The sequence below is a fragment of the Halichoerus grypus genome, chromosome 3, assembly GCF_964656455.1.
Source record: "Halichoerus grypus chromosome 3, mHalGry1.hap1.1, whole genome shotgun sequence".
Taxonomy (NCBI): domain Eukaryota; kingdom Metazoa; phylum Chordata; class Mammalia; order Carnivora; family Phocidae; genus Halichoerus; species Halichoerus grypus.
Window position 1 is genome coordinate 132,714,142 of NC_135714.1, and position 144,179 is coordinate 132,858,320.

The 144,179-nt window shown below is 37.9% G+C and overlaps 1 long non-coding RNA gene across 1 annotated transcript; it reads right to left on the bottom strand.

Moving 5' to 3' along the window:
- Positions 1-32,707: 32,707 nt before the first annotated feature.
- On the bottom strand, positions 32,708-105,283 carry LOC118528818 (uncharacterized). Its single transcript, XR_013446530.1, has 2 exons — positions 105,148-105,283; positions 32,708-32,903 (listed from the first exon to the last, which is right to left on the bottom strand). It is a non-coding gene; the product is annotated as an uncharacterized LOC118528818 (long non-coding RNA).
- Between the last annotated feature and the right edge of the window lie 38,896 nt (positions 105,284-144,179).

Sequence of the window (144,179 nt, forward strand, 5' to 3'; positions counted from 1 at the left end):
CTCCCTCTCTTTCTCTGTGATACACACACATGCACATACACCACGTACACACCTATTCAAACTCACCTACACACACCAAGGTAAGTTGAAAGATTTAATTTCAACAGCTGACTCCAGAACTCATCGTAGGGATGAAACCGTTTCTGTTTAGGTTAATGTAATGATAAGCTTCGTGTGTCTGGGGAAGATCAATCTCCAAGGGAATGATTCACAAGACCATGAAACAGAAAAGAACTAAACCTCTCTGCATATGAAGTGGAAGGAATTTGGAAATGGTGTCTATCAGAAAACACAGGAAAGAGAGAGAAGTCAAGGAATACAGCACAAGTTTTACCTTTCGAGAAAGTTAGAGTGAAAAGTTTCCAGTGGTGTGGGTGGTGACTATTCAGAACAGGGATGTTAAAAATAAAATCATGTTTCTCATATAAATATATCAAAGATTGCCTTTTTATTCTTTTTTATTTTTATTTTTATTTTTTTTTTTAAAGATTTTATTTATTTATTTGACAGAGAGAGAGACAGCGAGAGCAGGAACACAAGCAGGGGGAGTGGGAGAGGGAGAAGCAGGCTTCCCGCCGAGCAGGCAGCCTGATGCGGGACTCGATCCCAGGACCCTGGGATCATGACCTGAGCCGAAGGCAGACGCTTAACAACTGAGCCACCCAGGCGCCCTAATTCTTTTTTAAATTTTATTTTATTGTGGAAAGAATATTAACATGACATTTACCTTCTTAACACATTTTTGATTGTACAATAAGTTATGGTTGACTATAAGTACAATGTTGTACACAGATTTCCAGGGCTTATTTATCTTGCTTGATTGAAACTTTATGGACACGATTTAATACACCCCATTTCCCCCTCCCCCCAGTTCCTGGCAACCACCATTCTACTCTTTGATCTTATGGATTTGACTATTTTAGATATCTCATGTAAATGGAATCATGCAGTATTTGTCTTTCTGTGATTGGCTTATTTCATGTAGCATAATATCCTCAAGGTTTATCCATGTTGTCATATATCATAGAATTTCTTTCTTTTTAAAGGCGGAATAGTATTCTTTTTATTATGGTCTTTGTGGTTCATATGAATTTTAGGACCTTTTTTTCTCTTTCTGTAAAAAAATACCATTGGGATTTTGATAAAGATTGCACTGAATCTGTGGATTGCTTAGGTAGTATGGACATTTTAACAATATTACATCTTCCAATCCATGAACATGGAATGTCTTTCCATTGATTTATGACTTGTTTAATTTCATTTATTAATTTTTGTAGTTTTCAGTATACAAGCCTTTTATCTCTCTTTTTTTTTTTTAAAGATTTTATTTATTTATTTGAGACAGAGAGAATGAGAGAGAGAGAGAGAGCACATGAGATGGGGGAGGGTCAGAGGGAGAAGCAGGCTCCCCGCCGAGCAAGGAGCCCGATGCGGGACTCGATCCAGGGACTCCAGGATCATGACCTGAGCCGAAGGCAGTCGCTTAACCAACTGAGCCACCCAGGCGCCCCAAGCCTTTTATCTCTTTAAGCTTTTTCCTAAATATTTTATTCCTTTTTGGTGCTACTGTGGATAGGATTGTGTTCCTAATTTTTTTCAGGTAGTTTGTTGTTAGTGTTTAGAAACTCAACCGGATTTTTTTATGTTGATTTTGTACCATGCACCTTTACTGAATTCATTTATTCTGTCTTTTTTTTTTAAATGAAGCCCTGAAGGTTTTCTAAATATAAGATCATATCATTTGTAAATAGAGACAATTTCACTTCCTTTTCTATTTGGACGCCTTTCCTTTCCTTTCCTTTCCTTCTTTCCTCCCTTCCTCTCTCACTCCCCCTCTCCTTCCGCCCTCCCTCCATCTCTCTTTTTTTCTTCCAGCATTGCTTTTATTCCACAATTGCTTATTTATTTATTTGTATCTTTTTTCCCATGAAGGCAGGGATAAAATCAACCCTGTTCACCTCAGTGTCCCCATTGCTAAACAGCATCTGGCACAGAGTAGGTATCAAATGCATCTTTGTTCTTTTTGTTAATTACTTGACATTCTTCAAACATAACATGCATTTTTAACTTGCTAAATTTTTATTTATGCTGTTTCTTAGGTATAAAATATTGTTTCTTCAATTGATTTTTCTCATATATGTCTAAAAATTATTTTTTGCCCATGGTTCTCAAACTGCACCACGGTAACTTGGGACACCACAGATTGTTCATAAGGAACACTGCAAGACATTTTAAATTATTGAGGGAAATATAGCAGCATCTGTAGATACCACATGAACTACTAGCTTAAGGTAGTTCACGGTTCCACGTTAGATTGTGCTATATTCCTTTCAATGACACTATATCTTTGTGGAGCTGTGATTTAGTGGTTTCTGTGATAAAAAGCAAGTACCACGGGGTGCCTGGGTGGCTCAGTCATTAAGCGTCTGCCTTTGGCTCAGGTCATGATCCCAGGGTCCTGGGATCGAGCCCCGCATCGGGCTCCTTGCTCGGCGGGAAGCCTGCTTCTCTCACTCCCCCTGCTTGTGCTCCCTCTCTCGCTGTGTCTCTCTCTATCAAATAAATAAATAAAATCTTAAAAAAAAAAAAGCAAGTACCACATGAAAATTAATGTGGAAAAGAAAATGTGGATGTTAGCGTCCATTGTGATTCCAAGTGTTGAGAAGCTGCACAGTACCCATCAGGCTCATTAATCTCATAAAGATAGATGAAATTGAAATAAAAATACTACTTTTACCTTTCAAATTATATGTATTAGATTTTAAACAGCTGCTAAGCTTTAGGACACAGAAATTTATTAAGCTGTTTGGATCTAACTAACTCTTAGATATTTCTTTTGGCCTAGCTGGGGAGGGTATAAGAAATTACTGAGGTACTAAGGGCACCGTGAACCAAGAAAGCTTGAAAACCTTGCATTATCTGAAATCAGTGTTCCAATTTCAAACTTTTAGGCCCAATTCACAAAATTGAGTTCATTTGAATCTAATTCTCCAAACTGCTACACATCTGTGGAGCTGATCATTTTTAAGTTGACTGTAGTCTATTAAAAGCAATACATGATAATACAAATACAAATAAATAAATAAGCAATTGTGGAATAAAAGCAATGCTGGAAGAAAAAAAGAGAGATGGAGGGAGGGCGGAAGGAGAGGGGGAGTGAGAGAGGAAGGGAGGAAAGAAGGAAAGGAAAGGAAAGGAAAGGAAAGGAAAGGAAAGGCGTCCAAATAGAAGAGGAAGTGAAATCATGTTTTCCTCTCATCCTTTTCCCATCGCCCCTTACCCCCACCTCTATCTCCTGCTTCTCCCTTTCTCTCTTTGGTTTACGTGAGTTACCTTTTATATTGATTAACATGGCTGAGTAAAACAGTTACTGATTCTGAGTCATTTCTCCATTTACTAGTAAAGGGAATGATAGAGATGCATTTTCCCATGTGTTGATTGGCACTGAGGGCCCTATTAAATTAAGGAAATTGTACATTTATTCCTCCCTCTGGTGTGCTCTACCCTTTTATTTGCCATAGGTCTTCAAATAATTACCTTGTTAGGGTCAATGAACAGAAATTTTAGTTCTTGCTTTGCAGTAATTATTTTGTTAAACTTAGTCACTTAACTGCAATCATTCTTTTAGCACCTGTTTCCAGCAAGATAACAATCACCGTGTGTTTTCTTTTCTCTATCTCCAAGGTGACACTTAATTAAGATAAAGAAACCACTTTCCAGGGCACTCCTTACCATTCTTTTGCTGCCTTTTTCCTCAGCTCTCATTTGGATCCTTTTGCTTCTTCCATCCCTTCTAAGTCTATAGTAGAATCCTTAACCGCAGTCTTGGCCTGCACCCATCCGTCATCCTCATGCCTGTGCTATACCTAAGTGCACAACCATGCACTCTCACTGCATTCTCTCTTTGTCCACTGTGGTTACCACCACCTCCTCTAGACCTCTTAGAGAAAGGGAATAAAGAAATGGGATACATTGCATTACAACACGTTTTTTTTTTTTTGAGAAGACACCAATGTGTCCTGGTAGACCAGTTTCAGAAGGAATGAGGTGAACATGGGATGGTGTGGGAAAGAGTCCAGGAAAGATATAGATCAGAATGCTTCAGAGGAAGCTACCAGTTTTACCATCATTCTATCTTGAGATTGGATTAAAAGGGGTTGTATTAAGTGTTTCCAAATGGAAATAGTCTCTGGTTTTATATAATGGCATCTTTTGGGCAGCTTTCAATGAACTATTATTCTCCAAAAGTTCAGATTTTTGTTTCTTTGTTTGTTTTTGGTAGCCAGTCATTTGTTTACCTGACACATCTGATCAGCGACTAACAATGACTGTATTATCTTACTCACATCGAGAAACTTAAAAAAATATGGTAAGATGAGGAGAAAGTGTTGCCCCTTCAGGAAAGTTGTATAATGGACTTCAAAAGAATTTTTCCAAGTTAACTATTGCTCTTTGGGTCTGCTGAGTATTCATTTCCCCCCATGGCTGAGACACAAAATGAATGCGCATCATATATCTTTTGTTATACAGTTGACCCTTGAATAACTCAGGTTTGAACTGTGTGGATCTACTTATACACAGATTTTTTTAAAAAATAAATACAGTACAGTATTGTAAATGTCTTTTCCTTATGATTCTCTCTTTTTAAAAAGATTTTGTATTTATTTATTTATTTAAAGAGTGTGAGTGGGGGAGGGGCATAGGGAGAGGGAGAGAGAATCTCAAACAGACTCGGTGCTGAGTGTGGAGCCCAAAGCAGGGCTCAATCTCAGGACCTGAGCTGAAATCAAGTCGGACATCTAAGCAAGTGAGCCACCCAGGCGCCCCTCTTCCTTATGATTTTCTTAACATTTTCTTTTCTTTAGTTTATTTTATTATAAGAATACAGTATACAATAAATATGGCATACAAAATATGTGTTAATTGACTGTTTATGTTATCAGTAAGGCTTTCAGTCAGAAATAGGCTATTGGTAGTTATATTTTGGGAGAGTTAAAAGTTATACACTTAAATGTAGATTTTCAACTATGTGAGGGTCAGTGTCCCTAACCCCTTCATTGTTCAAGGGTCAACTGCAATTTTGTTTTAACAAATGATCTGAAATTTACAATCAGATAAATAGTCCCAAATGTTAATGTGGTTATGTTTTTGTGGCATATATTATACTATATTGGCTTTTCTTCTTACTTTTTTTTACCCATAGCATTCATCTTATTCTATGCCCATTATTCAAGAAAACTTTATTTCAACAGACCTGATATATAGGTCTTTTGTTTGCCCATCAACAGAAACATAAGTGACCAGTCTATCTTGAAGAGACCCTGATAGGTTATTAGAGTTTTTCTCCTCTCCCTCTGTCCCAGCCTTTTCTTGTCTGTCCCTTTGCACTTATTTGCATCTGACTCTCTAGTAATGTTCAATAACGTGATTATTTTGGTCAATGCATGAGAGGAGAATTGATCAGTGTTAACTTCTGGTTACTTTCATTTTTTCCATTCTGAAATAATTATTAGGTCAATGATCTCCAAATTTCTCACCTTCTTTCTTTCCTTTCTTTCATTCCTTCTCTAGCTTTTTCATGCCTCTCTTCTCCTTGTTACCCTTCCTTTCCCTCTCTCTCCTCTTTTCCCTCCCTCCTGCCCTCCCTCCCCCTTCTCTTTTTTTTTTCCTTTTTTCTTCTCCCTCAATTATCACACTGAGCAACATCACAATTTATTGCTTTCTAGTCAAGATACACTTAAAAGAAATTCTAAGTTCTGTGTGACCAATTACTCAATTCCTCCTAAATTGCTAGCCTCTTAATGTCTTTTTTTTAAAGATTTATTTATTTATGTATTTGACAGAGAGAGACACAGGGAGAGCAGGAACACAAGCAGGGGGAGTGGGAGAGGGAGAAGCAGGCTTCCTGTGGAGCAGGGAGTCCAATGAGGGGTCCGATGAGGGGCTGGATCCCAGGACCCCGGGATCACGACCTGAGCTGAAGGCAGACACTTAACAACTGAGCCATCCAGGCGCCCCAACTAGCTTTTTAATTTCTGACATGGAATACTAGTAATGTGTTTGGAACTGAGGAAATCAGAGAGATTTTAGGTAATCTTCACCAGAGCACAAACTCATTCTCATGCTGATCCCGAGGTTTAGAGGTGATGAGTACATACATGATGTGCCACATACCTTTCATGTCAAATTGCTAAGAGAATAACACTAAAGTTGCAACCAAATTTCATAATAGATTTTGACATAAGTTATTCTGTTTGGGTTGAATTGTTGCTCAATATTTTACATAATTATGTGGACTTATTTTAGAGCAAGATTTTTCTAGTTTCGTTTCATGAATATCTATCAGGTATTTTTCCGTAGCATTGAACATTTGCAGAAAATAAGAGTGTAATTTGTTGCTGTGTTGCCACAGCTGCAACATTCCTGTCATAAAAGAGACCACATTAGCACTTTTGCCAAAGTCTTAGCCATGTAGAAGTCAAAAGGGGGTGGGAATTGATAGCAGCTGACAGGCATGGTTTGCGTAATGGGAGCTTTTAGTAATAGGTTTTTTTTATGGCAGTTCTTCACAGGTTAGTGACTGTGTAAATCTGACTTATTTTTGATTTAAATGTGAGTTATTAAGAAATGGTTGGGATATAAACGTGAATGTGATACTAAATTATTTACTCTTTGAAATTCAGCTTCACTTTTTACTTACTTATTTTTCTCTTTTTAGACTTTATTCTCCGAATAAGATCCCCAAATGTCCATTGCTCTTGGCCACATACTTTAGGGCAAGCATCATATTTGGGAGCTAGTTAAGAGAGAAATATTCAAAAGCAAGACCCAACAAAGGACGCTGTGCCAGGTGTTGAGGACCTGTAAGTCAAGGCTGTGGGGGTCTTGTGTTTGATGTTCGTTAAGATGCGGTCAGGAAAATATGAGAGGTCAAATAGCTCTGGGAGAGGTAAGGTGAGGACGTGAGTGTTTATTTCTGTAAGTTTGGGCTACTTTAATATTATGTTACCTTGGACTGGACGAAATCTGGTCAAAGGCTTCATAAAACACCCTCTTTTATGCTCTGCCTGCTTACAACTTTTGATTTTTAGCTTTCCCCTTCCTAATCAAGAATCCATTTCCATAGAAACACAAATAAGAAGAGCATCATGAAAGCAGTTTGTCTGCTTCTGCTTCCATCTAAATGGAAATGGAATTTACAGGAGTTGAAAAAAAAGAAAGAGCTCTAATAAGTAATATTTTCAAATGCATCCTTCAAATTTAACCCTCTCAACTTATGAGGTAGTTACTGGTGGCTGAAAATTTGAAGCATAACAAGGCAATTTTATACCTAGAGCAAATTAAGGCCTGCACTTAAGCTAACATAGGCTTCTGACCTTGAAATGTTGTCCGCTGTTGTTCCAAAATCGGTGTTACCTTTTCTATCACAGCGGCATTTCTTATCGCTTCCTTCTTTGCAAAACCATGATGGTGGGAGAGTTACCACGGGGGGAATAATTTTGAGTTCTGAGTTTTAATTTTTGTCTGTTTCCAAATGTCCCATAGAACTTTTCTACTATTTCTGCCTATATGTTTATTAATAATAATTAACTTATAAATTATTATTACAAAATTATTTATTAATAATAAATGCTATATATTTTAAATATTAACTGAGCATAAACCATAGGCAAGACATATGGTGAAAATGTAAGAACTTCACATTTTATGAGGAAATTTTCACATTCTGGCTTGCACAGTGCCGAACAAACAAAATGTTTATTGTTAATCAATACAGTAAAAAAATGATTTGCAATATGAATTAAGATTAGGTCTTGTTAAAAGTCATTTAGTTCATTTTTCATTTTTAAAAAGATACCTTGCGGGGCACCTGGGTGGCTCAGTCAGTTGAGTGGCCCACTCTAGATTTCGGCTCAAGTCATGATCTGAGTCCTGGGATTGAGCCCTGCATCAGGCTCCACGCTCAGTGGGGAGTCTGCTTGAGGATTCTCTCCCTCTCCCCCTCCCCTGCTCTCTCTCTCTCTCTCTCAGATAAATAAGTAAATCTTTAAAAAAAAAAGATACCTTGCTAAGCATGAAATTATTTCCAAGCTTTTATTTGAAAAGTACCTGTTGAATATTTATAAGCTATAGAATTACAAGAATTTAATTTATAGAAAAAATAAGCAAAAATCAATATTGAACATGACTTATTGCAGTAGTTCTTTTTACTTTAGTTGGATGAATTAATTAGATTGCTGACCGTAGTCATTTGAAGTGTTCGCATTTCCAAGAAGCCAGAATCCTATTTTATATGATGTAGATTGTAAATGTCTTTTCCTTATGATTCTCTCTTTTTAAAAAGGTTTTGTATTTATTTATTTATTTAAAGAGTGGGAGTGGGGGAGGGGCATGGGGAGAGGGAGGGAGAATCTCAAACAGACTGGGTGCTGAGTGTGGAGCCAAAAGCAGGGCTCAATCTCAGGACCTGAGCTGAAATCAAGTCGGACATTTAAGCTGGGGCATTAAGCTGTGGGAGGAGTAGTGTGGGGAGGGAGAAATGACAAGTCCTGGGGGGAAAACAAGTAGAATTATGACTTTTTAATGTAATGGAGAAAGCTATCCATGGAATAGTCAGTAAAAAAAGATACTCTTTTTTCATCAAGATAAAGTGAAAATAAAAGGATTTGTTCCCCTCTCCACAACAACACTCACTGAGGCAGAGAGGAGAAGGCATTTGAAAAGAAAGCTGCCACCAGAAATAACAGATGTTGGCGGGGATGCAGAGAAAGGGGAACCCTCCTACACTGTTGGTGGGAATGCAAGCTGGTGCAGCCACTCTGGAAAACAGTGTGGAGGTTCCTCAAAAAGTTGAAAATAGAGCTACCATATGATCCAGCAATTGCACTACTGGGTATTTACCCCAAAGATACAAAAGTAGGGACCCAAAAGGGTACGTGCACCCCGATGTTTATAGCAGCAATGTCCACAATAGCCAAACTGTGGAAAGAGCCAAGATGTCCATCGACAGATGAATGGATAAAGAAGATGTGGTATATATATACAATGGAATATTATGCAGCCATCAAAAGGAATGAGATCTTGCCATTTGCAACGACGTGGATGGAACTGGAGGGTATTATGCTGAGCAAAATAAGTCAATCAGAGAAAGACATGTATCATATGACCTCACTGATATGAGGAATTCTTAATCTCAGGAAACAAACTGAGGGTTGCTGGAGTGGGGGGTGGGGTGGGAGGGATGGGGTGACTGGGTGATGGACACTGGGGAGGGTATGTGCTCTGGTGAGCGCTGTGAAGTGTGCAAGACTGTTGAATCTCAGATCTGTACCTATGAAACAAATAATGCAATATATGTTAAGAAAGAAAAAAAGAAGAAGAAGAATGTAGCAGGAGGGGAAGAAGGAAGGGGGGTAAATCGGAGGGGGAGAAGAACCATGAGAGATGATGGACTCTGAAAAACAAACTGAGGGTTCTAGAGGGGAGGGGGGTGGGAGGATGGGTTAGCCTGGTGATGGGTATGGAGGAGGGCACATTCTGCATGGAGCACTGGGTGTTATGCACAAACAATGAATCATGGAACACTATATCTAAAACTAATGATGTAATGTATGGGGATTAACATAACAATAAAAAAATTAAAAAAAAAAAAAGAAAAGAAAGAAAGCTGCCACCAGGCACTTGGCAGGGGAAGGGCGAAGGAGATGCGTCATCTTGAACTTCATACTGGAGTCACCTGGGCAGTGGCTGGAACAGAGAACTGAGTTCAATGAAAGGTTTGTTGTCGTAAAGTCTCCACCTCATGAAATTGTGGTCTGAGACTGAGGGGTCTTTGAGATTTGGATTTCTGTCCTAACCCAAAGGAAGGGTCTGATACCATACACTGAAGAGTAGGTTGTTAAAGGATGCAGAATACAAGAAGCCCAGACAAGAAAAAGACAATGATATTTCTGTTAGTGAAGGCCACATTTTAATAATATCTTAGAAATTTACATTATTATTTAATATAGGACCATGTTTTATCTGTAGCTGTGTTTTATTTATGGTTGTCTATATTTATATATGCTTACATTAGTGTTTTTACCTCAGGGTAACATGATACAATTTAAATATAAGTAATTGGACATCATTCATTAAATTCCATGTCAAGAAATGCTTTCTATACTTTTTCCACCAGCATTCATTTATTCCACACAGAAGGTGTATGAGGAGGGCCAGAGCAGGGCATTGGTCATGGCTCAGTCCCAGAGTCCACAGCAGTGCCTGGCACATGACAAGCATCTCTTCATTGTGGAATGAATGAATAAGATCGGTATTGTTAAGGAGAGAATCTCAGACTGGGTGGCCCTAACTGATAATTATGGACAACATGTAGGTTTCCACAGTGGACATACTAGATGAGGATGAATCCCCTTAAATGCTGTTTGGACAAGCATATTTAGGTTAGCTCTGTTGCACCGAGAGGATTCAGAGTACAAAACACACGGGTTTCAGTGTCACACAGACCTGCCCATTAATTGTGTGACTTTGGTAAAATTATTTAATCTCGCTGGGCCACATGTTTTTAATTTGAAAACAGGGAACCAGCTTCAGTGGCTTCCTGTAGTGATTACCTGACATGCTACAGTGATTGACCCAAGCCAGCAGCTGATATTCAACAGTGTAGTTGGAGCAAAGAATGGCTAAATCATCCTCATCTTATCTTTAAGTTGTGTTGGTTTCCAATGCCACAGTTTACATGGGGGCTGCTTTATTATCAAGCAATTTAATAGCACAGCTCTGTTCTTCCTCCTTCACCTTGGCCCCCCAAACTCCCCTTCAGAAGCTTTGATCAGGCTCATTCCTTCCCCAAGTCCACAATCCTTGTTTGTGTTTATTTCCATGCCCTGCTCAAGCCACTTCTCTGGCTGAAATGCACCCCTTCTCTTCTTCATCTGGTCACTCACTCTTTGTGATGGTCCATTGTATGCGCCAACCTGACTGGCCATGAGGTGCCCAGATTAGACATTATTTCTGGGCAGGTCTGTGAGGGTGTTCCGGATGAGATTAGCATTTGAATCAGTGAATTCAGCAGAACAGATTGGTCTCCCCATTGTGGGTGGGCTTCATCCAATTTATTGAGGTCCTGAATAGAACAAAAGGCAGAGGAACGAGGAATTTGCCCCCTTTCTCTGGCCTCATTGCTTGAGCTGGGACAGGTCATCTCATCTTGTCCAACTCTCAGGCTGGGATTTATACCATCAGCTCCACTGGTTCTCAGGTTTTTTGGATTCTGACTGACATATACCACTGGGTTTCCTGGATCTCTGGCTTGCAGACAGAAGATCATGGGACTTCTCAGCCTCCATAATTATGTTAGCCAACCCCTCATAACCTCTTTCTATTTATAAATAAATGAATAAATTTGTATTAAAATATATAAATATAAGTGTGTGTTTATATATACATATTATATATAAAATATGTGTCTGTAATATATAAATATGTATATCTATCTATCATCTATCTATCTATCTATGCCGAACTGGTTCTGCTTCTCTGGGGAACCCTGATTAATACGCTATCTTTAAGATTTACCTTGTCCACGAAGATTCTCCAACTACTTGTTTCATGTTTCACATTACTCTCTTCTGACTCTGGCTTCCTACATAGTCTTTCCTTTGCCTTGACATTTAACCCTCTGCTCTTTTTTTATTGTTCTCTAATTATTTACTGAGTGTGTAAATATTTTGGCTCTGAGGGTGCAAACAGTTTGGGTTCAAGGGCCCTGACTAGCATTTAACACAGTGTCTGACACAGAGTAGGTGCTTAAGAGATGAATATTTGAATTGATCAACTTAAATATATTGGGGAATTTTCTCCCTCAATATCCAGAACTGTTCAGGTCATGTAGCAGGTGATCAGTACGCTGAAGAGCATACAAGAACCTCACCTTGATTGGCCCAGTTACATCAGTTGGCTGGAGCAGGTCATGTATTTGTGACCTCTCAGACGAATTCTCTATTTTCCTACAAATTGGACTTGGATTGCGATACGGTTTTCCTCTACTATTTCCAGCAGATTTTGCAGTGCCTTATATCAGTGGCTGATGAATTGCTCTACTTCCAAAAAAGAGCCGAGGCCCCCGGGAGTAGCCATTTTTCTTCCAAAGCATTTCTCTGCCTTTGGTCATCATGGGATTCACAGAACATATTGAAAAGATTATCTTTTGTTAGCGCCCTGTGGTGTCTCTGTTGAGACTATCACACATAGTTTGAGAAATGACAATATTAACTATGACATGCTAGCCCTTTAGGACAGAGTCTTTTTACAGTGTCCTCGTGTTAAATTCTATTTGCTTAGATATTGTATGTTGAAGTCCTACTATGAAAATTAATCAATATTGCGACAGAAACATTGGTTTGTCTTACAGATCTTCTACTCTGAAGCACCCTCGTCAAGCCCCCTCACTAGGAAGCTCCAGCTCTGCTCAGTAAGGTCTTGTCACCTTCCTAGATGGAGGCTTTGAAAGTAGAATCCCTACTGTCTCTTCAGAATGGAGCTGAGATCCAATGAAGGTGAAGAAGAGGAAGCCTCCAAGATCAAAACCTCCTGGGTATCCATTAGAGAACACTCTATGCGTAGAGAGAGGACCACAGCATAAAAGCTTTAAAAATGTTTTACACTATCCTCTGGCTCTCTGGGTATTACAGCCATCTAGGGGCAAGTTGGTGTTGTTTATGTTAGTGTGGCATTCCAGAGGTATTGGACATTACTAAGGTTACAGGATCATGACTCACACATATATCCAACCACCTTTGAATCTTACAGGCATTTCCATTTCATATATTCAAAACTGAAATCAGGATCTTTCCTAGGTCCTCAAATATGCCATACTCCCACCTGCCTCTGGGCCTTTGCACATGATATCTTACCTCTTAGCCAATTCTGAGACACCTCTTCAGATCTCAGATCAGAGGTAATTTCCTAAGGGAGTCTCTCTGACATTGTTGACCAAGCCAGACCATCTTGTTAAAGTTGTCTCACAGTTCCATGTACATTTCCTACGTAGTCCATATCACAGTTCTTAATATATATATTTTATATTATATATTTTAATTAATTTAATTAAAACTGTGATATATGTATGTGTGTATATATATATGCATATAGGTATATATACTAATGGTTTGATTAATGTCTGCTTGCCTCAAAAAAAATAGATGGGAAATGCTTTGAGGGCAGGATCATATCTGCTTTAGTCCAACAAATAATATTGACTATCCCACTCATTAATTGCTACAATTCTTTCAAATCATGGCTTTCCTATAGGGTTGATCCTGTGCTATGCCTCTTTCTGCTAGCCCCTAGATGGGGGTTGCTGCATAGGATAATATACGAAGCTGAATTAAATGGATTTTTATGCAAATAAATGGATCTTTGTTATTCTCTCACAAATATATGAAAATAAAATAGCAAAACTGTTCGGGTGGATTGAAAACTCTGTTAGTTTTTCTGTCATTTTCTCAATGACCCCCATAGGCTTGTGGTCATTTTATTTGATCCAGACTCTTGTATATGTCTCATCCCATGATGAACCAAATAGTTCTTTATTACATTCTGCATCCTCTGCCTCATTTAGCCACCCTACAAGCATGAAACACTGCTCAGAAGTGCAGCAGAGTGGAAATGCATCTGAAGATCAATAAAAATTTACAACCATGACTATGACATGCTTTAAATTGAGTATATTACTGTCAGAAGATCACGGTATTATTTTGGTCAATGTCATTTCTATGAAATTCAGTCTTTAGCAGCATTACAAATTTCATAAAAGAATAACCCGCTTAGTTTCTTTTGTAAACTGGGGGCAAGAAAAAGTAGTCATGAGCCCTCAGCTTACTCGAAATATTTATTATTACTTCTGAGTCTAACAAAAAAGACTGTCAATTCTTATATACTTCATTTTGATTAATTATATTGCTGGAGATCACTTACCTAGGTCCATGTCATTTTTTAAAAATTACTGTGTAATGAGGGAGAAGAACACTTAGCATTTTTCAAGCTTGTCTGATTTTTGTTTGTTGACTATATAAATATGTGCTTAGCCTCCTTTCTTGAGGTAGAAGGCTTATGGCAGGAATATTCACCTAGTTTATGACATCCACCCCTTGATGCTGATAGTAGCTTAATTATCAAGTCAGGTCATAATGCTTAGATTATTTATGAAATAATTTTAGAAGTCATTCAGTGGAACAATTCTGCAGATAAAGAAGGATCCCAACTGAGGACGTGAGGTGTTCAAGAGAGGCAGACATAAAACAGCTCTAATGATTATTCATGTGCAACATGTATTAAATTTGTTTTTATGTGGTTCAAAGCAGTTTGGTAGTTTGACTTCTCATTATCATTTTGGTTTCTATTTCCAAAGTTTACCTGTGTGCAAGGAAGTCATAATGTTGGGCTATCTGTTTGAGGCTAAACACTCGCACCAGAAGAATAAAAACAGGGAATCGTTAGGACTCTGGATAGTGTTCCCTCACCACTCCATCCTCTCTGCAGAGTTATGTAAATCTTTTGATGTACTATATTCAAGGTACATGATTTTTTTCAGGTCCCTTGGAGATGACTTCATAGTGTAAAACTGTAACGCTCTAAGAAGTAAAGGAACAATTGATTTCTATGACTTTAAAATTTTAACATTGGGAGGAAATAAGTGAAATAAAAGGCACTCTGCTTAAACCTTCCCTTCCCAGACATGATTTTAGCCTTACACTGGAAATGAAGTCCAGATCATGAAGCTTTATAGGTCAGTAAGATTTTTGATGGAGCTATGTTCAGGGTATTAAAACTCCTGATGGAAATCATACATTTATTCCCATTAGGGTTGATAATCTAGCTAAAATATCAGGGTTCTGAGCTTTCGGCTAATATAGCATTGGTGATCTCTTGTTCATCTCATGTACTTTTTTTAAAAGATTTTTTTCTTCAAGATTTTATTTATTTATTTGACAGAGAGAGGGAGAGAGAGAGAGAGAGAGTGCGTACAAAAGCAGGGGGAGTGGCAGGCAGAGGGAGAGGGAGAAGCAGGCTCCCTGCCTAGCAGAGAGCCTGATGTGGGGCTCAATCCCAGGACTCTGGGATCATGAACTGAGCCAAAGGCAGAGGCTTAACTGACTGAGCCACACAGGTGCCCCTCATCTCATGTACTTTTATGTATTTCTGTTTTATCCTTTGGTCAACAAAAAATTATAAAATGATTTTTTCTTGAAATGTATTTGATGGGTGTATATTTCACACATGCACGATCCATATGCAGAAATAGGGTCCATAAGCAGAAAATTATTTAAAGGAGTCCTTTTGTGGGGAATAGTTGTTGAATCCTTGAGCCGCAACATCTGCCTGCTATGGTGATGAATGATATTAATTGTTCCTGAGATCTGGCCAGTCCAAAGGGCCACAGAGTTCTGGGCAGATTTATTTTATTGAGGATTAGCTGCAGAGAGCTGATTGTATTTCAGACTGGACTTTGAACTTGGCCTCTGTGTCAAGAGGAAGCAAACCAAGGCATGGCACATAGCATCATCACAGCTGTGCAGCCTAAAAAGGTTGAGGAGCAAGGCTTAGTGGGAAATGTTGAGAAGCATTTCAGAGCCAGCACGAAAGCTCTAAGGCAGCCTGTCTTTTCTCATCCAGAACTCCCACAAGCACTGCAGGCCTCCCTCAGCTGAGCCCTGCCCCTCCCCACCCCACCTTTAACACTCCCCCATTCCCCACATTGTTCCGAGAAACCTGCCCAGCATTTAGTGTGGCCACTTCTTAATCCTCAGGCTGCAGCCAAAGACAGAGGTGGTCAAGGGTGTCTCTGGCAGGCAATCAAGCTTACTTTTTTATTTTATAGTTGATTGAATTAAAGAATATGGCCTATTAGCTTAAATAGAATCAATCAAAGCATTAGACACTTGGTTGTAAAGCTGACAGTTGGAAGTTCTGCCCTGGTGAAATTACACTGAGGAACATTATATGCCATCCGCGGCTTCTGAAATTTGCAATATTAAAGCCAACCATATGTAAATGATGGCAAAATTGCAAATTGTCATTTTCTCATGTAGGTTCCCTTTGTTTTAATTTAAATATACAGAGAAGTAACACAGAATCTTAAAATAAAAATTTTGCCATATTTCCTTTAATTTTTTTTAAATAAAAATACATACCCATTAGAGATAAAGCTGAAGTCCTGTCTTCCTTCCTCAAACCCATTAGAATCACTTTCTTCTCAAAGATAATCACTTTCGGGAATTTATATTTTTCCAGTCCATTTTAAAGTCTTTAACTATTTGTATGGAGTATTGTTTTGAATGTATTTAAAGTTTTACAGGAGCTGTATATATTATTCATCGATTTTACCACTCGCTTTTTACATTCTGCATTACGCAGTCACTAAAGGAATATGTATTTTGTGTTCAATGTTCTGTGCACTCTTCTAGATGTTAGCGCTAGAGATTAACAAAACAATAAGAAGTTAACCTGCCCTAAGTGGAGTTTATGTGTTAATTGGAAAAGGACAAATAAATAAAGAAGTAAAATATGTTGGACAGTGAGAATATTATGGACAAAAGAATAGGAAAGGGGAATGCAGAGGGATGTGCTGAGGCAGTCTGGGCAGAATGAGAGGAGTCATGAGGACATCAAGGGGAACAGGAGCAGCAAGGTTTAGTGTTGCTTAGAAGTGAAAGGCTGGAAAGGGGACTCAACTTGGAGCACGCAGAGTTCTGGGGCTTCCTTCTGATTGGATGAGATGGAGGTGTTGTTAAGATCGAACTGTTGATATGTATGAACCTGGTTTGTAGACATGAACTACTGTAGAGCATTTCATCATGTAACTAAGCCACATTTTATTTATTTATTCCTTTATTGATGACCATTTGGCTATGTCTCATTATTTGTTTCTATTGTTGTTTTCTATGAAAATTCTTGTTCACTTCTCCCAGTATTCATGTGCAAGTTTCCCTGGGCTCAGAAATGGAATGGCTACCATTTTTGTCATGCACACTTTCAATTTTATGCACATTGATAAATTGTTTCTCAAAGTGCCTCTTTACATATTCGCAAAAACATACAGGTGAACACACATAGCACACGAAGCCATTTCTTTACAACCTTGCCCACACTAAGCATTGTCTTTTGAACTTTGGAGTCTCAAATGGTGCAAAATGGGGGTTTATTGCTTTAATTTGATTTCTCTCTATATTAGTGAAGTTAAGCTTTCTTTTTTCATTTATTTCTTGACCATTACACTGACTATTTTATAAATCAGCTTTCATATACTTTGCCTATTTTTACCTTCATGTTGTTTGTCTTCTGAATGATTTATATCAATTTCTTATGTATTTTGGATATGAAGCCATAATACACTCTGCACGTATCTTCTCCAAGTGTGTTCCTTGTTATTTATCTTTGTCTATGCTGTCCTGTACTGTATCCAGGTTTTAAATTTTGATATCATCTGGTTAGTCATCTTTTTTTTATAATTAGAACTTTCAATGTTTTAAGAAAGTTTTCAATACTCCTATGTCACAAAGGTATTCCTATCTATCTATCTATCTATCTATCTATCTATCTATCTATCATCTATCTATCATCTATCTATCTATCATCCATCTAGCCACTTATCTATCACTTATCATTCAAAGTTTGACTTATACATTTAGAGCTGTAGTAGATGCTGTGGTGCATAGCCCAGAGTCTATTTCAAGTAGTGTCTTCTGACAGTGTACAGCATAGTCTGTCCCTCAAATTAACAAAGACCTATTTTGCTCAAGATTCAGCTCCCTCTTCAGAGATAACCCTGTATTCAATTACCAAGTTTGTGTGGAAGGACAAAAGTCCAGCTCCTGGCCTCAGTTTGGGACTTCTCTAAAGGGCCAGTCCCACTTCTAAGCTCTCTGTGAGACTGATTAAGTCCTCTGTGGCGATGCATCACAATTTAACTTCTCTCCCTGCCCATGTTTGCTTCCTTCCCTCCTTTACCCAAATTACTCACCACTCACCAATAAGCCATGCTAATCTCCATCTCAGAGTCTGTGTTCTAGAAAACCTGACCTGTGACAATGGGCACAAGAAGTGGTCCTAGAAAACAGATTCAAAAATGGATTTTGGAGCTGAATCATCCATCACCTGGTTGGCAATGATGACTTATGCCATAAATGAAATAATGATAAACTCTGGCATGCAGTAGCCCAATGACTTTTAAAACTTTCACTGGGGGGAGGGGGGACTAAAGCTAGACGAAAATACACTGGTGGGTACAACATCTCAAGTGATTGAGAGGTTCAGGAGAAGTAAGTAAGGATTTATAAGGATTTGGGACTTGGATGGTGTTGAGTTTAGCTAAACTATTCCATAATATTGCTGCCCTGGCATATGTTTTGTGTTGGTCAAGAGCCTGCAGGGGCCTTGAACTTGAACTGACACCAGCTCTGCTGTGAGCTCAAGTCTTAGCTAATAGCCCACAGAATAACAAATAAATGCAAATTTATGCTATGACTCCTACAACTATCCTTGTGATAAGCATTCTCCCCTGCCACCTAGGTCCCTGGGGTTCTCCTGTACTTGTTGCAAGTAAAACACTTCCTTTTCCTATTCTTTGGCTTGGTTGTGTCTTTTTGCTCAGTACCCACCAAGAGGGGAACAGTTTCAGAACAAGATGACTCTTAAAAACTTGGAAAAGGTGAGGTACTACATCAGGTGAAGGAGAAATGCCAAAACCATTGCAGATAGAGGAAGACAAGATAAAAAGAAAGAGAAGTGAGCATGCTAAGGAGAATGTACTATACCAGGCTGAAAAAATATGTATGTGGCTGGAAAACCCATTGGCAACTATGTTCTATAGTAGGGTCCAGAGTACACTCTATTTATTAAAGCAATAAAGAATGCACTTGTAGGAGGGACCAAAGTAATATTGAGAAGCCCACTGGCAACATCCTCTGTAGACCACGGCTGATGGTAAGACTGGGCTCCTTGATAGCAAAGGAGATTTTATGATCCTAAAATAACTCCAGGTCAGGTGCTCAAGCTGCAGAAGAAAGATGGAAAGAATTATAATGAATGAGAGTGCTACAATATTTGTATCATATGATTATTACCACCAGAGAATATCCCTCCTGTAATAGTCACTAAACAACGAAGTAGACAGAATGATACAGTCAGTTGATAACCATTTTTTTTGTTAGGGCATACCTTAGAACTAGCACAATGGATACAAAAGTGGAATTATCACTATGATAGGGATAGATACTATGCACAGGTCCCAAAATATGGACTCTCTCTCACTCAGGCTGATTTAACTATTGCTGCCATCAAGTGTCCAACTTGTCAACAATGGAAATCAACAAAAGATGAGCTCTCAGTATGGTACCATCTTTCTAGGAAACCAACTAGCTTTGGTGATGGATTGATTATATCAGACCTTTTCCACCCTGAAGGGGTAGTAATTCATCTTAAAGGGAATTGACTTGTTTTGCCTTTCCTGCTTATAGGACTTCAAGCACCATTATCTAAAGACTTATAGACTATTTCAACCACTGACAGGGATTCTGCATACAATTGCTTCAAACTAAGGGACTAACTTTATAGCAAAGGAGGTATAGCAGTAGGCCTGTGATCATAAGATCCCATGGTCCTGATGAGGTTTCATAGCTGGATCCGTCCATAGGAATTGTCCTCAGCCAAAGGGTGCTGCTCCGCAAAATGTTCCTCCTCAGCCTGGGGGCAGCCTGTTTTGCAGTTCAGGATGTCCCTGAAGAGCCTTCATCGGTCCAAAATCTCCCCATGCGGTCAGCTGAAACCTCTGTTGCAACTGAATTAAAGTTCAACTTCTCTCTCTGTCTGATACTGTTTCTCTCACTCTTATGAGCCCTCCCCAGTCACCCTTTTGCACACAAATTTAAGAGTTGTTTCCTGGGGAAACTGATCTACATGATCTTCATCTAGCATTTATTTTTGTGTGGTGTGTTATAAGGATCTACTATTTTATTCCTTACAGAAAGCTTAGTGCTCTAAAGGTATTTATTGAAAAATTCATCAAAAGATTGAAAAGCCCACTGATATATAATGCCAGTACTATTACATATCAAGTGGTATATACACGCCTTCCCTTGCCTTTTCTACTCTATTGATCTATTTGTTTACTCCTGTATTAATGTCACATAATTTTAATTCCTATATAATTATAATAAATACTATTATCAGTTAGGGCAAATCTCTTGCCTTTGCACATTTATTTTAGATTCATCTTGGATGGGACACCTTGGTGGCTCAGTCAGTTAAGCATCTGCCTTCGGCTCAGGTCATGATTCCAGGAACCTGGGACCGAGCCCCACATCGGGCTCCCTGCTTAGTGGGGAGCCTGCTTCTCCATCTCCCTCTGCCACTCTTTCACTCTCTCTCTAAAATAAATAAATAAATTCTTAAAAAAAGATTTATCTTGGATATTCTTAAGCCATTATTATGCCATGTGAAATTTTAAATCCTGGCTTCAAGTTCATGAAAACATTGTTTGGATTCAAGTTATGAATGAATGGAATTTACAAATTAATATGGTAAAAATTGACAGGTTTTAATATTGAATCTTCGCATCTATTAACATGTTCTAAATATATAGATGTATAGTTTCGTTTTATGTCCTCCCTTTGGTTCTTCATATCCTTTCTGATATTCCCACTTACTTTAGTGCTGCTATTTGCTAGTAGTGCCATTTCTTTTTCTTTCTTTCTGAATTTTTGTCCTCCTTTGAGAATTCTGTCCAAGATCTTCACCTTGGCTGTTTGCCTTCCTGAAGTTATGCATAGTGGACTTACGTGACAATTCTGTATGTCTAGATATCCTCTTTCTTGTCCTAGTGAAGAACAGTCAAATTCTGGGGGATGGTCAGTTTCATGGCAGGCTGGCAGAGTGGTGGGATGTAAAAAGCAATCTGAGTTAGAGTCACAGAGCATGAAATGCCACATCACTCAGCATTTTTAAGCAGCTGTACTGAATGTAAAAAGATTACATTACCTTGCATCCATCTTGGTTCTTGAATATTTTGCTGTATTGATTTGATAGTGGCCCCTCTTTGATTTTGCAAAAAGAAATTACTGAGCAAAGAAAACTTAACATAAAACCAGAGAGGTGTCACCTGCAGTGAAATAAAAGATTTCTTCAGAGATCTCAGGTTCCATGTAATTTTAGAGATGCTGATATTGTTTTGAATTGATGTGTGTGGAGAAAGCCACTCCCTACCACTCTTTTTGATTTGGTATTAAAATCCTTCAAAGGAGTGAAGATTAGTATGTAAAACAGCTGAGCCAGGATTTAGTGGTGGATATTGCAAGAAGTGAAAAGGTTTTTTTCTATACTATTGTAGAATTAACACATATGGTGTTTAGATTCAGACTTAAAATATCATATGTTGAAGTAAATCTTGGGTCAGATTTGTGCTGACTCAGAAAATATTTTATTGTTGTCTTCCTTGAGATGAAGAAGAAATCTGAGGCTTTGAAGTACATCCATGGCTGTATAAATCCTGTCTTAAAAGTCATTTGGAGGGGTGCCTGGGTGGCTCAGTTGTTAAGTATCTGCCTTCGGCTCAGGTTGTGATCCCAGGGTCCTGGAATCGAGCCCCACATCGGGCTCCCTGCTCGGTGGGAGGCCTGCTTCTCCCTCTCCCACTCCCCCTGCTTGTGTTCCTGCTCTCGCCATCTCCCTCTCTGTCAAATAAATAAATTAAATATTAAAAAAAAAGTTATTTGGAATTTTACTTCTGGTTATGATGGAGTATAAGGGTTTATACTTATCTTACTATCAAAAGTGACTAAAAAACTGGGCACTATAAGTAAAACTCTTTTCAGACATGAAACAAATGCCGGTTCAAGACTGTTATTTCAGAAAAGGGAAAAAAAAGTATTAACCTTATCATTTTATTCTCCCAGATTTCTTCTTGGAAGAAATTACTGGCCAGTATCACAAAGAAGAAACCAATAGTCTTGCTGAGTTGAAGTGACAAAGATAGGATTTCAAGGATTTTGAGGCAGCTACATTTTTAAGGGATGAGTGCTGTAGAAGAATGAGCTATGCAGAGAAAAAGCTCAAGAAATATACACAGACATCCCATTAAATCTTTGGACTGTTACCATTTTGCACATGCATAGGGCATAAAACCAAAAGAAGAAATCTAAGAAAGGGATAATTACTGAGGAAATCTGAGTTCATCTATTTTCAGAGTTTATAGATGATTGGAAATTAAGTTTCTATTATGCAGAAAAGAGAAACCTGACTGAATATACAGGGAATTCAGTAAAGACTCCAGATGATCATGCCTTGGTCATGGGCTAAACTGGATCTAGAGAAAAGATTACTCTGGTGCCATCCTAAAATGTGATTAATAGCAAGCCTCAAAGAGCAAAAGGATATTTAAATAAGTTAACTTCCTACTAGAACAAAGCCCAACACTTTTTAAGGAAATACAATTTTATCAAGCATTCAAAATGTAAAAAATACAGTGCCTACCATACAAACAAAAATTTCTAGATATGTAAAGAACTAAGAAAATATGACCAATAAACAAATGAAAAAAAATTTTCAATAGAAATGGTATTTAAGTGACAAAGATGATGGAATTAGCAAAGAATTCTAAGCAGCCATTATAAATATATTCTATGCACTTAAGAATTTAAAGGAAAAACAACATGATGAGAGGAGATATGAAAGATATATAGAAGGTTCAACTATAACTCTAGTGATAAAAAATGCCCTATCTAAAATGAAAATTTTTTAATCACAGATTTAGAGGCTATAGAAGAAAATACAACATGCTTGAATACAACATACAACATACTTGAAGATATGGTAATACAACCTATCAAAAATGAATGGAGACGAAAAAGATGTAAAAATTAAAAATACAGCTTCAATGACCTGTGGGAAAATATCAAGAAGTCTAAAGGGCTGGAAAATCATTTGAAAACATAATGGCTCAAATCTTTCCAAATTTGATGGAAACTTAACACTGTAACACAATTCAAAGAATCTTAATGAGCCTCAAATAGGATAAGCAAAGAATAATCACAAAAAAGTGCATTGCAATCACATTGTTGGAAATGAATAATAAAGAGAACATCTTAAAACCAGCCAGAGAAAAAAGAGAAAAGTTTAAAAGCTACAGAATACAAATAACTGCAGACTTCTCATAAGAAATTATGTCAGAAGACAATGAAATTAACCCTTTAAAATGTTAAAAGAAATAAAAAGACCTATCTAGAAATTTTATTAAACAAAAGTATCATCCAAAAATCAAGATGACAGAACAACAGAATGAATTTTTTTTAAAGATTTTACTTATTTATTTGACAGAGAGCATAAGCAGGGGGAGGGACAGAAGAAGAGGGAGAAGGAGAAGCAGACTCCCCGCTGAGCAGGGAGCCTGATGTGGGGCTCTATCCCAGGACCCCAGGATCATAACCTGAGCTGGAGGCAGATGCTTAACTGACTGAGCCACCCAGGTGCCCAGAATAACAGGATTATTAAGATTATTTGCCGATATGCTCTTCAATTTTATTACACCTAAAATGCAGTGGAGAGCAACAGAAATGGACAACAGTGATTTATATTTGGATTCTGAGCCCTTCAGCAAAATGTATCTTCTTTGGGCTGAATTTGTACAATAATGACAGTAAAAGTATCTGTCTTCCCTATTTTAGTGGGCTATTGAGAAAATTAGATTATGTGTGGTAAAACACCTCACAATGATAAGAAAATGTAATATAATAATACTAAAAATAATTATAGCAAACACATAGCACTTATTACTTGCCAGGCACTGTTCTTATTCTTTTACTTAGTTCTTATGATAATCTTATAGGTAGAATCTATTCTCTCATTTTATAGATGGGAAAACAGAGCTACAGAGTCAAAGTAACTTACTCAAGGCTAACCAGTAAGAATTGGTGCTAGAATTTGAAACCAAGAAGTCTGGCTCCAGAAGTTCATGCTTTTAATCACTAAAATTAAAAAAAAAAAAAAAGTAAAAAGAAAAAAAGCATAGACTTTTAACTAAATGAGAAGCTCAGCATTTGATCCTGGCTTCATGGGTTGTGTTACTGTGGTCAGATCTCTTAAGCAGTCTGAACTTCAGTTTGCTCATCATAAAATAATACCTACTTTTAGATGCTTGGTGAGGACTAAATGAGAAAAAATGCAAAGTTCGATGTTTAACCAATAGGAAGCGTGCAGTGTATTGTTATTATTTATTGGGGGTGGGATGGTATATTTGTCTGTTCAGGCTGCCCTAACAAAATACCACTGACTGGGTGACTTAAACAACAGAATTTTATTTTCTTACAGTTCTTTTTTTTTTTTTTTTCTAAAGATTTTGTTTATTTGACAGAGAGAGACAGCGAGAGAGGGAACACAAGCAGGGGAGTGGGAGAGGGAGAAGCAGGCCTCCTGCCGAGCAGGGAGCCCGATGCAGGGCTCGACCCCAGGACCCTGGGATCATGACCTGAGCCAAGGCAGACGCTTAAAGACTGAGCCACCCAGGAGCCCCTTTCTGAAAGCTGGAAGTCCAAGATCAAAGTACCAGTACGGTTGAAGACCCCTTTTCCTGGCTTGCGGGTGGTCGCCTTCCCACTTGTGTCCTCACATGGCCTTTTCTCCACACACCTGGAGAGAGAGGAAAGAGATTGCTGGTGTCTCTTCTTGGTCTTGTAAGGATTAGGGCCCCACCCTTGTGATCTCATTTAACCTTAATCCTTAAAGGTCTTATCTCCAAATACAGTCATGTTGGAGGTTAGGGCTTCAACCTATGAATTTGGGGGAGACACAATTCAGTCCATAACAAGTGGGTAGCTGGAGAGAGAGAATTGGAAGGATAGAAGTGTTTGGAGTATTTTCATATTTAAGGCGGATTCCTTAGATATCCATCGTGAAGGAAGAAGCGGCTGTCCTCTATGTCTAGTAAATCAGTAGACACACAACACACTCGTAACTGTATGCCATTTATCCTCTATCTGGAGCAAAAATCAAGGTGAATTAAAGACATTTTCAGACTCAGAAATATTAAATGGGTTTGTTCTCAGCCGATTTGCACTATGTTAAAGAATATTCTTTAGAATGAGTTAGAACCTTTCTTCTACCAAAGTAATGTATTTCAATGGAAATAGTAATCATGGGGAAATATAATGATATATTTTTAAATATTAAACAATTAATTTAAAAAAATAGCCTAAAATGTTTTAAAGAAATAACTACTCAGTGCAAAAATAATAACATTTTATTGAGGAATTCATAACATACATTCATATATACAAATAAAATGTACGGCCATAATAGGAGGATGAGGGAAATGAAAGCATATGAATGTAAAGGCATTATATATTATCAGTTTAAAATTATTTCATGGTAAAGACTATGATAAGTTAAATCTTTATATTGTAACCCAAGATCGAACATTAAAAGAGAAAAAAAAAGAGGTAGAATGAATAAGTGATAACTGTAATAAAATGGTATAATAAAAAATACACAACTAATTTTAAAAGTACAAAAAAAAAAGAGTAAAGAAGACACAAAGAAGAGGTGAAACAAATGGAAGAGAGAGATGTGTTATTTTAAGGAACTGGCTCACGTAATTATTGGGGCTGGTAAATCCAAAGTGTGCAGGGCAGGCTGGCAGTCTAGAGACTTAGAGTTGCTATTGTAGCTTGAGTCCAAAGGCAATTTGGGGGCAGAATTCCCTCTTCAGGAGACTTCAGTCTTTTTCTCCTAAGGCCTTCCATTGATTGGATGAGGCCTATTCACATTACAGAGAGTAATTCCCTTTACTCAAAATGTACTGATTTAAATGCTAATCTCATTTAAAAAATACCTTCACAGAGACTTCTAGACTCATGTCTAGTGCTCGCTTCGGCCGCACATATACTAGACTGATGTCTAGACCAGATACCTGGCTGTCATGGCCTAGTCAAGTTGACACATCAAAGTAGTTATCCCAGAAAGATTTATACCTAAACAAAATGATAATCACATTAAAATGTAAATTGGCTAAATACCTCAAGTAAAAGGAAAACTGTCAGACTGGATAAAAAACACAATCCAACTGAATGGTATCCATAAGAAACACTTTAAAATATAAAGAAATGGACTAAAAATAAAAAGGTGAGAAAAAGTATGCCCTACAAATACTATTTGAAAGCAGAAGTGACAAGACAATATTAATATCAGATAAAGTCAACTTTAGAATGGTAAATATACATATTACTAGGGATAAAGGACATTTTATAATGACACTTTATCAAGAAGACATAATAATCTTAAGTTCACTTGTACCTAGAACAAAGCATCGATATACATGAGGCAAAAAACTGAAGGGAGAAATAGATAAATGCACAGTTGTCATTAGGAATGTCAATACTTTTCTATCAGTAATTGACAGAGCAAGTGGACAGAAACTCAGATATAGGAGACTCGAATAATGCTGTAAATCAGCCTACACTGAAGGATAAAGGAACACGTCTGGTAAGATACATAATCATGACCTATTGAACCGCGGTGCTTATGTCCTAATCCTAGATTTTGTGATTATCAGATGTATGGTGTTAGCAGTACCATGATTATAGGGCAGAGTTGTTTACTAAGAACTTAAGAATTTAAACCAGCAAAATGGGGAGAAATGGCTAAGAAGACAAAAAAAAAAATGTAAAGAAGTGCCCACAATTCAGCAGGGAGCATCTTATCTCAGTGGTCTTGGGCAGAAGTTATTTCCCTCTGGTAGAAATCCCTTATTCTGAAAATTTAGAGCTAGCAGTTTACTAGGTCTTAAATTCTGTGGACTCTTTGCTTCTGGAGATTCTCTGAGAATTTCAGCTTATGGCTTCGAATAGTGACATCTTCCTCATTTTTAGAGTTGGAGAAAAGATCGTGTTTTCACCCAGAGGCATTTATGCAAGGATCAGTCCCTTGCTAGGTCTTCTCCAACAAGCATGTTCTCCTATGCTGTTTTCAAAATACCCAATCTATTGGTCAAAAATCATGTAGAAAATAATTAGATGGCTTCTTGGGAGGGCAGTTGGTATGTATGGATCATATGACCAAATAGCACTGGCTAATTTATTATAGCAATCATAATTATGACAACAGAGGAGAGTGAGATTCTTTGCTGAGCTACAGCATACAATTAATTTGTTCTCAATTAATGACTTTTGGGAGAATAAGTTGATGTTATGAAAACTGAGAGCATTAATAAAACTTTTAGACCTTTAATTTTTTTATATTAGCTTTATATAAAATGGCCTTGACTGAGAAAAATATTTTACTGAAAAACAAATCTTTTTATAGACAGATACTTCATCAGTCTTGAATATGAGTATGATTTTTTTAAGTCTGAAAAGTACACAATCATTGAAACATATTTTATTAACACATTTTACTTGAACTAGGAAGGCTGAAATCTGAAATTTTTTCGGATTATTTTTAATCCTAAATTTCATAAATAAAAAAAGGCTCACAATAGTGTTGAGATAAGTAAAATTTGGAGAGATCAAGCAAATCTAATTATTCCTTTTGTGTTTTTTAAAATAAAATGAAGATAAAAATCTTTGTGTTACTAATAACCATTTAGGAAAATCAAAGATATTTTGTGCACCAAAAAAACAACAACAACAACAACAAAAAACAACCAAAAAACCCCCCAAAAACAAAAGTTTACTTTTTATTTTAATTTAAATTGGGGGTCTGAATTAGAAAGTGGCAAAATCCACAAGGATTTTTAGAGTCAAGTTATGATCATAGGTAACAAGGATCTGAAGGCAAGAAATAGCTCCAGGAAATACCTTTAAAAAATAAGTTACAATGACTAGTAGGAAATTTTATAAAAATGATGCAAGAATATGTCAAAAGCACAGAGCATAACAAAATATTTTAGTAATAAAAAGAACCTCTCCTATCTGGACACAAAAAATTGCATTTTTGACAGAAAGAAAGCACAAATTCTAGTTTGGGTCTCTTTGTATATCATCTATGTAACAATTTGCGTAAAAGATCCATAAGCCCTTTTGCTTCATGAATAAGCCCATCATATTTATTCACCTTTGCCAAACATTTCAACACATTTTGTTCATTTAAAAATTATTATTTGTAGGTGTTACATTGCCAGGAAAATCATGTTCACTTCCCTTCAGACCTTAAGCCATCGAAATCATTCAAAAAAATGTTTTTCAGCCACAATGGAATAAAATTAGAAATAGTAACAGAAGGAAATTTGGAAAATTTGCAAGTGTATGGAATTTGAACAACACATTCCGAAATAATCAATGGGTCAAAGAAGAAATCATAATGGCAATTAAAAAATACTTTGCAATGAATGAAAATGAAAACACACATACTTAAATCTATTGGATGCAGTTAAAGCACTGCTTAGAACACATTTGTAGCTGCAAATGCATATATTAAAAAAGAATAAAGATATCAAGTCAATAACCTAACTCTCTGCATCAAGAATCTAGAAAAAGAAGAGACAGCTAATCCCAAAATTCATCTACTGAATAATGGATAAACAAAAGTTGGTGTAGAGCCATATAATGGGATATTATTTAGCAATGAAAAGGAATAAACTATTAATACATGAGATAAATCGTTGAATCTTTAAAGCCTTATATTAAGTGAAAGAGGCTTGCATGAAATGTTGAGAACTAAATACATCTATAGAGGCAAAAAGGAGATCAGTGGTTGCTGGGCTGAGAGGAGGAGAAAATGTGGAGTGACTACTGATAGATAAGGGGTTTCTTCTGCGGGTGATGAAAATGTTCTGAAATTAGACTATTGTGATGATGACACAATTCTGTGAATCAACACGACTGAATTGTATACTCTGAAAGGGTGAATAGAGCAGTAGGTGAATTAGATCTCAACACACCTGTTGTTAAAAACAAAAAAACCCAAAAACCAGAATCTGCCCCTACAGGTTCTGATTCAGGTTTGTGGTGGACTCAGATGATTCATGTTCTGTGGGAATCGTACTAGCTCTGCTATTGTGCCTTCAAAGGACTGCTGCCAAAATGCAAACACGGTATCTGGGAAGGGTAAGATAATAAACACCTGCTATTCCATAGATATGTGTTAAATTATGAGGTTACCATCTGCCCTGTGGGCTCTGAGCCATTGAAATCCAACTGTGAGAATTTTAGTGGCAAGAAAGTAAAATATGGTTAAGATAAGTGGCTAATGATGGGGAGGTGTGGAAGGGGGTCCTAGGAGAGACACTCTGTAAGGGAGAGGGATGCTGGGCAGACAGAGGTACCCAGAGCCCACTCTTAGACTAACCCCGCGCCATGTGCCTCTCAAGAATTGGGGAAAATGATAACTAACATATATTACGTACTTATTTTGTAGCGGGCAATGTTCTAAATGCTTTTTTGTGTGCTCACTTTGTTTAACTCCTTCCAAAGACCCATGAGATTGATGCAATTTTTATTCCAATACTGAAAAAGAGGAAACTGAGGCACCGAGGAGAGTGATTATTAGGTCCCAAATCGCATAGCCAACGCGTGCATGGAAGAGCCAGGATTCAGACTTGACAGTTTTGCTCTAGAGCCTTGTAACCACCACTCCATATTACTGCTTTGCTACCTGGCCATCACCAGCCAAGGCAGAGGGTGGAAGAAGAGGCTGCCAGTTACTTTACCTGTGGCTTCTCGACGCCAGGACCAGGTTGCAGGTACTTCAGAGAGGTTGGGTGACACAATGCGGCGGTGCAAACAAGCATTAAATTGGATTTGGACCATCTTGAGTTTGAGCTCTAGCTCTGCTATTAGTGTCTGGGAGATTAGGGGCATTTGACCTCTGTCGGCCAGAATATCTTAACATATAAAAGAAAAAAAATAGTATCTTCTCTGCCTTCTCCGCAGCCTTGTGGTGAGATTCAAATTCAGACAGGTGATCTCAAAAATCTCTGCGCACTTCAAGATTTCCTCTTAAGGTAAGGTTGCGGAATGCTAACAATAACAGATTAAAACCACAGCAGAGACCTAGCTTCTAGGTTATTCCTGGAGGCTCTCAGATTGAGAAGCAATCTGGAAAGGAACAATCTGTCTTTTCAGACCAATTCCTAATGTTGAGAGATCTTTATGGTAGTTTGAGGATCGCTATCTCTCCTACTGGTGCCTGAGGAGTAGCTAAGCCCAATTTCAAACAACTGACATGTAAGAAAATTCTATCTAAAAAAATGAGGATTAGATATTTGTGAGAAAATTTGGTTTGGGGTGTCCTCAGCCAGCGGCACTTTCACCTCCAGCTCAGGTGGATGGCTCAGCAAATCCTTCAGAAGCCTGGCTGTGGCAACAGCTGTTGCTTAGGTAAACAGACTGAAAAATCTACACATCTTGACAGCTCACTTCAAATTGTTAATATCACTCTTTATTCAGGTGGGGGTCCATCTTTTATGTTTGTTCTATACAGTTCGAGAGGGAAGAGGGAGAAACGGTTTGATTTTGATTTCAACTTGTACTGATTAGGGGGTGGTGGAGGACTTTTTCTTAACGACTGAGCCACCCAGGCGCCCCGGTGGAGGACTTTTTCTGAATGCACTATTAGGATGGCTGGCAGATGTCTTCTTGACATTGGTACTGGAATTTAGAGCGTTTTGGAAAGTGTTTTCAATGACTTTTTGGTAGCCGTGGGATTTCATCGCTCCTGAACGTGCTAATTTAACATTTGTTTAGTTTGGGTAGCCTTCTTTTGAAATGGTAGCAAAGAAAGCTCAGAGGATCGTTTTGAAGGAGAGTTGTTCTGAAATGTAGTGACGAGCTCATAAACTAAAGGTCATAGCTGTGACCAGTTGATCATTAATTTGTTTTTCTGCCTCTGGGCAGACCAGATCCTGCATATTTGCAGCAGACCTTAACGCTGATGATTTGAACAATGAAAAATGCCTGTGCTTTTACTCCTGCATTCAGAGGTCCTGATGTATAAAGGGAAAAATGCTGAGCTCGAGGCCTGGAACCTGGGGTCTTACCATCTTTCAACTGTAATGGGCCCCTTTACCCATCTCTATCTCTATCTTTTTCACTGTTAGAATAGAAACCTCTAGATAGATTTCTGGGGCGAGTCGAAGACATTCTTTTTTTTCCAGGGATTTTTTGGTTTTATATTTTCTGCCTTGGCTGGATTCATTAATCATCAGGTTGATGTCATTTAAAATAATTTAAAGAAGTATTTAAAGGAGCACCCTATCATTAACTCAGATAATGTAACTAAGAGTTTGGTTCTAATCACAGTATATCCTTATGTTTGTGAATAATGAGGGTGTTAATTGCATTACTGCTTTCTAGTAATCCAGTGTATTCAGGATTACCTCTTTAAATTAAGATGATGCTTGGCCCCTGTCCTCGGAATCTTGTATCCCACATGTGATTTGTTACTCCATCCAGCAGCACTCTGGGGAAGAGAATGTTCCCATCTTCTAAGCTCTGCTGCTTCTCTTCTGCCCACGCCTTACCGGTCTCTCCCAAGGGAGGGCTAATTAACAATTAAACCAGGCAGAGCTGGGAACACGGGTTGGATCCTATTTAATTGGCTGGGCTGGGTGGGTTACTGTGGCTCTGGGGTTAGTACTTGTGTGTGACCCTCTCTTTTTTCTGCTCTTTCGGGGAGACCCAACCAGGCTGCTCTCTCCCTTTCTCTTTCTTCTGAATACGGAGCTTAGCATCCAAGAGGATTCCTGTTCCTTTGGTTCCTGGCTCTTCGTGCCACATTAGCCTAGTCCTTGTTGGCATACTCAAGGTTGACTTTTAGAAGAATGTAAGAGCCCTACTCAGGCTCATGTCTGAGTCACATACTCCAACTCAGCTTTCACCAAAAGGCCCTATTTTGACAGTCTGTAATATTGGCTCACTTGTAAATAAATATTTGCTTCCCCAGATGACTAGTCTTCCCTTCCCAGAGTTCCCTGGGACAGAGGGGTGAGTAATAATAGCTCAGAGCTCAGATACTCCTGACTCTCTGATAGAATATTTTCAGAATAAAATCAAACATTTTTGTAACTGGTAACAGCAAGTGTTCCACACCTCGTTTGTCTGACTGACCTTTGTTTTTGCCTATACTACAATGGAAAGCATCCTGACGTGGCTGTCCTTCATTCTATTCTCTTCCCAGCTCTGCCTCTTATTCCTTCTGTGCCCTGGGCCCTTCATTTCCTCAATTGTAGAATGAAGGGGTTGAGCTGAATCCTTTCAAGCTCATCTCCAATCTTTAACATTCTATGCTACTGAAAATGTCCCTTTTGTGAGTTCAGAGCCCACTTGGGACATTTATTTTTAATCTTTCTTCTGAGTTTCCTTTTGAGTCTCTGGCTCCTTTGTTTCTTTGTCTATTTCTGACACACACACACACACACACTTAATTATCAGTAAATTAAATACATTTTCTGTGAATGGAGAACACATTTTACATGACATAAAATGCTTATGGGGAAATGGAAGAAAACACCCAGAGTAATGCAGGGCTTTTAAAAAGCAGCTTCAGGCCAGATCTCCTGGTGCCAGAGGAAGTAGATCAAGCAGCCTCTAATCACCCTCATTTATAGCCTTTTCACAAAACCCAGGGTATCATATTTTTTTAAAGAATGAACCACACTGCACTCTGAAAAGAACTTATTGTTTCTGTGAATAACATAATTAAAATGAAGATTCACATCAATGACTTAATCTGGGCCATTGCTTTATCAAGAAGTTCGGCAAGGATCTATTCAGAAGGCGTGTGGAGAGGGGAATAAAAAGTAAAAATACGGCTTGGCTCTGGAGCTGGAGGTTAGAGAGTCGTGGAAGATGGTTGCTGCATCCAAGCTGGATGAAATACTTCTACTTGGAAACACCGAGGCCAGGTGGACAGAAGCTAAACTGGACGGGGAAAAGAAAAGCAACATCAGAGACAGGCAATGGAGCGTCTCTGCGCCATTTCCATTAGGCTCCGCCTCCATACCTGTGTGGCCCCAGAGGAGAGCTTGCAGGCACTCAGCACCTGTGACGTGACAGAACAGAGCAAAGCGAGTGGAAATTCAGGCCCTGTTCTACATAGGACTCTGCTGTAAAACCTTTGTTTCATTTAGTCTTTGCGTCTTCCAGCTAAGTAGTATGGATGCCATCTTTCAGACAAGGAAGCTAGGACTTGAGGACATTATAGGGCACTCCAACGTCACAAAGTGTCTAAGGAACAGAAGTGAGATGTAACATGTTGGGTCTGATCTCAAAGGCTCCTGTTCTGACATCATTTTCTGTGCATTAGAGGGATGGCTTAGCTGGAGGAGGAAACTGCACTTGATACGAGGCCAAGAGGAGTCTGAGAGCTTGATTCTAGAAGATCTGCTTTCCTAACATAAACACCTTTACTAAGACTAAAAATAGAGCTATATGACAACGGATTTGTGTGTGTGTGTGTGTGTTTACGTGTTTAACCCCAGAGCTTTCAGGGATTCTACTGGTTGTATTGTTTGTGCAAATTTTCAGTATGATCTTCATATCTCAGGGGAAATATCCTTTGTTCTGACAAACCCTTATTTGATCTCACACCACCATCTCTGTTGAGTACCTGGTGTTTGGCGTGTTTTGCTCCATCACCTCCTGTGGAAGAGAGGGGAAAGGACAGCGAGAAGTGGTACCCAACAAACCAAACTCACCACCAACTTCTATCATCATCCCAGAGGAGGTTCTATTTCATGTACAAATTGCTTGGTGTATAATTTATGGAGTCACCCAATGAAAACCACAAACTCTCAAAAACAAAATAATCACTTCTATTCACCTGTGGAGTTTATCTTCCAATTCTAATTAATATCTGGAGAATTTAAGGGAGTTTTAGCCCAAGTCACTAGAATGTTAGTTTTTCACTACTTTTTTTCTGCACTTTTGGGAGACCATTCTCCATGGGTCTCTCATGGTTCTGTGTCTTATGACAGAGGTACTAACTGCCCTCTTATCGTGAACTACCTTTTCGTGTTTGTATAGAAAACAGCCTTGAATAAAAATAGTGTCTTTTTTCCAAAGCAAAGAACAGGTATACTTACTACAGAGGAAAAAAAAAAAGTCTCTGTAGAGCAAAGGACAAGTATACCTATTGCCGATTATAAAAGGTTCGGTCTCCTTTTCTTTAATGCAAACCCCTCTGTGTGCAGCCATGCATTTGGGCCCATTCCTGTTCCTTCTGTGTGACTTGCTACGGGGGGGGGGGGGGGGGGGGGGGGCGGATGTAATTATGCTGATGCTCGTGCTGCCTGCTGTGCCGGAAGTAAGGGAGTCCTTTGCCTGTGACCCAGAAATCTTGTTTCTTCTGCCAGCATCCATGAACTGTTGGTAAGTTATGGCGGCCCAACCTGTGAGCTTTTTTAAATGAGCTTAAAAAAAACATAACTTCTAGAAGCAGAAGTTTTAAAGATTTAGATTGCCTTCTGTTGTCATTATTGCATTTGAAATGGGCTCTGTGCAAATGTGAAAGGTCAGCTTATTAAAAGCGGAAACAAGGAGAACTACACAAATACAGAAAACATCGAAGTCCCAGGGAGCATCTGAGTGGCAATGTAAATAAAGTAATGAAATTCTTTAGGGCTAACCCCTTATCTGAAACTCAGTTTTATCTAATATATGGTAGGCATATTATTGATGTTTGTTAAACTGAATTAAATAAAAGCCATTCTGCTTAACTCAGTGCACACATGATACCCATGGCCAGCATCTAGTTAAACATTTACAAAATTTGTCAACTTGATTGATGGAAAAAACTAGTTTCTAGATATGGAGAGACAGTGGAGAAAAAAAAAACAACAGTATTGTAGAAAGACTGTGAAAGGCTGGGAAAGTACAATTCTGAGGAAGGGCTTCCAGCGTAAATATGATTTAGCCATAGAATAATCAATTTTCCCAAAGATGAAACTTCTCTGAACCATTCTTATCACTTAACAGCAGGAGGAAGGGGACGGTGCTGTAAATAAACTGTCCACGTACATGTGGTTATACCTGCATGTCCCTTATATTTGCAGAACTAGACTCAGCCATGTTATGTAGGTCTGTGGTTGTGACTGATAAGCTAACGCTCAGGCAGCTGGGCTTGCCAAACCTTTAGTTTATGGCTGCAGGTCCTCTTTGTAGAGCCTCATTTTTATTTGTAAATGTGCACACCTTTGCTAGGAGTCTGAGTGCCTATACCCAGAAAAGGTTCCTTCCAGCTCCATTCCCAGCACCCAGTTGGTGCACCCCAAATTGGTCTCACTCTTCATGCTATTAAGGCCATCTATATACCTTAGGACTTATAGCAAGGGCTTGATCTGATTTCAGCGGCTGTTTTATTATTATTATTGTTATTTTGAGAGGAAGGGTGGGGAGGGGCAGAGGGAGAGGGAGAGAGAGAATCTTAAGCAGGCTTCATGCCTAGTGTGGATCCCAACGTGGGGCTCGATCCTGTGATCATGACCTGAGCTGGAATCAAGGGTCAGACTCTTAACCAACTGAGCCACACAGATGCCCCTATTATTTTTTATTGTCCTTTATGCTAATGGATTTATTATTTTCTTCATTAAATTTTATGCTTATTAACTTTCTGTATTCCAGGTCTCTGCTTTATTTTTAAAACTTTATCTTTTATAAAAATATAATTTTTTACATTCACATGTATATGTACATATATATAACATGTTGTGTACAGATGTGTGCAATAAAAATGCCTGTGTACTCATCAAGCAGATAGAGAAATAAAATTCTGGAAGCCTCCTTTATACTTCCTTCCAGTAAGTACCCCTCCCTCCTTTCAAAGACAGTTAATACCGTGACTTCTAACATCAGAGAGGAGTTGGTCTTTTTTGAACATGATGTAAATGGAATCAGACAGTATGTGTCTTTTTATGTGTGGTCTCTGAATTAGAATGATATTTGTGAGATGTATCTATATTTTCACATATAACCACTGTGCTAGTACACACATACACACACCCCACACCATGCTTTATACGGTCTACTGTTGATAGACTGTTGGGTTATTCCCAATATTTGTCTATTATGAATTATACTGCAAGAATAACTTTTACACGTCTTTTGGAGTACTTGTGTATACCACTCTGTTGGACATATAACTAGGAGTGGAACTGGTAGGTAGGGTACATATATGTGATGTTAATTTTACGTGTCAGTCTGACTGACCGTGGGGTGCCCATATTCCATATTGTTTCTGGGTGTGTCTGTAAGGGTGTGGAAGAGATTAGCGTTTGAATCAGTGGACTCAGTAAAGCAGATTGCTGTCCCCAGTGTGGGTGGGTATAATCCAATACCTTGAGGGACTGAATAGAACAAAAAGGGATGGAAAGAGGAATTTGCCTGGCTTTCCTACCTGCCAGTTTGAGTTGGGTCATCTCCTTTCATCTTCCCTGGCCCTCAAACTGGGATTTCTTTTTTTTAAGATTTATTTATTTATTTATTTATTTTTAGAGAAGGGGGATGGGGAAGGAGACTAAGAGGAGGGGCAGAGGGAGGGAAACTTTCAAGCAGACTCCCTCCCAACGCAGGGCTCCATCTCACAACCCTGAGATCATGACCTGAGCTGAAACCAAGAGTCGGACGCTCAACCGACTGAGTCACCCAGGCGCCCCCAAATTGGGATTTAAACCATCAGCCTCCCTGGTACTCAGGCCTACGTATAAATTTGGACAGAATTACAACCTTGGCTTTCCTGGATCTCCAGTTTGCGGAAGGTGGACTTCTCAGCTTCCATAATCACATGAGCCAATTCCTTCTAATAAATCTCTCTTTCTCTTTCACACACGCACACACACACACACACACACACACACACACTTCTCTTTGTTTGGTCAAGTTGTCTAACCTCTGCTATTTCCAGTAATATTTAATTAAATAATGGAATATTATAGAGATACTTTGAGGTCTAGAAGATTTTAACTTTCTCCAGTAAGAATTTATTTCTCCTTCTGGAAGGCAAGTGTATATTACTTTATGCATTTAACATTTGAGCTGATTTTTTTTTAAGATTTTATTTATTTATTTGACAGAGAGAGATACAGTGAGAGAGGGAACACAAGCATGGCGAGTGGGAGAGGGAGAAGCAGGCTTTCCCACTGAGCAGGGAGCCCGATGTGGGGCTCGATCTCAGGACCCCGGGATCATGACCTGAGCCGAAAGCAGATGCCCAACAACTGAGCCACCCAGGCGCCCCAACATTTGAGCTGATTTGAAGCTCTTTGTGAGGTCTGGCTTGTTTTTACTTCATTACTACTCCAAAAGTATAGATTTTCTGGAGTCCCAGCTAAAAACCTTGGTTGTTTAGCATAGTCCTTCTTTCTGGGGCTGCCAGAGTTCATAACAGCAAACGAAACAATAAATAAACAAAACAAAAAGACTGCCCAATTAATTTTGAATTTTGAATATTATATGAGACATACTTATACTTAAAAAAAATTGTTTTTATCTGAAATTCGAAGCTGGCTGGCATCTTGTATTTTATCGAGCAAACTTACTTCCCCCTTAGTGGGTCTGCTCTTGGATTTCCTGTTAGCCTACCCATGAGACTTTTGAAGGTTCTGATCAGTTTTTCTTCCACCAATTTCTATTTAGCTTCTGAACCATGTGTTGGAAATAGCAACTACCTCGAGGAGAAATGTGGTGCTGAATACCAGGCTCACCCCTGAGCTTCACTTTGTTCTTCATCTTGATCTCTTAAGTCCTCACATAATCATAACTGTCTGATGTCTTCCCTATAAATATCTTATTTTAGATACCAGCAATTGGAACAGAACTCCTAGGTTGTCCAAGATTCAAATTTTAAATCTACTTATTAAAATTACTATTTCTGGGGTGCCTGGGTGGCTCAGTCTGTTAAGTGTCTGACTTTGGCTCAGGTCATGATCTCCGAGTCCTGGGATTGAGCCCCATGACGGGCTCCACACTCAGTGTGGAGCCTGCTTCTCCTTCTCCCTCTTCCTCTTCTCTTCCCTCCACCTCCCTGCTCCTGCTCTCTCCCACATAAATAAATAAAATCTTTTTCAAAATGTTACTATTTCTGATTTATGAGTATTATTAATAATAGCAATAATAATAATGGAAGAGAGATAGCATATTAAGCACAAAATGTGTGTCAATATTTTAAGTATTTTACATGAATTGACTAATTCTCACAAACCTGTTTGAGGTAGTTACTATCATTATGTTCATTTTTCAGACAAAGTTTTTTAAAAGCCTGGTGTCTGTTAGGGACTGAGGAGCACAGCCACAGAGAATTTAGAAAACATTTAGTGCTCTCTGTTGGAGCTTGGCACAGTGCCTCATATTAAATACTCACCCCATAAATAAGAAATAATGATCACTGGACAGTTTGCCACTCACGTGGCACAAATCACATTAGCTAATTGCATTTAATTGGCCTTGGGAATGCCCACCTCATTTAGGATGCTGGTCTTTCAACATTATTATGCTTTTGTTGTGTGTTTCCTCAGACAATTTTGGAACCGTGTTTTTCAAGCCCTGTTTTAGCAACAGTAACCCAGTACCCCAAACACATCACTGGTATCTATTCTGGTTGAAGAAAGTTAGAGTGACACAAGGTACTCAGTTATCTTTCTTTCTCTCCATTGTGAACTTAAAACTATCTAGAAATCTCCAGAGCTCCGGGGTAGCGCGAATTTTTGAGAAATGTCCACTCTGACTCCTACCTGATTGTTCCAGAAATTTCGTAATAGTAAAACAAGATTCCAGTTCATGGGCATGGTTGATTGATCCAGGAAGGAAACCTGGCACAGATTGAGCCAATTTGAACTTTTCTCTAGCATTTTGGGGAAATTAGTTGAGGAAGAAGCTGAGCTTTAAGATAGAAAGAAGCCAATTCTTGGTCCCGTCTCAGAATAACTTGGACTTTTCTCATCAATTTGGGAGTTTCCTGCTTGGAAACACTGAATCTTTACTTATTTATACTAAGGGAATTTAAGCAGACCTCTGTTATGAAGTCTTTCGATGGATTTTAAGCCTCTTGAGGGCCCAAGCCCTGTGCTTTTTGCCACTTGTACCCTCTGCAGTGGTGATCATAATTGCACTCATGAATCTGTATGGTGTACTTATAGGAGCAATTGGTTTAAATATAGAAATTCTTCCTTATCAGTGCACTAGGTCACTGGTTCTTCAGTTAACTTCAGAGGGTATCATGTAATCTCTTTACACTTAAAAAAAAAAAAGACCTTATTTTGGTATATATTTAAAATGTAGGGGCGCCTGGGTGGCTTAGTTGGTTAAGTGACTGCCTTCGGCTCAGGTCATGATCCTGGAGTCCCAGGATCGAGTCCCGCATCGGGCTCCCTGCTGGGCGGGGAGTCTGCTTCTCCCTCTGACCCTCCCCCGTCTCATGCTCTCTCTCTCTCTCTCTATCTCATTCTCTCTCTCAAATAAATAAATAAAATCTTTAAAATAAATCAATAAATAAAATGTAGAGAGAGGGATGCTTGGGTGGCTCAGTCAGTTAAACATCTGCCTTTGACTCAGGTCATGATCCCAGGGGCCTGGGATTGAGTCCTACACCGGGCTCCTTGCTCAGCGGGGAGCCTGCTTCTCCCTCTGCCTGCCCCACCCCCCGCTTGTTCATTCTCTCTCTCTCTCTCTGAGAAACAAATAAATAAAATCTTTAAAAAATAAAATAAAATGTAGAAGAGAGATGACACAGGAAAACAAAGAGGTTCACAACTGCGAAAAGTCAACAAATCTCACCAAAACAAAGAGAGAGAAACATGGGTGAGTGAGAGTTTTTATAAGAACCATAAAAAGAGTGTGCATAGAAATCTAAATCTTCCGAGAGTAATAGAGGCTCCATCCAATAACATTTTTCTTCTCTGAGAAAGTCTGGTGGCTGAAAGGAGAAGAAAGACAGAAGGACAAGAGGAAGAGCAACAGAGAGGGAAAGGACAAAGGGAGGGAAGATATTAGAATCTATGAGTCTTACAAAAGTGTCATGTAGATAACTTGAGAAATCCCCACAGCAGAGGTGACTTGAAGTAACAGGTGATTCAAGCAGGGTAGTTTCAACAGAACAGTGGTATCATCAAAGTGGGGGAGACAAGTAAAACTTGGTAAGAAAACAGCAACTCTGCTCTTCAGCAGCAAGTCATCTTGGATACATAGATCCAAAAACGCCAAGGCCAGAGCTGGGAACATTACTCATGGATCAATAGGACTGCATCATTTAACCAATGACATTTATATGTGACACTCCGATGGCCATGAACACGAATTTGGAGCTAAAGAGACCTGAATTTAAAACCCACTATTTACATTTTACAGTACTGTAAAATGTAAATAGTGAAGTTTATCTATTTGTCCTTCTCCATCTCTGTCTTCGTCCTGTGGTCATGAACGAGGGTAACCAAAGCCCTGAAACTCTCCTTGAAAACAACATCCTGGGAAGAAAGCTGAATCTTTGATCAATACCCAGTGGGATCCCATTCTCTCTGCTGGTAATGGGGATATCAAACCCATGTCTCCTGGCCCTTAAAGACTCCTCTGCTAATAGTAGTAATATGAGATTCTGACCATACAAAACTTCACATATGAAGTGTGTATGTTCTGAGGCACTCAAAAACTAGATATAAAGATGACAGAATCTATCAAAATGAAACAATGCAGACAAATCTGTGCCTAATGCTCCTTGTTTTTTCCATGCTTTTCAATTCTAAGGCCACAGAGTATTTTAAAGTGAACTGCATCCAAACAGTACAATTTCAGGTCACAGAGGCTAAGACAACTCTCTAAATAGGAGAGTGCCACCTCAAAAAAAAAAAAAAAAAAAAAAAAAAAAGAGAGAGAGAGAGAGAAACTATTTGGAATAATTCTATTTGAAAAACAGACTAAAACAAAAAATCAGAAGCAAGGCCAAAAGAATGTAAATGTATTTCCTCAGGCCTACTTTGTAGGCACATTATTTATTTTACTTTCTCTTTCAGGAAATGAAGAAATTGGCCAAAGAAGAGATCTCCTTTTTGTGCTTGGTCTTAAGGACTATATATACATTTAAAATGGATAGACTGCCATCTTCTTGAAGGAATTCCAGTATGATGATTATTTAAAATGTTTTGCTTAGAGAATAAAGCACAGAGTGGTGTTCTGTCCATTGAATAACCTTTGTTTGTTTTTGTTTGGTTAGTTGATTTTCCACAATTACTTTGTCCACACCCACCTACAAATCATAGTAGAAATGTTGATGTTGCATTTGTGCTTGCCGAGTCTCCTGTCATTGGATAGGAGCACGGGAAATCAAGAATATTAACTCAAAAGGTTACACTTCGATAGCCCCTTCATTTCTCAAATTCATCTTTGGCATGAGACAGCAACACTTTCTTCTTGGTTCAGTATGAGACTGAGGAAATTGCTGTTTGGCTCACCTCTGTTGTCCAAGGTCATTTCCCAGACTGTGGTATCCAGTTTGGACTATTCTGTAAGCAGCACAAATGTTAACTAAATAATAATTTATACAATGGCATGTATTAAGATAGACAGATGGAAGAGAAGAAACTCTTGCCAAAGAAATAGCTACAAAGCTGGTTATTGTGGTTCCTTTTAACTCATCCTGGAAATATTGAAATGTGGTTTGAAGCTAATGTCCCAATAAATAGAGGGGTCTTTTGATTGGCATGATTAGCTGTCTTGTAATGCAATATGGGACAGCACAAGGATAAACATAGCTGGGTGAGATTCTACACAGTCTATAGCAGAAATAATGTTAAAGGTATCAATTTACTGGCAAGACCAGGATGACATGTGTCTGCACCTTTTCTTCATGTGCTTTTATGTCCTTTACTTCTTTTCTCCTATCTGTGTACTGTGACGTGCTCCCTAATCAAAGAGGCCTGTGATCAAATCAATTTGGGAAACTGCATATGCCAGGCTCCTCTTGGATATTTGGAATGCAGAGCAGAATGTAAAAGGATTTGAGGAGTTCTGTGTAAAAAAGGTATTTAACCCAGCTTTTTCTCAGCTATTTGACCACAAAACACTTTTGATTGCTTTTTGTCACATGACATTAGCATGAAGAGTAGAGCGGGGAAAATTTTTTTTTTTGTAAATTAAAGTAGCAATCAGAAACTATGGATTTTAAACTGTTTTTTTCCTTCTACTTTGCTGGTTTTTTTTTTTTTTTTTTTCTGTTGGAGAGAGGAGAGTTCCCATAGTAGTATTAAACATTGAGTAAACTGGTGTCTTTTCTCTGTCAAGTTCCTGCAGGTCTCAGACCTTGTCTGTGTTGATAGCTCTCCTCTCCTCTGGGTGCAGCCCTGGGGGGCACCCACTAAGGCAGCAGGAGAGACTCTATTGTTTCATGTCTCCTCAGTGCTTGAACCCCGGTGTCAAAAGTTGGCTTTGGAGGCCTGAATGTAAATATTACATGTTATTCATTTATTGAATCACCTATACTATTCACAGAAACATTTTCCAAAATTTTTTCTGGTAATTATCTTTGATCCATCTCTATCTACTGCCTCCTGCTTTTTTACAAGTCATAATTTTTTTTAAAGATTTTATTTATTTGTCAGAGAGAGTGTGAGAAGAAGCAGGGAGAGCGGCAGGCAAGGGAGAAACAGACTCCCTGCTGAGCAGGGAGCCCGATGCAGGACTCGATCCCAGGACCCTGGGATCATGACCTGAGCTGAAGGCAGACGCTTAACTGACTAAGCCACCCAGGTGATCCTTTTTTAAAGATTTTATTTACTTATTTGAGAGTGAGAGAGAGAGAGGGAGAGAGAGAGAGAGCACATGAGCAGGGGGAGAAGCAGACTCCCCACTGAGCAGGGAGCCCAGCCAGGGCTGGATTCCAGGTCCCTGGGATCATGACCAGAGCTGAGGGCAGTTGCTTAACTGACTGAGCCACCAGGCACCTCCCAAGTCATAATTTTTAAAAAATTTCTGTTTATAAGTATTTGTAAGTTAAGGTAATGCCCATTGCAGTAACAGGCAAACCACCAAATCTCATCCATTAATCCAATACAAGTTTAGTTCTCTGCTCATGAAGTTCAAAGTAGGTTCTTCCACGTTGTGGCTCCATGATCTTCTTATCTGGCCTCCAAAATATTTGTGGAGGGGAAAGAGAAAGGAGGGCCACATTTGGAGGTTTTACAAGCCAGGTCTGAAAGTGGTGCAAATCACTCCAGCTCTCATTCCACGGGCTACAATCCAGTCACACAGCACACACAACTGTAAGGAAGAGGGAAGATAGTCAAGCTACCTGCCCGTGGAAGGGGGATGTGGGCCTGCTTAACAGCAACCTCAACACTGGTACCGAACATCTCTAACCCCAGGAGCGGAGGGGGAAGATTGCACTTTAATTATTTTTGGAGGAATTTTGAGTTGCTAGTTGAATTAAAATGAAAGGTGAACTACTGTATTTCATCAATGCTCTTACATGTTTCCATGAGCATAGCTATTTCTAACCCAAAGAATTTACCAAGAAGACCAATGTGACAAGCAACACAAAGATTACTTTGTGAGCTTGATCCCAGTTAGATAGGAAGACGAATAACGGAGAAAAGCCAAATATTCATGAAGCATAGACAATTTTCTGAAGGAGTCATCTTTATATGAGCAATGAGTACACTATACTTGTGTTTCATTAAAATCTTAATGGACAGGTAAGACTTTTAAAGCTTTGACTTATCATTTTTATTACAAAATCTGTGTATCTAACTTCTAAACCAGCTTCCTGGCAGCAATAAATTCAAACTTTGCCAAATGTTACATTCCATTTGTTATACGTGCCATATTGCATTCTTAGGAGGCAATTTTGTAATGAACCCCAAAGATTTAATATACTTATTAAGAGGGAAAAGTTTTCAAAGTCACTACCTTTTCCAGTATCCAAAACTTTTTCTAGATTCAGAGAAATAAAAGAAAAGCAATGTTATATATATCTTCATAAAATAAAACATATGCAGGACAATGTGTTTTCTTTCTTACTATAATCTCTTTCCCCTCTGCAAAGAATAGTAATCAATGAGGAAAATTGGGGTTTTGGTTTTTAAGAACCTTTACTCAAGGTTCAGATTGACTTTTTAAAATTTTTATTTTCTCTTTCCAACTTTTTATTTAAATTCCAGTTAGTTAACATACAGTGTAATATTAGTTTCAGGTGTAGAATTTAGTGATTCAGCACTTACATACAACACCTGGTGCTCATCACAAGTGCCCTCCTTAATCTCCAACACCTATTTCATACATCCATCCCCATCGCCGGCTTGGCCCACCTCCCCTCTGGTAACCATCAGTTTGTTCCATATAGTTAAGAGTGTCTTCCTTGGTTTGTCTCTTTCTTTCCCACCCCCACCCATGTTTGCTTGTTTTGTTTCTTAAATTCCACATATGAGTGAAATCATGCTATTTGTCCTTCTCTGACTTATTTTACTTAGCATAATACTCTCTAGTTCCATCCATGTCATTGCAAGTGGCAAGATTTCATTCTCTTTGATGGCTGAGTCATATTCCATTGTTTATATATACCACATCTTCTTTATCCATTCATCTGTTGATGGACATCTAGGCTCTTTCCATAATTTGACTATTGTTGATAATGCTGCTATAAACATCGGAGCGTATGTGTTCCTTTGGATCAGTATTTTTGTACCCTTTGAGTAAATACCCAGTAGTGCAATTGCTGGGTCGTAGGGTAGCTCTATTTTTAACTTTCTGAGGAACCCCATACTGTTTTCCAGAGTGGCTGCACCAGCTTGCATCCCCACCAACAGTGTAAGAAGTTCCCCCTTTCTCCACATCCTTGCCAGCACCTGTTGTTTCAGGTTGATTTTAATAACAAATTTCTTCTTGGCCAAAAAGCAATGATTCTTCCTCTAGGAAATATCTTCATATTCTAGGTTTAAACATAAAGGTTAAAAAAAAAAAAACACAACAAAACGATGAGAAGAAAAGCAGAGTATACGTGATTCCTTACAGTATATTGATTAAATTGGATTTTACTCATTCCATTTTTTTCTTAGTTTGTTCATATATTGGTCATACAAAGACCAAAAGACTTTATTCCCAGACCTCTTGGCTTTTGCACCCATTTTTTTTCTTTTAAAGATTTTATTTATTTATTTGACAGAGACACAGAGAGAGAGAGGGAACACAAGCAGAGGGAGTGGGAGAGGGAGAAGCAGGCTTCCCGTGGAGCAGGGAGCCCGATGCGGGGCTCGATCCCAGGACCTTGGGATCATGACCTGAGCTGAAGGCAGACGCTTAAAGACTGAACCACTCAGGCACCCCTACTTTTGTACCCATTATGAATATGTTTTGTCCATTTGGGTGGACAGTGTTAGAAATGTTACAGCCATTTCAAGGCCAAGTTGTAAAGCTGGTCCTTTTTCTGCTTTCAATAGCCACTCTGTGGCTTATGCTTAAGGGAGACCTGTATTACCAATACACTATTAATTGACCAGTGCTATTACTAAGAAACTTACTCAGAGACCTAACATTTTACTATTTATTATTATTACATTTATTATTATTATTGTTGTTGTTATTTTAACCAGAACTAATTTCTCTGTGTAGTCCATGTTGAAAAAAAATTAAATTCCCTTGGAAAGTCTAACCCTTCAAAGAAGTAGAGAAAGAAGCAGCTCAGATTTATTGTATTCTTCACTTCAACCTCAAACAAAAAGTATGTTTGTTCTATGTGTTTTATGTTAATGTCCTTTGCTTCTTTTTTGCTAGGTAGAGTGTTCAAGACAAGACAAAAATTTGGTATTTTTTTATATTGAATTCTGAATGCAGGTATAATGCTAATGATCATTTATATAATGGTAATTCTCTATTATGAATTCAGTTTTCAGATCATATTTGACCTATCAGAATATAGGTATTGCTATTTTTAATTATCTTATCTTTTAAAACCCAAAAGGAAATGGAATGTACCAGTGCAGGAACATCTCTTCACAGATAATTGGCTCAAAATTGAGAAATGACTAGTGGTTATATGTGGGAGCTTTTAAGCATTGTGAAGGTTAAAAAAAAAGGTAATAAAGATATAGTGTCAAAACAAAGCAGGAAAATGATTGGAAGCATTTTGTCACTATAAATTATTTTAGAAAATGTGGAATTCTCTGTTATGAGCAAAATATTAAATATTCATAGTACAATGCTCATTTATCAACTGTAATCAGCAGTCTATAAAAGTGTTGTGAAATGATCAGAACATGTTAATTACCTAATTAAATACAGATTTGACTAAAATGAAGTACAGCATGTTTAATTTAGACCAATTTACATGTAATTATTTTAAGTTTAAGAGCTTTCACCAAACACAGATTTCACAACTCATTTATTCACTCATCCATTTATTACACAAAGACTTTTTTTTTTTTTTTTTTGCATGAGATCAATGTTTTAAGTTTGCTTTGATCAGTCTATGAGCACCCATCTCATACCAGGTACTGTACCAGTGGTGACTGTTACAGAGCAGTCCAGACAAAGGAAGGAAGGAACTAGCTCATTCTTGACCTTCAGATTTCTGTCCAAATGTTCCCTCACAGGTTTCCCCTGACTGCCCACATAAAGTAGGTTTCTCAGTAATTGCTATTTCAGTGCGTGTATGATTTCTGTGTAGGACTTATCACCACTTGTTAATTTGTTTGTCTACTTATATTTTAGATCTCTGTTCTCTGCAATGTAAGCTTTATGAAGGTAGACTGTTTACATGTCTTGTTCATAGTAGTATCTTCAGTGCCTAAAACATATTAGATGCCCAACAAACAAGATGAAGGAAAGAGCTGTGTATTAGTTAAGGTAGCATGACTTGGTGGCTTATGGTAAAAAGGAGCTTTTTTTTCTCAATGGCCTAAAGTACAGTTAAAGTAAACAATCAGCCAGTCTATAAGAATAAATAATGTAGACCCTTCCAGCTGCAAGAGTACATATTCATAAATGTTATGAAGATATATTTTAGATATTTTTTTAAAAAGATTTTATTTATTATTTATTTGAGAGAGAGTGCAAGCGGAGGGAGGAGCAGAGGGGGAAGGAGAGGGACAAGCAGACTCTGTGCTCAGCATGGAGCCCGCCATGGGGCTGAATCCCAAGACCCTGGGATCATGGCCTGAGCTGAAGGCAGATGCTTAACCGACTGAGCCACCCAGGGGCCAGGAGATATATTTTAATGCATGTTATTTGTGTCCCTTCCCCCCATTATACGTTGAAACCTAATCTTTTAGGAGGTGCTTAGTTTATGACGGTGGAACCCCCATTAATAGGATTAAAGCCTTTCTAAAAGAAACCTCAGAGAGATCCCCCACCCCCTTTTGCCATGTGAAGATACAGCAAAAAGATAACCACCCATGACCCAGGAGGTGAGACCTCACCAGATACCAAATCTGCCAGCACCATGATCTTGGACTTCCCAGCAATCAGACTGTGAGAAAAAAATTTATGGTGTTTATAAAGCACCTAGTCCATGGCATTTTTGTTATGGTAGCTGCAGTGGACTAAAACATAAGAGGTACCCATTAACACATGCTCTGGGGTACAGACTAGCATATATCATAGACACACATGGTCACAACTTCAGAGGTTTGTGTTAACCCATTTTATAGAGGTACATGTTCTCACATGTTATGGAGGTACATGCTAAGAGCTAAGGAAGGGCAGTCATGGATCCATTAATGTTACTTAGGAGAAAACAGATGACATTTTATTTGGATCTTAAATGACAAGTTAGAATTTTTCAGGTGAAAAGCATTCAATATAGAGCACAAAACTGAAAATAATTGAAAGAACTAAACGTGTGATCTCCTTATAATGCAATCTCTTCTTTTTGTGTCTGTATGCCACAAACCTACAAATCTAGATATGGTGAGAAGATTCATGGGAGAGTGGCAGAGGTAATCATGGTCAGGTTTTGGTCCCCAAAATTTGCATGGGAAGCACATGGACTGCCTGGGGGAGCAGCAGGCTACAGAAGGAACATGGTGGTCACAGCATGAAGAAGGTAGTGGTAGTAATAATTATGAAGGCAAGGCACAAGGGTACTCTTCTGGAAGCCCTGTGTCTTTAAGGGTAAATAATGAAATTACACACAGTGAGCAGACAGCAGCTCTGCGGAGGGTATAATCATGTCTCTGGGAGGACAAGCCGCCCATACCCATTTGTGCTACATTGCCTATGAGTGAGTAAAATGAAGGGAATAAATGAGTGCTAGTACTTTGAGTGATAGCTGGGATTTTCTAGAATGCATAGCTTTCTCATAGAATCTTCAGATTAAGTATATGCAGTTTTTCATAGTGAGTACACCTCAGCCTTTACTGGTATCTTGAGAATGCCTTTAAGTGAGGGACATTTGGCTTTCTATGGTGGTTTGTCTTACCTTGATTGTGTTGAGACACACTTAAATAGTGACCTCAGTCTTTGTATTAGGAAAGATTTATTATGAGGCTTACATATCTGTTAAACACAATCCCAATGACTGAAGTACTGTTAGAATAAACCACTAACCAACCTGTAAGTATTTTTTGAACACATACTCTTCATTCATTTGTTTGTTGGTTTAATTAGTTTTTAAAATTCTAGACAGGTCTCAATATTTTTTCTGTTTAGCACTTTATCAGTTTTTTTTTTTTTTTTAAAGCATAGGAAGTGGTTCTTAAAGACGATCCAGTGTAATGCCTTTGAGATACTTTTGGACACATAGAGTTGGTAATGACAATTTTTTTTTAGCTAGAATATATTTGTGAGCATGTGTGGAACCAGTGTGGAAGGCATTTTGGTGTCTCTCTCAGAGCAATAATGCACAGAATTCCTCTAGGACAAAAAGCTTCCAGGATGGAGGGTATACCATGAGTAGCTTGGAAATTGATGACTGACTTGGTCTAGTAAGTTTTGGATTTTTGGTAGAGATCATTTTTTTTTTCAAAAAAAGAAAAGTTCTATTGAATATATATAGTAATTCTACATACAGGTGTAATGTAAAACAAAGCTCAGAGCAAATTGTTTTACAATAACAAAGTGTTCCTTAAATTTATTAATATGTTGAATGAGTTTATGGAATCAGACACTTGTGTTAGTCCTGAAATAACATAAAGAGAAGCGCACCGGGCTCTGCAGATACATCAAATACTGAAAGACTTGCTTTCTACTCTGAATTAGGTTCATTCTAGAATCCCGAGATTTTAATTGACCTTGGTATTTGATATGCTTTTGACCAAATCAGAACACAATTGCAGTGTATAGTGACATTTCTTTCAGAGTCAGAAAATTTAAATACAAATAATAGAAAAAGAACTCTTCTGTGATTCAAGCTAAACGTTAGAGCAACTCATTCTTCATTCTTGTCTGATTGTGCACAGCCGTAAGCAGCCGCCCTCCTGCCTCGCATGACATATCCAGCAACACGTGGACACATTGGTCAGTAGTCGTTCTTATACATAATTTCAGTCCAGCATTGTAAGCTTTAGGCATTCTTGCTCTCAACTAATGTCTACCCATTTAGTTTTGCCTTTGATATTGGTCTGAAAACTGAACAGCTTACTTGACCATGCTCTTTGGTTTCTCTTCTTCACATTTGTGATTTTATTTATTTTTTTAAATATTTTATTTATTTTTTTGACAGAGAGAGAGAGCACAAGCAGAAGGAGCGTCAGGCAGAGGGAGAGGGAGAAGCAGGCTCCCACCTGAGCAAGGAGCCCAATACCGGGCTCGAGCACCAGGACCCTGGGGTCATGACCTGAGCGGAAGGCAGATGTTCAATGGACTGAGCCACCCAGGCATCCAAGTTTGTGATTTTAGATTTGCCTATGAATTCACTCCTTTTGGCCACCTCAGGTAAACATTCCACCTGAACTTCACTATACCTGAGAGAACTTTTTTTTACCTCTTTCTCACATTTGTCACCTGGTGAGCAGACCCTGGACAAATGCTTCCTCTTTGCTGTGTGTAGACATTGCCAGTGTGTAGAATATTAGGGTTTTTTGATTGCTTTAGGAATTTTAGGTTTTCTAACCATGGAAATAATAAAAGATGAGTTAAGTGGTATCTAAAATGTAATTATTTTTAAAAAGGAAAAGTACGTATGTACTTACAACCTTGAACTCTGTTAAAAAAATTTGATGAAAATGGAAGATCGCCAATGATTTTTCAGGGTACACTGATGTTTATGCCTCTGGAAGTTCTCTGATAACAATATAAATCAACATATTGCTTCCACATTCTTTCCCAACTACATCATAGTTGTGAGTAAATGGTCTTTCACATATGAAGTGAGATTGTAAAACTGTGCCCTCTGCTTGCTCATTCTGGGAGATTTCATGTTGCCACTAAGAAAGTTATTCTAGATCTATGTCCAAGTTGCTGGACTGAGATGAACTGGCGAGAAATCTGATCTGAGGACCATGAGAGATTTACCAATGTCTGTGTGACCACAGTCTCTTGGAGAAGCTTTTGTAAGTTCCTGCAGGTCAAGAGCTGGAGGCAGGAGAAATCATAGCTGCCTGGTCACAGATAACCACAAACCCTTCCTTCCTCTGCATGTCAGCAATCTCCTTGGCAACACCTATTCTCTCGTGCCTTTGAAAATTGTTTTCAAGTAGAAACAATTTGAGTTGTTTTAGCAATGAAGCTGACTAAAGCCAAGGACAAGAAATAAATGTGTTTCTCCCTAGTAGGGAAAGAGCTCTTCAATGAATGTAAGTTAGTCATTAGTTAAGCATTTCACTCACACTTAATGCATTCTATGGCTTCATAGGGGCTCTCATGCTGAAATCTCATAAGCTAGGCTTGAAAATACTGTAGAAACCCAAATGACTTCGGCCAGGAAAAGGACAATTCAAGGTTCATTATAAGAACCAATTCTAGGAAAAATAAATCAAGAAGTAAGTGTGGCCCATTTTCTGCTTTGTTTCTGTTTAGTGGAAGAAACCATAATCTTGTTAGTTGCCACTTAGAAAATGGAACAGTGAGGCATCACAATTTCACTTTTCTAAAAAAGATTTATTTATTTATTTGAGAGAGAGAGAAAGAGAGAGCGCATGAGTGGGAGGGGCAGAAGAGGGGAGAGAATCTCAAGCAGACTCCCCACTGAGCTCGGAGCCTGATGTAGGGCTCAATCTCATGACCCTGAGATCAAGACCTGAGTGAAAACCAAGAGTTGGGCACTTAACAGCCTGGGCCACCCAGGTGCCCCTATTTCACATTTTTAAGAGGACACAAATTTTCTGAGTCTGTAAATACTAAATTTGAAATTACTGATATAAAAAGACTGTGTCAACCAAAGATTTTTTTGGAGTCTTGAAAGTAAAAGAAGTCAAGTATTCACGTAGATAATGATTATTTACAAAATCCTTGCCAGCTGAGAGTACAAATGAAGTGGCACCAATAATTCCCCAGCCCCTGGATCCACCTGGTAATGCAATATCTTTAGCATTACCTAAAATCTCTCATAGAATTACTGCTGAAAACTGGTGCAGCCACTCTGGAGAACAACTGTATAAATATTCCTCAAAAAGTTAAAACTAGAGCTACCCGATGACCCAGCAATTGCACTACTAGGTATTCATCCAAAGGATACAAAAATAGTGATTCGAAGGGACACCTACACCCCAATGTTTACAGCAGCAATGTCCACAATAGCCAAGCTACAGAGAGAGCCAGATCTCCATTGACAGATAAATGAGCAAGGAAGATGTGGTATATACATATACAATGGAATATTACAGACATCAAAAAGAATGAAATCTTGGGGCACCTGGGTGGCTCAGTCATTAAGCATCTGCCTTCGGCTCAGGTCATGATCCCAGCGTCCTTGAATCGAGCCCGCATCAGACTCCCTGCTCGGCGGGAAGTCTGCTTCTCCCTCTCCCACTCCCCCTGCTTGTGTTCCCTCTCTCACTGTGTTTCTGTCAAATAAATAAATAAAATCTTTAAAAAAATAAAAGAATGAAATCTTGCTATTTGCGATGACATGGATGGAACTAGAGTGTATTATGCTAAGTGAAATAAGTCAGAGAAAGACAAAAGCCATATGGTTTCATTCATATGTGGAATTTAAGAAACAAAACAGATGAACATAGGGGAAGGGTAGGAAAAATAAAAAGATAAAAACAGAGAAAGGAAACCATGAGAGACTCTTACCTATAGGAAACCAACTGAGGGTTGCTGGAGGGGACATAAGTGGGGGCAGGGGGTAATTGGGTGATGGGAATTAAGGAGGGCACATGATATAATAGAGCACTGGGTGTTATATGCAGTTGATGAATCACTGAACTCTACCCTGAATCGAATAATATACTATATGTTAACTAACTTTAATTAATTTATTTATTTTATTTATTTATTTTTAAAGATTTTATTTATTTATTTGACAGAGAGATACACAGCGAGAGAGGGAACACAAGCAGGGAGAGTGGGAGAGGGAGAAGCAGGCTTCCCGCGAAGCAGGGAGCCTGATGCGGGGCTCGATCCCAGGACCCTGGGATCATGACCTGAGGTGAAGGCAGCCGCTTAATGACTGAGCCACCCAGGCACCCCATCTAACTTTAATTTAAATAATAACAATAAAACAGAATCCATGAAGATCCAAGCCAGATCACTGAAGACGCCCTGAATCCATTCTGGGGCCAAGATTATCCAAACTGACAAGTTAAAAATGAGATAATTTATACTAAAATGGTGTTTATGAAATCAAGATGCTACTCTGGATGGCTGCTACTGGGAACTAAAATAATCCCTTCTTCCCTTATTTTTCTCCTTCATGGGCCCCTTCCTTCCCCTATTCACTTTCCCAGTTGAGGTTGTACGGAAGGAGGTCATTTAGAATGTTTTTAGCCTGAAAACTAGATAGTTTTTAAGTTTTTCATGAAAAGCCTTGAATTATTTGTATTGAATAAAAAGGTCCCCAATGTCACACACACACACACACACACACACACACACACACACACACACACACGAATTCCTGCTAGCATATCTGGGAATGTACCTGAACGTACATGTACCATTAATATGTTGTATATCATGTTCTGGTTTGACTCTTCTCAGATGCCTATTTGTCTTTATACTCCATGAGAACACCTCACAACTGCTACATCTGGTAACATCTGCCCTGAGAATGCTGTCTGGATCAAGGGATCTAGTTCTTAATGCTCCTGACAAACCTGTGTATATTGGACCCCTTCAGACACAGAAGCGTGATGCCTTGTCATGGAGCAACAAGGCTCCCACATCTCACAGAATCCCTATGTGAGCAGCTATTTCAGATTCTATCTGTAGGCTCTCTTGCAGAGACTCAGGCATAATTCCATGAGGATCAATAAAATTTTAATTGTGATACCATGCTTCAACTCCTGAATCTCATCCCTCCAATCATTTATATGCAATAGCCTTCCCTTCATTTCCTGTTGTAACTATTTGGTTCCATGAGAAATTTCTTTATTCTTAACATAAACCCTTTGGAAAATTGAATTATGTAAGTCAGTGGTTCTGAAGGTGTAGTCTGTGTACCTCTTGGGGTCCTTGATTCCCTTTTAGGGGGTCCATGAGGTCAAAATTAATTTTAAATACAAAAAATCTCTTTTAATTTACAGTGTTCTGGATCTTCAGGAATTTTGGATTCCCAGCATGAATTGAACCCTATTTATGTCCCTACCCATACTAATCCTGTTAAAAATCTTTAAAAAAATGACAGTTTGCTTGAGCTAAAAGAGCTCGATGACCAGATAAGAAGCCCAATGTTAATACTTAAAAGGCTTTCATTTGTGTAGAATGGAGTGACTGCCCTGTAATGTAGAGCACAGAAACAGGCCTCCATAGGAGATGGAGCAGTTAGGATTCATTTGTGAGATACAGTAGTCCTTCCTTATCCGAGGTTTTCCTTTCTATGGTTTCGGTTACCCGAGGTCAACTGCGGTCTGGAAGTAGATGGATCCTCCTTTTGACATAGCTCAGAGGGTCCATAATAGCCTAATGCTACATCACAGTGCCTACAGTCATTCACCTTGCCTCATCTCATCATGTAGCATTTTATTATTGCATACCATCACAAGAAGAAAAAGTACAGTAAGATATTTTCAGAGAGATCACACTCACTTAACTTTTATTACAATATATTGTTATAATTGTTCTATTTTATTATTAGTTATTATTGTTAATCTCTTACTATGCCTAATTTATAAACTTTATCATATGTAAGTATGCATAGGAAAAAAACATAGTATATATAGGGGTCAGTACTCTATCTGTAGTTTCAGACATCCACTGAGGTCTTGCAACATATCCTGCATTAAATAAGGGGTGAATACTGTATTTGCCTGTGTTACCCATGGAATGAGACCTCGTGATCCCTGCTGAGTGAGTGCTGACTACATTGCCCAGCCCCTTAGCCAGAGAGGGCTGATTTAAGCTGGACAAGCCAGAGACTATCTTTCGGTGACTTGGAAATGAGACAAATTGGATCTAGCAAGTGTCCACACCTGATTAAGTTGGCCATAATTATGTATATACAAGGACAGTAGAGAATGTTGGTCTGCAGAGAGAAAGAAGGTTGAAAGGCATTCAGTGGAACAGAGATAGTTGACAATGTGTCCCTAGAAAGAGAGAATCCCTGGGCATCTTGATATATGATTGCCTTTCAGGTCCTAGTTCCAGGCTTTCATGAAAACTGCTTTATTTCAGTTCTTCCATTCTATAAAAATCCCTTTGTCCTAAAAAGAAAATTTCCTTTTTAATTTAAACTAGTGGAGTAGGTTTTGTTCCTTAAGAAGCAAATAATTCTTGATGAAGACAAGATTTGATATGAAAAGGGCTGCTATCAGCCCATGTGACATCTTTCAGCGATTTTTTTAAAAAGCAACTGTTCCTCAAATAAAATATATTGGAGGTCAGTATATTATTTATATAATAATTATATACATTGTGTATGATTATAGCAATTGTGTGATTGTTATATGAGTTACAAATGGAAAATAATTCTGGAAATACAAATACATTTTTGAGCATAAAAAACTTAATCACAGTGATTAGAAAGTCAAAGTGTCTATAATAATCATCACCATATACATCTGCTTTTATAGACAGAAAACTCTTTATGATAGCATCAATGCTTAATTGCTCGATTACTGGATTTTCTATACAAATGAATGTTAAGTATAACAGTCTTTCTTATGACATTGAAGTCCTTCTGTACCTTTTCAGTAATAATTTTGAGAAGCTATGGGGAACTATTCTACAAAGTTAGGTATAAATGAGAGCTTCAGAAATATTCAATAGTGAACTACTGCAGTAAATATGTAAAATACTTCAATGGGATCCTTACTAAAATTTAAAACAGTGTTATTTTTTTTTTAGTTCCTTATACATTGATGTACATAAATAACATATTCTTTACTGTGTTCAGTAATTTTTTATTGTTAATTTTTATATTATTGCACTAGCTTACATTCATTATAATTCCATTATTTACATATGTCATCTAAACAATGAAAAGACCATCATAAATGCAACTTTAAAATAAAATAATTTTATCCAATATAGAAAACTAAATTGATTTTAAAATTTAATTTTGGATTAATGATAAACTGATCTTGTGATATACAGTTGAAGTGAATTTTCTTCCTTTTTTTTTTCTAGCAGTTTCTGTTTGAAAGCTAGCTAAATACTTGGTATTAATCTGTTTTAGCATCAATAATATATTTTCACAAATAATATTACTTGAAATAATGTCTTATTCCTCTCAATGTTTCCAATATATGGGATTTTTTAGCATAAATTTGCTTAAAATATTAATTTTACTTAAAATACCATGTCAAATTGGTACTAAGCCAAGAAATTTACAAGTAGACATTTTCTAAAGGATATCTAGTTTGCATTCTAGAATTGATATCTTACTATCAACAACTTCTGTAAAAATAGGACTACGGGCGCCTGGGTGACTCAGTCATTAAGCATCTGCCTTAGTCTCAGGTCATGATCTCAGGGTCCTGGGATCGAGCCCGCATCGGGCTCCCTGCTCCACGGGAAACCTGCTTCTCCCTCTCCCACTCCCCCTTCTTGTGTTCCCTCTCTCTCTGTGTCTCTCTCTGTCAAATAAATAAATAAAATCTTTAAAAAAAATAGGACTAAATATTCTACTAATTAACTTTAAAGAACTTGATATCATCTTGATTTTTCCATCATACATTCTCCAGTGGGTTCACATTGTCAGGTAAATGCCTTTCAACAAATTCCAATGTTCCACTAGATAACAATAAGGAATATCAATGAGGTCAAGTGTATTTTTTGCTAAAAGTTTGGAGAATGACTCAGCAAGATAGTAGACTAGGAGGTCCCAGCCCTTGTACCCTTACAAAAATAGTGATTTTATAACTACTCATGGGTGAAAATAGCTGTGGGAAAGCACTGGAATATAATTAAGAAGAGTACAAAAACAGAATGGCCATGTAGAAAAGCATAGTAAGCATTTTACATGAGTCATCTTATATCATAAGCTGGCATAGCTCAATGTTAAAAGGGATCCTCTGAACTGGGATCCTCCTACATCCTGGTGGATAAGGAGAAGAGGAGGATTCCAGCAACATTCCCCACTGAGGTCCCCAATAGGGGTGACTATACTTAGATTCGACACAAAAGACTTTAAGTCAAAAGCTGTCTCTAGAGACAAAGAAGGTAATTATATAATGACAAAAGGTCAATTCAATAGAAAGATACAATAATTATAAATGTATATGCACTCAACATCAAAGCATCTAAATATATAAGGCAAATATTGACGAATCTGAAGGCAGAGATTGACAGCAATACAATAATAGTAGGAGACTTCAATACCTCACTTTCAAAAATGTGTAGAACATACAGACAGAAAATCAGGAAAGAAACAACTGACTTAACTTTATAGACCAAATGGACCTAACAGACCCATACAGAACTTTTCACCTAACAGCAGAAGAATATACATTTCTCTCAAATGCACATGGAACATTCTCCAAGGTAGATCACATGTTAGGTCACAGAACATGTATTAATAAATTTAAGATGATCAAAATTAATCCAGCCAGAGCAGAATGAACGGAATTAATCCAACCAGAATATCAAGAACAATAAGAAACAGAAAAATTCACAAATAAGTGGAAACTAAATAACACATTTTATACTAGAAATTGTAAAACACTAGTAAAGGAGATTTAAAAAAAGCACAGCTCAAATGGAAAGACATCCTGTATTCACGGATTGGAAAAATTAATATTGTTAAAATGTCCATACTACTCAAAGTGATCTGTGGATTCAATGCCATCCCTATCAAAACCCCAAAGGCATTCTTTATAGAAATAGAAAAAACAATCCTGAAATTCATTTGGAACTACAAAAGACCCCGAGTAGCCAAAACAGTCTTGAGTAAGAACAAAGCTGAAAGAATTATACTTCCTGATTTGAAAATACATTACAAAGCTACAGTAATCAAAACAGTAAGATATTGGCATAAAAATTTTCATGTACACCAACAGAACAGAGTAGAGAACCCAGAAATAAATCCACACACCTACAGTCAACTAATCTTTAACAAGGTGACAAGAACACATGATGGAGAAAGGATAGTCTCTTTAATAAATGGGTTTGGGAAAACTGGTTATCCACATGTATAAGAATGACATTGGACCTTTGTCTTTTACCATATACAAAAGTCAACTCAAAATGAATCAAAAACTTAAACAATAATGTCTAGAATTTTAAAACTACTAAAAGAGAACTTAGAAAACTTCTTGGCATTGGTCTGGGTGATTTCTTTTTTTTTTTTTTTTTTTGGATCTGATACAAAAAGCAGTCAACAAAAGCAACAGAAACAAAAATAGAAAAGTGGGACTATACCAAACTAAAAAGCTTTTGCACTGCAAAGGAAACAACCAACAGAGTGAAAAGGCAGCCCACAAGATGGGAGAAAATATTTGCAAACCACATATCCAACAAGAGGTTAATATCCAAAATATATAAGGAACTCCTATAACTCAATAGCAAAAAGCACACAAATAACCCCATTAAAAAATGAGTTAAGGATCTAAACAGACATGTCTTTAAAGAAGAGATATAAATGGCCAACAGGTACACACAAAAAGGTGCTCAACATCACTAATCATTAGGAAAATGAAGTCAAAACCACAAAGAGGTATCACACTTGTTAGAATGGCTAGTATCAAAAAGACAAAAGATAATATGTATTGAGGAAGATATGGAGAAAAGGCAACCATTGTATACTGTTGGTGGGAATGTAAATAGCTTCAGTCATTATGGAAAACTTTATGGATTTTGGAAAAAATTAAAAATAGGACTACTTAATGATCTGGCAATCTTGCTTCTGGATATATATCCAAAGAAAATGAAATCAGTATCTTGAAGAGATATCTGCACTCCCATGTTCATTGCAGCATTATTCACAATAGCCAAAATATGAAAACTACGTACATATCCATTAACAGATGAAATGAATAAAGAGAATGTGCTCTGTATATACACAATGGAATATTCAGACTTTCAAAAACTGAAATTCTCGCTTTTAGAAAGATACGGAGTTGGAGAACATTATGCTAAGTGAAATAAGCCAGGCACAGAAAGGTAAATACTGGGTATGATACTGGGTATACTTTGGTATGATCTTACTTAAGACTTTATATACATAATATGTAATGTGTATATTTTATATATTTATATTTATATATAATTAGAGAAGTTTTAGGTTTACAGCAAAATTGAGAGGAAGGTACAGAGATTTCCTATATACCCTCTGCTCCCCACATGTACAGCTTCCCCTATTATCAACACCCCTACCAGAGTAGCACATTTGCTGTAATTGATAAACCTGCATTGACAAATAAGTATATCAAAACATCAAGTTGTATAATATACAGTCTTATTTGTCAATTATATCTCGACAAAGCTGGAAACAAAGAAGATATTTTGTTTCTTTTGTGTTTACAAAAACAAAGAATGCACTTACCAAGAAATATAAAATATGCTAATAGTTTTTATAATAAATTTTCATTCTATTAATTTTTTACAGTAGGTTAACAACATCATCATATTCCTGATTCCTGAACTTTTTCCTGTATTTTTATCTAGATAAGGTTTTGTAAGGACTTCACATAAATGTATGCAAATCTGCTTCTGTTGTGTTATCTATTAGGTAAAATTCTTTATATTATTCTCAGATGGAACCACTTGTATTTTGGAAGTTATAAGTCTAACTCTACTATCTCTTTCACATTACTTTGCTCAGGAGTCATATCTACAAAATGAGTAGTATTTAGAATCTTTTACATTGTCAGAATAAATTTAATATATCATACCTGCTGTTATTTAAATTATTCATTTTGTGGGGCCCCCTGGGTGGCTCAGTTGGTTAAGTGTCTGACTCTTGACTTCTGCTCAGGTCATGATGTTAGTTAGGGTCATAGGATCCAGCCCCAAGCCCAGCTCTGCACTCAGCATGTCTGCTTGAGATTCTCTCTCTCCCTTTCCCTCTGCACCTCCGCCCACTTGCATTCTCTCAATAAATAAGTAAATAAATAAACAAACAAATAAAACCTTTTAAAAATTAAATAGGTTATATATTTTTGTAATTTATTGCCTGCAAATATGTCATATTGTTTGTTGTTGATGCTTGTGTTCTGTACAAATATTTTCCTATACCATCATCAAATTTTGGTATGGTTTTTGTCCGGTATTGGTTAAGCATTTCTTTGTAATAAACAATTACATAATCTCAGTGTTACACAAAGATAAGCATTTATTTTGCTCTAGTGACTCTGGATTCACAGGGGTATTTGATCTAGCAAGGTTCAGATGGCTAGCTCTGCTATCCATGTGGCTCACTCATACATCTTCAGCTTGGCTGTAGCTGAATGATGTAGAATGGGCTTGGTTTGGCTAGGTTGAATGAAGTGGCTCTGTACCATATCCTCTTATCCTACTCTTTTTTTTTTATAATTTTTTTATTTTATTTTATTTTATTTTATTTTATTTTATTTTATTTTATTTTATTTTATTATGTTATGTTAATCACCGTACATTACATCATTAGTTTTCGATGTAGTGTTCCATGATTCATTGTTTTCGTATAACACCCAGTGCTCCATTCAGTACATGCCCTCTTTAATATCCATCACCAGGCTAACCCATTCCCCACTCCCCTCCCCTTTAGAACCCTCAGTTTGTTTCTCAGAGTCCATAGTCTCTCATGGTTTGTCTCCCCCTCCGATTTCCCCCCCTTCATTTTTCCCTTCCTGCTATCTTCTTTTTTTTTTTTTTTTTAACATATAATGTATTATTTGTTTCAGAGGTACAGGTCTGTGATTCCTCAGTCTTACACAATTCACAGCACTCACCATAGCACATACCCTCCCAATGTCTATCACCTAGCCACCCCATCCCTCCCACCCCCCACCACTCCAGCAACCCTCAGTTTGTTTCCTGAGATTAAGAATTCCTCATATCAGTGAGGTCATATGATACATGTCTTTCTCTGATTGACTTATTTTGCTCAGCATAATACCCTCCAGTTCCATCCACGTCGTTGCAAATGGCAAGATTTCATTCCTTTTGATGGCTGCATAATATTCCATTGTATATATATACCACATCTTCTTTATCCATTCATCTGTCAATGGACATCTTGGCTTTTTCCATAGTTTGGCTATTGTGGACATTGCTGCTATAAACATTGGGGTGCACGGCAGGGATGTCCGCTATCACCACTGTTATTCAACATAGTATTAGAAGTCCTAGCCACAGCAATCAGACAACAGAAAGAAATAAAAGGCATCTGAATTGGCAAAGAAGAAGTCAAACTCTCACTCTTTGCAGATGATATGATACTTTATGTGGAAAACCCAAAAGAATCCACCCCAAAACTGCTAGAACTCATACAGGAATTCAGTAAAGTGGCAGGATATAAAATCAATGCACAGAAATCAGTGGCATTCCTATACACCAACAACAATACAGAAGAAAGAGAAATTAAGGAGTCGATCCCATTTACAATTGCACCCCAAACCATAAGATACCTAGGAATAAATCTAACCAAAGAGGCAAAGGATCTGTACTCAGAAAACTATAAAATACTCATGAAAGAAATTGAGGAAGACACAAAGAAATGGAAAAACATTCCATGCTCATGGATTGGAAGAACAAATATCATGAAGATGTCAATGCTACCTAGAGCAATCTACACATTTAATGCCATCCCCATCAAAATACCATCCACTTTTTTCAAAGAAATGGAACAAATACTCTTAAAATTTGTATGGAATCAGAAAAGAGCCCAAATAGCCAGACGAATGTTGAAAACGAAAAACAAAGCTGGTGGCATCACAATTCTGGACTTCAAGCTCTATTACAAAGCTGTCATCATCAAGACAGTATGGTACTGGCACAAAAACAGACACATAGATCAATGGAACAGAATAGACAGCCCAGAAATGGACCCTCAACTCTATTGTCAACTAATTTTCCACAAAGCAGGAAAGAATGTCCAATGGCAAAAAGACAGTCTCTTCAACAAATGGTGTTGGGAAAATTGGCCAGCCACATGCAGAAGAATAAAACTGGACCATTTCCTTACACCACACACAAAAATAGACTCAAAATGGTTGAAAGACCTAAATGTGAGACAGGAGTCAATCAAAATCCTAGAGGAGAACACAGGCAGCAACCTCTTCGACCTCAGCTGCAGCAACTTCTTCCTAGAAACATCACCAAAGGCAAGGAAAGCAAGGGCAAAAATGAACTATTGGGAGTTCATCAAGATAAAAAGCTTTTGCACAGCAAAAGAAACAGCTAATAAAACCAAAAGACAACCGACAGAATGGGAGAAGATATTTGCAAATGACATATCAGATAAAGGGCTAGTATCCAAAATCTATAAAGAACTTATCAAACTCAACACCCAAAGAACAAATGATCCAGTCAAGAAATGGGCAGAAGACATGAACAGACATTTCTGCAGAGAAGACATCCAAATGGCCAACAGACACATGAAAAAGTGCTCAACATTGCTCGGCATCAGGGAGATCCAAATGAAAACCTCAATGAGATACCACCTCACACCAGTCAGAATGGCTAAAATTAACAAGTCAGGAAATGACAGAGATTGGCGGGGATGTGGAGAAAGGGGAACCCTCCTACGCTGTTGGGAATGCAAGCTGGTGCAGCCACTCTGGAAAACAGTATGGAGGTTCCTCAAAAAGTTGATAAAAGAACTGCCCTACGACCCAGCAATCACACTACTAGGTATTTACCCCAAAGATACAAATGTAGTGATCCAAAGGGGTACGTGCACCTCTTATCCTACTCTTGAGGCCAGTGGTCTAATCTGGGAATTCTTTTCCTGGTGAAGGCAGACGTGCAAGAGAGCATGCCTAATCACGGAGTGCTTTTCAAGCCTTCAGTCATGTTGAGCCTTTTAACATTTCATTGGTTGAAGGAAGTTCATGGCCCCATTTAAATTCAAGGGGCAGGGAAATATACTCCACCAAAGGAGGTAGGGGGAGAAAGAGAAAATATTTTTGAACAATAATCTATCTACCACATGCTGTTTTAAGAATATCCTTATTGATATAATCAAAATTTTATGGGTGATTCACTGAATGTTAGACACAGTTTCACAAAATTGAATCATAAACATCAGGCATTCAATAGCATCATTTCAATATTGTGAATTTTCATATAGGCTACTCTGCAGGGTCCAGAATTATAGTAGTTAAATCAGAATTTCATTTTGAATACTTGATATCATTATAATACATTACATTCTCTTCATGTCTACTGAAAATGTGTGATCATTGCTGCCAATCTTTCACCCATTCTCATTCTTCAGGTCATTCCTTTCCTATCCCCAAAGGGTCTTCATTATAGATGCAAATACAAAACCCTTGAGAATTAAAAAATGTTGGCTTTTTTTCAACATTTAGAATAATTTATGTAAAATAAGTTACTGAAAACTTCTACTTGCAATGCCTTTTGAGATATTATTTCCACCTTGTGATGGATAACTTTAAAGAAGAATGTCTTCTAGAATGAAGGGAGGGAAATCGGAGGGGTAGACGAACCATGAGAGATGATGGACTCTGAAAAACAAACTGAGGGTTCTAGAGAGGAGGGGGGTGGGAGGATGGGTTAGCCTGGTGATGGGTATTGAGGAGGGCACGTTCTGCATGGAGCACTGGGTGTTATGCACAAACAATGAATCATGGAACACTATATCTAAAACTAATGATGTAATGTATGGGGATTACCATAACAATACAAAAATTAAAAAAAAAAAAGAAGAATGTCTTCTAGTTGAATATTCTAGTTACATGGTTATGCATCTGGGACAGGAGAAAGTATATTTGGTGTAAATAAGTCATCCATTTCTTTTCCTATCAGTATTTCTTAAAAATCATTAGATATGTTTGATATGGAGGTAGAGGGTAAATTTTTTTCTTACACTATGGGTGGCATATCTGTGCTATAGTTTGCTGAAAGTAATAGCTCTGAATTATTTTTCTTCTTTTTTTCTGGCATTCCATCACATTTCTCCAAAATTTCACTTAATGACACAAAATAATATTCTTCTAGTTCTATTCTAACAACTCTGTTTTTCTTTAATCCTGACATCTGTGGTGAAATAATATTTAACAATGTAGTATTTTATCTTAAATTTTATAACATTTTAAAATAATATGCATCTAAATGTTATTTAAATTTGAAAGCAGTTATATTTTACATAGTGAAATAATCATAGCAACAAATAATGCTATGCTATACTAACCAAACCATTAGTAATCTCTAATATATCTACATATAACACTTTAAAAATATACCTTAGTTATTAAATAGTGATTTGTATTATGTAAGTACTTATATATTTGATTTTAAAACTCAGCAATGTAATTATAACACAGCACAAAGTAAAAGAGTATATATGAGCTACAATATTAAATATCAAATTTGGCCACTGTGCTAGGAACAATGGGGGCTTCCAAAAATTTTTAAGATACAGTGATTACTACATTAAATTAAAATGCAATTTCTTTGGAAGCACAGATTATTTGAGATGTTAGATCAACAATGTCTTTTGTTTATCAAATGTGTATATATATACAACATTAGAAGGATACATATATAATATTAAATTAGGCACTTTATTTCCTTCTGCCTAAAGATTGCAATAACATACTGATTTGTTAGAAAAAAACATTTTGTTGCCATTATAATTTTTAGAGTTAAAAAACAATAATAAATTCTTTTAACCTGAAAACATTAGCAATGTGCACATCATGAATTGCAACTTCTAACAGGACACTTTGAGTTCACATTCTAATGGGAGAATAAAGAGGTGATAAATAAACAAAAATATCAGTAATATTATTAATTCACAAATACCATAAGGAAATAAGACTGAGTATGTAATGGCATTTTATGGATGACTTTATATGCTTGGTCAAGGAAAAACTCTAAAATTGTGATGTTTAAGCTAAGATCTGAATCATAAGAAGACATGGGAAGAAAGAACTAGCTAGTACACAAGTTCTTAGGTGAGAATTATTTGTAACGTTTCAGAAACAGAAATAAGGTCAATGAAGCAGGAGCATAGTAAAAGAAGGGGAGAATTGTGGGAGAAAGAAGGTACAAGGTGAAGTTCTTTGTCAGGTAGGGCCTTAAATACTGGAGTGAGGCTACTGATTCTCTTCTAAGTTTGATGGGACATCATTGGAGAATTATAAGCTGGAGTATCCTGGTCTGGCATATATGTTGAAAGATCACTTTGATTCCTCTGGTGACTGTTAGATGGGGATGCAGGAATAGTGGAAGCAAGGGAGATTACTGCAGTTATTCAGATAAGCAATGATTATGTCTTGTATTAAGATAGTAATATTGGAGAAATATGGAAGAAGGAGGATTTGGGATTATTTTAAGGTAGAGTGATAAGACTTGTGTATATATTGATGTGGGAAAAGGAAAGAAATGATTCCTAGGGTTGGGACGTGAACAACTGGGTAGTTTGTGTGCTATTGACTGAGACTGGGAGTTGTTTGGAAATATGAAGAATAAAGAATTCTATTTGGACATTTTATGTTTGAAGTATCTTTGAAACAAATATGTGCAGATATTATGAGTAGGCAGTTGTATACATGCATAAGAAATTCATGGGAAATATCAGAGATAGATAAAATTTTGAGCCATTGGCATACAAGAAATACTTGAGGCCACCGGCCTCTATGAGTGTTTAGATGTGCAAGAAAGGGACAAGGATACTGACTGATCCGAGACATGGCAAAATTAGAGGTTGAACAGAGGATGACAAACTAACACAGGAAATTGAAAAGGAATAGGCAAGTTGGTGGAAAACAAGGAAGGTGGAGACAGGGAAGAAACACAAAAAAGGAAGTGTTTGAGGTCATCAGTAATCAGTTGTGTTGCATGCTGGTGAATGGATTAGTGTAATGAGAACTGGAATGGGACCCTTGGATCTGACAGCATGAGAGTTTATCTGCCCCTTTGGTGTGAGCAGTATCAGTGGTGTGGTAAGAACAGAAATTCAGCTCAAGTGCTCTGTAGCTAGAGCTAGATTCTATGGCATGACCTCATTCTTGTAGCAGAGACATTTAACATTTGGGTTAAAAGAGGATAGTGCTATGGTGATTGGAAAGAAGCTACTGGGGAGGAACCAATTGCCATAGGCCACAACAGAAAGTTTCTTCCCATGTCCCAGCTGGGAAAAGTGATGATATAACTACTGTATCATGAAATCCATAAACCAATGAGTATTGTTGGCTGTTTTCCACCATATTTGCAATAGGTTATAGCTGTTAAGTAGAGATCAATAGTTGAGCCTAGGTTCTGATTATTTTCTAGGCATTAGAAACCTTGCAGGGCGGACCAAAATCTTCTATTAGTGAAGACTTAGGTTTTTCTTAGGGTCGATATTGGCTCATATCCAGTAATACGTCCCAAAATGAAACTGGGTACAAGCTAAACAGTATTGTTCTTTTAAAATTAAACCAAATTCAAAACTCCATGACCATTTTTTCCATAATTACATATTATCTCCTGGCATTATACCTGTTCTCTACTTTGCAATTTTGGGGCTGGGAGTCTGCAAGTCACATTATCCAGTTTCCTTCGTCTAGTTACCTTTTACCAACAAAAGTTCCTAGTAGAAGATGACACAGGAGAAGAGAGAAGTGCTTATTTCTTCCTCTGTCTCTGTTTCCAGAAAGGGTTAAATCCAGCTTTGGCCATGGGCCCCTCCTCCATGGTTCCAGCACTAAATGGTCTAAGTTAGCTCTTAGACTCCTAGACTCAGGAACATCATATCCTCTCTTTTGTTTCTACAGCCTGATGGTTCTTAAGCTGTTTTCCTACATTACCTAATATCTGGGTTGCCTCTCCATTTCCTTTTTGCTCTCTCACAAATTTACTGTATCACATTCCCTTCATCTAAAATACATGACTGGTTTCTGTTTTCCCAACTGGACCCTCATGAATATAACTGGTAAACAGGGGCTGCTTCCGCATTCCAGGCCCAAGTACAAAGGACACCAGCAGATTGCTCAGTAGCTTCTCAGAGTTGATGTTAATGACACTGGTCACGGAAAGGCCACTCATTGGGCAGAATGCAGAGAACACAATTCATTGCTTAGGAAATGAAGTCAGCAGAAGGTTGCTCCTGAAGTTTCTGATTTAAGTCTCTGACCAAGTTGTGTTGCTATACAAGCCCATGGATTTGTCCAAGGTCTCTAAGTATTAAACAGCTGTTGTTCCCAAACAATTGTAAAAAGTTACCATCTCAGTCCAGACCACTGTCTAGATCACTGTTGCTTACTGACAAGATTGCTCACAGGCTGACACTATAAGAAGGAGGACTGTCTTCCCCTGGAAGGCAGACCTACTGAGGGTTTAGCAGCACCCAAGATTGACATATTCTTTCTCTGTGGAAGCATAACAGGGGGGAATACACACCTTCTCTTATCTTCTGCGGGGCTTGGTTTTGTGTTTCCTTTTTTCCTCAAAGAAAGACTATTCTTCAATCTTTTCTGTTTGATGTTTCATTATCTGTCCTGAATCTTGACATATGACATATGAAGACCCAGATAGGGCCCAAATTACATGACTGCATGCTCAACATTTTTAATAATTAGTTATATGAAATTATAATAATATGAGATTAAATTACTTTAAACCTATAGAATTGTCTAAAATTAGACAGCTTGATAATGTTAAGTGTTGGTGGGACGTGGGGATAAACAACTATTGTGCATGTATAGTAGGAACAATGTGGAAATGGGTTAGTCAAATTAAGCACACACGTTCTCCATATCACACCCTCGCTTAGGCATTCATCCCTAAGAAATGTTCACATGGACCCTTCAGAGGACACATATAGCTATTGCAGAGCCATTTGAGATGGCAGGGAGTAAGAGAATCTAGAGGGTCCATAACAAGACAGTAGATAGGTAAAATGCAGTGGAAGCACATCATGCAGTATTGCACAAGAGTTAAATGGATCAGATTTGATGTGCACATAGCAGTATGGAAAGATCTTAAAAACACTGAGTTCAGGGAGAATTTTTCACTATACAACATGAAATTGTTTATTTAAATTAAAATATGTATGCACACAATATAATATACATTTTTCAAAAAACATACAAAGAACAATATACTTAATAAACACATTTGAATGGTTGTCCAAGTGGGCAGGGTAGGTAGTTAAGCAAAAAGGTAAAAGAGATTATATAAAGAAGTAAAACAGAGTGGTCTGTGTGGCCATAAAATGACATGGTACCTGGAACCAAGACAGTATGATGAACCCAATCCCATACAATTATGTTCCAAACAAAAGCAAACACACAACCATAAATGGATATGTATTGTGGACAAACTATATGCTAATTCATTTTAAAGATCTAGATTAAATAAATGCATTTCCAGAAAAATATTTTTAGTGCTAAAACTCAGGAATAAATATAAAATTTGGAATAGTCAATAAAACTGAAAGAAATTAAAAATATTCACCAAACACCATCTTCTCCCTACACTCTAGGCACTTTTAGAAAAGAGTTTACCAACTGTCAAGAAGTAGTTATTTTCTTTCTAATACAAGTGTTTCCAGAAAAAAAGGAGAAAAGAAAAACTTCTCAGCTTATTTTATAAGGCTTATATAACTTGAATTCCTAAAATATATAAAAGCAAAATTGAAAATAAGGAAAATGTTAGATTTTAAATCTATAATTTTGTTATTAGTTTCTATATTTTACCACATGATCTTTTTTCTTGCTCCAGCACAATCCACAAAGTATTGATTTGGGGTTTAATTAAAACTTTCTCAGTAGACTAATGCTTCACTCACTTCATAAAATACTTTACACGTGCTTAAAAAGGAGGAGAATTTTTTGTTAGGTGTAGATATCTAACAAGGCCCAACAATGCCAAGTAGTTCAAGTTTACTGATTATAAGCTCTGTCTGTTTTTTGTCTGTGTGGTCCTCAGTTTTAGAGTGGGATGGACTGAAATCTCCAGGTACTATTGTTTTATCTATTTTTTCACTCAGTTCTGTGGTTGTTGTTTTATACGTGTCAGAAGTATATCATTAGGTGCATATATGTTTATGATTGTTATATCTCCCTCTTGTTATTCCTTTACAAAATATAAAATTCTTGTATTAAAGTAACATAAACTGCAGTTATAGATAATCCACAAGCAGCACTAATGTAACACAATAAAAAATACTTTCTTCCTCCCACAAAGAACAATCAGCTCCAGGGGATGTAGTGTGCTCCACAGGGTCACTCAGGGAGCAGGGCTGATAGAGGCAAACCTACCTGCAGCACATAGCTCCCAAATTGCCTTGACCATCAATATTGCCAACATATGGGGACCAGGAGGATCACATATTTTATGGGCTAGTCCTGGAAGTGTCATACTTCGTATCATTTTCCCTTGGCCCAAATAAAACCACAGGGCCACACCCTACCTCAGCTGGGGAAGGTGGTCTTTCTGCATGTTTGTTCATATTTAAATGCTAATCTGGCTGATTTAAAAATTATAGGTTCAAAGTTGACCTCTTTAAATACTTAAAATATATTACTCCATTATTTTCTTGTCATCAAAGTTAGTGTTAAGACATCTCACATAGATCTGATTCTTATTTCTTTGTAGGAAGCTTTTAGAACTTTCTGATGTCCTTATAGATCATTAAAATTCCTATTTTTATTTTACCTTTTCATAATATTTCTATTTTCCATGTGTCAGTAGTTCTGCTTCTCTCCTCTATATCACTTAGCTTTCCCTTTATATTCTATTTCCCTTTTACCTTTCATGCTATCCTCAGGAAGATTTCTTCAATATAATCTACAGTGCACTAATTAATTTCTCAACTATTTATATCCTACTACTTATTTATCTTAAACTATTGCAACTGTTTTATTTTCTAGAACTAATATTTCTGCCTCCTATTTGTGACTCCATCCTCCTAAATATTACTAATATTCATTTTAATATTTTTTAAAGATTTATTTATTTGAGAGAGAGAGCAAGTGAGAGAGAGAGAGCACGAGCAGGGGGAGTGGTAGAGGCAGAGGGAGAAGAAGGCTCCCCGCTGAGCAGGGAACCTGACATGGGGCTGGATCCCAGGACGCTGGGATCATGACCTGAGCAGAAGGCAGACGCAGTCGGTTAACACTGAGCCACCCAGGGGCCCCTTTTAAAATATTTTTTGGGGCATTTATTATGATTGTCTAAAATTATTTTTCTATTTTAGTAACTGTTTCATGTGATATTCATTGTTGATTTTGTTTTGTTAAAAGGATTGCTCTTCTAAGATCCTAGCCATGTTGACTTGTATGTTCATGTTCTCTTAGAATGTCTTCCTGCTCTGACTTGTAATATGTAACAGGGAAAAAGCAAAGGTCTGGAAAAGTCTGTCATCTCTGAGTTTTAGGAAAGGGCAAGAGGGGAGGCCAGCTCACACAGCTCCAGGTAATGCAGAGCCATTAGGCAGGCCATTTGGTCTCAGAGATTCATCTTTAAAATCCCCTTAGGTGGAGGCAGCTTTAGAAGGGATCGTTTCTTTGGAGTGATGTGAACCCTGCTGTTTGGAGCTAAAGGAGCAAATAATGAATACCTGAGGTTAGCCAGTCTGCTCACACCTGCTTATGCCAGCTCCTGGCCCCAGTGGGATTTTTGTACTATCCTTGAATTCTCTTCCATATTCATCTGTTTCCACAAAACCAGGAGGCCTAGGCTTGAGGGAATTTCTGTGGCTATGGGGAAGGTGATAATTGTCCAAGGCAACGTAAAGAGAAGAAAAATATATCTCCTCCCATATATTTTCTCGTAGTCGTGACTGGATGTTCTTGGCCAGATGTTAATGCTGCTTCTACTGCCAGCCCTGTTCTCTCCTTCTAAGATGCTATCAGTCTGTCTGGGGTGGGCACAGGTTTTGTATAATTTTTTCAGATCCTTGATTCTTGTTTTTCTCTGGTCTCTCCAGGGCTGATTCAAGGGAGGGAGTAGGAAGAAATCTAAATCAGATTGTTATTTGATTTAAATTATGATTATGATATGGTGAATCAAATTTTTGAATGTTAATGTAATCAAAGATTTTTTGTTCTTTTAATTTTAAATTCTTTCATTTTTTTTCTTCATTTCAACCCATTCTAAACATATGCCAACAGCACATTACTTACCCTTTCAGGTATTGGTTCTCAGTATGTGAATAGGGCAGAATATCTGCCTAGAGGCTCACATCACTCTGTGTGTGTGTGTGTGTGTGTGTGTGTGTGTGTGTGTGTGTGTAAAAGGTCATGTCTAATTTTAAAATAGTCTTCTATTCTGATTCAGGATGCTGTATCCTCTCTATTCTACAAGGGAATCTGATAATTACTAGTGTTGAAAGTCCTTCCCCATCCCAAAGCTTGAGTTAAATTTAATATGGCCAAGTGAGTTATGCAGAATGTGTACACAATTCCTAAAAAAGTCACAGAGGTAATGAAAAACAAAAAAGTTCTTTGAGAGGTAAAGATAAAAGAATTAGATATTTAATAAAAAGACTGAAGGAGGACAATGGTCACATGATTCTGAGAGGTTGCTCCTCAAGCCCAGCCTATTTTACTCACTGTGAGTGTGTGTGGGGTGGGGTGGGGGGTGAGGAGAGATGAAGAAAATAGAGGTTCTTTTTCTCAAAAGGCATGACGTCTAGTTTGGAGGAGATGTGCCTGTATGAAATAATGAGAACAAGCCAACAATGTATAATTATCTGCCCAAAGAAATGGTATCGACCTCAAGGGCAAGAGAAATCAGAGATGGGAGAAAATAAAGTTATTCTGAGTAGTTAGGGAAGCAATAAAGGAAGATGCCGGAATGGATTTAGACATGGCTATGACAGATGGGCAATGAGGGGGCACATGTTTCAGTTAGGGGTGTGTGGGTGCAGGTGTGTGTTTGTGTGTCTCCTTTGGAGATGTAAAGAGTAAAGGACTTAAATAATGAATAACTGTAGAAATTAAACAGAAGTATTTGACATTTATTTCCTGGACAGCAGAGGGCTGTTGAAATTTTGTGAGTAAGGGACCAACGCGAGAGTAGTATTTTCGTGAGGTTGCAGAGCACAGGATAAATTGGAAAAAAGATGGTAGAGAATAGGAAGCCATGTAAGGAGCCATTTTGACAATCCAGATGTGAGGGAATATGAGTGTGGACAAGGGCAATAACGATGCTGTAGAAAAGAAAGAAACACGCAATTCGAATACACTGACATTAACAATAAGATGATTTGTGATTACTTGTGAAGAAAAAAATAAAGGGCAGCAATCATTTTACCAAAAGGATATAAAGATTAGGATGAGAAAATAGGTTTTGATAAGAAATGATGAACAGGTTATGAAACAGAAGAATGGCTTTTAAACTGTGCTTTATGAATTATTATAGTTCCTTAGAAGCGTTTAGGGTTTCTGAAAGTCAGAGAACATAATTTAAAAATGAACTATGAACAAATTTTAATACAAAACAACACACTCACTTAAAAGCATAATAGATACATTTTTAACTCATGGGTGGACACTGATGGCATGAATAGGAGCCTCCGTGCTACCTCATTCATTGTGCAAACTTCAGAATAAAGTTGCATGTTTCCTCTATGTGCTCAAATTCAGAATTCTTACAAAAGTACTGAAGATAGGTTTCTGTTTTTCAATGTCTTTTTCTGAATTTAGGTCAAGCTACAGAAATACAGCTCAACTATTATCCATAGCTTTTATATATATATATATATATGTATGTATGTAACAAAATGACCCAATTGCCACATTTAAGGATTTCACAATAAGTATTTGCTATTATATTAACTTCAATCTGATAAAATATTGGGTTTCCACTTAAGACATATTGTAGAAAGGGATCTGTTTTAGAAAAATTTGAAAGCTACCCGTTCTGAACATTTTAAGTCTGAAATTTTAGTGGAACACAGTTGAAAATGTCTTTTAGAAAACTGGGAATGTGGGATTAGAAATTCTGTTGGTAATTTTGAGACTGGTGTGTAGATTTGAAAATAATGCACATAGTTGAAACTGAGAGTGAATGAGTTCTCTTAGTGCAGCAGGTGTTTTATTTTTATTTATTTTTTTAAAGATTTTATTTTATTTATTTGAGAGAGAGAGAGAGCACAAGCAGAGGGAGCAGAAGAGGGAGAAGCAGGCTCCTCACTGAGCAAAGAGCCTGATGGTGGGCCTTGATCCCAGGACTCTGGGATCATGACCTGAGCCAAAGGCAGACGCTTAACTGACTGAGCCACCCAGGCGCCCTGCAACAGGTGTTTTAGGCAGCTTCCAAAGATATGCAGTGGGAGAAGGAGCCAGATCCAAGGCTGGAAATGCAGGGAAATCAGGGGGTTGGAAGTGTACCAGTTCTTAAGCATATTAGATTATTGAATCTTATTCTGAGAAACCAACGAAAAGAGTCTCAATCTCAAGTGAAGATTCTAAAATAAATATCTAGACAACAAAAATCAAATTTCATAAGAAGCTGGTAAAGAAGAAATCTCAAATGTCTGCTAGAAGCGGAGGCCTGCCCAAAGGAAAATACATGCATTCCATTGCTTCTATGAAAAAACGATGATCCAAAAGAAAGTGTGGCTAGCTAATATAATATCTTTTCTAACTGACGAGCAGCAAGGAGGAAGAGACAGAAAGAGGGGAGCGAGGAGAAATGGGAAAAAATAAGGAAGCGGTATTCTACTATACAACACAAGTTAAAAACAACAGAAAAGAGGGAAAGAAAACTGGTAAATATGACTGGATACAATGAAAAAAGAATACATGAAAGAAAAGTCAAAGGCTAATGGAGCACATAAGAAATTTTTAATAACTGGAGTTCTTTCTGTAGAGCATGATGGAAATGAAAAGGTGAGCTCGGGGAGAAACAAGACTAGATGTTCACGTCTCCCAAGAAGACATGTAGAAAAGGAAGAGGAATTTCAATGAAATGAGCCTGTTTCCATTTTTCGTGTTGTAGAAATGACTTTTATTTCCACCCCAGATGTTGGGAACACTTATGCTCCATTAAGGATCCCAGGCAGCTTTTGTTAGAGTTTATATTTTGTCGCTCAAAATTTTTCTTTCTGATTGGAGGAAGTGTTTTATCTTCCACTTTAATAAACTGTGTAGAAAACTTGCTATTGAATTCTGGCCTCTTTCCTGTAAAAGGCTAAAAAGTGATTGCACTCAGCTTTGGACAAAGTAAACAGTTCTCTTTCTGTTTATTTAATTTTAGAAGCTTGTTGTTTTTTTTTCCTATTGCATGCTTGCAAGGTGTATGTATGTATATAGATTCTATTCAAACAAACACATTTTTATGTACAGAGAAAGAGAGTGCAATTGTATAGAGCGTGTACAAGTATAAATTCTGGGGGCTCTGCTGATGATAAAAATGGGTTCTTCCATTTAGTAAAGTTTAATGTGACACTTTCTAAGGATGGCATATTTCACAATAGCATGCATGCATGTATATTGCTTCCATTTAAGCCTTGTCTAAACCAAGCTTTGACTTGGAGACTTTCCAATCTAAAAAATAAATATAAAACACTCTAGTGCCATAATCACACCAAATTCCCTAAACTTTTCCCTAAGAAATATACACAAAAAATAATCGCATCTTGGAGCTGGAATAATTGAGTCAGAATGATGACTAGTTTTTTCAAGGATCTAATATAAATCTAAAAGAACACACCAAAACACTACACTAAGTTCCTGCTTTCTTGAATCCACTTGCACCTTTAGCGTATCCCCAACTGCTAGAACCATTTCTGATTTTAGGCCAAAGGGATTTATTTAATGCTATGATCTGGGATAAACACAATTGGAGCTAATCTGGTGTTCATTTTGTGTGTTAATTCTGATAACATTTCTGGACTGAACCTCCCCAAACCTTCAGACACCTGCTTTGCGCCATTTTCTTTCTCTCAAAGACTGAGTGGAGTTCTTGCCTTGAATCCCAGCTCAGTGTCTGGGTGCCAGCTTCCCGTTGCCACACGTCTTGCCAGCAGGCTCCACATTAGCCCCTGTGGTTCTGCTCTTCTCACCTAGGGAGGCATGCTGCTGTGTCCGTGCATGCCGTGGGCCCCTGTGATTGCCTACGTGGTCCAAAGCCTTCTGGTTATGACCCGAACTCACCGTAGCACTGGCTTTAGAGCTTTGAGCCCAGTATCCAGGCCCTGACTTCCACTCAGTTGTGCTATGGGTTTCTGCATTCTCCTGGGCACATCCCACCCCACACTGCCTTTCAGTTCACCCAGTATCTCCTGATGTTGTTGGAAATTATAACTGAAAGAAAACAGTATTCATTTTTTGATTTTGCATTCAATTCTACAGGTTTAGAACTCAGGAGAATTAGAATAGAGGCTGGTTAATAAGGCTATTAAAGTTTAACTTTAATATCATATTAATGAAGGAGAGAGATCTGCTAAACAAAATATTAAGGCAACAGGTAGAATATTAAATTTCATGAGAGAATGAACATTCCAAACACATTTAAGCTCTTTTCACCTATTTATATAAAATACTAATATATTATTTGGGAATCTCATGTACTCAACAAAGCATTCCCTCTAAGCAATACTTTTCAAATAAGTTTCATTTCATTTATTGATTAATAAGATTGTATGTCTTTTAAAATTGTGAGCAGATATATTTTTATTGATTCTTTTCAAACACCCCGCTGTTTCTCTTCATTTAGATGAAATTAGCAAGACTTGTTGAAATAGTTCAAAAACGTTAATCCTGCTAACATTTATACATTTGTGAGTTTACAGAAGCACATGCAATAGAAAACCCATAGGAATTAAAGCATCAATTTGGTATAACTGCCAAAAAATAATTTTTTTTCTACGCTCTATTGAAAACCTATAGTACCTGAGCAGTGTTAAAAACGTGTTTGACCCAATTGCGTGAGGTTTAGAATATGGCTAACTTAAAATTCAGCTCTCTTTTCTTCATATTCTTTCTGGGCCCTATTTCCCTGTTTTTGAAACTGTGCATTAAGAAGGGACATAGGAGTGTAAAGGAGCCCAGGGAACTGGAAAGTGTGTGAATGAAGTGACACGTGAACCCTGGGTCTCTATGGAGATCTCACAGTGACCTCCTGCATTTCATAGATGAGGACCTTTCAGCGAAGTACCCAGAACTAGACAGAGGAGAAAAAGGGACAGGGAAGGAACTAGTCTACCTTGAACTCAGACCACGTGCCAGGTGCCTTAGAGATAGGACTGTTTACTGGGTTGGCTAGACTCAATGTTGGACAATGAGGAAATAGCTTTATTATTGTTCTACTACTGCCCTGAAAACTAGCTCTGTCGGTTTTCTTATCTCTGAAAGTTAATCTGGCATATACACCAGAGCTTTGGGGTTACTCAGCTCTCATTTTCAGCTATTAAATATCTGATGACTATTAAAGTTTCAATCTGTCCTCAGATTAAAATCTTCTCCTCTCCCTGTGCTTAAAATTCCCAAGTGGGGTAGAGGGGGAAAGGTCTGATTTTAAACTATTCTCCCAGGTCTTCACCCCCAGTTCTTACTATCCGGCATCATGGCAAATTCACCACGTGCAGACTGCCCTCTTGGAAAGGATATTTTGGGCCTGAATCTGTCTGTAAAATGTTCTGGATTATATGTCCTTCTTATCAGTTTTATCAGTGGGGAGGCAAAATGCCTCACCTTTAATTGTTTTGGATCATATTCAGTCCTTCTTTTTAAAAAAGGTGCAGAGCATTTCATTAACTAGCCCAAGGCCACCGCGAATGATTTTCCTGGGATTTGAAACCACGTATTTGGAATCCAGGGCCCAAGCTCTTCTCATCACCTTATAAAGCTTCTCTGTGAGTCTAAATACAGATAAATAAGTTTCATACCTTTAATTTAGCTTTTTCTCTCAACCAAGGTTAAGTTACTAGTTCACACCTTTAGGACAACTAATATCATTAAGGAATCGACAACCAAAAAGTGACTTACAAATCAATAAATAAAATGTTTATTTTGTTTATTAAAAAGAGCCTAAAATATTAAACATTATAAATGAAATAGATTTATATGGTTTTCTCTGTTTAAGGGTAACATTTTAAAAATAAAAACTGATTGGCTAGGGATCAGAATATAGATGGAGGGTTTTTAAAGATTTGAATGTTTGGACATGTGGAGGGCAATCCAATTATTCTCAAACAAAAATAAAAACCTACAATGATTCCAGGAAGAAATATGGGTTCCTGAGGTGTTCTTACAGCTGTTCAGGGCCATTAGCACAACGCTGCATACATGCAGCCCTGTAACTGTGAAGCGTGGTTGGAGGTAGAGAAAAAGAAGTGGGAGCTGAGGTGGCTGAGAGGTCTGACTTGCTGATTCACCTCCTTTCCATAAAACCCCCATATTTCCCTTCTCTGCCTGATGTAAACTGAGACACTGCACCACCAGTGAAGGAGTCTTTACAAGTAAAAATAAATCAGTACTTTTCAAAACCATTTCCTTTGGATTGTTTGAATTAGAGAAAAGATTTTTGAAAACTTAGGATAACAAAGAAAAATATTGAGAAAAACTGCCTGTTCTGAAGATAGCTATCCTTCTGGGTGTAAGGTTAAGTCAGATGTTTCCTAGTCTTCCCTCACCTCTCCACTGAAATCCTGTCTCGCTCCTTTTGGTCCAGTATTGAAAGCTGTTCTAGAGACAAATAAGAAGGGGTTGAGGATGAAAGTGGTAGTGACCTACCAAATTGTCATGACCTGTTTTAGAATTTGGGGTATGAGTAATGGTCCCAAACTATGTATTCACTTACCTGGAGTATTTACATAGGGGTTAGAATTGTTTGCTATAGCACTTGGCTAGCTAGGAGGAAATCAACAACTCTGTGATTATTTGTGACAACACTGGGTAATAAATGGAACTGAGTTTGTGGGGTTTCCAGAGCAGTATCCATCCTCATAAAAAGTACCTCTGAAAAGACACAGATACATTAGGAATATACATAGTGTTTATATCCACAGTAATGAGCCAATCATTGTTCGTTTAAAGTAAGCCCATTTTTTTTTTGGCTGGAGGGTCCCCGACGAGAACAGACTAAAGATTATAGCTACAACAGTGCCAACATTAGTTCCCATACCTGGGCATCTAGGTTTTGTTGCTAGGGTTGGATGACCTGAGAAAAAGCATTTTGTTGATGTGGAGTCAAGGGTCACTTTTTACAAGGCTGAAGTTTGGCATGCATTATGTGACAGAAATTTAAGGAACAGAGGAGCCTATAAGATGAAATCTACCTCTGAAATGTTGAAAGGAGCAACTATTACATTTTTTTGTAGGCAGAATCAGGTGGAGGGAGACAAATCCAGCAATGAATTAACTTCAGAATGGTAGCTGTATTAGTCGGGGTTCACCAAAGAAATAGAACGTATAGGATATGAAAGGAGATTTATTATGAAGAATTGGGTATTCAGTTCTGGAGGCTGAGAAATCCCATGATCTGCAAGTTGAAGACCTAGGAAAACCAGTGGTATAATTCAGTCTAAGTCTGAAGGTCTGAGAACCAGGGGAGTCAGTGATGTAAATCCCAATCTGAGGGTAAGAAAAGATGAGATGAAGTGTCCCAGCTCAGGCACTGAGGCAGAAAAAAAGGGCAAATGCCTCCTTCCTCCACCTTTTTGTTCTATTCAGGCCCTTAACAGATTGGGTGATGCCCACCCACACTGGGGAGGGCAATCTATTTTAGTGAGTCCACCAATTCAAATGCTAATCTCACCCCAAAACACCATCACAGACCCCCCAAAATAATGTTTTACCAGATACCTGGGCATTCCCTGATCCAATCAAGTTGACACATAAAAATAATTATCACAGTAGCTAAGAGAAAAATAAGCAAGAGAGTTTGTTTTTCTTTAAGAGGCAGAAGAGAGAAGACCTTAGGGGGTAAACAATAACAGAATGAAAATAATGGAGAGTATGTTGAAAAACCTTTATTCAGTTGATAGAGAGCACCAAGGTATAATAATAAGCAAAATTAGAAGTAAGCAAAGAAAAAGTGTACCAAAGAATCAGAAAATCTTGTTCTGGGGGTCCTGGACAGAAGCAGTCTATATCTACAATAATCAGCCTGATCAGTCTTGAGAAGATACGGTTTACCCTCTGTAGCTGTCTGTTTAGGGGCAATTTTTGAGAATCCTACTGATGGAATGGGCATCCAGTGATCCAGAGAAAATGGTGTATCTGTTCTTAATCAAGAAACATGAATCTAAGGATCATCTTGGTATTTTGCTGCCATGTCAGTTGCTAACAGTACATGATAATGTTCTTTCCATCATAGTTTAAGGGCAGAGTTTTCTGATGTCTATCCCTGGAGACCAACTTTTCAGGATTCAGATTATGTAGGGGCTGCATAGGCAGCTGTTCTGATAATGGAGCTTGAATCTTTTGGTGATAAAGCTGGAGGTATTGTATGAGCCCTTTGTAGTATTTAATCATATTGGTTTGTAATTGGTAGAATCTGAGCCTGGAAATGAAATTTCCCCACACATGGGATGGCTTGTTATTGACTTGGGAGTCCTTACAGGGACTTGATTTTGCTGCTGCCAAGTCTACATGGTCTAAATTTCAATAGTTTTAGAATTCCATTGGTTCTCTCTACTTTTCTTGTTGATTTTGGATGAAAGGGACAGTGGAGTTTCTGAAGAAAAGGTAAAAATTTAGAGTTATCTGTAATAGCAATACCAGCGAAATATGTGCCCCAGTCACTGGAGAGATAAATGAGTCCCTTGGCCCCCACCACATGCCAGATCAGGAAAATAAAATCAAGCAGCCATTATTATTATTATTATTATTATTATTATTACTACCACCATTAGGACCATAGCTCTCTGGCAAGGAAAGCCCTCAATTCACTCTAAGATTAAGTAGACAATAACCAAACATAGTCATAGCTAGTTGCTATGGCCATTTTTATAAAATCCATTTGGGGGTGTTCAAAGGGGCTTCAAGATTTTACTTCTTTCTTGTGTCCTACTTTTATAGTTTTGCAAGGATCATGTCATTGCCAGGTAGGACATATATTTAAAGATATCCTCAGCAGTACCCTTAAAATCAGGCACTTACGTTATTTTCAAATTGTTTACAATTTACCTCTCCCACTATTAGGTGATATCATGAGACATTTTTGCTTAACTCAACTTGAAATCCTTTGGTTTCAAGAGGTAGTTTTGAGTGCTGAAGCTGTCCCCAGGTACTCTGCATCTTAATCTTCGAGAGTGTTTTTTTCTCTGCATTATTGGTTTTTCTCTGACAGTCAAAAATAACCTCCGTGAGTCCCTTCAATGTGTGTCTTCCTTAAGTGCTTGTAGGCACAATTGTTCAGGTAAATGGTGCTTGCTAATACAGTGGTCAGCTGCTGTGTTTAGTTTTATTTGTCCAGAGTCAGAAGGCTCCCAGTAGATGACAATTGGTTTTTGGCTAAGCAGCAGAGACAGGTTATTCAAGCACCACAGAAATTTTCATATCATCTGCTGAATTTGAAACTGTGCCTCCTTCAAGCTGAGCACCTGCTTCCTTTGGGGTTTCTCAATCCAGAAGAAAATCTATTAGCCTTGAGGTCACATGGCCAGAGACAAAAAATAAATTTCAACTTACATACACATTTTGTTGTTAGTGTGGTCAACAAAACACTTCTAATCATAATAATGTGTTATCTTGAGATAAAATTGTCTAGAGTTTAAAGGAATGGAAACACCAGGTCAAGGATTAAAAGGAATGAAATAAAATTTCTGACTGTTAAAACAACCTTAATGGATTATCTGAAAGTGTAAATGTCACACTGCTGTGTTCTTTAGATTCCTCTAGATACATTGAGAAGAATAAAACAATAAAGTTATTTTAAAATATTGATATTTACAGTGTGCCAGAGATCACATCTTCTATAAATATCTACATTCACAATACAGATTTTGAGGTCAACTTTCAAATGGGTCAGGCAATACTTGCAAAATTCTTTTAGAGTGCTTAAGACTAAAAACTTTGAAGGCTTCAAAATCTAGAGTACTGATTCTCAATGCTGACTATGCATTAGAATATTAGAATCACTTGGGGGGTGAGGGCATTTACAAAACCCTTATGACTGGATGTATTACTAGTTTCAGGGTAGGGACAGGACATGCAGCCCTTACTGAAGACCACAGATCTAGAAGCAGCCCTAGAACTGCTGATATTGCTCCTGGAGACTGCATTTAAGATCATTCTCCTTCAGCCACTGAGGACTCTGCTGGGCTGGTGCAGAAGTGTATTACTGCCTGTCATCCAAGAAATTTAGGAAATACTATTAATCAAAATTGTTATAAGACAGAATTTTGACGAGCTAAATGTGCGTTTTGGAAATGAGTTTTTTTATTGTTATTTTATTTTATTTTATTTGCTTGAGAGAGAGAGTGTGTGTGCACGAGTGGAGAGGGGCAGAAGGAGAAGGAGAGAGAGAATCCCAAGGCCCCATCCGCAGGCTCAATCCCACAACTCTGAGATCACAACCTGAGCAGATATCAAGAGTCGGACGCCCAACCGACTGAGCCACCCCAGGCACTCCTGGAAATGAGTTTTGAAAGGAAACATACCGAAATGTTAGTAGTGATAAAATTGCCTCTTGGTTCTGGGATTGCAGATAATTTTTTCTGTTTCTTAATACTTTTCTATTTTCTATAATAAATGTATATGATTTTTTCCTAACTGAAAAAAGAATATGCTCCAAATTATGAGTGTTCCCCTTAAAAATAAATTTGCTGCATTTAGATCCAGCCCAAAAGCCCAGTCACCGTAGTAAACCACATTATCAAAACTGCTGCTTGGGATGCGGTGTCTCTCATTCCATATGGTCTTACATTAAGCAAGCATATTAAATGAATAAAATTAAGAGTTTTTAGATACATTTTCTTTGGGTTTCATTGTGATCATGATTTGATTTACTAGTTAAGGAAAAAATAATAATATGAGAAAAGAAAAAGAGCATAATATGTACCACTTGTGAATATAAGTCCATGCATTTATCAAGTTGTTGCTCTTCACTATGATTATTTCAAAAGAAAATTTTCTATCTGGTTTTTTAATCTCTATCAATAAAATTATTTCTATCAATAAAACTATTTTCCTTTCACCTAGTCCCAAAAGGTTGTTTCTTTAAAGGATGAGTTTGCTATGCTCACTGCTCATGAAGGCATTATCTCCATGGAGACCCGCACGCAGAACCTGGAGGTTACGAAGATAAGGTGGTTTTCCTTGGATGTAAGCTATTCTCCACGTGACACTCTAAAGATACATCAGATTTTGTTTACTTGAACAGAATATAAATTCGTTTCTTTGAAAATCAATCTCTCTGAAATGAGTCAAAATGCCTATTTGGTGTCCTGATCTTAAATTAATCTGGTGAAATTTCTGATTTCTGATGAAAATAAATAAAACTGTATGATATATATGCATAACATGCACACACACACACACGCACCACACACAATGAGACGCTGTGACTGAAGGCTAACAGCCTGTCACAGGGATTTTGTGCCTAGTCACTTCTTTTGGTCTCAGTTCAAGGGTTCCAAAACTTCCTTTGTGAGGGCTACTTCTCTGAAATTATAGTCTATGTCCTCCATGCACTTTATTTTCTACTTCCTCAGATCCCAGCTCTTTCATGACCCTATGTCTTTCTTGGTATCCATTACTCTCTTGAGATAGAGGAAGAGGGTGAATGGGGTGAACATGGGCTTTGGAGTCATACAGATGTGAGTTAAAATTATTTTATATAACTTATTAATTAAATGACCCCGGGAAAGTTATTTATGATGCTTGAGCCTCCATTTCTTTATCCTTAACGTGAGAATAGCAACAGTGATGATCTCATAGAATTCTGAGACCATTCTTACGAAGGAATTAGTAAGTAAGCAAAAGGTGTTCAGTCCTTTTTCTCACCCTGTCTTAGTCTATTTGGGCTGTTACAACAAAAATTCAATAGACTGACTGGCTTACGATAAACAGAAATGTATTGCTCACAGTTCTAGAGACTAGGAAGTTGAAGATCAAGGTGCTGGGAGACTCAGGGTCTAGGTGTCTAGTGAGAATCTGCTTCCTGCTTCAGGGACACGGATCTTCTGGGTGAGTCCTCACCCAGAAGAAGGGAGGAGGGAGAGCTCTGGGGTTTCTTTTGTAAGGGCATTAATTCCATTGATGAGGGCTTTATCCTCATGATTTAATTACCTCCCATAGCCCCCCACCTCCAGATATCACCAGATTGTGTTAGGATTGAACATATGAATTTGGGGGCACACAAACATTCAGTCTACAGACCCCTCTTCAGTTTCTATAAACACACAGGATTTAGATAACAAAAGGTAAGAGCATTGTCTCAGGCACTCCGAGAAGTCGACGTGGAAGAGCAGGAGCAGTTCTTATCCAATGATGATGGAAAGGTCAGGGGACATCCCGGCCCTTTGGCACAGGTGCTTCCAAGTTTCACCTGCCTGTTTTTTAACTTCAAAGATGGGAACCCTCAGAAATTGGATGGGATTTTTGCCTGGGGACAGGATCAAAAATACACTGCCAGATTGGCCAATTCTTCTACCATAGTTCATTAGGCATCTTCTCTCATTTTGTTAATCCTCTTCCTTTATGCTTGCTCAGGCTCACCTATTAAAATTCTTTTGTCTTCTCTGATGCATGTTTACTGTCAGAGTAACATAATTCAAAAGCATAATTACAAAAAAACCCAGAGACATTTTAGACAAATAAGAAGCAAGATCTATTTAATGTCCCTTGCATCCTGCTACACACTGACTTTACTAAAAATTAAGAACATCTCAACCGTAGCATGACAAAAGCTCATGCAGAGGAGGCGCCAGGTGAACATTACATGCTCAACGTGAGCCTTATTACTTACCTAGAGCTTAAACTTTCCTTAATTTCACTCCAAATAATTTACCCAGGGGTGATGCGAGTATCAGTGGGAAAACATGAATCAATCATCTAAATACCTACTAAAGATCCTGGCTAGAGATACTGTGAAAAACCCTTGAGGTTCTTCAGAGGAAATGAGCAATATTAATCATAAAGTGTGCCATCATTAAGATGATTAACCAGTGGGAAAAATTACTAACATAATATTTCTATGACAGATCCACAAGTATTTTTTTCTGTACTACAACATACAATATGTTCCCATGGATACCTTTTGCTTGCCTGAAAAAAAGCAGTGCTGATAAAGAGTATGCTTTTCATATTGCCCTGATTATAAATGCCAAATGCTAAATTATAGATATTTAAGTGATCTAAACTTTAGGGGTTGGAAGCAGCTTAAAAATTCAATTAAATCCTAATCGTTTACTAATTACTGAAATAAAATGGTTTCTTTAGAAATGAAGTCACTAATTAGGGAAAATGAATGCTAACAATTTTATTTTAATTTAGTCATATTTTTACATGGAAATAGGTTTGTGGTTTTAAAAAGTATGAAAGCAGAGTAAAGGAAAAGCTCATTTCACTTTTTAAAACATACAACTTCATTTCTGTTTCACTTATAAAATATTTCATAGTAAGCATGAACACAAGCATGATACTTCCTATGCCAATCTTAACTGTAGCTTGTTCAAGGGCAAATGGATCTGTTGCTTTCTTGCCTTTCTTGCTTATTGCATCTTCCTCCCATTGTTCATGATATTGGAAGGTAAGAAAGGAGAGAGACTCACAGTGAGTTTTTTTTAAGCACTTCTGGCTCACATTGAGTGTGAGGATACATTGAAAGTACAATAAAGATGTGTATGAAAAAATGGTGGATGAAGCAGGCTGAGGACAAGGGCCTGGATCATACTCACCAGAGGGTTGTCTACAGGGGACAGGAGTTACATCAAGAGTGAAGTTTTCAGAAGGCAGAAGAATATAACCCAGGCATATATGGGGGAGAGAAAAAATGAGATGAGACTGTTAGGGTCTGACCTTTGTCTCCCCCCACTTCCTTCCCCGAAATTCATATGTTGAAATCCTAACTCTTACTACCTCAGATTGTGAGTGTATTTGCAGGCAGGGTCTTTAAAGAGGAAATTAAGGTTAAATGAGGGCACTGGGGTGTGACAATTTAATGACTGGTGTCCTTTTAAGGGAGGGATTAGGACACAGACACAGAAGAATGACCAGGTGAAGACAGGGAGAAGACAGACATCTATAAGCCATGGAAAAAAGGCCTCAAAAGAAACCAACCCTGCTAGCACCCTGATCTTGGACTTTTACTCTCCAAAACTTGTGGGGAAATACATTTCTGTTTTATAAGCCACCCAGTCTGTGTTACTCTGTTATGGCAGCCCTCAAAAACCAATATAGGGGGGCGCCTGGGTGGCTCAGATGGTTAAGTGTCTGCCTTTGGCTCAGGTCGTGATCCGGGGGTTCTGGGATCGAGTCCTGCATCAGGCTCCCTGCTCCTTGGGGAGCCTGCTTCTCCCTCTGCCTCTCTCTCTCTCTCTCCCTCTGTCTCTCATCAATAAATAAAATCTTTAAAAAAAAACCCTGATATATGGGCCAGTTAGGTGAGCAAATTGTGGCATATTCTGTGATAGGCCTTCCCTCCATAACTCTCACCCTAAACCTGACTCTCCAAATTTTAGCAAAGTTACTAAATTCATGAAGCATTTGGATCTTGTGAAGCAGAGGAACAAAGATTAAAACAGCATGAAAACCGAAGTTGCATGCAATACTACTCAGAGTCAGGATAATTGCAGAAAATTCTCGCGGTGGGCATTTCAGCCTTTGGGGAACTACATGGAGGCCATATTTTTCAATCAGAAAATAAAATGGGAAACTGCTGAACTCTTTGTGAAGTCACAAGCTTGAGATTGGTGTTTAACTCGTGTTCCATTAAAGAACAACTTCTTAAGGAATTGGGGTCCTCCAGGACCGACTTGCCTGAAGAACTGTGCTCTTTGCAAGGAAAGGTTATTATCCCAAACTGAGGTATAACTGTTGGAGCAGTGAGAGAACAGAAAACAGGCACCAAACCCACCAGATCAAGGAAGTGGACTTTTAACATCAGAGGATGCTGAATTGTCATGGCCTGATGTTCTCAACCTTATTTTGTAGTGGAGCTTTTGGGCTTGATATTTGAAAGTAAGGGGTAAGATTTTTATTAATCTAGTCATTGCCTTGAAACCATATTCTCTTGGCTGTCACCAACATTATAAGGTGGGACATGAGAAGAAGCAGCCCTCCACACTGGCCCTTTCAGTAATGAATGAACAGAACGAATCTCAAGCAACGAAATATCCGTCCTTGAGTCTTAAGGCAGCTGTGTCTTAATGACACTGAAGTGCAATTGTCTTACACTAGGTTTGTGGTCTGCGTGATTATAGGAAGCACAGCCTCCACACTGAAATTAGTTTGACCTGACAAGAACTTCGGATGAAGCATACTGTTGCCGTTGGAATGTTAAGGTACAACAGGTTAATGATACACCAGATAAATCTGTCAGCTCTGTCTTACTTGCCTCAGTGTGATACTATATACACTATAATAAACCTTACACAGCGCTCCTTGATGAACCCAACAAACTGATAGATAGCAGCTCCATTTAGAACGTCAGAGTGACTATGTTTGCATGTAGGAAATTTGTACACTTCTGCTATTAAGCTGAACTCAGGTAAGTCAAGGTCACCAGTCCTCCAGGACTTGAGAACAGTTGAGTAGAAACAGAACAATCATAGCCATTAGATGTTCAGGGTATAGCAAACAATGATTCAATTTTTACCTTGAACTTCTATTAGCTTTAACTTGGAGGCGTTTGTTTTTAGAGATGAATCTGAAAGTTTACTGATCCTCCCTTATTCACTTTAGGGGAGTCTATGCAGCCAAGTGCCTATAAACATTCCATATTTTTCTAAGTAAATAAATGTGTGTGAACTTCGAAAGAGAGCAAAGCATAATGGAAAAAACAAATTAGGCTTTGGAGTTGGAAGCACCACTGTATCTCAACTTTGGCACTTCCTCGTGGGTTGAATTTGAATTGTACTTAATCTTATTTTCCTCATTCGTAAAATGAGAATAAGAGTCATCCAGTTCTTGGGGCGCCTGGGTGGCTCAGTCGTTAAGCGTCTGCCTTTGGCTCAGGTCATGATCCCAGGGTCCTGGGATCGAGCCCCGCATCGGGCTTCCGGCTCGGCGGGAAGCCTGCTTCTCCCTCTCCCACTCCCCCTGCTTGTGTTCCCTCTCTCGCTGTGTCTCTCTCTGTCAAATAAATAAAATCTTTAAAAAAAAAAAAAAGAGTCATCCAGTTCTTTGGGTTGTGATGAGGAGCATTCAATGATGTAATGTTTGAAAGCACTCATGTTGAGCACATATTAAATATAAAATAATTTATAATTGTTATCATGGACTATTGGCTTGATCCATTTCAGTATACCAGTAGGTCTGATTTGGGGATTTTCTTTTTTTTTTTTAATTTTTTTATTGTTATGTTAATCCCCATACATTACATCATTAGTTTTAGATATAGTGTTCCATGATTCATTGTTTGTGCATAACACCCAGTGCTCCATGCAGAACGTGCCCTCCTCAATACCCATCACCAGGCTAACCCATCCTCCCAAACCCCTCCCCTCTAGAACCCTCAGTTTGTTTTTCAGAGTCCATTGTCTCTCATGGTTCTTCTCCCCCTCCGATTTCCCCCCCTTCATTCTTCCCCTCCTGCTACATTCTTCTTCTTCTTTTTTTCTTTCTTAACATATATTGCGTTATTTGTTTCAGAGGTACAGATCTGAGATTCAACAGTCTTGCACAATTCACAGCGCTTACCAGAACACATACCCTCCCCAGTGTCCATCACCCAGTCACCCCATCCCTCCCACCCCACCCCCCACTCCAGCAACCCTCAGTTTGTTTCCTGAGATTAAGAATTCCTCATATCAGTGAGGTCATATGATACATGTCTTTCTCTGTTTGACTTATTTCGCTCAGCATAATACCCTCCAGTTCCATCCACGTCGTTGCAAATGGCAAGATCTTATTCCTTTTGATGGCTGCATAATATTCCATAGTATATATATACCACATCTTCTTTATCCATTCATCTGTTGATGGACATCTTGGCTCTTTCCACAGTTTGGCTATTGTGGACATTGCTGCTATAAACATCGGGGTGCACGTAGCCTTTCGGGTCCCTACTTTTGTATCTTTGGGGTAAATACCCAGGAGTGCAATTGCTGGATCATATGGTAGCTCTATTTTCAACTTTTTGAGGAACCTCCACACTGTTTTCCAGAGTGGCTGCACCAGCTTGCATTCCCACCAACAGTGTAGGAGGGTTCCCCTTTCTCCGCATCCTCACCAACATCTGTCATTTCCTGACTTGTTAATTTTAGCCATTCCGACTGGTGTGAGGTGATATCTCATTGAGGTTTTGATTTGGATTTCCCTGATGCCGAGCGATATTGAACACTTTTTCATGTGTCTGTTGGCCATTTGGATGTCTTCTTTGGAAAAATGTCTGTTCATGTCTTCTGCCCATTTCTTGATTGGATTCTTTGTTCTTTTGGTGTTGAGTTTGATGAGTTCTTTATAGATTTTGGATACTAGCCCTTTATCTGATAGGTCATTTGCAAATATCTTCTCCCATTCTGTCAGTTGTCTTTTGGTTTTGTTGACTGTTTCCTTTGCTTTGCAAAAGCTTTTTATCTTGATGAAGTCCCAATAGTTCATTTTTGCCCTTGCTTCCCTTGCCTTTGGCGATGTTTCTAGGAAGAAGTTGCTGCGGCTGAGGTCGAAGAGGTTGCTGCCTGTGTTCTCCTTTAGGATTTTGATGGACTCCTGTCTCACATTGAGGTCTTTCAACCATTTGGAGTCTATTTTTGTGTATGGTGTAAGGAAATGGTCCAGTTTCATTCTTCTGCATGTGGCTGTCCAATTTTCCCAACACCATTTGTTGAAGAGACTGTCTTTTTTCCATTGGACATTCTTTCCTGCATTGTCAAAGATTAGTTGACCATAGAGTTGAGGGTCCATTTCTGGGCTCTCTATTCTGTTCCATTGATCTATGTGTCTGTTTTTGTGCCAGTACCATACTGTCTTGATGATGACAGCTTTGTAGTAGAGCTGGAAGTCTGGAATTGTGATGCCGCCAGCTTTGCTTTTCTTTTTCAACATTCCTCTGGCTATGCGGGGTCTTTTCTGGTTCCATACAAATTTTAGGATTATTTGTTCCATTTCTTTGAAGAAAGTGGATGGTATTTTGATGGGGATTGCATTGAATGTGTAGATTGCTCTAGGTAGGATTGACATCTTCACAATATTTGTTCTTCCAATCCATGAGCATGGAACGTTTTTCCATTTTTTTGTGTCTTCCTCAATTTCTTTCATGAGTATTTTATAGTTTTCTGAGTACAGATCCTTTGCCTCTTTGGTTAGATTTATTCCTAGGTATCTTATGGTTTTGGGTGCAATTGTAAATGGGATCGACTCCTTAATTTCTCTTTCTTCTGACTTGTTGTTGGTGTATAGGAATGCCACTGACTTCTGTGCATTGATTTTATATCCTGCCACTTTACTGAATTCCTGTATGAGTTCTAGCAGTTTTGGGGTGGAGTCCTTGGGATTTTCCACATAAAGTATCATATCATCTGCAAAGAGTGAGAGTTTGACTTCTTCTTTGCCAATTTGGATGCCTTTGATTTCTTTTTGTTGTCTGATGGCTGTGGCTAGGACTTCCAATACTATGTTGAATAGCAGTGGTGATAGTGGACATCCCTGCCGCGTTCCTGACCTTAGGGGGAAAGCTCTCAGTTTTTCCCCATTGAGAATGATATTCGCTGTAGGTTTTTCATAGATGGCTTTTATGATATTGAGGTATGTACCCTCTATCCCTATACTCTGAAGAGTTTTGATCAAGAAAGGATGCTGTACTTTGTCAAATGCTTTTTCTGCATCTATGGAGAGGATCATATGATTCTTGTTCTTTCTTTTGTTAATGTATTGTATCACGTTGATTGATTTGCGGATGTTGAACCAACCTTGCAACCCAGGGATAAATCCCACTTGGTCGTGGTGAATAATCATTTTAATGTACTGTTGGATCCTATTGGCTAGTATTTTGGTGAGAATTTTTGCATCCATGTTCATCAGGGATATTGGTCTGTAATTCTCCTTTTTGATGGGGTCTTTGTCTGGTTTTGGGATCAAGGTAATGCTGGCCTCATAAAATGAGTTTGGAAGTTTTCCTTCCATTTCTATTTTTTGGAACAGTTTCAGAAGGATAGGTATTAATTCTTCTTGAAATGTTTGGTAGAATTCCCCTGGGAAGCCATCTGGCCCTGGGCTCTTGTTTGTTGGGAGATTTTTGATGACTGCTTCTACTTCCTTAGTGGTTATAGGTCTGTTCAGGTTTTCTATTTCTTCCTGGTTCAGTTTTGGTAGTTGATACATCTCTAGGAATGCATCCATTACTTCCAGGTTATCTAATTTGCTGGCATAGAGTTGCTCATAATATGTTCTTATAATTGTTTGTATTTCTTTGGTGTTGGTTGTGATTTCTCCTCTTTCATTCATGATTTTGTTGATTTGGGTCATTTCTCTTTTCTTTTTGATAAGTCTGGCCAGGGGCTTATCAATCTTGTTAATTCTTTCAAAGAACCAGCTCCTAGTTTCGTTGATCTGTTCTACTGTTCTTTTGGTTTCTATTTCATTGATTTCTGCTCTGATCTTTATTATTTCTCTTCTCCTGCTGGGTTTAGGCTTTATTTGCTGTTCTTTCTCCAGCTCCTTTAGGTGTAGGGTTAGGTTGTGTACTTGAGACCTTTCTTGTTTCTTGAGAAAGGCTTGTATTGCTATATACTTTCCTCTTAGGACTGCCTTTGCTGTATCCCAAAGATTTTGAATAGTTGTGTTTTCATTTTCATTGGTTTCCATGAATTTTTTTAATTCTTCTTTAATTTCCTGGTTGACCCATTCTTCAGTAGGATGCTCTTTAGCCTCCATGTATTTGAGTTCTTTCCGACTTTCCTCTTGTGATTGAGTTCTAGTTTCAAAGCATTGTGGTCTGAAAATAGGCAGGGGATGATCCCAATCTTCTGGTACCGGTTGAGACCTGATTTATGACCTAGGATGTGATCTATTCTGGAGAATGTTCCATGAGCACTAGAGAAGAATGTGTATTCCGTTGCTTTGGGATGGAATGTTCTGAATATGTCTGTGAAGTCCATTTGGTCCAGTGTGTCATTTAAAGTCTTTATTTCCTTGTTGATCTTTTGATTAGACGATCTGTCCATTTCAGTGAGGGGGGTGTTAAAGTCCCCCACTATTATAGTATTGTTGTCGATGTGTTTCTTTGCTTTTGTTATTAATTGCCTTATATAATTGGCTGCTCCCATGTTAGGGGCATAGATATTTACAATTGTTAGATCTTCTTGTTGGATAGACCCTTTAAGTAGGATATAGTGTCCTTCCTCATCTCTTATTACAGTCTTTGGTTTAAAATCTAATTTGTCTGATATAAGGATTGCCACCCCAGCTTTCTTTTTGTGTCCATTAGCATGGTAAATGGTTTTCCACCCCCTCACTTTCAATCTGGGGGTGTCTTTGGGTCTAAAATGAGTCTCTTGCAGACAGCATATCGATGGGTCTTGTTTTTTAATCCAATCTGATAGCCTGTGTCTTTTGATTGGGGCATTTAGCCCATTTACATTCAGGGTAACTATTGAAAGATAGGAATTCAGTGCCATTGTATTGCCTGTAAAGTGACTGTTACTGTATATTGTTTGTGTTCCTTTCTGGTCTATGTTGCTTTTAGGCTCTCTCTTTGCTTAGAGGACCCCTTTCAATATTTGTTGTAGGGCTGGTTTCGTGTTTGCATATTCCTTTAGTTTTTGTTTGTCCTGGAAGCTTTTTATCTCTCCTTCAATTTTCAATGACAGCCTAGCTGGATATAGTATTCTTGGCTGCATATTTTTCTCATTTAGTGCTCTGAATATGTCCTGCCAGTCCTTTCTGGCCTGCCAGGTCTCTGTGGATAAGTCTGTTGCCAATCTAATGTTTCTACCATTGTAGGTTACATATCTCTTCTCCTGAGCTGCTTTCAGGATTTTCTCTGTGTCTCTGAGACTCGTAAGTTTTACTATTAGATGTCGGGGTGTTGACCTATTTTTATTGATTTTGAGAGGGGTTCTCTGTGCTTCCTGGATTTTGATGCCTGTTTCCTTCCCCAAATTAGGGAAGTTCTCTGCTATAATTTGCTCCATTATACCTTCTGCCCCTCTCTCTCTTTCTTCTTCTTCTGGGATCCCAATTATTCTAATGTTGTTTCGTCTTATGGTATCGTTTATCTCTCGAATTCTGCCCTCGTGATCCAGTAGTTGTTTATCTCTCTTTTTCTCAGCTTCTTTATTTTCCATCATTTGGTCTTCTATCTCACTGATTCTTTTTTCTGCCTCATTTATCCTAGCAGTTAGCGCCCCCATATTTGATTGCACCTCATTGATAGCCTTTTTGATTTCTACTTGGTTAGATTTTAGTTCTTTTACTTCTCCAGAAAGGGTTTCTCTAATAACTTCCATGTTTTTTTCAAGCCCAGCTAGTATCTTTAAAGTGATGATTCTGAACTCTAGATCTGACATCGTACTAATGTCCGTATTGAGTAGGTCCCTGGCAGTCGGTACTACCTCTTGTTCTTTTTGTTGAGGTGATTTTTTCCGTCTTGTCATTTTGTGCAGGGGAGAATAGATTAATGAGAGAACAAAATGCTAGCAGGGTAACAACGTCCCCAGAAAATATACTCTAAACAAATCAGAAAAGACCTGAAGCAGTGGGAAAAGAAAGGGAAAGAGAGAAAAAAGAAAAGGAAAGAAAAAAAGAAAAAAGAAAAAGATAAAGATAAAAACAAACAAAAGCAGAACAAAACAAAACAAAACAAAAACAGAATGTGATCAAATATGATCAGGCTGGATTATAGATCAGTGCCACACACTAGATTTTGGGTGTATTTTGGACTGTTAAAAGAAAGTTCCTCCCAAAATTTTAAAGAAAGAAAAACTTATATATGTACAAAAATAAGGGTTGATATGATGAAGGGATGGAATATGACTGTAAAGATGGAAATTATAAAAAATTTTAAAAAAGGATTTGATAAGTTGTTTGAAAAAAGAAAGAAGAGGATTAAAAAAGAAAGAAAAAAGGGAGAGAATGTGATCAGGCAGGGGAGTAGAAAAAAACCATACACTAGAGATTTAGAGTATATTTTGATCTGTTAGAAGAGACTATCTCAAGATTTTAAAGAGAGAACAACTTATATATATATGCCAAAAATACGGGTAACTACTATGAAGGGATAGAATATGACTTTAAAAATGAAAAATAAAAATGTTTTTTTTTTAAAAAAGGGATTGATAAGATGGTTGAAAAAGGGAAAAAGAAAAATTCAAAAAAAAAGAAAAAAGGAAAAAAGAAAAAAAGACAGTTAAAAAAAATAATTAACTTTGAAAGACTAAAGAATCATGGTAAAAAAGCCATGAATTCTATGTGCAGTATTCCCCTAGCGCTGGAGTTCTGCCGTTCTCATTGATCGGTAAACTTGGTCTTGGCTGGCTGTTCTCGCTGATCTTCTGGGGGAGGGGCCTGTTGCCGTGGTTCCCAAATGTCTTTGCCGGAGGCAAAATTGCCCCGCCCTTGCCGGTCCGGGCTAAGTAATCTGCTCGGGTTTGCTCTCCGGAGCGTTTGTTCCCTGCAAGCTTTCCGTACAGCTTTGGAGGCGGAGAGTGAAAATGGCGGCCTCCCAGTCTCCGCCCGGCGGAGCCGAGAACTCAGGGTCCCGCTCCTCAGCGAGCCCCCAGAGAAAAGCAGTCAGTCACTCCCGTCTCCCCGGTCTCCGGCCACACTCCGCGCTCACCCGGCCTGTGACCGCGCCTTTCTATCCGGCACCCGACCCCGGGTGGAGTCTCCAAACTCAACAGATCCCCGCGGTGCGCTCCCGCACCTCTCCTCCCGGGGGAAGAAGGTGAGTCTCCCCGGATCTGCCGCTTGTTGGGTCCCTGCTGGAGGAGCAGTGGCCCGACTGTGCCGCGGATCACGGTTTATAGCAACCCCGAGCTGAGAGCCCGCGCCTGGGCTCCGTCTCTGCAGCCGGCTTCCCTGCTCCGGTACCTGGGAGCTCTGCCGCACTCAGGCACCCCCGGTCTTTCTGTGACCCCGAGGGTCCTGAGACCACACTGTCCCGCGAGGGTTCCACCCCCCACTTCGCCACCAGAGTGACGTCCCTCAGCGGAGCAGACTTCTAAAAGTTCCGATTTTGTGCTCCGTGGCTCTATCACTTGCCAGAAGCGGCCGACGGAGGCCCCTCCCCCGCCGTTTATCCGCCCGAATAACACCTCGGATTCACTTCTCCGCACGTCCTACCTTCCAGAAAGTGGTCGCTTTTCTGTTCAGAGTTGTTGCTATTCTTTTCTTCGATCTCCTGTTGAGTTTGTAGGTGTTCAGAATGGTTTGATCCCTATCCAGCTGAATTCCTGAGAGGAGACGAAATCCAGGTCTCCTACTCCTCCGCCATCTTGCTCCGCCCCCCCTGATTTGGGGATTTTCTTTTTGATTTGGTACAACCAATGTTTTGAATTTTTCTCAAATTATAATGACCTTATGTTGTAGATTAAATAAACACTAAAGTCTTCTCTTAGTCTATATCATAGTAGAGAAACATTGGCATCATTATTTAAAACTGTTTATTCAGTGCCATTGAAGCCGGTTTCGTCACATCTGGTGTCTGCAAGGCAGGAAGTTATGGAAAACCTGTCCGTGTCACCTAGGGTTCGGTAGCAGGCATTTTGTTTGGCCTGCCTGCTGTGTGTCCAGACAGACAGCACTTTGGTAGTCCTTACATTTTTGTCTTTAAAGAAGGCATCCAGTTCAAAAGGCAAAACAAAGACCCTTTAAATGGCTTGAAGACAATGACAAAAGTCAACAGAAGCAAAGAACTGTGTTACAAGAGAAACGTAAGTATCAAAAGGAAACAATGGAGCTCCAAGTTTGAGAGATTCCTGGAAAGAGTGGTTTGAGTTGAAAATGAAACAGGTGATAAACATGGACTTGTGGATATTAGTCACTTGCCTACATGTTCTACATAATTCATAGTTATGAATAAGAAATATGTTAATTGTAGCCTTAAGATGAGAATAAGGTGACTCTTAAAATGGAAGAACATAAAATTTATTGAGCACCTTTGAGTTGAGAGCATAATGTTAGCTCTTCCTTCACTCATTCATTTCACTCATGTTTTATCTCATGTGCTAGTCACTGTTCAAATATGGCTTGCTTTTCTTTCTTTCAGAAATTGAAACTTTGAGAAATAATTACTCAAAGTTACACACTATGTGGCAGATCTGGAATCGAAACTCATCTGTGTGACCATAAACCAAGCTCTGCTCATCATAGCATGTGAGCTCATTTCAAACAAATAAAAGTGATAAACTTCAGAGAAAAGCTATAAAGAAAATTTTCTTCTCCTTAGTAAATCTTTCAGTCCTCCAGTAGTAGGCAGATCTCTCTGTGTTTTTACTTATTGGATATATTAGAACTAGATCTGTGAGGTGAGAATCAGTGGGTTAGTTATCACAAGCTTGGTGAGAAAAATAAATTTGCTATGATAAACATGGTTTAAAAAATGGAACTAGAAGTTTTCTACAAAATGGAAATGCTAACAAATACACTTTCTGAAAAAATTTTTGTAAATTTCAGCATCACAAATCGTTTTATGGAAACATTTTGATCATGGCATTCAGTATTATGGGAAATTTTTTATATTTCTTTAGTAAACAGACCTAGAAACTCCACTTTATGATGATAAAATAGCAAATAAGTATAACTTTAAGTGCTATGGTAATTGGCATGTAAACAATCTCCAATCTTCTTAACTTAACTCCAAACTTCTTAACCATTAGACAAGTATAATGGTTAATCTAAAGCTTGATCTTCTCTAAGCACTAGTACAAATCACATTTTTATCATGATATATCTTAGTAAATTTTTCTCATTGACTATTAGTTGAAACAGATGACGTTTGGCTCAAATAGAATTTTGATCATGAATGAATTGAACATGTTTGGGGCTTTAAAAAAGGTTTTATAATGTATGCACCCATGTGTACAAATAAAACTGCATCTATCATCCATGTATGTATCTATCCATCTATCCTCTATCTCCTCTCCTTCCCCCCTTCCACATTCCACCCCTCTTTTCCTGCTCTTTAACAGCCCCATTAATGTCCTTCTCTCTCCCTTTCTCCTTTGGATTTCCCTCATTTCTCCTTTTAATTTTTCCTTTCTTATTCATATTTTTGCTTGTTTTTTATCCTTCTCCTTCCTTGATACAGATTTTTTTGAGAGTTTTCTGCTCTTATTTATATTACTATGAAGTAACAATACAAATATTACCCAACCTGATGTTAAAACTAGATCCTTTCATGGGTTCTTGTTCCATAAGAATCTTTTGACATTTTTAGTAAAGAAACATAATTCTTATATCAAGATTTCCAAAGATAAGAAACTCCTCTCAGCACAAAGCATTTTCACGAAGGATAAGGAATTTCATGATTTGGTAAGCAGCAGGAGAGAGAGGCAATTTGGAAAAAATTATCTAATTCTTAAATGGTTTTAAACAGCTTATGTCTGAGACCTGCTGGGTTTACAAATTGGTTCATGGATTCAGTCTATAACCTTAGGAATCCTTCTAGAACAAAGATAATCAGATGCCAGCCCTCCTGAACATCCAGGATCATTGGGTGAGATCCGAATACCCCATAGATTGACTTCAATTAAATGTTATATACATTTTATTCTTAATTTAACTGTTATATGAGATGCTTATATATAGAATTATTGTTGTTAATACTATTAATACTTGAGAAATTTCCTAATATCTCTAAGCTTCAGTTGCTTTCATCTCTAAAATTCTACACTATAGGGTTGTTGAATGACTAGATAATGTACATGGATGGCTCAATTAGTTGCCTGATGCATGAGTAAATATTATTAATATTGATGATGATGATGATAAAGCTAAATTCAAAGCTCTGATACCCATGCTAGGTCTTCATATAATAAACATTTCATGTTCTTAGTTTAAAATATTCAGCTTCTCAGATATCTCCAAGTGGATGCTCCATAGGTATCTAAGATTCAAATTTATTTCAAACAACTTGTATACTTCTATCCCTCCTTCCAGAGCTTTTCACTCATGTTATCCACTCACCTATCACCTCCCCCTTCCCAAAATTGTGCTCCTGACTGCCTTCTTATCTTGGTGCTTGGCATCCCCACAATGCCATGAGTCTGCTCATCCACTCAGAAACATGGAGTCCTCCTGGGTTTCTCCCTGGCCTTTCCTACCACTCCTCATCCCTCCCATCTCATTGAGTAATTAAGATCTACCTAATCTACCTGCAAATGAAAAAAATGAATACTTCCTGCATACTTTTTCCTTAGTAGGCACTATTATAGTTATTTTAGCTCTATATTACACTTAACCTTTCACTAGATCTTCTGTTTACAGATGAGGAAGTAGTGGTTCACAAAGCCTCCAAAGACAGCTTATGCCACAAAACCACATTGCCACTTGTAAAAATCTCTCGCTAAATCTTGCCATTCTCCTTTTTTCTCCTTTCCTATTTCCTTTGGCCTATTTCAGAGCTTTGCTTTTCCCATGTGGCCTTCTACAATAGACTCTTTATGGGTGTCCTATAGTTTTGTCTCCCTGTAATCCATGCTCCACAAACATGCACTTTATTTCTTATCACTTTCTACCCATCAGTTCCCATCCAAAATCTACTCCGCAGTAGACCTTAACTACTTGGAGTTCCTAAATAAACCATATTAAAAAAAAAAATTTAGGCTTCCAGAGTTTTGCCTGTGCTGTTACCACTTACTGAAATGTCTAGCGTCTCCCCTGCTCAGCTCAATATCAGATGATCTCTGTGAGAGTTTCTCAACTCTGGCTGTATGTTACTATCATCAGATATTCTTTTAAGGCATTTAAAAAAATGCCTATGCCAAAAAAACGTGATTTAATTGTCTAGGGTAGGGTCTGATCTTGGAATTTGTTCTGAACTCCTCTGATGATTTTAATGTGCTCAGATGCTCCTTCCCTTTATGTACTGTGATTGCCTCTACTATAATATTGATCACCTCTTGTTGTAATTTATTTTCAAGTCTAATTTCTCAACTAGAGCATGAACTTCTAGAAGACTTGAGACCACATTATTCATCTTCATGTTCTCTGCCCTTACAAAACAAATATTTGTTGAATTAATGACTCTGTCGTCAGGGTTTTTTGGTTTTTTTGTTTTTTGCATATTTATTGTGTCAAGTACAAACAACACCTATAAAACTTACATTTGTGCATCAAATGAATTTTTATTTTTCTCTCATTTGGTACTTTTAAATTTAAAAACAATTTAACTTATGTGAGATTCTAGAAATGATCATTATTTTGAACAAATTCTTAAAAAATATTTTATTTATTTATTTGACAGAGAAAGAGAGAGTGCGTGAGAGAGAGTACAAGCAGGGGGAGCAGCAGAGGAAGAGGGAGAAGCAGACTTCCCGCTGAGCAGGGAGCCCGATGCAGGACTCGATCCCAGGCCCCTGGGATCATGATCTGAGCTGAAGGCAGACACTTAAGCGACTGAGCCACCCAGGCACCCCTAACAAGTTTTGTTTTTAAAACAATAGAAAAATAAATCTTAAGGGAACTTAAATAAGCAATAAAATATGTGTTCTGGGTGAAAAAGTTGATTAAAAATTATATATATTTCCATGAAGAAACATACCAGTACTTATCCTTGTCCTCTCACTTCTGTTGAGGTGTTGCCTAGAGTTTATCACTGTCATATTGGTCCTTTTTGAAGCCTCTCCATTCAAGGTATTTATTATAAGAGCTACCAGAGAAACTCTTATTATTCATTCATTTATTTGTATGCTTTAATTCAACATTGATGATTATGTATTAAAAATTATACTTCATTTTGGAGATTCTGAATCAAAGAGCTCACAGTGTACTTCTAATGCTTTCAGTTCTAAACTGAAAAAAAAAACAAAAAACAAAAAAAAACAACCCCACTCATCATTAGCTATGTTGATTGCAGCGCCATTCTTAGAGTTTCTCAAGTAAGATTTACATTTTAATCCATTTGACAGCATACTATGTACTATGCCATCTTCAATGAGGACTGTGAACGCTGGATGTTTTAATATGCAAAATGCAAATTTCAAGGAGCAAAATTTTTATTTATTTTCTATGCTTGCTAATTTTTTGGAAGTAGTTAATTTTAGTGCAGATGCATTTTCCCTTTTTTTTTCTTAGCTCTGCAGTATCTCAGATAAGAAATATTCAGATGCATTTCCAGTAGAGATTTGTTAAGTTTGAACAAACAAAATCTTAGCAATTAGGAGAAAATACCATACGTGTTATTGTAAAAAGTGTCTTGTGATTAGAAATAATAATGGTTTATCAATAATTAAACTTTGCAGGGAGACAGCGGGACAAAGCCACACAAATTATCATCCAAAGAAGTTTACTGATCATGTTAACTTTTGTTGCCCTGTGCACTGTTGGTGGGAATGCAAACTGGTGCAGCCACTGTGGAAAACAGTATGGAGGTTCCTCAAAAAGTTAAAAATAAGGCTACCCTATGATCCAGTAATCACACTGCTTGCTTGGTATATTACCCTCAATATACAAAAACACTAATCCAGGGGCATACATGAACTCCTATGTTTATTGCAGCATTATTTACAATAGCCAAATTATGGAAGCAGCCCAAGGGTCCATTGATAAATGAATGGATAAAGAAGAGGTCGTATATAGACACAATGGAACATAATTCAGCTGTAAAAAAGAATGAAATCTTGCCATTTGCAATAACATAGATGGAGCTTGAGGGTATAATGTTAAGCAAAATAAGGGAACCAGAGAGAGACAAATATCATGAGTTTACTCATATGTGGAATTTAAGAAACAAAACAAACAAGCAAAGAAAAAGAAAGAGAGAGAGACAAATCAAGAAACAGACTCTTAACTATAGAGAACAAACTGATGGTTACCAGAGGCGAGAGGGTGAGGGGATGGGGGAAATAAATGAAGGGGATGAAAGAGCACAGTCATTGTGATGAGCACTGAGTAATGTATAGGATTGTTGAATCATATATTGTACACCTGAAACTCATATAACACTGTATGTTAACAATACTGGAATTAAAATTAAAAACTTAATAAAAAAAGAAAATTAATAAAAATAATAAAAAAACTTAGGCCACTGATCTTTAAAATTTATATGGACTCTAGCCATACTCTCTAGCATCTCCTCTTTCACCTTAGATTTTAAATTTTATTTTGCTAATATCATTTATTTTTGCATATAATTTTTTCACTGCTGATCATAGCTAAAGGACACATTCATAATTTTAAGAACTATCTGAAATTTCATCTCAGATGTGAAAGTTCCCCCAACTCCCCAACATGGGTAGAGTGGATCATTTCTTCCTCAATTCCCTTCTTTATTCTAGAAACTATTACTTGTGATGTAATTATTGGCTTAGGTTCCTGTCTCCCCCTCTTGGAACATAAACTATTTGAAGACAGATTATTTATCTTTGCACATCCAGAATCTGAAACAGTGTTAGAGACATGGTAGTTGACTCAAACCAAAAATAATTATTACATTCAAATATTCTGCAACACTCCCCGCCCTCCCCACCAAATACACATAAAGAAGATACTAAATGCTGTTTTTACCCTATTTTTTCTAGGGCCCTGAACTCTTTAGTTTATCCAGGAGAAGCCATCTCATTTCCAACAGAGACATAAAGTGGCACTGACACTGAAATCACTATGTATACTGGGCTGTCACACTAGATATATTAGGTTGACTACAGTGCCAGGGTAGTCAGGCTCTGTGACTCAGGCTATATTGTTAAGTTGACTTAATAAACACTTTCCAAGGAAAGCTGTACCAATCTGGGACTACTGCTTCTCCTGGCTCACACTTTCCACAAAACTTCAATAGCTAGAGTAGACTTTATTTCTCTGGATGGAGCAGAGAGTAGCCATGGCACAGTCTTGGTTTCCTAATTTATTTTTGCCATGTGAACAGGGAGCTCAATAGGGTGGAGGACTTGAGAATCCAGTTTAGTGGACAACAACATATGCCATGGGAGTTAAATGATCCCTAAGTCCTAAACTGAATAATTAATTAAGAAGTCATTACTGTTGGAGCATCTGGGTGGCTCAGTCGGTTGAGCGTCCAACTCTTGGTTTTGGCTCAGGCCATGATCTCCGAGGTTGTGGAATGGAGCCATGAGTAGGACTCCTGGCTCAGCGGGGAGTCTGCTTGAAAGATTCTCTCCCTCTGCCCCTCCCCCCACTCGTACTTATGTTCTCTCTTTCTCTCTCTCAAAATAAATAAATAAATCTTAAAAAAAAAGGAAGTCATTACTGTCCCTTACTATATGCCAAGATCTATAAAAATGCTGGATGATAGTGAATATCTCTTCTTTTTCTTTTTTTCTTTACCTTTTCACCCTTATTTTAGCAGTTTCTTCCACATTCCTTCTGGGTCTTGCCTCAATTTTTTTCTCTTGAGCTGGATATAATAAAATAATGTCATTTTGATTTATTATCATTTTTTATTCAATGAAAATTAAGACATGATCAAATTGATATGCTGGAGAGTTGCTGTTTCCCTTAGAATTTTGAAAATAAATATACCACTTGAGCATGTTAGGCTCTTGTGTTTAAATGTTTAACAATTATTTCACTGACAAGTCAATTTCTCTTCTCAGCCAGACTGCTTTCCAGTGCTCTCTGATCCCATTCCTTCCAAATCTTATCACCAAAATTGTTATTGAGCACAATTCTCTACCTCTGACACAGTGGGTAATGTGTGAATATATACTTACGTAAACATCCTCAAAATCGATTCTTGTTGGCTGAGTACAGGTGAAGGTAGTTAAATGTTTATAACTGTTTATAAATGTTTATAAATGTTCCGATTGAAATTTTCACGGGAGCATGGAGGAATTCTCCTTAAACCAGACTGAAGCACCTTTGACATCAATGCTAAATCTTGAAAGGTAATCCAAGACTTGATAGTACAAGGGTGCCAGTCTCTTCAGGAGAATCCCACTGAAGGGAGAAATCGTGCATCTAGAGACTTCTTGAGTGAAAGGAACCCAGGAAATCAGAGGTGTTTAGGACTTTAAGAATGGCTGACCAATAAAATACCTCAGAAAGGTGACCTGTGCATTAATAATAGGATCTGGGATGTGTGAGATTGAAGATAGACTGGGTAGGGGGCTCTCTGACCTAGGTGTCTCCATCTCACATTGTGCATATGAGTTGTGGTTCGTGGCCAGTTAAATTGAGTGTTTTTAAAACCATGCTGACTCCAAACTATTGTGCTAGCTCTCTATTTTGCTGAATTTAAATCTTAGAATTTGTGCTCTGAAATCCTACATGGCTTGGATTTGGTCTTACTCTAATAGCTAGTCAATTTCTCCTTTCTTTTCATTTACAGTCTTCTTACAGTTTGTGGTAGATTTTTACAAAAACAGCTACCATAATTTACTATCCTATGTCTATACCCTCTGCGAGTGCCTTTCCACACTGATTCTGAGCTTGCCCATGTGACCTATTGACCAACAGAACATTAGCTAACTTGAAAGAAACCCATGTTGAAAGTATTTGCACATTGGGGCTCGCCCTCTTCCTGCTCTTGGAACTCTACTGCTATGTGTGGAAAACTATGCTCTAGTTAAAGGCCAGTGTGAAAGGCCATCCTTGGTAATACACCCACCATCCACCCTGCCAGCTGAATGCAATGCCTGAGAGAACTCAGTAAAGATCAGCTTATTTTCAGTGTCATAGATTGCCAGCCCAGATCAAAGAACCACTAGAATGACCTACAAACTACAAAATAGTGAACTAAAGAAATGGTTGTTGTTTTGAGTGACTATGTTTGGAGTGAATTTTTTTTTTTTCCAGCAAAAGCTAACTGATAAAGAAAATGATATCTAGACTTGGGATGTTTCCATAACAACAACAACAACAACAATAAACACGTGATAGTGGCTTTGGAGACCATTCTGTGGGCAGAAACCATAAAATATCTTGTGAAGTCTGGAAGATTGGCAAGCAAACTGCTAGTGGAGGATGGAAAGTTTGTGACATGTATGAGATAATCTTATGAAACAACTCACAAAACTATTGCCTGGGGTAATTTGGAAGATAAAAAAATGTGGACATTGGCAAGATAACTTTCAGAAAGACTTTAACATTTCTATTGGCTTCTTTTAGTTGTCTATGATAATTTATAGGAAAAGAAAGATGAGCTAAAGAAAGAGCTGATCAACTTGCAGGAAGAATTTATGTAGAACATGGGGGAGCCAGGATGTGCTGGATTAACTGGTTCTCATTTGCAGTCTCTCCAGCCAGCCAGAGTCCCAATGTAAATTAAAACCTGAGGGTGTTTTAAAAATTCAGGACACTTCCAGTAAAACATGGCTTCTGTATCAAGATCAAATCAAGGATATCTGTGAGATCCTTGTTAGGACTCTAAAAAAAAATTTAAGGTGATATCTAGTGGACTTTCTCAGTTAGACAAAAGCACTTCGCAGATTCTAAAATACATTGCCTCACAAGCAGCCCAAAGTAGAGAAAGGCCTGTCTTGAAAATAACCGTGGGAATGACTTTTGTTAAAATATGTATAAAAAGCACACACAGTTTTTTTTAAGATTTTATTTATTTATTTGACAGAGAGACAGCAAGAGAGGGAACACAAGCAGGGGGAGTGGGAGAGGGAGAAGCAGGCTTCCCACAGAGCAGGGAACCCGATGCGGGGCTCGATCCCAGGACCCTTGGATCATGACCTGAGCCGAAGGCAGACGCTTAATGACTGAGCCACCCAGGCACCCCAAAAACAGCACCCACATTTTTGAAGGAAGCTGTATCAGTCTAAGACTGCTTAGACTAGAAGAAACTGAGTCACTTCATATGAAAAAGAGGCCTCTGGACTTCCAAATTTCTATTGGGGGCCGACTTAGAAAACTACTTAACTGCCAATCTGGGCCATTTACTTTTTATAGAAAAGGAGAATATCTCAGAGGGAGGAGCCAAAAGCCAAGGAGGCAGAACTAAGAGTCATGGAAAAGAGATTCCTTGCAAAATGGCGAGTAAAATTCCTATTCCACTCCTTGTGATTCTTGGTAGTGTCCTCCCACACTGCCTTGGGGCTTGTCATGTGACTTCCATTAATGGATGTGACATTAGCAAACTTGATCTAAACAAGTACTTTTTTTTTTTTTTTTAAAGATTTTATTTATTTGAGAGAGAGAGAATGAGGTAAAGCATGAGAGGGGGGAGGGTCAGAGGGAGAAGCAGACTCCCCGCTGAGCAGGGAGCCTGATGAGGGACTCGATCCCAGGACTCCAGGATCATGACCTGAGCCGAAGGCAGTTGCTTAACCAACTGAGCCACCCAGGTGCCCCTAAACAAGTACTCTTAAGAGTACTTGTTCACTGGGACCCATCTTTTTCCTGATCTTGGCTCTCTGCTTCCTCAGTGTAAGGCAGTGTAGCCAGTCTATTTAATGAGTGAAACTTGGCCTAGTCACCCTTGTCACTCTACATGTCCCCTCCAACCACTAGACCTCTGAGTGAGGTTCTGTTGAAATACTGAGTCATGGTCAGCTACCCTCCTAACACGTGGGACACTTCTGAGGCTGTAAGCTAGAACCACCCAGGCAATCTACAGAATCATGAGCTAATAAATGGTTACCATTCGAACCACTAAATTTTGGGGTATTTTGTTACACAAAATAAGCTAAGTGATGCACACCTTGTCTAAGACATTTATCATACTATATTTCTTTTTTTTTAATCAAAGCATAGTTGACAGACAACGTTACATTAGTTTCAGGTACACAACATTGCAATTCAACAAGTTTAGATGTTACGCTATGCTCACCGCAAGCGTAGCTACCCTCTGTCACCATACAACACTATCACAATACCATTGACTATATTCCCTATGCTCTACCTTCTATTCTTGTGACTTATTTATTCCATATCGTATTATATTTTAATTAACTGCTTAGAGGTCTGTAACCCCTTCTGTACCATCATCACCATGCTTTAATAGAGCACATCATGTCTCAGTCACCTTTTTATCCCTAGCAACTGGTATAGTGTCTGGGAGATAATTAGGAAGGGAAATGTGATTGCCCTTGAAAAATATAAAACTGATTATGTCACTTCCCTAATTAAAATTCTAAGCTCTTTGTGCATGCATACAAGATATTCAATAAATACTTTTAAAAACACAAGTTAAGCTTTTAAAATGCCTTTTTGTTGACAAAATTAATGATTCTTCATCTCTACCTTCCCCAGCTCTAAGATGGTTACTGAATTTATGAAAAATTTATCAACAGCTAATATATATCTGGCATACGATGTGCTATCATTCTAACAAGGCAAACAGGATTTAAAACAAATACAAATATAAAAATAAGTATTACAAATGCAATAATGAGCATATATATTGAGTACACTGACCAACACAAAGGAGCATGCCTCACCTGGGAGGAGCACAAGGAAACACTTCAGCTGTGCTCAGTGTTGCATTATGAGGCCGTGCTGGTTGGGAAGAAGAAGTGAGAGGAGAAGCAGTCTTGGCAGAAGAAGCAGCGTGGATAGATCCCAAGTGGCAGGAAACTGCAAGGAACACAGGGGTATAAAACATTTTCTATGGTTGCATTGTAGGGGTGAGAAGGTCAAGTGCAATTCTTGCCTAGAGAGGTGAGACAAGGACAGATTACAACAAACTGCTCCTGACACCAAGGGGCTTGGGAACATGCCAATGGGCTTATTTGGAAAGGAAGAAGCAGAGGCACGCCATGATAAAATGTCTGTGTTAGACTAAATAGTCCCAAAGTAGTAAAATATGGCAGAGGTCATATCGTTTTCTATCCATCCAGATGTAAATGCTAGAATAAATGGAAGGAGTATTATGGATTTTGTTCCCTTTTTCGAATAAGAACCAAAGACTAAAACTTTTTAAGTATGCACATCAATTCAGCACTGTTCATAGTGGAATGAACCCAAGTTCCCTGGGAGAAGGGAAGTTTTGCTGATGAATTATCCTTGTCAAATGCTTAATGCTATGGTGTGCACCCAATGACTTAATTCAAATTTGTTGATGCTCACGAAGTAAACGTTCAGTAAATTTATATTTGAAATGCAACATGTTTTTCTGCTTACTTTCCAGGCATGGAGAGTGTTTAGATTGCACAGATTTTTAGTTCAGTTGTGATAGAAAATTCTTTCTCAATTTCAAACTGCATTTAAAGGGAACATGATCTGTGACTCTCTAAAAGGTTATTCCCAGAGCTCATACTTGAAGGAATTTATTGTGCTTTGTGTTTGTACTATCATCATTTTGTTTAAACATGGTCTGACTCTCTTCCATTTTGTATTTCTTTTTCTCCTTAAAAATTCAATCTTAAATGTGCTGAGTGAAATCGGTAGTTTAATAAAACTGCAAGGTTGGATCAGTTAGAAGGTCTCTATTGTCACAACTAGAGAAAGAGAGCACTTGCCTTCTCAAGTGTGACTAATGACCACACACAACACAAAGAGAAGTGATTTCAACAAGAGGACTGCAAAACTTATCTTTATGAGTAGGAATGCCTAGCCATTAATAATGTTTTGCGATAGGTACTTCCGCTAAACACATCCTCAGATGCCACTCTTTCTTTATAGGGAAAGTTACTTTTTTTTCTCCTTCCATCTAATAAAGCTAAGTTCACATGTGCTGAATAGTATTGTCTGAAGTGTCATTACACAGGGCCAGATAACACAGTATAAAACTGACATCTCTCAGGTAAGATGTCACCATTGTGGGTACAGCCTTATGCTTACTAATTGCCCAGGAATCTACCTCCAGTATTTAGGAATCTAAGAAAGGAAAAGGTAGAGAAATTTTCAGTGAATAAGGAAGAAAATATTTATATGACCAGAGATGGGACCTGTTGGTAGAAGGGTGAAGCCTGGTGAAATAAAAATGAGGATCACTAAGGGCAGAAGTCCTGGGGTTGAATTGTAGAGGTAGGCCAAAGGAAATATAATTCTCCATGGTTTAATTGGGCATTGAGGCAAAATAAACAGGAAATGTTTTTATGTCCTATGCCAACTATCATACCTATTATACTGAGAATGATGACAGAATACAAAGGTGAAGAAACACATTTAAGACTGGTACAACGGGGCACCTGCATGGCTCAGTCGGTTAAGCGTCTGCCTTTGGCTCAGGTTGTGATCCCAGGGTCCTGGGATCGAGCCCCACATCGGGCTCCCTGCTCAGCGGGGAGCCTGCTTCTCCCTCTCCCTCTACCTGCCTCTCTGCCTACTTGTGCTCTTTCTCTATCTCTCTGTCAAATAAATAAATAAAATCTTAAAAAAAAAAAAAAAAGGACTGGCACAACTTTTCAAAGTTCAGCTCTCAGACTCCTAAACTCCTTTCACTGGATAAGTTGCATCCCTTTTTGGTTACTGGACCATCATTTAATTTAGTTAACAGTCCCTGTATCAATCAGAATTTTTTTAGACCAGATTTCATTAATCTGGGGTCCATGAGTAATGGATGGTTTCTGAACATCTGGGAAGCAGGGTGGGGATTTTTCCTTTCAGGTCACTTCCTGCTTTGATGAAAATTGCCTTCCTGGGAACAAACAAGGTAATGTGCACATCTATAATAGAACAAGGCAAAATAAAAAGCAGGAAGAAGCAAAATAGAAAGTACAACAGTTTAACATAAATTATGTCATTCAGGTATGGTTTTTATTTAAAAAAATTATAGAGCATCATGGGATGGATTGTTCCAGTTATGTAGGGCACAATTATCATCACTTTGGAATACTTCATCAATAACAGTTTCGAGTTGGAAAAATAAATTTTACTGTCCATTATAATCATGATTATCTGTCTCTGTTTACATTAGCCTAGCTTTTAAATTGGAAAATATTAATAAAGAGGAAGTGTTTTGGAGTTATCTATCATCTAGTTTCTCATTCAATTTACATATATGATAGAACACAAAAGTTACCGATTCCTCTTGTATGGCAAGATATTTGCCAGTTAGCCCATGAGGTATAGGTGAGGATGTCTCTAATTAGTCTATCCCGAAAATACATCAGATGGTGTAAAATATTTTTGTGAGAAAGAGGTTTAATTTTCAAATCCTTGAGTTTTTGTTAAAAACTTTGAATTTACCTCTAAAAATCCCTGGTGGCGACCCATGTCACAAGATTATTTATCCTCTTCCTAAAGAAGGAAGCCCACCATCAAAATGAATTCCTGGTTACAACGAAAGTGCTTGTGGGTTGGAGCAGAAGAAGAAAATGAAAGCTTCTGTCACATCAAAACATACACCTAAAAACTGCTGATGCTGTTTTTTATATGCAATTGGGTCAGCTCAAGGAGGACATGGTGCTCATGACATTTCAGACCTGTAACTGAGTGAACTTCAACTCCAGGCGTTCCTTTGTATGTATAGCAAGCTTCTTGTTTCAATTCCTGTTTTTAGTAAATATTTTTTGAATAAATAAATAAATAAATAGTAAATATTTTTTGAATAAATAAATAAAGGCTGCAGATAATAATAATAATTTTTATGTTATATAAATACTGGATTTAATTTCCTAATATTCTGTTAAGGATTTTTGCACCTATTTTCATGAGAGTTATTATACCAATAATTATTTTCTTTATTAAGTTCTGGTAGTAAGGTTATGCAGGATTCATAAAATGAGATGAGAGTTCTTACCTCCTTTATTTTCTGAAGGAGTAAGAAGGGTGTGATTTCCTTCATAAGCCTTTGATAAAAATCACCAATAAAACTAAATGGGTCTGACGCTTTCTTTGTGGGAAGGTTTGTGGTAAGAATAAATTAATTACCTTTAGTGGTAGTAAAGCTATTCAGATTTTCTTATTTATTTTGTGTCAATTTTGGTAAATTATATTTTTCAAGGAATTTGTACATTTTATCTAAGTTATCAAAATCGGTGGCTTAAAGTTGTTCATGATATTTTCTTAACTGCCTTTTAATATATATAGGATTTGTAGTGATGACTCCACTTTCTTTTCTGATATTGGTAATTTGTGTTTCTTCTCTCTTTTTTTCTTAATCCATCTAGTTAAAAGTTGATTAAATTGATCTTTTCAGAGAATCAATTTGGGGCTTTGTTAATTTTCTCTATTGTTTGTTTTCTATTTGACTAATTTCTACATTTGATTATTTCCTTCTATTTATATTGGTCTTTTTTCCTAATAATTTTTTTTTTAAGATTTTTATTTATTTATTTGACAGAGAGAGAGAGGGAACACAAGCAGGGGGAGTGGGAGAGGGAGAAGCAGGCTTCCCACTGAGCAGGGAGCTCGATGCGGGGCTCGACCCCAGGACCTTGAGATCACGACCTGAGCCGAAGGCAGACGCTTAACGACTGAGCCAAACAGGTGCCCCACATTTTTGCTAATAATTTAAAGCTGAAGTCTTTTTTCCTAATAATTTAAAGCTGTAGATTTCTCTCTGAGCACTACTTTAACAAGAACAAAACTTTTTGATATGTTGTATTTTAATTTTCATTTGCTTAAAAAATTTTAAATATCGCTTATGATTTTTTAATCCATGAATTATGTAGAAGTTTAATTTACAAATATTTGAAGTTTTCTAGAGATTTTATTGTTATTGACTTCTAATTTTATTCCACTGTAACCAGTGAACATATTCTGCAGGATTTTCATTCTCTTGTAGTCTATGGAGACTTTTCTTTAGCCCAACATGTGTTCTGTCTTAGTGAAAATACCATAAGCACTTGTAAAGAATGAGCATTCTGTTGTTATTCAGTATAGAGTTCCATAAATATCAATTAGGTCAATGTTGTTGATAGTGTTCAGATCTTTTATATTTTTACTGATTTTTTTTTTTTGCATAGTTCTTCCACCAATTTTTGAGAGGGCTACTAGAATCTATAATCATTAATATAGATTTACCTATTTTTCTCTTTAATTTCTGCCAATTTTAGCTTCATGAACTTTTCATTTGTTATTAGCTATAAACAGATTTAGAATTATGTCTTTCTTATAAATTAACTCTTTTATTATTATGAATTATTTCTCTTTATCTCTGATAATTATTTTTGTCTTGATATTTTTTCACTTTATCTGACTTTAATATACACACTCTGACCTCCTTAATCTTACTGTTTGTATGGTATAATTCTTCCCATCCATTTTCCTTTTTTTATTTTTTTAGACAATTTTTTAAAAGATTTTATTTATTTATTTGACAGAGAGAGACACAGTGAGAGAGGGAACACAAGCAGGGGGAGCGGGAGAGGGAGAAGCAGGCTTCCCGCAGAGCAGGGAGCCCAATGCGGGGCTCCATCCCAGGACCCTGGGACCATGACCTGAGCCACCCAGGCGCCCTTCCCATCCATTTTTCAATATATCGGTTTTATTACATAGAGTAACTATGTGCTGGAGACAAAAAAAAAAATGTTTTCTTTTAACTGAAACTTTTTTCCTTCTTCATTTTTGAAGGCTATCTTCACAAGAATATAGAGTTCTGGGTTGATAACTTTTCTTTCATCACTTTAAAGATGTTGATCTGTTCTCTTTTGGTCTCTGTTGTTTTCATGAGAATTCTTCAGCCATTTGGATAATAATTGTTCCTCCATATTTAACATGTGATTTTTCTCTGATAGCTTTCAAGATGTTCTCTTTATCATTGCTTTTCAAAAGTTTATCACATAACTAGGATATTATTCTTTGTATTGACATTTACTGAAATTTTCAAATATGAACATCCCTATCATTCTTCAAATTTGGGGAATTTTTGGCTATTATTTCTTCAAAAGTCTCTTTTGCCTTGTTTTTTCACCCCTCCCCTTTGGAAACTCCAGTTGCACCTATGTTAGGCATGTTGATATTGGCCTACCAATTACTGAGGGTCTCTTTATTTTTAAAATATTTTTCTCTATCAGATTGCATAATTTCTATTGATAGATTTTCAGATTTATAGAGTCTTTCCTCTGTCATCTCCATTCTGCTATTAGATTCATTATTTGAATACTTTTATTTTTGGCATTATATTTTTCAGTTCTAGCAATTTTATTAGTTTCTTTAGGTTTTCTATTTTTCTGTTTAGATTTCTAACCATTAGTTCTTTGCAGACATAATTTCTTTCACATCCTTGGGCATAGTTTTAATATTTGCCTTTAACCCCTGCTCCTCATCCTAACATTTGGATCACCTGGGATCAGTGTCAGTGATTATTTTTTTTTCCTTGAGGATGAGTCTTGTTTTCCTATTTTTTGATATGTTGATTAATTTGAACTTGTAAATGTTATACTGTGAAGATTTTGGATTCTGTTATCTCTCTCCAAATGAGTATAGTTTTTTGTTGTTTGTTTAAGCAATTAATTTGGTCTGTTTCTTTTTTTTTTAAGATTTTATTTATTTGACAGAGAGAGAGACAGCGAGAGAGGGAACACAAGCAGGGGGAGTGGGAGAGGGAGAAGCAGGCTTCCTGCCGAGCAGGGAGCCGATGTGGGGCTCAATCCCAGGACCCTGGGATCATGACCTGAGCCGAAGGCAGGCGCTTAACGACTGAGCCACCCAGGCGCCCCTAATTTGGTCTGTTTCAAATAACAAACTCACTCCTGGACAGCAGCATACATCCCGGTTCACTTCTTCTAGCCTTGGCCATAGAGATTGGACACTGACACATACACAGTGTAGGTGTCAGCTGGGGACTTAGGCATAGTTTAAATACAGACTTTGAGGCTCCTTCTCTCTGCCTGTCTTCTTTTGAGGATTTGCCTCTCATTTTCCAGTGGTTGTGGTTGCCCCAAATCTTGCCTTCTGGTTCCTCAACCAAGAAATATAGTGGATTTCCTAATACCTTTTTTTTTTTCTTTTTTAGAGGGAGATTGAGAGAGAGCATATGAGTGGCAAGGGAGGGGCAAAGAGAGGGGGAGGGAGAATATTAAGCAGACTCCACACTCAGCATGGAGCCCAGTAGGGGCTAGATCTCATGACCCTGAGATCATGACCTGAGCTGAAATCAAGAGCAGGACGCTTAGTTGACTTAGCCACCCAGGCACCCCACTCTGCCGGTCTTCTTTTGGGGATTTGCCTTTCATTTTCTAGTGATTGTGGTTGCCCCAAATCTTGTCTTCTGGCTCTTCAACCAAGAAATATAGTGGATTTTCTATTACATTTTTAACCATCCTTCCTGGCACAGACTGTGAAGGCCCTTCAGAGTAGAAGCCCTAAAAGAAAAATGGAAAATGTACCCAGTGCTGCTCCCTTCCTCCAAGTTGTAATTCCCCTCCAAAATTTGCTGCTGTCTTCTCTTTCCTTCTCCTCTCCTTGCTCCTCTTCTTCTTTGCTTTCCAGAGAACTTTTATAGGTTTTTTTTTATATATATAATTATGCCAGTATGTGTCATTGTTACCTGAGGAGGATCAGTCTAGCAAGAACTTACTTGACCATTATTAGAAGTGGAATGCATAGAATTGATATCCCAGAAGAAATTACATTTTCTTTAGAAAGAAAAGAAAGGTCTGTCCCCAGAACAAATGTTTTGGGAAGCATTTAATAATTACCTAAATATCTTTTTTTTAAAAGATTTTATTTTTAAGTAATCTCTACAGCCAGGGCAGGACTTGATTTCACAATCCTGAGATCAAAAGTCATAGGCTCTACCTACTGAGTTAGCCAGGTGCCCCCTAACTTCTTGGCAAATACTTTTTGTCAGATACTGTGGTAAATCTATCAATTCCAGGTTCAAATACTCACCATTATTGATACTATTGAAAACTGATGGTACCTTGGTCAAGCTGTCACATCAGATAAACAGATTGGGAGTGGAGAACCATAAGTATTTTGTGATAATATATGAAGTGCTTCTGTAAGTGAAATGAATGTAAAATAAAACCTATTCCAGACAGAAATCTGAAGATACCTGAATTTACCTGGGAAAATTACCATGTCAAAGATCAGATAACTGGGGTGCCTGGGTGGCTCAGTCATTAAGCGTCTGCCTTCGGCTCAGGTCATGATCCCACGGTCCTGGGATCGAGCCCGGCATCGGGCTCCCTGCTCGGCGGGAAGCCTGCTTCTCCCTCTCCCACTCCCCCTGCTTGTGTTCCCTCTCTCGCTGTGTCTCTCTCTGTCAAATAAATAAATAAAATCTAAAAAAAAAAAAAAATCAGATAACTAGTACTCACCAAATATCTATAAATTCCCTACATTTCTCAGCCCTCTTTTCCATTATGTTAGGTTTATTTAACTAATTCTGGATAATGAAATAGAAGTGCAATGACACAAATCTCTTCTGAGCCAAGGCATTTACGAGTTGGTGAGCTGCTTCTACCTCAATCTCCCATGCCCTGGGACCTGGGAGACCACATATTCTATGTGACATAGGATTTATACTGAAGAGGGTTGCCTGGCCTGTCATGGACTTGGCAGGAGCAAGAATTAAGCCTTTATTTTATTATGCCACTGGGACTTTGGTGTTTTTCTGTTGTGCCAGCTATTTTTAATTTCTGCACATACCATTCTACAGTTTAAATTCCTATTTGAATTATAATTAGCAACATTTTCATTAAAATTGCCCTTGGACAATTTACTGAAAGTTTACTTTTTATTTTAATTGCATAATTTTTTATTTATATGAGGTACTCTTTTTTTCCCTTAAGAGTAGTCAATTTTGCATTGAAAAAGGAGGACAAGAGATAATGTTTTTACATTTTGGACTCAGAATAAAATGCATTTCCAATAGAATACAAATTGCATTCTCCTATTATATCATTGATCTATTTAACTTGGTCATAGCAAGGAAGTTCATAGAAGTCTTTATGCATTAATTGAAGTGCTGATGGCTTCTAAAGCTATGTTGTAAAAGTGATTGTATACGTATTTCGATGCTTTCAAACACCAAGTCATTCAGGGCCATGGCATAACTAACAGGAACAGTCTTATTTTCAAATGTTGCTACAATAATGCAAAATTTGTGGTACCACAAGCATAACTTTATGGAAAGTTTGGGTCAAAATGTACGTTTTTACAAGATGTTACATTTTGATCTAGGCTTATCTAATTTAGGCCAAATCAATCTCTTGTTGCATTCCTTATTCAGTCCTATCTGTCTTTTCTCTCAAACTACCAGGTCTTATCAGTGGAGGAGTCCTACCACTGCTGCTGTTGCCATGAGTCTGTAGATATTTGGCCTCAGCGTCTTTCTTTCCCATGGGCTCTTGACATTCTATGGCATACAGCCCTGCTCAAGAGAATGAAAAATTACATGATGGATCTAGAACCTCTTGACATCCTAACCTCAAAGGAATTAGACTGTCTCTTAAATAAAGATCGAAATTAAGTAAATCATACACATCAGAGAAACGTCTAAAGAGCACTTCAAAGGTGACAAGCTCAACATCAAAATTCTCAACCTATTCTTTGCCCATATTTCCTAGGTACCATCCATCCAGTTTCACACCCAGGCAGCCTTGACCTTCGCTCCCAACCCACACAGCTAGTCACTTAACAAGTCCTATCAATTTTACCTCAAAATATCTCTCAGGTGTGTGCTGTTCTTTCCATCTGTACTTGCAGCCCTCCATTTCAAACTACTGGTATAACTCTCCTGAGCTACTGTGACAATCTGGTCCCAACAGCCTCCCTTGCCTCACTCAAATTCCCACTTCAGAATTCTATAACCAGGGTGAAGGTTTTACAGTGCAGTCATGTCATCTCCCTGCTTATAACCCTGTTAAAATTTTCCTTTGCTCTTATGAAGAACAAACCTCATGATATAATATACGAGGCTCTTAGTCTGCCCTCCGTGACCACTGTGGTGTTATTCCATACCTATCTCCCCTCCTGCTTTCTGTGCTCAACCTTGATGATCGTCTGGGTCTCAATGCCATTCCTTTGGCTTCGGACATTCTTCATCAAATTAAAATTCACTTGTCCTTCAGGTTCTGGCTCAAATGAAACTTCCTAACAGGTCACAATGTTGCACCTTTTCTTACCCTTTCATACTCTTTCTTCACAGTATTAAATGAAGATTGCATTTACGTATTTGCTTCTGTGACTTTTAACACATGTTTCTCTTTTAGTAGATGGTAACCCCCATAACAGAAGGGGCTGTGCCTAGTCAAGCTCCTCATTTCGTCCCTAGAACTTAGTACCCTCCTTGTGCTTAGTTGGAGCCCAAACGATATATATTTCATGAGTATATAAATATATAAGTAAATGAACAAATAGAAATGGAAGATTATCTGGCTAGATCTACTTAGTAGAAAATGAAATGCAAGAATAACAGAGTACTGTAGTATTGCCTAAATCTAGGAATCAATGGTAAGAAATAGTAATTAGATCAACTTTAATTCCAGATTCCCCCAATGTAAGTGGGAATTCCAGAATGAAACTTTTTCTTATTGAAGTCCCATTTAAACATTCAAACTCATTTTTTTTCATATTATGACTGCCTCTGATTTCCAAATATTGTTTATTTTTGTTTTGTTTCTAGTTCACTTGTGCATAGCACTTGTAGTATTAAAGAGAAGTCAGAATGATGGATTATGATGTCTGATAGTTAATTTTTCAAGAAGTAGCCTAGGATTAGAAAGGTATGAACTTTACAGTGCATATCATTTATACAAAATAATCTACCATATTTTCCATATTCATCCTATTCTCAAATAGCACCTTTATGGCAATGTTATGAGAACCATTATTCTCCAAGTCAAAACTAACATGCCTCATGCCTCACGTGTTTGACAAAGTCTTTCCAACATTTTTCTTTTTAAATTTTTATTTAAAGAAATGTATTGTATTTTGAAAAGAAACTGTAAGACTGTAAGACTCAGCAAACTTTCACAAAACAGAATTTCTACAATTGTTGCTGCAGAGGAATAATTAGTGTGTTTTTACTCACGAGCCACTCCTGTTCTTAGAGCCTTCATCCCCCTTTTGGTTATGTTCGCCAGATTTAGGATCCTGCTGTTTGGGTCTATAAACGAGATGCTGCTTTTATGCAAAAGATTTTTGGGTGCTGGGTAAATGGGTTACCTGAAAGTCGACAGCCCTGGGGACTTACGTCTCAGAAGCCTTATGGTGTCCCTCCGGCTACCGACTTGGGGGAGCCAAGGAGTACCACCACTTTCCTGTCCTGAAAACATGTTTCCATTAGAAATAGGAAGTAGTGAATTGATAGTATAAGTGCAGGGTTTCCAATCCCACCTTGTGACCCGCAGGACACTAGGACCACATTTTGGTGACTTAATGAAGATGAAATGAGTGACTTTTTATACATGCATTTTAATACTTTGCTCATACTGAGTGATTTGGTAATACCTACTGAAATTTAACAAGCAAATACTCTTTATTTTCATTTCTAAGACTATATCTATGGTCAAGGACATTCATTATCGCATTGTCAATAGAAGAAAATAAAATCGACTCACCTAAGCCAAAAGAAAAAAAAAAAGGTAACTGGTTTAGTCCTTTTACCTCCACTCAGAGTGCGAGGGGCACTTTGTGGGCTGTGTCTGCTCTTGGAACTCAACATTCTCTCAGGTCAGCTGTTCCAAGGTCTCTCTTGGGGAAGAGGTTATTAGCAAGCCCTTTTGGTTCTCACATTGAGCTAAGTCTTCTTATTCTTCATTGGTCTTAAAACTGGTTCTTGTGTTCTCCATCTGGCAATTCTTGTCACGTCTCAATTGGTTCAGAAGTCTGGTGAGGAAGAGTCATGCTCTTTATTATATCCTGTCAAAACCCAAGAAGCATTGATATTCAGTGATCCTCGAGATATAAAATTAAGTGAAAAAAATAAGGTGTAGAGCAGTGGGTATCATCCGTACTGAGCAGGAGGATTTGCATATATTCTTTTATATTCATTTAATATCTCGGAAAGTTTATACTGTTGGTGCCCCTGAGGGGAATTTTCAGGCAAAGGAAAAGGAATAGAGAATGACTTATTTTTCACTATATACCCTATAATTATTTGTCATTTTAAAACTGTGTGCATATATAACTTTTTCAGAAAAAGTAAGTTAAAATATAAAAATATAAATACATGCATCCTAATTTATTTGAGCACAATCTGTTCTTTGGAAGTAATGTGATTAATAAGACTCCTAGAGATTACTTATTGAGAAACCTGCTATGCCAGACTCTCTGCTAAGCATCACGATGGCTCTCTCATTTCAACCCTATCAACCCTCTTAGGGAGATATAGGTTTTACAATTGTAGATGAGGAACTTGGGCCCAGAAAGGTGATTTATATAATGTGACACAGTATTTATCAGAGTAAACATGTAAACTTAGGTTTTGTGATTCCAAGGTCCATTCTCACTTCATTATATCACACTGGAGTTCAGCCTTAAAACTCATTTCATTTATTCACCCAGGAAAAACTTAATTGAATTAATAAATGGTGGCTACTGCCCAGCCATCAGGTGCCTGAGATCTGTGTAATGCATATTGAATGCGTTATATTTAGGCTTAGAAAACCCTTGTGTAATTTGCAATGGATTTAGTAATGACCATTATATCTGGGCTAATAACTCCGCCCTTTTTTTTTTTTTTTTTTGCTAAGGCAGCTAGCTCCCAGAGAAGCCCCAGCAAAATGGAGCACAAGATAGGTAAATAGTTTCTCTATCATTCTTAAGTCAGCTTGTTTGTGGCATCATGAGGACATTTGTGGCTTTGTTGGGGGGCTTACAACAGAATTGGCAATGTGAGGCCACCACTAAATAATATGTTGTATTTATTTCATGTTTTAATTTAAAGTACACTGTGTTTCTCTTGGTATATTAGTGAGCTCTAAGCCACCCTATGTTACAGAATTTCCTTTGAGGTTAGACACTCAATTCAATTCTTTATCACTTCTAGCTGATGACCTTGGGCAACTTAATGTTCCTATGCCTCAGTTTTCTCATCTTTTAAATGAGATAATAAGAATACCTACCTCATAGGCTTATGGTGAATATTATATGAAATAATAGGCATGCAATGCTAAGGTCATATAGTGTTTAACAAGTCTTACCTATGTATCATTACTATTTCACCCTAAAAATCAGTTTTATATTTGTCTAAGACTTTAAAATTGTGATAGTCCTCCTATTCGTAGGAAAGAGAATGTGAAAAATCATAGGTGGGCAATTATGTCAAGTGAATCAAATACTGAATAAATTATTTTCCATTTGTAGCTCCTTTAATGGGACTTTAATGTATTGTGAACTCAAACCAATTTGGAATAAGTTTCATTTATTTTTTTCTTTGTTATTCAGTTTGGTTAAATCAAGAAAGAGATTAAAACATTTTAGTCTTAGTAAGAGTTTGGATGATAATATAAGTCATGTAGTCGTCAAAGAATTGGACATATTTTACAATAAAATTTTCCATTTGAATTTATTGTAAATTATAAGCATATATGTAAGTTTGGGTTCACAATGAGCTGAATTGCTCTCCAGACAAATGCTATGGATTTATTTTTCTAATTCTGTAATATACACTGCTTACACTTCTGAAGGGGAGGGGGGCAGCAAAGTTTTATTAAGTTGCTCATCTTACCTCTAAAATGGTATGGTAGAAATATTTAAATATTAAGTGTTTGAAGTCTATAATTTTTCACTAACTAAATATTATTGTATTCATAAATCTTACATGGATGTTTGTGTTCTCCCAAAATTAATACGTTGAAACTCTCAACATGATGGTATCAAGAGGTGGGGCCTTTGCGAGGTAATCAGGATTACATGGGTGGTGAGTCATGAATGGTGGGTGAATATACTAATTTATATTCCCACCAGCAGTTTATAAATTTTGTAGATTTTTAAAAAACATTAGCTTTTGATTTTTTTACTTTTTCCTAGCTTTTACATTTTCTGTTTCATTGATTTCTGGTCTGATATTTATTCATTTCCTTTCTGCTACTTTGGGTTAGATTTACTCTTCTTTTCTTAGGTTCTTAGAAAGGAACCAGAATTATGGATTTTAGATCTTTCCTCCTTTCTTATATAAACATTCAAAGCTATAATTTTCTCTAATCACTGCTTTAGCTTCATCCAATACATTTTTATATTTTATTTTCAGTTGTTATATTTTATTTCCTCTTTCCTTTTGATTTCCTCTTTAGCCTAGAAGTTATTTAGAAGGGTTGTTTAATTTCTACATATTTTACGTATTCCCAATTTTTTTTCTGTTGCCAACTTCTAGTTTGATTCAACTGTGGTCAGAGAACTTACTTTGTATGATTTCAGTCTTTTCAAATGTGTTTAAGCTTATTTTGTCTTCACATATTGTCTATAATGGAGAATGTTCTATGTGCACAAAACAAATGTGTTCTGTTTTCTGTGGGGTAGAATGTTCCATATGTATTCCATATATGAGATTTTGGTCAAGTTGGTTGATAATGCTGCTCAAGGGTTCTATATCCTTACCGATTTTCTTTCTAGTCGTTATGCCATTTCCTGAGAATAGAATATTAAATTTCCAGTTGTAAAGTTGAATTATATATTCCCCCTTTTGTCATTTTTACTTCATATACTTTAGGGCTCGGTTTTCATATATATATATATATATATATATATATATATATATATACTTATAATGGCTATACCTTCCTGACATATTACCCTTTTTATTATTATGAAATAGTTCTCTTTTATCCTGTCATATTTCTTATTTTAAAGTTTTGTTTTATATTAATGTAGTCACTCCACTTCTCTTATGGCTAATGTTTTCACGGTAAATATTTTTCTACCTTTTCTTTTCAACTTATTACTCTTTGATTCTAAAATGTACTCTCTTAGTCAGCATTCTGTTCACAGAAAGTAGCATAACAGCCATTGATGGTTAGTTATTCTTCACTCTTGAAATTTCAAAAATGAACGATCATTTCTTTGGAATTTTTTAGATAAGGTGCTACCAAGAGGGATAAAAGGAGACTAGGTAGAAAACATGAATAAGTTCCTAAAACTTTGGGGAGGTGAATTTCATAAAGTTTGGAGAAAACTAAGTATATTAAAATTAAAAAGTCAAAATACTTAGTATAAATGTGGTTAAATATTAGTAATTCACATGAATAATTAAAGGAGAACAGACCTATAAATTATATTCATTCACAATGTAGAAATTTTTGTATGTTTTATTTAAAGCTATATCCCCTTTACCCAGAACTGTGTTTGGCCCAGGAAAGACTCTCAGTATATGTTTTTTGGATGAATGAAGGCAGTCCTCAAAGAAACCTTTTATAAGAAGAAACTATAGGAGTGTAACCAAGAATAAATATTAGTGAATTGTTAGAGGGATGCTCAAATACTAGTAAGGTGATTTTTATAAAAGTGTGAAAGCTACACAAAGATTTCTGATCTCCAAAGGAAATAAAACTCACAGTTTTTGGGAACGGTGGGTATTGATTACAAAGACTAAACAGATATACTGGAATTATAGTTAAGATACATGTGTTCTCATGAGAGATGATGGACTCTGAAAAACAAACTGAGGGTTCTAGAGGGGAGGGGGGTGGGAGGATGGGTTAGCCTGGTGATGGGTATTAAAGAGGGCACGTTCTGCATGGAGCACTGGGTGTTATGCACAAACAATGAATCATGGAACACTACATCAAAAACTAATGATGTTATGTATGGTGATTAACATAACAATAAAAAATTTTTAAAAAGATACATGTGTTCTAATCCTTGTTCTTTTTTTTTTTTTCCTTTCTTTTCACTTGGACAAATCAACTCAATTGTTGAAATATGGGAAGTGAATAACCATGTTTATAGTTTCCTCTGCTTTTAACATTGAAATATTTCTTAAATGGCATATTACTTTTGCCTTTTCTGCTGAAGGGAATTATTTTCAATGGAAAGAAGATAGAATGAACATTTCCATGGAACTATATCATTTACAAAAATCACTTAGGATGCAGCCTACAAATGCAAATATCTGGAATCCATTGCCTGTTCCGTATGCTGATTCAGTAGGTTTCAGATGGTACCCAGAAATCTACATTTTTACCGATCATTCTATATTATTCTGATGTAGGTGCCCCGAGGATAACTCTTTTATAATCTTGATTAAGAGGGAAGTTCAGCCAAGGGTTGTTGAAAAGGCTATCTGAGAGCATCTAGATGCTCTAAACTAAGACTGCCTTCTAGCTGAAGGATATAGAAAAAGAAATTAGTGGAACATTTACTATTATGGAAATTTTTATTAAAAAATTATAAATTTAAATATTTAAAATTACTATGAATATATACTTTATACTATTATTACTATTCTTGGAAATCATAAAAAATATAAGAGGATTATTAAAAGCTGGTGAACTTACATTAGGGCAAAATGATGTTCACATAATAAAAGCTATTATATGAAAGAATACATTTCGGTAGCCCCCTGGGTAGAGTTAGAGCTATTTAATTAAATATAGAAAAAGAGAGATTTTATCTTTGAAAAATATCTTCTTGAACATCAAAATTGCTTAAATAGGTAAAAATTCAGGAATTGTTTTGACTTCAAGGAAGGTTTCTGTTTATACTCTGGAGATCTCTGTTCTCAATTCTGTTCTCTGTAGCATTATTTATTAGTCATAAATGATAGGCATTATTATATTATTTGGAAATACTAGCTAGAGTATTTTCATCTGACATCTCCATTTTTCTATTGATGCTACCCCCCCACCCAGTCAGCCGGGTAATCTTGTATTCATTGCTATAGGGAAGGAATGTAGAACAGAGGAAAAGTATTCTTTATTGGTTCCTGAGTTTAAAGTTTAGGCCTTGCAAAAAATGAGAAGTATTCTAATAAGATAATACATTTATATAAATACACAGAAGAACACAAATTCTGGCATCTAAGATAAAGATTCTCCTGGTTGGAGAAGAAGTGGGTGAGGAATAGGTGACATGCATTTTGATGATGCTATAGCTTCTTTACAAATGGTTCCGGGGCTCTGAGTTCATGCCCCACCAGGATGAGTGGAAGGGGGTGTGGCAGTAGGGAACCGTGTGCCCTCTCCTGGATGAAGCAGATGTCACTAGAGTAGCTCTGGCTGCCTGTTGTGTCTAGGCAGATAGAAATTCTGTGGACTCCTAGCTCAGAGTCCATGAGCTCCCTATTGACAACAGAACAGCAGTCTGAACTGTGTGCTCGAAGAGTCCAGTGTGTCACAGAAAGACAAGTTGGTCTGAAGATGACTTTAGGAAGGGAACAAAGTATAATACAGCAGGACCTGCATGTAATAAGACCTAAGTTGTCATGAGCATGAAGATGGCTCAACAACCTGAGCAGATACATTCCTCCCCGCCATCCCCCCACCATCTGCCTCGAATCTCATTGGCATCATTCAATCGTTCCCGGAACTTCAAGGCAATTTTAGGTGATGTCAGCTGGGGGCCTTAAATTTACATAGATTAAATTTCTCCACTTGGAGGAAAGGGCCAACTTAAGTTGGGCGATAAAAACAATAAAGAGGCTCACATTTGTTCTCTAGATGTATATGAAATTTAATAATGAAACTGTGTGAGATAGGAAATGTGTGGGTGTTGGTCCATGATCCAAAAAGTAATAAATAGTTGGAACTATGGGCCAAAGCCATCAAGATAATATGTTACAGGGATAATGTGAGCATAATATAAATATTCAAGTAGAGCCTGAGAGCTTAGCTGCAGAGAGTGTAAATAGCTAAAAGCTTCAATGAGGGGCGCCTGGGTGGCTCAGTCATTAAGCCGATGCCTTCGGCTTAGGTCATGATCCCGGCGTCCTGGGATAGAGCCCCGCATGGGGCTCCCTGCTCCTGGGAAGCCTGCTTCTCTCTCTCCCACTCCCCCTGCTTGTGTTCCCTCTCTCGCTGTGTCTCTGTCTGTCAAATAAATAAATAAAATCTTTAAAAAAAAAAAAAAAGAGCTTCAATGAACCTTACAGTACATTAATAAAATCATAATGACTAAAGAAAAGGATGGCCCTAATCAACTGCATTGGAAAGATAATCTTGGAGGGGGTGTGTGTGTGTGTGTGATGGCAGTTATTTGTTTTGTTTTGTTTTTGATGGCAGTTATTTCTAATGTAATTTGCTCTAAACTGGGTTGAGTTCAGAGAAATGTAAAAAAATGCAAAAAAAATTAATGAGGTCCTGTAGTCTATGAATAATATGACCATATACCATATATCTGATTAGCTCAGGACAGTTCCATTAACACCTGTTGTCTTTGTGATTTGCAGGTTTCACATAAAGCAATGGGAAGAATGGAGATTTGTTGTTATCTGTAGATAAGAACTGGTAGTCTGGGAAAAAGCCACGGACTCATCAGGTGGCTGTCCTCAACCACTAAGGGCTATCACTTGGGAGAGGAATTAAACTTTTCTGTGGTGCCAGTGGATAGAATTAAGGCCACTTATAAAATATCCAAGAAGTGGTGTTTTAACTATGAAAAGAGAACTTTTTATACATTAAAGCTCTCTGAAGATAGAGAAGCTTTACCCTAATTGAAGTGAGTTTACTGTCACTAGCAGGAAAATAAAAAGACCAAACGGTCTTCAGTCAGGATACTGCAGAGAGAATTCAAATATCAGATGGATGGTGGGGTCAAATGAATTTTGATCTTTCCCCAAACTGATATTTTTATAGTATTTAGGTTTTGAATCATGCAGGGAATCAGAAAAGAATTTGAAGACTAGAGAGAGAATGATTGTCAGAAATCATTACAGGTTACAAAGGCAGTTCTGGCACAGAAATAGATGAAAAAACTTAAGTATCTTCATGTTCTCATTTGTTATAAACCAAAATGTGTTATTGTATTTCCTGTGCTGCTCCTTCTACCAAATAATGTAAAAATCTTGCCAGATACATTTTGCATAAAATAAATAATCTGCAATGCGGAAATGCTCTTTTGATTTATGCAAGCCAATTGGCATCCTCTGGCAGAAACCACAGCCAGTCTCTGGAACTGCAGAGCCCCACTTAAAGAGGGCTCCCAGGTACTGCCTTCCTTGGACGGAAGAATGAGGACATGGAACATCTAGCACTTTCTGTTGCCTTCATATTTGTATACATTGGCATGCTTCCAGAAACGAGTCACAGAAAATCCAGCTAAACCATAAAGATACGTATTCTGTTGCACAGCAAGAAGCCCAGAATAAGGCAGCTATGGCTTTGGCGGATTCAGTGGCTTATGCTGTCCGGTATCCAGGTTGAATTCTGTGATTCTTTTTGGCTTTCCCTTCAGAGCTACAAGCTGGCTGAACCACACAAACAATCATGTAAGCTGGAGGAAGCAGCTGCATAGATACTAGATATTGTTCTCACATTATAATGTCCAAAGGCAAAGAAGAGTGTAGACATCTGTCTTTTGTTGCTTATTAAGATGGAATAAACTTTCCCAGAAGCCCCACAGCAGATTGATGCAACGGCAGACAACTCATTGAACAGTACTGCAAATGTGCTCATGGCAAGAAAAAAAAAAAATTCCGGGTAAAGGAAATGGAATCACCGGGAGTGGCCAGGTACACGGTGGGGAAATGGATAATCAGTGTTTGAGCCCATTCAGTGTTCTCTCCGAGGGGAAGATGGATTTCTGCTAGGTAACTCACAATGTCTGCTACAGCCCTCTCGTGACAGATTTCAATGTCTACTCTAACGTGAAAATAGCTGCTGTATTAGGTTCCTAGGGATGCCCTAACAAAGTATCACAGGAAGGCTTACTAGAGAGGCTTAACGCAGCACAGCGTTATTGTCTCACAGTTCTGGAAGCTGATGTCTGAAATCATGGTGTTGACAGGGCCATGCTGTCTCTGAAACCTTCAGGAGAATCCTTCAAGGTGTTTTCTTAACTTTTGGTGTTGGCTGATAATCCTTGGTTTCCATGGTTTGTAGATACATCATTCCAGTCTCTGCATTATCACATGGCTGTTTTTTCTCCTGTATAAATACCTTCTTAAAAGAATACCAGTCGTACTAGATTAGGGCCCACCCTAATGATTTCATCTTAATTGCATCTACAAAGATTCTATTTCCAAATAAGGTCATATTCTTAGGTGCCTAGAGTTAGGACTTCAACAAAGCTTTTTGGGAAGACACAATTCAAACCTGACATCTATGTAATGATGCTCTTTTTAGGATCCCAAAGCTAGAAGTTTGCTTCTTCTGAGTCTTCCTATAGGAAACCAGGTATGAAGTTTCCACTCAATGAGACAGCATAGTATATTGGAAAGGGCACCCAAACAAGGTTTGAAGACTCTAATACTATTTGGGTCATCATGAGAAAGTCACCTATTTTCTCTGAACCTGTCAGTCTCCTTACTATGTAAGAACTTCCCAATACTCTGACCCAAAGACATTACTTATCTGGTCTCTGAGGAACCCTCTTTGGAGATGAATTGATCTGATCATCATTGTCTGATAATATTAAATATTAAAATTACTTAATTTACTCCTTTCTAGTGTTATATTCATGCTACACTCTGATTATAAAAGTCTTTCCATATGATATGTTTACAGAATACGTAAATTCTTCTTCTCCAAAGTTGTTATATTTCTCAGTATAACTTGAACCATTGGCTTCTGAATGTTATGAAAAAACAAGGATTTTTTTTTTTTTTTTGTATTTCCAAATTCTCAGTTGTAGGACTTCATGATCTTCCCTCTATTAAGGCAGGTTCTATAGGGCAATGTGACATTCTTTTTTTCTTTAATATATCATGTCTTTACTTGATTAGAAATTTGCATTTTGAGATGTTTGTGGTTTAATAAGAGAAACACAATTATTGGTTGAGGTATTAAATTATGAGAAGAATAGGAAAGTGTAGAGGCGAATGAAGTCAAGTTATTACAGGTGGAGTTTGTAAAGAAAAACACCTGGACCTCCAATTACAGGAGCAGGATGGTTTAGAAGAAAAGGGGATTTCTTGAATTCCACTGGCCTCTTTAACAAAGGTTGAAGAGTCCAATTGTATGAGTAGACAAGCCTAACATAGAACCAGCTGAGTTGGCATAAGTTTAGAGAAAGGGGCATTATCCATGAATGAGATCACTTATTCTCATACATTCTTGGAGAATCACAAGGGTTTAAAGAGGCTCGGGATAAAATAGTGAGTGCTGGCTCTGATGCTGGGTCAGGACACACACCCCTGCTTTAGTGACTATGGTAATGAATATTTCTGTCTGCCTGATACCATTTTCTCACCTTCTTCTGATTGAGCATGCCTCGCTGTCCTCAGGAGTGCATCTAGAACATAGGCTGGAACTATCATATTCCCTTATTCCGGTACACTGGATTGTTTCTTTTTAATGCAACATCATCCCCTTGGGCTGGAAACAGGCTAATAAAGCTTGTCAGTCTCTGAGGAGGGCATAGACCACATGTATCTACTTTAGATTTGGCTAAGGAGGATTATGGACAAAGAACAAACTCCTAGAGGGTTGGGCTAGCCACTACAAAAAACAATGGATAGGGGGCCCCTGGTGGATAGGGGCCCCCTGGGTGGCTCGGTCGGTTAAGTGTCTGCCTTGGCTCAGGTCATGATCCCAGAGTCCTGAGATGGAGGCCCGCATCAGGTTCCCTGCTCAGCGGGGAGCCTGCTTCTCCCTCTCCCTCTGCCTGCCGCTGCCCCCCTGCTTGTGCTCTCTCTCTCTCTCTGTGTCAAGTAAATAAATAAAATCTTCAAAAAACAAAACAAAACAAAAAAAACAAAAAAACGCAATGGATAAACACTTCCAGAGAGCAGGATCAGTGTCTATTCAAGGACCAGTTATTGCTGCTATAACATACATATTCCTAAAGTTCATTACACTATGCAAAATCATGCTATAAAAACTACAGAGCTTATCAGGAAAATGAGGCTAGGGCCACAACACTCAAAAACTTTGTCAGTGACATATAAGAATAAAAAGATAGGGGATGGGGGATGGGGTAACTGGGTGCTGGACATTAAGGAGGGCACGTGATGTAATGAGCACTGGGTATTATATAAGACTAATTAATCACGGACCTCTATCTCTGAAACCAATAATGTATTAAATGTTAATTAATTGGATTTAAATTTAAAAAAAGAATAAAAAGATCAGACCCTAATAAAAATGGCAGCACAGTTTTATACATATTAAACAGTTGAGGAATCCATAGATGTTATGGTAAATTCATCACTTTACCTTGAAAAAGACCCAAAGTATACTTGTATAAGTGGGCGTCAGAAGGCTTGCAGCTTGTGAGTTATTGTAAAGTGCTGGAAAAGGGTTATCACAAATCGGACAGAAAATTCTAACACCAGATGTGGATGGATGTGGCTCATAACATGCAGTGAATGGGGCCAGCTGGTTGATGCTCAGAGGCATGTGTATGTGCATGGGTGTGTGTATTTCTACTCCTCTTTCTTCAGCTAGGCACAGTTTTCTGTGTTCATCCAGTTTTTCCTATGGACCAGATTGTGCATAAGCAAACACGAAATGAGTGTGGTGTTCCGCTTGTTTCCTAACATACCAGTCACGTTGGAACACTCACATTTTTAAAACAAGCATCATAGCAGATATGATTATATTCCTAGAATAAAGCACATTTTCTAACTAAAGGTGTTTCATGGCAATATATTTGAATAAAACCTTTCCCATTCGGTGATCTAACAGTTTTTTAAAAAACCGATTTTCATCCCCAAATTTGTGTGAAGGCCATAAAACTAATAATTGGGACACATATTCTGAGATCCAATTTTATATCGTGTGACATTGTTATGATATGCTGCTTGCTTCAGTAAACGTAAGATTTGGAGCACTGGATGAATATTGTGCAAACCCAGCTTAAATCAAGATTTATAATGCTGTTGCTGTGTGTTTAAAATGCATCTTTGTCCGGGGCGCCTGGGTGGCTCAGTCGTTAAGCGTCTGCCTTCCGCTCAGGTCATGATCCCAGGGTCCTGGGGTCAAGCCCCGCATCGGGCTCCCTGCTCGGCGGGAAGCCTGCTTCTCCCTCTCCCGCTCCCCCTGCTTGTGTTCCCTCTCTCGCTGTGTCTCTCTCTGTCAAATAAATAAATAAAATCTTTAAAAAAAAAATGCATCTTTGTGCTAAATTACTTTTTTCTGAGGAAAAATAAATTAATCACAGGAGAGAAAAAGGAGAAAAAAAATCAGTTGTTAGTTGGCATAGTCAGTTCGGCATTTCCCTTACAATGTCGATTTCCACACATTTCTAAATCAACTAGAAAAATGCTCTTCAGGGCGAATATTGCTTTTGTTTTCTTCATTCTGTCTCAGAAAAGTGACAAGCCCGAATAAAAGGTGTATTCGTCTGCAAGGGCTGTCACAACCAAAATACCACAGACCAGGTGACTTAAATAACAGAAATGTTTTCCTCACAGTTCTGGAGCCTAGAAGTTCGTGATCACGGTGTTGGGAGAGTTGGTCTCTTCTGAGGCCTCTCTCCTTGGCTTCAAGATGGCTATTTTCTCCCCGTGTCTTCACATGGTCTTTCCTCTGTGCATGTCTGTGTCCTAATCTCTTCTTATAAGGACACCAGTCGTATTGGATAAGGGCCCACTCATATGACCTCATTTTACCTCAGTTATTTCTTTAAAGGACCTATTTACAAACACAGTTACATTCTGAGGTACTGGGGGTTTGAAGTTCAACATATGAATTTTGGGAGGACACAATTCAGCTATAACAACATATTGAAGTGAAAAATATTTTATAGGTTAAGTATAAAGCTGGACTTGGATTTAAAAGGGTTTAGGTCCCAGTTCTTTATTAACCAGCTCTGCGATTTGGGGTAGTAATCTAATATTTTCCAATTGTAGTGACTCTGATGGGGTAGGGTGTATCTCCCAATACCCAGCAAACAACTGTCCATGAGTGAGGTTCTCTCGTTCTCATCCTCCTTCTTCCCAACACTATTCCCTTCAGTCTGAAAGGCAACACACACTCTATACAGAGAGAGACAAATGTCTTACTGGAAAGCTTAGAGTAAATTTAAAAGAGAACTACAACTTGAGGAGAAAGAGATTAAAAGTCTATTTTGCACTTTCCCTTGAATCTCAAGAAGGAAAGCACTTAAAGTCTTATGTCCTTTCAAAGGAGGGTATGCCCCGTGACCACTTTCTTTACTCCTATCTTTACATCCAGCCTTAAGTTCATGTTCTTTGCTCACCAATTCCTCCTTCTCATGTCTCTCTGCTCTTATCTCAAGCTCCTTTGCACTGCAAAATTCCACTTTATCCACCAGTGTGGACCCATGCCCCTCACTCTGCCACCGAGCCCTGGGACTCATGCAGATTCAGGAGCAACACAGGACTTTAGCCATCAGTCTCTAAGCTTTGCAGAAAACGGAGGTGGAGTGGAGATAGTCGATTGGGGGATGGTTGTGGGAAGGGGATTTGTTCAGTCTTACGTGCAAAGATGGACACTGGTTCTTTTTGATAGTCTACCAGTGTGCTACTCTCAATGTGTCTATTCTCCCCAGGAGAGAAGTCCATTCATTTTTCCCCGGGAAGCAGGACAAAAACAAACAAACAAACAAACAAACTCCCCAAAACAAAATACAAAACAAACAAACAAACAATAACATACCCTCAATGAGGAGATAAGCAATGCCTCTCCCAATACTATGTAGAAAAAAATGTTTTCTTTCTCTGGATTTTTTTCTGAGAGCAGGAGGGAGGTGGCTAGAAGAAGGTGACAAGGGGAGGAGGAAGGGTGCTGTAGGAAGTGGAGTCTAAGGGCAGCTATCTCTGTGGCTCTGGGAAGGGTTTCAGTTTCAATTACATTGTTAGGATTCAGAGTCAAGCAGTTTGAATATGTTACTTCTAGCTATTGACATTTAAGTTTCCTGTAGTTTGTTTGTTTTTTTAATTTTATTTTATTATGTTATGTTAATCATCATACATTACATCATTAGTTTTTGATGTAGTGTTCCATGATTCACTGTTTGTGTATAACACCCAGTGCTCCATGCAGTACGTGCCCTCTTTAATACCCATCACCAGGCTAACCCATCCCTCCACCCCCCCTTCCCTCTAGAACCCTCAGTTTGTTTCTCAGAGTCCATAGTCTCTCATAGTTCATCTCCCCCTCCGATTCCCTCCCCCTTCATTTTTCCCTCCCTACTATCTTCTTTTTTTTTTTTAATATATAATGTATTATGTTTCAGAGGTACAGATCTGTGATTCAACAGTCTCACACAATTAGTTTCCTGTAGTTTTTAATGAAGACTAAAACTATGCGATATTGCAAGGTCTGTAAGCTTTGTTTCAGGATGCATTGAAGATTGTCAAGTGATTAGAGATATCTTTTTCATGCCATTCCGATCCTATTTTTTTCCCAATAATTTAGTGGGGGGTTACTGCCCTTCAAGAAACAATGTATTTAAATATTAAATAAAAAGGTATATGGTTAAAAGTCCATTCAATATAAATGTCAAGTAAAAATTAATAATAATTAAATTTTCCCTATAATTACAGTCTCTGAATATTAACTTCCAATGAGAACATGTAAAATCTAATGACAGGCTGGGACGCCTGGGTGGCTCAGTGGGTTAAGCCTCTGCCTTCAGCTCAGGTCACAATCCCAAGGTTCTGAGATCGAGTCCCTAGTCGGGCTCCCTGCTCAGTGGGGAGTCTGCTTCTCCCTCTCCCTCTGTAGCTCCCCCTGCTTGTGCTCTCTCTCTCCCTCTCTCTGTCAAATAAATAAATAAAATCTTAAAAAAAAGTCTAATGACAGGAAGCATTATCAGAGATACGGAGATATTTCATAATAAATAGTTCAACCTATTGAACTATCTATAACAATTCTAATTTGTACGTACCTAATAACTTGGCCAGAGGTCATCTTCAGTTGACCTTGAGATGTGGACCTTCCCAGTGTGGTTGTTTGTTTCCTCAAAGCCATCAAGAAAGAGTCTCCTCTCAAGACAGATGTTACAATCTGACATAATACATGTAATCACATGTTCTCATTACTCTTGCTATACTCAATGAGCCAGAAGCAAGCCACAGTTCCCAGAGGGTACCATTCAAGGCCATGAATGCCTTAGTGGGGATTATGGGGGTGGGGGCTACCTTAGAGTCTTTCCTCCACACGTACATACATATTTCCATGGGGTGTCTCATTTATTTCTCACAATAGCTCTATGATGTAAGTACCATAAATGCCTCTATTTTATTTTATTTTATTTTATTTATTTATTTTTTTTAAAGATTTTATTTATTTATTTGACAGAGAGAGAGATACAGCGAGAGAGGGAACACAAGCAGGGGAGTGGGAGAGGGAGAAGCAGGCTTCCCGCGGAGCAGGGAGCCCGATGCGGGGCTCGATCCCAGGACCTGGAATCATGACCTGAGCCGAAGGCAGACGCTTAACGACTGAGCCACCCAGGCGCCCCGCCTCTATTTTATAGATGAGGACATTCTGGCCCTAGGAAGATAAAACATGTATAAGCATCGGAGTTTTGATCCAACTTGAGGCATCTAGAAATTGAGGTAATTTATATGGAAATTAAGGTTATTTATATAGAGGACTTTATTGGGTTAAGGCTTGTTATTTCATAATTAATAAAAAATTCATAATAAAATATATTGCAAAAGGTGAACATCTTTTCAACTACTTTAGAAAGAATATATTTTAATAGATTGTTAATTTACTTACTTTGTATTATTATCATCTATTCAAATAAGTAGTAAATCTCCTTTCAAAGAGGGGAGTTGAGCCTGAGATAATCTTTTATTGGAGTATTTGTACTATATTCTTGAAAAATACAGATTTCTAGTATTTTATTCACATACTCATTTTGGTTACAGGATTGTGTATGTTACTGATATAGTTCCACAAATCAAAGATATATTTAAACCCAGAGATTGAACTTAATTAAAATTTTCATTAACCTTGTTTCAGCACACTTTGGATTCTTTTTATCACATTTCTAAAAGGAAAGTGAGAGAGAAAAAGAGAGAAATGACCTGATCCTAAGCATTTAGTTTGTAATTATCTGTAGGTTAGCTTTAAAGGGATGGCATGGTATATGTAGGTCATTGCAATCATGAGGAGTGAATTCTTATCATGTTACCATTTGAGTTCTATGAAATATAAAATAAATAGCTGAAAGTGAGGACTTTGTAGAGTAAATAACATTTGTTGCAAAATGCTCAACTTACCAAGGTACCACGCTCATTAGTGGACAGTTTGTAGTATTTTGCCCAAACAGCTAAAAACAGAAATCGCTCCTGTTTTTATTGTTTGTTTTTTTTTTAATTTCATAGTTAAGAGGACATAAGTATGATATGTTTTGGGAACCATATTCATTCAGATTAAGCCACAGACGAAATTTCTCATGGAAACCTATCAAACATAAACAGGTAACAAAAATGTGCTTTTTTTTTTTTTTTAATAGCAGTGTCATCTTAGTTTTGATTAATTTGGTTTTACCTTCTTCATGCTACTTAAAGGAAAGATTTCATTTCTCGTGGGGTCTGAATTCTTGCCAGTAAATGGATATTTTTCTAACCCTTGTGTTGTGTACTTTAATAAATGTTTTAAAGCTTCACAAAACAGGGATTTAAACTGTCCAAATCACTTTGGGATTAAGTCCAAGTTAATCATTTGTTCAAATGTCAGCACAAGCTGGTATTTTAGGGCAACTTCAGGTGGTTCATTTAACTCCTTTCTGAGCCTTAGATGAAAGGGTTTTCCTGACCTCTTGATAAGAGTTTCACATTGAACTTATTCAAAAAAATTAGGCTTAGAACATGGAAATAGTGAATTTCTAACTGTCATTGGTGTTGAAGAAACTAAGAACCAAGTTTGCCTTAATTAATTAACTTCAGATACAAATTAACTAAAATATATATTACTAGGTACTCTGCTAAATACTTTTAACTTATTATCTCAATTATTCCTCACAAATATTTTATTCTTATTTTTCACAGGCTACTGTTTCCTTTTTATGGGTGAGAAAACCTAGAGTCTCAAGCTGCTGAGTGACCAGAGCTCAGATCTATCTGGACAGGGGTATTTGGAATATCATAGGCCACACTTAAAATACATATATATATTTTCAAATCCCTACATTTAAATCTGCTTTGGGGCACCTGAGTGGCTCATCAGACTCTTGATTTCCACTCAGGTCATGATTCAGGGTTCTGAGATCGAGCCCGACATCGGGCTCTGTACTCAGCGAGCAGTCTGCTTGGGATTCTGTCTCTCTCTTGCCCTCTGCCCCTCCCCCCCACTCATGCATGCTCACTCTGTCTCTCTCCCAAAAATAAATAAATATATCTTAAAATATAGATAAATCCGTTTCAGATCTTTAGATCAAGATATATTTTATTAAGTACACAGTCTAAGAAGATTATTTCTGTCATGCAAAACATAAAAAAAGACTGTGGATTAAGAAAATCTATTTTGGAAATTGAAACTATACTGACCCATTCTATGAAAAAAGTTCTCCTTCGGCCTTAAAAACTCTGAGATGCAGTCATATGGAAAAGGATTTTAAGAACAACAGCAAGAGTCTAGAAGAGTCTGTTTGAGGGTGTACAATTTGGGAAGTTCGAGAGAAGTGAGGATTTTTTTTTATTATGTTATATTAATCACCATACATTACATCATTAGTTTTTGACGTAGTGTTCCATGATTCATTGTTTGCATATAACACCCAGTGCTCCACGCAGAACGTGCCCTCTTTAATACCCATCGCCAGGCTAACCCATCCCCCCCACCCCCTCCCCTCTAGAACCCTCAGTTTGTTTCTCAGAGTCCATAGTCTCTCATGGTTCATCTCCCCCTCTGATTTCCCCCCTTCATTCTTCCCCTCCTGCTATCTTCTTCTTTTTTTTTTTGTCTTAACATATATTGCATTATTTGTTTCAGAGGTACAGATCTGTGATTCAACAGTCTTACACAATTCACAGTGCTCACCATAGCCCATACCCTCCCCAGTGTCTATCACCCAGCCACCCCATCCCTCCCACTCCCCACCACTCCAGCAACCCTCAGTTTGTTTCCTGAGATTAAGAATTCCTCCTATCAGTGAGATCATATGATACATGTCTTTCTCTGATTGACTTATTTCGCTCAGCATAACATCCTCCAGTTCCATCCACGTTGTTGCAAATGGCAAGATCTCATTCCTTTTGATGGCTGCATAATATTCCATTGTATATATATACCACTTCTTCTTTATCCATTCATCTGTCGATGGACATCTTGGCTCTTTCCACAGTTTGGCTATTGTGGACATTGCTGCTATAAATGTCGGGGTGCATGTACCCCTTCAGATCCCTACATTTGTATCTTTGGGGTAAATACCCGGTAGTGCAATTGCTGGATCATATGTAGCTCTATTTTCAACTTTTTGAGGAACCTCCATACTGTTTTCCAGAGTGGTTGCACCAGCTTGCATTCCCACCAACAGTGTAGAAGGGTTCCCCTTTCTCCACATCCCCACCAACATCTGTCGTTTCCCGACTTGTTAATTTTCGCCATACTGACTGGTGTGAGGTGGTATCTCATTGAGGTTTTGATTTGGATTTCCCTGATGCCAAGCGATATTGAACACTTTTTCATGTGTCTGTTGGCCATTTGGATGTCTTCTTTAGAAAAATGTCTGTTCATGTCTTCTGCCCATTTCTTGATTGGATCATTTGTTCTTTGGGTGTTGAGTTTAAGAAGTTCTTTATAGATTTTGGATACTAGCCCTTTATCTGATCTGTCATTTGCAAATATCTTCTCCCATTCTGTCGGTTGTCTTTTGGTTTTGTTGACTGTTTAGTTTGCTGTGCAAAAGCTTTTTAACTTGATGACATCCCAATAGTTCATTTTTGCCCTTGCTTCCCTTGCCTTTGGCGATGTTGAGAAGTGAGGATATTAATGAAAACTTTCTGATATTCAGTCATTGTCATGATTTAAATAATTACTTATGACAATATGAAAATCATCCCACAATACTAACTCTAGCCATGACTGATTTTTGTTCATCATGACTATTTTATTACACAGATGGGAAATTGCACAGAATAGAACTGAGTTATCCTGAAACTATTTTCTAATAGGTAGAAAATTTGAAAATCTTTAAAGATGGAATTGGATCTTAATCTTCTACATGAAAGATAAGAGATATCTCATTCTATCCCAATTTTCCATAGTTAGCTTGGCAGTCTCCTGCAGAAGATAACTGAACCATGGGGCAGTAATTTTAGGGTATCATTAAGGCAAATATGGTTAACCAAGTACCAATCACAGATACAAAGTGTTGTTTTCACATTATATTCCAAGGAATACGAAGAAAGAAAAGGAAATGATGCAAAGTTTGATAAAATCTGCCCAAATATTTGTTAATACATAAGAGAAATGCAATCAGTGCAAACTGCATTACTTAGGGAGGCAAACCATAAGAGACGCTTTTCTGCTCACTCTGAATGATACAGGCAGTTCTGTGGTCATGTGTGGTCATGTGACAGCCTCAGTTCAATTGTAAGAATGTCTCTATTCAAGGGTTTAGTTTCTGCTTTAATCTTTCTGCAAAGATTCCAGCTCTCTTCCCCTTCCACCAAGAGGCTGGTAACTGCCTACCTCTGAAAAAGAGTGAGGGCATCTTCTTTTCTCCTCATTCCCATCTTTCCTCATTTGTTAACCACGTTTTCAAACACTCCAAGAAGAATGTGAGGGAATAGAAGGGAGGTGTGAGTGAGGGTAGCGCTTAAGAGGCTGGGTGTCTTCACATGCTTTGTATATGGTAGCTGGTTAAACCTAATCTTTTGTCCTTGAGGTGCTTCTAATTTATTTGACTGGAGCCCACTGAAGTTTCTTTTAACCTGGCATCCCACTTTTTGCTACTGTGCTCTCTTCACCTTTCCAGGCAACCACGCTGGGCTGGACCCTAAATAACCGTGAACTACCTCCACTCTCTTCTTTGTGATCCATTTTGGTTCACGAGACACATTCATGTGTCTTATGCCTTGTTATACTCTTAGAATTCCAGATGATTCCAGTGAAGACCCCTCGATCTCATTAGCACAGGCTGATGTAACTATCTTAGATGTAAATCCAGTGCTAGTCCTGGGCCTCCCAATTGTGGGAATATATTCCAAACTCTTTAAGAGGTCCCATGGAAGTCTCATGGTTGAAGGTCCCATGGAAGCTTCAGGTGAAGGTCTCATACTTTCTCCCTTTTGTGTGGAGTTAAGGACTCATAAGATGGCAACAAATGTCTCCAAGGGAATTACAACATCCTACTTTTTTTTTAATATTTTGAAAACTTTTATAGAATATTTCTGGTGGAGGGTTCAAAGTGTTATTGAAGTTATCCTTGACCATTTCCTTTATATAACAATCTAGCTTTGGATTTTCACATTTCTTGTGTCTTAGTGTCTCTGGAAATTCCACTTAAACGTTCCATTATTACTTTAGTGATCCCAGATTCTCTTTCCTCTAATGTCCAAATAATCACCACAAAAGGATTTTGTTTGATCTTGCTTGGGACACATGCCCAGGGAGAGAGGCTAATTTGATGGGTCCGTCTAGGTTATATGCCCACTTCTGTGATGGGGGAGATGGATCTGTGTATGTAGCAGCTCTACTAGAAGAGGCAGTGTGTAGAAGTGGGGGCTTCAAGGAAGCAAAAAAGTGGCAGTATTTATTTCTCTCTCTTTTTTTTAAAGAGTTATTTATTTATTTATTTGTTTATTTATTTATTTATTTATTTATTTATTTTGAGAGAGAGAGCTTGCACACACAAAGGGGAGGGAGAAGCAGACTAACCATGAGCAGGGAGCCCGATGCGGGGTTCCATCCCAGGACCCTGAGATCATGACCTGAGCTGAAGGCAGATGCTTAACTGACTGAGCCACTCAGGTGCCCCTATATATTTCTCTTAATTGTTTTCAAATATAATTCTGTTTTTTTTTCAGAGATTCTTTTAAACTAATTGAGACTTGTTTTACTGACCAGCATATGGGCTATCTTGATGTATGTTACATGTATACTTTAAACAAGTATGTATTTGAGGTTTTAGGATAAATCGTTCTATAAATGTCAATAAAGACAAGTTGGTTGATATTGTTGTTTGAAACTTCTATAAATTTATCGGTTTTCTCCCTACTTGTTCTTTAAATACTGAGAAGGAGGTTGAAATAGACAACTATAACTGCGCATTTTTCTTCCTTATTTTAGTTCTTTCAGCTTTTGCTTCGCATCTTTTGAAGCCTATTTGAAGCATATTAGCAAATTATGCATTTAGGATTATCATAACTTCTTGATAAATAAAATACTTCATCTTTATTTTAGAAGTCCCTCTTTGTCTATGCTAGTATTCTGTGTTCTTAAGCCTGCTTGGTCTTAGTTTTCATTAGCTTTGGAAAACCTCCAGACACCATTTTTTCAAATATGTGTGTGTGTGTGTGTGTATGTGTATACATACACATATATATATTTTTCTTCTTTTTGACTAGTTTTGCTTTTTAACTTCAAATTCACTGTTATTCCCCTCCCCCTGCAGGGTCTAATTTGCTGGTAATTTCACCTAGCAAAATTTTTATGTCAAATACTGTATTTTTCATATCTAGAAATTTCCTTTTTCATATATTCCATTTCCCTCTTAATTATGAACTTAAGATGTGTCCATTTACATCCCTGAGAATATTCAGAATACTTATATAACTGTATTAAAGTTCTTGTCTGCTAATTCTATCATATTTGCCATTTCTGTGTCTGTTTCTATTATCTGATTTTTCTACTGGTTATGAACCACATTTTCTTACCTCTTTGTTTACTTATTTTTGACTGGAGTCCAGCTATTACAATTTTTATGTTGTTGAGTGCCTGATTTTATTGTATTCCTTTGACTCATGTTGGAGTTTGTTCTGGTAGGTAGCTGAGTAACTTGGAGGACAGGCTTGCTTTTAAGCTTTTTTTCAGTGTGGCTTTTCTAGCTTTTCTAGTATCCTGTACCCTTGGGTTTATTTAGTCCCACTTTTTAGCCATGATCATTTTTTGGATCTCAGTTGATTGCCCTATATATCAAGTGAGTCCTCTCAACTCTGGGTAGTGAGAATTCAAAGGATTCTCAGCCCCTGTATGACTCTGGAGAGTTTTTGTCTGATGTTTTTCTAGTAATTCTTCTTTCCATGTTTTTCTTTTTCTAGTCTCATGAGGTCTCACCTTATGTATACACAGATTACAGTTCAATCGAAGACTCAAAAGGCAGATTTTTATAACTCTTTTTCTTAAAGATTCCCTCTTTTTTGATATTCTGTCCTGTAAATTCTTGATCCCATGACCTCCCCAAACTCCGATCACTGTCTTCTCAGCTCAGTGAGACTAATGGGCCATGTTTAGAATTTTACACCCTTCTACAGTCTTGAAGTTTTCTTTAGGAAGAAAGCTGGTGGGACTATAGAGTTCACCTCATTTATTTATTTTCTACCAGGGACCATAGTCCTGCACTATTTTCTAATCTGTAAGTACAGTTGTTTTCTATGTTTTGTTCAATTTTCTAGTTGTTTATAGCAGTAGGGTAATTCCAAACTGTTACTTCCACACGGAAATGGAAATGCTGCTGTCCATAATTTTAAAAATAACATGTCCTCTATGATTTTTCTTCTATTCCCTATAAGCCCCACATACACAGTTAGGGAAGTGTTTTTTCTCTTAACACAAAAGGTACTCACATCCACTTGTCATAAAAATTTGCTTGAATGCAGTTCATTACACAGATGATTTTCTATATTTTTCCTCATCTTGAAACAATATAATTGCTCAGTGGGATAGATAGAATGATTTTATTTGGATTTTTTTTCATTGTTGTATTTCTCATACAGCTGGCAAATTAATTTTTCAGCAATTTGTGTGGCTTATAAAGTTTGTGATTCTTTCTGTTATTTTGTAAGAAACAATAAAATCTTTATCCCTATGCCTGGTTATTTTTAATATTCTGGGGAAAAAACAGTCTTCCTTTGAATCTGAGAACTCTAATATATATATTTGATCTTTCAGATTTTTTCTATGCAAAATGTTAAGCTTTTTGTTTTCAGAGTTCCTATCTAAGAATAGGAATGTTAGTAACTGTCCATTTTTATACAAAATTAGAAAACCCAATATTAAATATTGACTTGAATATTGACACATTTTAAATTATGTAATATAGACAGATAGAAGCATGTGTAGATGAACAGATTCTCTGTGACATAACACCTATAAATTTGAACTAATGAAATTATTTTATGATAATTCAAATAAAATAAGTAGCCTACTAGTGATGAGGCTTGCCAAAATGGTGAAAAACTCTTAGTAAGGTAAAGGACACAAACAAATTACAGTATCCCCTCAATTTATATGTCTCTGTATTACTAGAAAAGTCAGAAGGTTTTAAAACTGTGCAAAAAATACTTTGTACTTTTTATATGACAAAGAGGTAATTCCCAGGCTCAACTAAGTTTTCCCATGCACAATTACCCTGTGATGCATTCAAAAATGATATGCTACACAGGATATTTATAGTGAGGATTTGTCCTGATTCTTCAAGATGCCTAGAATCCTTTAATCTTGCCTGCTAAATGGAAGTAGTACCCTCCCAGTCCCCATCCTTGTGACTCCAAAAAAAAGTCTTCATAAATTTTTTAAGTGTATCCTTTAGGATGGTGTCACCAGCAGTGTGAAATATTATTCAAATAGTTAGAGAGAAATAAATGTTGGATGTATTTGTAACACATCAACCAATCATTTGTCCCTTTAAGTATCTTCCCTAGAAGAGAATAGAGAACATTCTCTTCACCAGGACATTGAGAAAAACATTGGTGAGAACAGCACAAACTTCCTTGAGAAACATGGTAGAGACTATTCTTTATAGAACAGGGATAAACATGGAGAGGCTGCTGTTAAAATGGACTTCCTGATTTCAGTAGGAGATGATGGGATCCCCAATGGAAAAAGCCAAACAATAGAATTTAACTGTTAGAGGGAAGGTGGGTGTGGTTTCCATAATAGGTATTTGTCTTAGAAGAGTAAGCAGAATGTTTTGATCCACCTAATAACTAATGGCTAATCAGCTGTGGGATCCCTAAGACCCAAAAGAGTTGTCATCCCTCTAGGTTATTAACTAAGTTAAATTATATAACTTCTTAATCTCTGCCACATTGCTCTGCTTCCCAACCCCCACCATAAAAAGAAAAGAAACCAAAAAAGAAAACTGGAACTTATTTGAGATACCATGAGGGAAAGCATTGGACCCTAACTCAACTCTTGGGCCTGAGTCAGTTCACAGACCCCTAACTGTTCAGTGAGAAGAAAGCTAATAATTCCTGGGGCTCAGAAGCCAGAAACCACTGTGCTCCATTCATCACAGTCAAGGTTAATTAGAGTGATTTGGTGTAAGGAGTTTGGGTCGTAGTCTCTGACTCCAGAGTGTACCAATCACCCCAATTTCTGAAGGTATGGTTGGTATTGATCTACTCAGCAACTCTCACGGCCACCACATTGCGTAGCCCTTCTGTGAAATGAGAGACATAGTAAAGTGCCGAGTAATCGTTTGTGGGGCCCTCTTTCCTTGCTAAAAATGAAGAAAAGGAAGCCTTAGGAAATCACAGATATTAGTGCCACCATCAAGCACAGAAAAATTCAGAAGCAGTGATTCTTCCATTTCCCCACATTACTCCCCTAGTCTGTGCAGAAATTGGATAAGGTAATAACTCCCCTTAAAGATGATCAAGGAGTATTCCATTTACTATTTGGTTGACTAGAGTAAACCAAAACAGCTCCTGGCACCTGGAATTCAGCTTTGGATATCACATATTTTATAATTTAATCACAGTAGAAGAGCTTTGCTTCTGCCTGGCGGCTACAGCCATACCCCATCACTCTCTTGCCTCTCAGGACTGTCAGGTCCCTGACTCTGTGCCAAAGTATATCAATAGAAACTTTGATTATTTCCAGCAAACACCAGGATTATACATGTGCTCACGTCACACTGACAGGACCTGCTGAGAAGAAGCATCAAGTACCCTAAATGTTCTATTAAGAATGAGAAATAAATTCCATGAAAATTCAGGGTCTGTTACTTCAGTCATGTTTTGGTGGGCCCATGGTCTTAGTTATGTAGAAATACTTCTTTAGAATGTAAGATTAGTTGCATTAATTACCCCTAAAAGCGATATACATCAGTCACTTGGTGGATGTCTTAGGATTTTAGGGGTAACAGAAAACTACATTTGGTCATATTCCCCCAACCAATTTACCAAGAATCTAAAAACTGTTAAATTTGAATAGAGCCCAGAGAAAGGAAAGCATGTGTGACTGGATGACAGAAGTGTAAGCTGCTGTCACTTGGCCCTTTTGATCCAACCAATCTAATGAGGCTTTATATGTTTATGTTGTGCAGTCTCTCCCAGGCCCCAACAGGAGAATCACAATGACAGTCCTTCGGACTTTAAAGGAAAGTCTTCTTGATCAACAATATTATGTTGAGATACCACTGTTGGTTTTCAATAAGAACTTTGAAGAGAGTGACTACCCGCCCCCAGGACACTAGGAGAACATGCAATCTGAACTTCCCCTCATGAACTGTTTGGTTTTTACTAATCTACTAAGCCCTAAACCTGGGTGCTCCTAGTGGCACTCCATCATCAAACAAATGTATTAAAATCAATTCTGTGTCCTGAACAAGTAAGGAATCTACAAGTTGCAGAAGAAACTGGCTGATGTTCTTCATGTGTTGTCCCTACTTTGCTAATGGATGCCTCTCTTTCAGGACAGATTTAGGGCCTCCAGGGGGAGTTCTCTATGACGAAGTGATGAAAAATGTGAGTTTAATTTCCAAATTCTTCTGCATCTTAAGCTGGATCCCTCCAGGAATGAACAACTATAGGATTCACCAGCAAAGGGGTGGCCCCGAGAGACAGCCTAGAAGGAATGACTTCAAGTGGGGCACAATTTCAAATGGAACATCTGGTTTTCACAAATTTTTCTGGAAGATAAGATGGCTGGAAACATGGATCTCCATACATTTATAGGAAATTTCCAATGACTTTTTGAAGTGATTAGAGCAATGGCAAAAAGGAGGCTTGCAGAAGGAAGGGATTGGTGGGTATCTGAGAAAGGACCTAGAAAGAGGATACTTGTGAACCACGTGAATTCTTGCTCAAAGACTGAAAGCACTCAGTGAAAGATGGCCTGCTCTGCAGAGTGAATTCTTACTGGGTGCACAAGCAAAACTCCTGCAGTGATGGGATGGAAGTTACACAGGGACTCAACAACATGAACTGCCTTTGCAAACCACTATACCCCCAAAGCCACTAACCAAATCCAAGCTCACACTCTAAACAAGCCAACAGGCCATTGACTTCATAATTAAAATGACCCTAAGGTAGATCCTTAATAAATTCCATCCTCTCCCCTATCTACAAATGTATCTCTGTTAACCTTCTTTCTCCCATCCTCCTGCTCCAGTCTCAGGTTAAAAGCTGTCTAGTTTAGGGATAATACCTCTCTTTGCGCTTGACCATGTCCTGTTGTATTTTATTTAGAGCCTGGCTCCATCTATTATTCCTTTAACTCTTTCTTTAGGTCTTCCCAGTCACAATCAAGTTCCATCTATCTTTACAAAGAATCTTCTCTTGATACGGCACCCACTTCTAGCCACCAATCAATATTTCTCCTTCCATCCCTAGCTAAGTCCCATGACAGAGTGTCCTAACCTGGCTGTCCCCACTTTCTCAAGTCTCCCTTACCCAACAAATCCAAAAGTCATCCTTTGAACCTAATCCTACTGGATTAGAGCCATGTAGTGTTGAGTAATGACTAATGCCTGAGGAATAATTTCTACTTGGAAATGTCTTAGGGTATCTCACGTTGGACTTCGAAAAGCCCATGTTATTAGCTTTCATTTTAAGGCTAAGAAACAAAGCCCAGGAACATTTTCTCAACCTATGAATAAATTTGAGTGAATTTCTTCCTCCTAGAGATCCTACAGTGCATACTTCCAAGAATGACTTTCATTAAACTGTGACGCTTAGGGACCCCCTAAGCCATAACAGAGGCACCAGATCTGTGTTACTCAGTTGGTTTTGTAGGTAGTGGCTCCACATATAAAGTACAATCTTTATGTCTTACTGTTTGGGCCTGCCATGCCTGAATAAATGAGATTCATTCTCAAGTGTTGTACTGTATGATGGCCTTCATTGCAGAAGCAATTTGCCCAATTGTGCCCTGGTAAAATGTGGGACAGATTATTATTTAGCGTATGTAAATAACTGTATTGCCTTGAAAAGTAAGGAGACTTAGTCAAAATATTTGTTTCTGAATTCTGAGGGGTCAGTAAAAGTCAGATACCATTTAAAAAATTTTTTTTTTTATTATTTATTTGAGACACAGAGAGAGAGAAAAAGAGAGAGAGCACAAGCAGGGAGGAGGGTCAGAGAAGAGGGAGAAGCAGACTCTCTGCTGAGCAGGGACCCCGATGTGGGACTTGATCCCAGGACCCTGGGATCATGACCCGAGCTGAAGGCAGACGCTTAACCGACTGAGCCACCCAGGTGCCCTGTCAGATATCATTTAAAAATATATTTCATTTTACCAATGCTTAGTTTAAAATTCAGTTTACAAATACATAGTCTTCTAAATTGAGGACTAGAGAAAGCTTAAGGAGAAAGAAACAAGGCCTCTGCATATATTCCTTAGAAGACAAAAACATTAAACATGGTATCAGCAATATTCCAAATAAATAATCAAAGTGAAATGTCATTTATCAGGGTTTTTTTCAGTTCTATGCAATTAATTTTTGACCCACCGGATCTTGGGTCAGCCCTCTGCTTTCATGAAGTTGTCTGCTTCTGCATTAAAGAAAGCTCTGGAAATCCTAACTCAGTCCCCTGGCACAATCTCAAAGAAAAACAAGGCAAATCAGCCTGGAAATCTGTATGCAAGAGCATATTCTTCATTTTTTTAAAAAGATTTTATTCATTTATTTGACAGAGAGAGAATGCATAAGCAGGAGGAGCTACAGAGGGAGAGGGGGAAGCAGGCTCCCCACTGAGCAGGGATCCTGAGATGGGGCTCAATCCCAGGGCCCTGGGATCATGACCTGAGCCAAAGGCAAATGTGTAACCGACTGAGCCACCCAGGCACCCCAAGAGCATATTCTCTGAAGTAGCAATTATTGAGTATCTCTTATGGTCCTCTCCTAGAGGCTCAGAAAGTATTCTTGGCTCAAGACAAAGATTCTAATCCGAGCTTTAATCAAGGCTTTAAGCCTCAAAAGAAGTCTCATAGTTATGCAAGAGACATAATGACAATAGTTAATTTATTGCCATAACCAACAATATCAGAATGGGAGACTGTAAAATCTGCTACTGGGGACAATATAATTTTTTATAAGAATTTCTTTAATGGGGGCGCCTGGGTGGCTCAAGCGTCTGCCTTCGGCTCAGGTCATGATCCCAGGGTCCTGGGATCGAGCCCCACATCGGGCTCCCTGCTCAGCGGAGAGCCTGCTTCTCCCTCTCCCACTCCTCTTGCTTGTGTTCCTTCTCTTGCAGTGTCTCTCTCTGTCAAATAAATAAATAAAT